The 144,179-nt window shown below is 34.4% G+C and overlaps 2 long non-coding RNA genes across 4 annotated transcripts in view; both read left to right on the top strand.

The window, feature by feature from the left end:
• The window catches only part of LOC144579669 (uncharacterized), an 18,968-nt gene extending 14,202 nt beyond the window's left edge, over positions 1–4,766 (top strand). Inside the window, exons 2-3 of the long non-coding RNA XR_013527808.1 lie at positions 3,273–3,403; positions 4,646–4,766. This is a non-coding gene — a long non-coding RNA (uncharacterized LOC144579669). The remainder of the gene's footprint in view (positions 1–3,272; positions 3,404–4,645) is intronic.
• Positions 4,767–38,256: 33,490 nt separating this feature from the next.
• Positions 38,257–114,555, top strand: LOC118148526 (uncharacterized). Of its 3 annotated transcripts, XR_008476986.2 has the most exons (5): positions 38,257–38,382; positions 43,821–43,926; positions 48,936–49,059; positions 90,234–90,336; positions 114,242–114,555. It is a non-coding gene; the product is annotated as an uncharacterized LOC118148526 (long non-coding RNA). The 3 variants fall into 3 exon arrangements; XR_004735359.3 differs by lacking the exons at positions 90,234–90,336; positions 114,242–114,555 and adding an exon at positions 55,871–56,155 and having other exon boundaries at positions 48,962–49,059; XR_004735360.3 differs by lacking the exons at positions 90,234–90,336; positions 114,242–114,555 and adding an exon at positions 55,871–56,155.
• The last annotated feature ends 29,624 nt before the right edge of the window (positions 114,556–144,179 follow it).

Raw genomic sequence — 144,179 nt, 5'->3', positions numbered from 1 at the left:
CCACGGCTAAAGGACAAGTTGAAAACTCCTCAGTAGGAATATTTATTTGAAATTTAACCCCTTCCTCAATTGTGATATTATTCTAGCCTCTCTCTTTTTTTCTTTCCTCTTCATTTTCTTTTTCTTTTCCTCTTTCTCTGCTGTTTATCTTTTAATTCTTCATCATAGTAACGTAACTATGTCCTTTTCCATGATGAACATGCAGACATACATTTTGAACACTGCAATCTCATTCAATGGTTTGGAACAGAATTCAGGAGAGAGCAGGCCTCTGAAGTCTCATGTCTAGGTCATGGCCTCTCTCCTCACTTTCCTGGCTAAGAACACCTAATTTTATCCAGGTTTAGCAGCCTGGCTTGTCTCTCCCCGGCTACAGGTAGTGGATATTGACTAGTCTAGATAATCAAGGTAAATCTTATACTGGTGCTGATGACTGCTTGTATTTCAATCCTCATTAATCAGGTAAAAGGAAGTCTACTTCCTTTATATTTGATTACATTTTTTTCCTTGATAAAAATAGAAAACCCAAGAAAAATTGCCTTTTCCATCTCTGAATATTTTTCTGTGAGGAAGCAATGCCTATAATTGCTGAAACAAGGCCGTAGGGACCCAATATCATGTTGAGAATGGCAAAGTTTGAAGTACAGTAGTTCTCCCTTATTCACAGGGAGGACTTTGTTTTTGTAACTCTCACAAAGAAAAAAATGGGACCGCTGATATAGACAATGTTTAATAAAGAGATAGCAGGAATTTCAAAATGAAAACCATAGCACTATAACCATCGCATCTTCACTTCCATCATCTAGTCTACAGGTCTCTCAAGATAAGTTCTCCTGCAGTATCTCCTACTTTCCAAGCCCCCCAGTGGATGGCTGAAATTATAGCACTATGAACTAAATTGCTGTCTTTGAACATGTTTCTATTCATATTTCCATCCACCTCTTCAATGCCTTCTACATACTAACTAAGCACTTTTCATGTTCTGTGGTCATAACTTTTGCAGTTTGAGGTGTGACAGCAAAACCAGCAAGAATTTTTTTCTTCTTCACAATTTCACAGAGAGAATGTTCATTCTTATCATAGATCTTAGCACTCTCAGCATACAGGTTTTTCCTTATGAATTTGAGGACTTTCACATTTTTACCTAAAGGAAGTACTTTATGGCTTCTCTGAATTATCAGCCTCACTACTTTTGTTCTTTGGAAACATTATTAAGTAAAACTAAGGTTTATTTGAACACAAGCACTGCGATGTGTGACAGTTGATCTGATAACCGAGAGGGCTAAGTGACTAGCAGGCAGGTGACTAGTGTGGTTGTGCTGCACAAAAGGAGTTTAGCATTTTAAGGACAGAATAGGACGTCACAAGATTTCATCACAGTATGTAGAATGATGTGAAACTTAAAACTTAAAAATTGTTTATTTCTGTAATTATCCAGTTATGCTCAGATTGAGGTTGACCACAAGTAACTGAAATCACAGAAAGCAAAGCCATGGTTAAGGAGGTCTATTGTAGGCTAATGCGATTGAGCCCTTAATAAGTATTATCTACTCTAAAGTCAATCTCCAGGCATCTTGTGGTATAATTTTATTATTTAAGCATTCTTAAATAAAGGTTCAGTTACTTGCAACAAAAATCATCCTATTTTACTATGCTCATTTTAGTAATCCTGCCTCTCATAAAGTATGTTCCCAAGAAAAGTATCACAGATGCCTATTCTAATTATATGAATAGTACAGGAAACATTTTTTCTTATATTAAAATAATATTTAAGCTATTTTTAAGAATTCATGTGACAGTAAGATATAATATACCTTTTCATTTTATATAAATTCTTAAAATTATTACTATAGTAGAACATAATAAGGAAAGTAAATTTCTCTTAGATTTCTTAACCTGCAAGAATTTAAGTGTCAGTATAGACTTGGCTGAAACCCACAGACAAAATTACATTGATGCAATGAATATCACTATGTTATTTTGGGACTATCACAGCTTTGTGGATGATTTTATACTTTATTACTCTTATTTGTGGCAATTTTTTTTCATAATTTTTCATTTCAAATTGAGGTTTTGATATAATTTTTATAATTTCTGATATTTTACAAGTTTAATTTTTAATAAATTATACTTTTCTGTTTCTGGCTTTATTTTGGAAATTTTATAATAGCAATAATTGGTAGGTATCAATATAAATTTTCAAAGTTTACAACATTTTTTACCATGCATCATTATAAAAGGAGTTATATCATTATTAAGATTTATTTATTTATTATTCCTATTTTGTAATAGATAAAAAGTAATTTCAGAGACTTCACATTACTTAGTATCATAAAACCAAAAGAGAAAAAGAGCAGACAAACACAACCTTACAGCTATTCTGTGTAATGACGGTATTTGTGGTCTAGCACAAAATCTCTTCGAATCTCCATGATTAGCAGACTCATAGTGCAGTTATGAATAATTATAAGGAATAGTTAAGCAGGCAAGGATCATCAAAAAGTTTAACAGAAAAGGATAAACAAAAGCTGTAAGAAGGTGGTAATCATTCTGAAATCAGGGACTTGATGGGTGCTTCCTAACAAAACTGGCCGAGTCATACAGATAAAGAGTTATCCAGATATCTATTTACCTATCTGCTGTGTGTGTGTGTGTGTGTGTGTGTGTGTGTGTGTAGGAGATAGCTATTTACCTATCTGCTGTGTGTGTGTGTGTGTCTATGTGTGTGTGTGTGAGTGTGTAGGAGATAGCTATTTACCTATCTGCTGTGTGTGTGTCTATGTGTGTGTGTGTGTGTGTGTGTAGGAGATAGCTATTTACCTATCTGCCTAATGGGTGTGTTTGTGTATGTATGTGTGTGTGTGTAGGAGATAGCTATTTACCTATCTGCTGTGTGTGTGTGTGTGTGTAGGAGATAGCTATTTACCTATCTGCCTAATGGGTGTGTTTGTGTATGTATGTGTGTGTGTACGTACACACACACGTTAGGCAGATAGGTAAATAGATGAGGAATTGTCAGAAGTTAGAAATTCAGGAGAAGAATTATTCTGACGTTAAGAGAGAAGAGAGGTTAGGAAGAAATACCTACATTTGTAACAAAAAATACTATCTGTAACACCGAGATAATTGAAGCCTGTTGAGTCTGCATTGTATTGAATAATTGCTAAGTTCCCATAAAGAAAATAGTTTTCTGAAATCGTTGTTTTAAAAAAGAATGAATTTTATTTGGTGTTTTTAATATTTATTTTGTTGTTATCCCATTTTTCTTACAGAATGGGAGCTCACCAAATAAAGCCTTAGGAAGCAGGCAGCCTAATATTTTAATACATTTTACGCTCAAGACAAAATACCCAGGAAATGCTGTTCCTACCACTCTATTCTTGGCATGCCATTCATTACAGAGGTAAGTCTGGGTTAACAGATTTGTAAATTACAGAATAATTATGTTTTGATCAGCTTAAATTTTAGACACATTTTGGTCATCTAAATGTAATTTTTCAGTATAATCGAGTATAAGTGTCAGTTGGGTACAATTGAGTGTAACTCTCATACTGAGATGAGATCCATTTTGGAGACAATGAATTCAAATAAATTAGTAGTATTCAACATCAAGGAAGAAGGTGGTACAGTAAGAGAAAGCAGGGATAGATCACTATGGCTCATGAACATATATAGGTCTTGTAAATGAGATGAAGCCGGTAAAGAGGACATGAAGAGTAGAAATACAAGAGAAAATGTAATTAATATGGTGATAAAATGACTCTAGAGAGGAATGTGATTCAAGAAGAAAATGATGCTTAATTGTGATAAGTATTGCTTTCACTTTGTGTAATATAGAATCAAAGAACTGGCCATTGTCTCTGACAACATGAAGTTAATTAATGCTTTAATTAGCACAGTTTCTGTTGAATGGTGAGAGAAGTAGATTAAGTAGATAGAGGAGAAAAAGGAAAATGAGCGGCAGTGAACAGAAGTTTTTTAAAGAGATTTTGCTGTAAACAGTAGGGAAAAAGGTGAGATTTACAGAAAGGTGTTATGTCACAAGATTTTTAATAGAGGATACAAATATTTTGCTTTGTATCAATTTTCATTCAAATCAATTGAATGAAATTCCCAGTGAAACTTCAGTGTTTTATATCTCCAGAGTAAATATTTGGAAGCAGAATGACTGCATTACCTTAAAGGTATATGTTTAACTTTTTGAGAAATAGCCGAACAGTTTCCCAAACAGCTTGTTTCACTTTACATTTGCAACAACAATACTTGAGAGATCCAGTGTACTATTTCCATGCCAGTACTTGATATAATCTGTCTTATTAATCATTCCGATGAATGTGTAGTAGTTTTCATTCATATTTTCTTGATTGCCAGTGATGTTGAGGATCTTTTTCTGTGGTTATTGGCTATTAATGTATCTTCTTTTGTAAAGTGACTGTGCCAATTATTTGCCCACTTTTTAATTGGTTTGTCTTTTATGAAGATGTTAGATGTTTATCTATTCTGGATACAGGATATAGAAGACATTTTTCAGATATATGGATTATGAAAACTTCTTTTGTGTGGCTTGACTTTTCTTTTAGGTGGCTTTCTTTTCTCTTTTCTTTTCTTTTCTTTTCTTTTCTTTTCTTTTCTTTCTTTTCGCCAGAGTTTTACTCTTGTTGCTCAGGCTGGAATGCAGCGGTGCAAGCTCAGCTCACTGCAAACTCTGCCTCTCAGGTTCAAGTGATTCTCCTGCCTCAGCCTCCTGAGTAGCAGGTATTACAGGTATGTGCCAAGATGCCCACTTACATTTTTGTATTTTTAATAGAAACGGCGTTTCACCATGTTTACCAGGCTGGTCTCAAGCTTCTACCTCAGGGGATCCATCTGCCTTGGCTTTCCAAAGTATTGGGATTACAGGTGTGAGCCACCTTGCCCAGCCCTTACATGATTTTCAAAATTTTTAAATCAAAATTTAAAAAATTTTTAAAGTCCAATTATTCAAATTTGCTTTTATGGTTCATGCTTTTTTTGTATCCTGCCTAATAAATCTTTGGCAGCCACTAGGTCATAAAGATTGTATCTTAAATTTTTTTTCTATAAGTGTCATAATATTCATTTTTATACTTAGGTCTGCAGCCCATTTGAGATTACTTTTGTGTATCGGGAGATGTAAGGGTTCATTAAGTTTTTCCTCATAGGAATATCAATTACCTCCAGAAATGTTTGTTGAAAACACATTGCTTTTCTCACTGAATTCCTGGGCAACTTCTTTAAAAGCAGTTGTCTAATTCTGAACTATATCATGTTTCATTAATCGCCTTTCACTAGTATTTTATTATTTGGATTACTGTAACTGTATATTGGTTTTAAATCAGATACTGTCAATAGCTTTCTTGCCTTTGTAAAGTTGGATAGAGTCAGGAATTTGCAGGATTGTTTTTAATAGGCAAAATATTTCTCAGGTCCCTTAAGAAACACAACAGGTAGCAAACTAGCCAAGTTCCCAGGCTGTGCTATAAAACCAATAAAATTCTCAGTGTGCTTGAAACCCCAGTGAGAGTTAAGTAGTGTTGAAAAGAGAAGTACAATAAATAGTCCCATTAGCCATACCTGCTAATATAAATTGTCCAGGTATGGAAAGTGAAATATAAGATAAGTCAAACGTAATTTTTAAATATGTTTGGCCTGAATAATTGGAGATACATGCTTTTAAAAAAATTAAAATAGTAATTATATGTATATATATAACATATATGTAAACACACACAACATGAAATTTGCCATTTTAATCATTTTAAGGATACAATCCAGTGACATTAATTATATTTGCAAGATTTTGCAACCATCCCTATCATGTATTTACAACTTTTTTATCACTTAAAATTGAAACTGAGTAACTAGATGAATAATTTTTCATTCCCTCCTTTTCCCATTGCCTGGTAATCTCTAAGACATTTTGTCTTTATGAATTTGTACATTATAGATATTTCATATAAGTAAAATCATGTAATATTTGTCCTTTGTGCCTAATTATATTTGTGTTGTAGCATGTACTAGAACTTTATTCCTTCTTGCAACTGAAAATATTTACAGTATTCCATTGTTTATAGATGCCATATTTTCTATTGCATTCTTTGTCTGATGGATAATGGCTTGTTTCTACCTTTGGATATTGTGGGTAATGCTGCAAGTGGTGTGCAAGTATCTATTTGTATCCCTGTTTTTCATTCTTTTGGGTGCATACCTCAGAGTTAAATATAGTAATTCTATGTTTAACTTCTTGAGAAACCATGATACTACTTTCCACAGTGGCTGCACCCTTTCATATTGCCACCTTCTATGTACAAGGATTTCAGTTTGTCTCAGTTTTTACCACCTCCAGTTATTTTTCATTGTTTTGTTTTGTTTTATTATAGCCATCCTCACAGGTGTAAGTGTTATCTCACTTATGATTTTGATTTGTATTTCCTTAATGACTAATGTTGAGCATCTTATGCGTTTATTGGTATTTGCATTGGTATTATACTGGGATCATAGGCTTTTCATAATCTATTAGAGGGCTTGGGCTACCAGAGCAAAATAGCATACCACAGATTGTATGTTCAAACAACAGAAATTTACCTTCTCCCAAATATGGAGATCTGAAAGTCCAAAACCAAGGTTTGGCAGGGTTTTCTTTCTTGTGAGAACACTCTCCCTGACTTGCAGACAATTGCTTTTTTGCCTTTCCTCTTAAGTGCTCTTGAAGGGAGGGAAAGGAAGAGAGAGAGAGAAAGAGAGTGCGAGCAAGAGAGAGAGAAAGAGAGTGCGAGCAAGAGAGAGAGAGAGAGACAGTTCTCTGGTTGTGTCTTTTCTTGTAAGGAAACTAATCCTATCAGATCAGGGCTCCACCCTTATAATCTCATTTCACCATAATTATTTCTTTATACTGATTATAATTATACTGAGGGTTGGGGTTTCAATCTATAAATTTGGAGGATACAATTTAGTCCATAGCTTTCCATCCCTGGCTTTCCAATATTTATATCATTATCACATGAAAATACACTTCATCTCAATAAACTGAAAAATCTTATTCCAGCATTAAGTATAAAGCCTAAAGTCCAAAGTCTCATCTAAATGTCATCTAAATCATATGTGGGTAAAATTCAGGGTATTATTAATTCTAAAACATTTTTTTTTTGAGACAGAGTTTCGCTCTTGTTACCCAGGCTGGAGTGCAATGGCACGATCTCAGCTCACCGCAACCTCTGCCTCCTGGGTTCAGGCAATTCTCCTGCCTCAGCCTCCTGAGTAGCTGGGATTACAGGCATACACCACTATGCCCAGCTAATTTTTTGTATTTTTAGTAGAGACTTGGTTTCACCATGTTGACCAAGATGGTCTCGATCTCTTGACCTCGTGATCCACCCGCCTCGGCCTCACAAAGTACTGGGATTACAGGCTTGAGCCACCGCGCCCGGCCTCTAAGACAAATATTTTGCCAGTTGTGAACATGCAAAACCCAACGTATGTGCTTGCAAAATACAGTGATGGGTCAGGCATAAGACAGACATTTTCATTCCGAAGAGAGAAATAGAAAAGAAAGACGTAATGGGTACCAAGTAAGTCCAAAACCTAGGAAGGCAAATTTCACTAGATCTTAAAGCTGGAGAATAATCCTCTTCTGCCTCAGACTCCGCCTTCCGGAAGCACTGACTAAATCCAGGACTTCAGTTGGAGACCATCTGGCCTGTTGAAACTGCAGTCAATGCCCTTTCAAACCAAAAAGGCAACTCTGATGATCTCTGAACCCCCTTTTGGAGTCATTGGTCCCTTTTCTTACAGAATAATGCATATTTCCAACCCATCTTCGACCTATTCTGTCAAATTTCTCTGTTTTCTTAGTCTCTGCTGGCAGTGTTTTTGCTGGTATAATTCCATCATAACCCCTGGTTTCTGCTGAGGTGCCTGACTAAATTTGTGGTTCACACCCACACTAATTGTCAGTCATACTTTCAGCATTCTCTTTAACCAAAGTCTTCTCAGTTTTTGTAACAATATGAATAGATTGATAACATTTTCTATCTTCAGGTGCTCATCCCTTTGTGCTTATAAGTTCCTTCAATGTATCTCTCTTTTCTTGAATTTTACTGTAAGCCATTAAGAGAATGTAAGCTTCACAATGAATATTTGCTTAGAAATTTCATCTGCTAAAAAAAAAATTGATCACTTGCAAGAACTACTTTCCATAAAACACTAGAACACAAGGAAGTCAAGTTCTTTGCCACTTTCATATAAGGACCACCTGTTCTCCAGTTTCCAGTGACTTGCTTCTCATTTCAGTATGAGATCTCACCAAAATGGCCTTTAATGACCATATTTCTAATAACATTCTATTCGGGATTACTTATCTATTCTCTAAAAAGACAGGCTTTTCCTCTAGCTCTATCTCTTTTTTTCTGAGTTCTTACCTGAGATGCCATTAACATCAGTATTTGTAGCCTGTACTCCAGAACTCTTCCAGCCTCTACCCATTACCCTGTTCCAAAGCCACTTCCACATTTTTAGGTAACTATTTCAGCAGGAGTTTACTTCACACTACCAAAATCTGTATTAGTCTTCTTGGGCTGCTATAACAAAATGCTATAGATTGGCCTAAACAAGAGAAATGTATTCTTTAGAATCCTGGAGGCTGGAAAGTCCGAGATCAAGATGCGGGCAATGTAAGTTTTATTCTGAGGCCTCTTCTCCTGGTTTATAGACAGTCATTATCTTGTAGTATGCTTACAGAAGCTTTTCTTTGTGCATGTGTGGAGAGAGAGAAAGATAACTTTCTCATCCTTTTCTTATAAGACTATCAACCTTATGGGTCCCACTGTATGATTTCATTTAGCTGCAGTTACATCCTTATAGGTCCTATTTCCCAATACAATCATATTGGGAGCTAGAAATATATCAGTTTTGGAGGAGCACAGTTTAATCCACAGTATTTATCTTCTTTGGAGAAAAGTCTATTCAAGTCTTTTACCAATTTTAATTGAATTTGTTTTGTTGTTACTGAGTTTTGGGAGTTCTTTATGTATTCTGCATATTAATCCTTATTTCATACATGATTTACAGTATTTTGTCCTATCCTGTAGACTGTTTTTCACTTTTTTAATAATGCTCTTTGATGCAAATACGTTTTTACTTTTGATTAATTCTAATTTATTTATCTTTTCTTTTGTTGTTCATGTTTTTGATATCATCTATAAGAATCCATTGCCATACCAAAAGTCTAGAAGGTTTAGCCCTACATATTATTCTTGGAGTTACATAGCTTTAGTTCTTATATTTAGGTTATTTTTCCATATTGAGTTCCTTTTCACATATGGTTTCCAAGTTTTGTTTGTTTTTGCTACATGGATCCAGTTGTCCCAGAATCATTTGTTAAAAAGACTGTTTTTTCCCCATTGAAAGATCATGGTATTTCTGTTAAAAATCAATTGACCATACATATATGTAGGGAATCTACGAGCCCCACACATTGGGTGCCAGAATGTAGGGATCAATGAGCCCCAAAATGGGCATCAGAATATAGGGAGCCAGACCTACATCACCTGTGGGTACCCTGAGTTCAGTGGCAACAAAGAAAAGATTAAGAGAGACAGTGGGACCAGGGGACCATCACTTATTACTTTGGAGGAGGCAGTGAAGGCCCCAAGCTCTGATAATCCACATTATTTATTGATTATAATCACTTTGATCTACAGGGTAGGGGTGGAGTGATGGTGGAGGGAATCAGTGAGCTGGAAATGAATCAGTGAGCTGAAACTGGTGTGTCACTCTAAAGATTGATAACAGTGGTGGTTTGGGAGTTTCACAAAACAAGAACATGTAGTTATCTCTAGCTTATTATCTATTTACAGTTGGTGGAACACAGATCTTACCAGTAGCCTATATGTCTGGCTATGTCATAGTGCTATGAAGGGGTTTTATGTCCTTGAGAACAATATTTATGGTAACAGAGCCCAGGTCACCCTGCACCAGAACATGAGGCAGGGAGAGGCCTTCCTCCTCAGAGGCCTCCTGTGGCCTTCTGCAGTTTGTTGTTCCTTGTTTATGTGTTACTCATAACCAGTGTATGTAAGCACTCTGTAAGTCCTTTCTCCTTTGCTGCCTTTCCCAACAGGTATATTAGGCTTATTTCTGAATGGTCAACAATTCAATTGGCTTATGTCTATCTTTATGCCAGTATCACACTGTTTTGATTATTACAAATTTATAGTAAGTTTTGAAAGTTATTCCTCCAATTTTGTTCTTTCTCAAGATTATTTTGGCAATTTGGGGCACTTTGCAATTCCAACTGAATTTGAAGATTGGCTGAAAAGGCTGTTGGAATTTTGATAAAGATTGCATTTAATTTATAGATTGCTTTGGGTAATACTAACAGCACATATATATAACTTTGTTTTGAAATTTATATTAACTTTTTTTTCTAAAAAAATGAGTTTCTCATGATTTAGCTGCTGGAGGAATACTTCAGTACTATCAACCATAAAATGAGTGATATTAATAGTTCAAAAGGTTGTCATAAAAATTAAATTATTTTAAACTTGCAATACACATACTAATTATTCATAAACATTAACTATCATTTTATATGCAAATAATTTATACCTATCACCTTATAAATTATAAAGCACTTTTTAGTATTTTCTGTAATCTAGTCCCAAAATTAACCTGGTAGAATGAAAGAAAGTGACATCAGAAGGACTAAAATTCACAGGTGTTATAACATATCGAGTCATATTAAAAATTAGAACCCATAAAATCAAATCATGTTATAACCAAATAATTGTTTCTCATACCTATATTTTTCCCAATATATCAAATTGCTTCTACTTTCTACTTAAATTGAACATTGAGACTCATATAACATGAAATTATGCAATATTGTGAAATAATTTTAATAATGAATTTTTGCAACAACATACAGAGAGTTAATATCCTTTCCTAAAGGGCATTTTACTTTTTCTGGTTTCCAGATGAGAGAAAGTGAATTACTGGTTGTGAAATTTATGCAGTGGTTAGCAATCTGCTGAATGTGGGATCATTTTTAAAATTTGTATTACTCTGACTTCATTATAATCACAATTTATCCTCTGTCCCTAACTCCATATGCTAGCACATCAACAATGAGATATGCTTGCATATTTGCTTTTTATTTGAATAATTCTCTATTATTATCTCATATTTTAAGAAAATTTACCCTGCTCATTTTTGAAACCACATAAGCATAAATAAAAATGAAAGATGACACTAGTTCTTAAACTTTCAACAATGCAAGTCAGAATATAAAACATTTAAATAAAAAACCTATTAGTTTAGTGAATTAATTATCTAGTTAATAATACATGTTTGTATATGAATTTTAAAGTTCCTATCTGGTATTTTAAGCACATGCATTTAAAACATTTTGATTGAGGTCAGGGCTCTGAATTAGATGCAGAAGGAATTATAGAATTTGGAAAAGTGGTTTCCATTGCCTTCAAACAAACATCAGTTGAAAGATAACAATCCAAGTGTTATCTCATCAGAACAGTAACACTTGTAACACATAAACATAGAATTCACAGCTTTAAAAAATAAACCATCTTGTCTAATAGTTACATTAAAGATAATGCTATTTATTGCTAATGTATATGGACATGTAAGAATGACAAATAACAGTTGATATTATACCTATTTTGTATGAGGAATTATTGGTTCTCCCGAACTCAAATTACTTATCATAGGGATATTTAGGTTTATCATTACTCACTTGAAAGATAGTAAATGTGGTTTAAATAAATTATGTTTATAATTTCAGTAGTTTAGTAAACAGTTACTGAATACTCACTACTTTAGAAACTATGCTAAATGCTGAGAGTGCAAATACTTAGAATAAGCCCTGAGATCAAGGATATTAAACTCAACAGGTAAAATCATAAAAATAACATAAAATTAGAAATAACTTGGTCCAGGAAAGTTGTCGTAGATCTTGCTGATTAATTCATTTCAGAATTTCAGCTAAAATCATTGTCAGACTTTTTAGTGTATACTGTAGTGGTTTTCAGAAGCCGTTTATTCTATCTACAGAATTATTTTTCTATGCTACAGAATTCTTCCTTAATAGCAAACTAAATTCAATCATACTTAGTTACAGTGAAATTATATGATGGTATATTATTTTTGATAAGTAGTTAATATTAAAATGTGTTGGATTTTTTTATTCACAAAGGAGTTGCAATTTAATAAACAACTTCTGATGCAATTTAATAAACAACTTTAGAACAATTGCATATCAATGAGGGTGGAAATTTAAGGAAGATTTATGAATCCTATTATTGCCACAACAATAGGATTTCTTTTTCTTTGTTAGTTTTTTGGAGATGAATTCTTGCTCTGTTGTCCAGGCTTGCTTGCAATGGTGTGATATTGGCTCACTGCAGCCTCTATCTTCAGAGTTTAAGTGATTCTTTTGCCTCAGTCTCCTGAGTAGCTGAGACTACAGGCATGTATCACCATGTCCAGCTAATGTTTGTATTTTTAGTAGTATAGAGTTTTGCCCTGTTGGGCAAGCTGGTCTCCAAATTCTGACAGCAAGTCATCCACTAGCCTCAGCCTCCCAAAGTGTTGGGATTATAGGCATGAGCCACCACACCCAGCCCCAAATAAATTTCTAACTGGTTAAATATTTACATATAATGAGAAAAACGATAATAACTCTGGAAGAAAATATGGTATATTAGAAAAATAATATAAGGGTAAGAAAGTTATTGAGGTAAAACACAAAAGAAATGTGTCTATAAAAAAGTAGAAAAATACGTAGTATTTAAAAATTATGTACATATAAATATTTCATAAACAAAATCAAAACAAAAGGGATAAGAAAATATTTAAGATAAGGCAGATATGCAAAATACATGAAGAAACTATAAATTTATGAGAAGTAAAACATCTTTGTAAAATAATTAGCAGAGAATATTAGCAATGAAAATATGAAATAAAAATATTAATTGCCAATATAGAAAGATATTTACCCTTGAGAGTAATCAGAATATTGAAAATAGCAATATCCATTTTTTTCACCCATCAGTGTGAGGAAAATAAATGATAAAATGTTATGAGAATGTTTAAAAATGAGGATTTGGATATTGCATTGGAAAATGTATAAATGGCAATGCTATTTTGAAATGTATTTTTTGGTAAGATAAAAATGTAACATTTTATTAAAAATAAATATTTAGAAGATACATTATTAGAGAACTATTTGTAAATTCTGTTAAAAATACTAGCATGTTCCCTGTAGCACAGAGTAGATTAGCAAGCAAAATCCTTCAACCCTGAATGGTTAAATTACATTAATATATTAAAGATTCATATTTTTCAACAGTGCTCAGTCATAAAAAATTAACCAAGTATTTGGAAAGATACATATTTTAATATGTTGTAAGTTTGGTAGTGATTCAATAAACAATATGTAAAATACAATCTAATTTTTTAATAGTTTGTGTTCATTTGCAATTTTTTATGTTTATTTTAAAATCCTTAATGATACATACTAAACTGTTAGTCTATAGAGAGGGAAGTCAAATTAAGCAGCTAGATAAGTGACACATAAACAGAATTAATTTTTTCCTTTTTTTAGCATTATTTTTAAATTCAGGGGTACATATGTAAGTTTGTTACATAGGTGAACTTATGTCATGGGGTTTGTTATACAGATTATTTCATCACCCAGGTATTAAACCTAGTACTCATCAGTTATTTTTCCTGATTTTCTCCCTCCTCTTACCCGACACCCTCCAATAGGCCACAGTGTCTGTTGTTCCCCTCTGTGCGTCCATGTGAACGCATCATTTAGGTTTTACTTATAAGTAAGAACATTTGGTTTTGCTTTTCTGTTCCTGTGTGAGTTTGCTAAGGATGGGCTCCAGTGCCATCCCCGTTCCTGCAAAGGACATGATCTCTTTCTTTTTTAATGGCTGCATAGTATTGAAAAGTCAAAAACCAAGAAATGCTGACAAGGTTGTAGAAAGAAAGGCGTGCTTATAAGCCGTTGGTGTAAATATAGTTCAACTGTTGTGGAAGACAGTGTGGTGATTTCTCAAATCCATCTTAAAGATGGAAATACCATTCAACCCAGCAATTCCATTACTGGATATATACCCAGAGGAATATAAATTGTTCTATTATAAAGACACATGCATGCAGGTATGCTTATTGCAGCCCTATTCACAGTAGCAAGGAAATGAAATGAACGTAAATACCCATCAGTGATAGACTGGACAAAGGAAACTTAGTACATACACAGAATTTTTATATAATTTTTTTCTTATTGCTTGAAAAATTTTATAATAGGAACATGTATTTTAGTGGGCAGTTTTAGGGAATATTTAAAGACTGCATTTGTACATTTATTTAGAAATACTATATTCATTATTTCCATTTATAAAAATTATATTCTAATTTATTGCATTTGTACCTACTGCAGTATCCTATAATTCTCAATAGCAAATTTTAGTTTTTTAGTTAAATATATATATATATATATATATATATTTTTTTTTTTTTTTTTTTTTTTTTTTGAGGCAGTCTTAACCTATCACCCAGGCTGGAGTGCAGTGGCACAATCACAGCTCACTGCAGCCTTGACCTCCTGGGCTCAAGCAATCGATTTTCCCACCTCCACCTTCTAAGTAGCTGTGACTGCAGGCAGGCCATCTGGCAAATTTTTTAACTTTTTGTAGAGATAGGGTCTCATTATGTTACCCAAGTTGGTCTTGAAATCCTGGGCTCAAACCATCGTCTTGCATTGGCCTTCCAAAGTGCTGAAACTATAGGAGTAAGCCACCACACAAGCTCGTAATAGTAAAGTTTTATAGATACCCTTTGAGACATTTTTAGCAAATAGCATACTTTTGAAGGAAATTCTGAAATTCTTGGCATGAGAGCATAAAACATTCCAACAAACAAATAATAATCCTAACATTCTAAATATCATACTGAATTATTTATATTTGTATTAATATTTTATTATTTGACATAGGTAGCATATTTGTCTTTAATATTATAAAAATAATATGTAAAAAAAATCATAGTGTCTGCTAGAGTTTATTTAACATGATTTTAAAGAAATTCTAGAAATGTGGCCAGATTTTTTTGAAAAGTAGTTTTTTTCGCTTCATCCTAATATAGGTATTCTTTAAGTTTGACTACCATTCAGAAAAAAAAGGGGTAGGTTTTCTGTTATGATAATATTATTTGATAGGTATAACAATAAAAACTTGACCATAAAGAAGAGTAGAAAAGGTACTTTTATTGTGGTAAGAAAATATAACATGAGATTTACCCTCATCAAATTTCTTTTTTCCTCTCATCAAATTTCTAAGTTTCCAATACAGTATCATTAATTAATAGCACTATGTTGTACAGTAAATCTCTGGAATATAAACAGCATAACTGAAATTTTATACTAATTAAAAACTCCCCATCTTCCCCTCCCACCAGCCCTATAGCCAACATTCCCATTTCTGCTTCTGTGAGTCTGGCTATCTTAAATATCTTCTGTAAGTGGAATCATGTTGTATTTGTTCTTCTGTGACTAGCTTATTTCACTGAGCATAATTTTCTCCAGGTCAATCCATGTTATCACATAGAGCAGTGTGGTGTCCTTCTTTAATAAGGCTAAATAGTATTCCATTGTACATATATACTAAAAGCTGCACAGAGAAGGAAACAATCAATAAAGTGAAAAGGCAACCCATAGAATAGAAGAAAATATCGCCAAACCACTTATCTGTTAGGGAGTTACTACCCAAAATATACTTTAAAAACTCCTGGAACTCAGTCGCAAAAAAAAAAAAAAAAAAAAGATAAAGAATGGGCAAAGGACATTAAAAATGGGTGAGACGACAAATAATCTAATTTTTTAAATTGATATGTAACTTATTTGTGTCATCAGGACTTACTTGGATCCAGTTTTATATAGCATTTCCATTTAAATAGACATTTCTCCAAAGAAGACATATAAATGGCCATCAGGTATATAAAAGCTATGTTCAACATTACTAATCATCAAGGAAAAGCAAATTATAACCACAATGAGATATTACCTCATACTTTATAGACTAGCTACTATTATTTTTTAAATGTTAAGAATTTGGAAAAATTAGAAATTTTGTAAAATGTTGGTGGTAATGTAAAATGGTGCAATAGCTATAAAAATTGTACTAATGATACTCTGAAAAAGTACTTTTAAAGGCAATCTGAGTTACAAAGTGCATAATAAAATCTCGTATTGCTAATTAGATTGCAATTTATTTAAGTTGCAAACATTTTGATTTTACACATCAAAATAGGAGTTAAGCAACAATTTGATTTTCTGTATGTGTTCTTATTTTCTGCTGAATGTTCCATTATTGGAATGCTAAGTATATGGGAATTATTTATATCCTACTGCTCAAGGTCATTGCCAAGATCTGATTGCAAAAATTCAAAGAAATGCAACCTCAGGCATAAATGGGTTAAATTTACATTTATAGTAATTTAACAGAATATAAAAATTAGATTTCTTACATTGTGTTTTTATATTTTTTAATACCTTCGTCAGATTGTCTGTTTTATTTAAGGTTTTTAAGTCTATACTTACTTATTATGCATTCTGTTATCCTTATAAAGATATTTTATCTTTTTTTTTCATTTTTTAATGGAGTCTGGCACTGTCACTCAGGCTATAGCGCAGTGGTGCAATCTCAGCTCACTGCAGCCTCTGCCTCCTGGGTTCAAGCAATTCTCTGCCTCAGCCTCCCAAGTAGCTGGGACTACAGGTGCCTGCTGCCATGCCTAGCTAATTTTTTTGTACTTTTAGTAGAAACAGCTTCACCATCTTGGGGCAGGCTGGTCTTGAACTCCTGACCTCATGATCCACCTGCCTCGATCTCCCAGAATACTGTAATTACAGGTGTGAGCCACCGTGCCTGGCCATAAAGATATTTTCTCATCCTCTGTTATGATCACTTTTTTTTTTTTTTTTTGAGACGGAGTTTCGCTCTTGTTACCCAGGCTGGAGTGCAATGGCGCGATCTCGGCTCACCGCAACCTCCGCCTCCTGGGTTCAGGCAATTCTCCTGCCTCAGCCTCCTGAGCAGCTGGGATTACAGGCACGCGCCACGGTGCCCAGCTAATTTTTTGTATTTTTAGTAGAGACGGGGTTTCACCATGTTGACCAGGATGGTCTTGATCTGTTGACCTCGTGATCCACCCTCCTCGGCCTCCCAAAGTACTGGGATTACAGGCTTGAGCCACCGTGCCCGGCCTATGATCACTTTTAAAAGGCAAAAATTTTACTTATATGAGGCTAAAAATTTCCACAGTGTAAGAATTCTGGGAAGGCACTTGATTTAGCTCTCCAGGTATGCTAACAGTACACAGAACCAAGTGCTATCTACTCACTTTTTTTTTTCTGGGAAACACTAAACCTAGACTGATGCACCCTCAATACAGAATGAGTACAAGAAAAAGAAAATCAACATAAAGTTACAATGGGAGAGAGAAAATTAATCACAATTCTTTTCACCACCTTGTAGTCTAAGAACAATCAAACACTACTAAAAATTGTATATTCACAAAAAATAGAAATTTATTTGTAATTTCCTCTAGCAAGTAAGAAGACATGGTTTTATAAAACAAGAATAGAAAAAGTTGGAAGATATATAAAACTACATGCCAAACACCATTTAAAATATGTTAGTAAATGAACAAAATTCAAAGGAAATTCAAATGTACAAGTAAAAATGCAATAATAGAGTTGAGTCTAATGGAAGACAATAAAGAATAGAAGTGACAAAGTACAAACATATCTAATAATATAAAAAGTTTCCCCCAAGTGCAACAAAAAGAACAAAGTAAGAAATATAAGCAAAGATCCCAGCATTTTGAAAGGCAAGCGGAGAGCATTACTTGAGCCCAGAAGTTTAAGACCAGCCTGGGAAACAGAGTGAGACCTCATCTCTACAAAAAAATGTTAAAATTAATTGGGTGTGGTGGCACACACCTGTCGGCCCAGCTATAGGACGCTGAAGTGAGAGGATCACTTGAGCCCAGGAGGTTGAGGCAGCAGTGAGCCATGACCACACCACTTGCCTAGGCAACAAACCTGGACTGTCTCAAAAAAGAAAAGATTCTGGATATGGAAAACAATTAATCTACCTGAAAAACAAGTATTCCAAATGAAGGAAGAACTATTTGAAAGGAGGCGATAGTATTTATAAATAAATTGATAGTATTTATAAATTGAAAATAGTATTTCCAAGAAAGAAGGGAAAAAAATAAAACATTTCAATGTTCAAATAAATGTTTCACCATGTTTCACACAAGGATTCCTCCGAAGAGATAACTGACATCTTCACAATGGGCCTTGTCTCCTAAGTATTAAAGTTCTCTGTTGAGGTTGCTCCTTTGTGAGCTTCACAAGACACAGATACTTCAAATACTGTGTCTGTTCAGAGAGGTTTATCCACATACCTTACATACCTCTTCCCCGACCTCCTTGATATTTTTTTTCTTTTTCTTTTTCTTTTTTTTTGAGACAGAGTTTTGCTCTTCTTGCCCAGGCTGGAGTGCAATGGCGTGATCTCAGCTCACCGCAACCTCTACCTCCTGAATTTAAGTGATTGATTCTCTTGCCTCAGCCTCCTGAGTAGCTGGGATTACAGGCATGCACCACCACCCGGGCTAATTTGTTTGTTTGTTTGTTTGTTTTTAGTACAGACGGGGTTTCTCTATGTTGTTCAGGTTAGTCACAAACTTGCGCCATCAGGTGATCCACCCACCTCAGCCTCCCAAAGTGCTGGGATTACAGGTGTGAGCCACCGCACCTGGCCACTATTTTTAAATTGTATTTGTCATATGTCCTGGGTCATCATGTCAAGTCATTGACCACTAGGCCTGAACCAGTGTAAATCATATCTCTGGCCACAGCTTCGTTCAGGCGAAGCAAACACCGTGTGCACTACTTGAAGTTCTCTCTAATGGGGAGATACCTCCCCTACTGTTTTTGTCCTTCACAGTCATTCTGCAGTGGGGCTTTAGCAGTACTGACATTACCTGATATGGGGTTTTACCGGAATATTGTGCATATCCATCTATAAAGCCATACTCATTTTTTTCCTCCTCAGCCAGCTGGTCATAAGGGACTTTTAATAAGGTCATAAGTGTGGTCAAAAGAGAAAAAGCAATTTGTCAGGATTAAGCATTGAGAATAATTAATTATGCAAGTATTTTGTTATAGCAGGTCTGGTTTGAGTCCAATTCTGAATATGCCGCTTCCATTTGATGTAGGAGTACTGCTAAGCATGCCTAGCATTATTCTTGATAGGTCAGAAAACATCCAGTTCATGGTGGCCAGATTTCATGGCCAGATTCGTGCAGTAACAAGCTAGAAGCTGCATCTCAAAAGGAGAATAGTTATCTGTAATGATGGCACTTTTCCAAATTTTCAAAGGTCTGTGGTACGATTTACCTTTAGGAACCTGCCAATAGTGTGATATAGCACTGTTAACTGCTGCAGACACTTCCCGCACCATCACAGATGCTGATCATATGGCCCAATGACAGAGCAGCTTATATAGGACTTGTACTTGTTTGGGGATCTTTTCTTACCTGGATGTCACTCAAAATGGGCAACCTTATAGGTTACTTGGTAATTGGTTCTGAGTAGCATGCACCAATAAGGAATATGCTGCTTCCAAAAGTCAAAGAGGTCCATTAGCATTGTGATCTGTTTCTTAGCGGTGGAAGAGGCAGGTGAAACAAATTGTCTTTCATCTTGTAAGGAATAAATGACACAGCTGAGATAACTAGGTATTTTGAAATTTCATTGAGATACAGACTCCTGAAATTTTGTGGGATTTATTTCTAACATTCTTGTTTTCTTTTTAACTAAATGTCTAAAGTAGTTGTAATATCCTTATCTCCTGGTTCAATGAACATTTTGTCATTAGTATAATACACTAGCATGATGTCTTGTGGAACATAAGGTGATCAAGATCTCTATATACTACATTGTAAGTTACAGTTGGTATATTATTACAGTCATAAGACAATATAATGATTTTGTATTGCTGACTTTTCTGAAGGAAAATTGTTCTCCATGGTCTTTTAAAAACAAGTATAAAGAAAAGTGTTTATGAGATTTAAAAAACTGCATAGCATATGCCAGAAGACATGTTAATTTGCTCCAGCAACAAAACCACATCTGGGACAGCAGTTGCAGCTGGAATCAACACCCCAATAAGTTTATAATAATGTATTGTCATTTTCCAAGGACCATGACTTTCACCATAGGTCAAATAGGTAACGTTAAATGGAGTGGGGATGACAGGCATCACCATCCTTGGGCCATTTTTGCCCTTGATGGGAAGAATAACCTCAGTAATGCTTCTGGGAGTACAGTGTTGAATTTTCTTTATAATTTTGATGTATAAATGCAGTGTTAGCAACTTCCCTTGGCTGTTCTTGCCGCCATAACTCACCTCATGGGTCAAGAAAACATTGTAGGAATTTTGCATGTTTCTTAATATATTTATTTGAACTGTACATTCTGAAACTGAGAAAACAACTACAGAGTGATTCAGGAAATTCCTGGACCCACTGTGCAATGGTTCTGAGCCAAACATTTATGAATAACTATGCTTCACATTTCTTATATGAAAAAGGGATATAATAATAGCTACTTTATAAGGTTGATATGAGGTATAAATTAAATAACTATAAGTTATGTGTTTATAAACATTCTAGAACATATTAAGACTTAAAAAGTATTACATAATGTTCTTTAATTGTAGTTTCATAAAAGATAGTTTCACTATACTGACAGTTCTGTATCAGCAGCATGTGTTTAAGTAAGAAAAAAATTATATTAAGAAATCAAACCAACTAAGTACATAGTAATTACTTTTATTAGAAAATTTTAAACTTTAAAATTAGTTTTTATTATACTCTCTAATCAATTCTAAAATTTGAATTAACATTTAATTTTATAATAAAATTTTAAAAAATAATGAAAATGTACTATATTTTCATAATTATTATAAAACATTGCAGTAAAATTTTTGTAGAAAATGCAATACAAATTTTTACTATGGATTATGAGCATTTTTCTTAATTTTGGTAACAATTATGTATTTACATTTTTAATTTTCATAACAATATATTTTTAATAACTTTAATATTGAATTCAAGTATTAAAAAGTTAGAAATCTTGTGAAATTTAGGACAGCTTCCTAGGCATTTTGTTTACAATTTGTTACTATGAGGACAGCAGGAAAAAGACACTAATGAGGTCCAGGCATCCAGTCAGGACAGTTAGAGCTGAAGCAATTCCAGTCTCTGAAGCTCATCAGTGAATGGGAAGGGCAAATAGTTGGTAACAAAAATGGTAACACATGATGATTTACAGTCATCATCAGGATACTAACAAAGGACTAAAACACTGCAAAAAGAACCAAAAAAACAGCATAGAAGTGGAAGTGAATCGCAGGAAGGAGCATCAGGATCCCAAGGGTGAAGGAAGCAGAAGCGGTGAAAGCCAGCAGGAAACAGAGAAAGTTCCCTTTCTGTTCAGCCAAGCAGACAGCTTGTCCTGTACTTCAGCAACATTCTTTTCGGATCATTCCTTTTCCCATCCACAATGTTACCACGATGGAGGAGCTCCTGTGCATTTTTCAGAAAATGATAGGCTTTGCTGGAACTATAAACACCACAATCTAGGAACTAGATGCAACCAAAGCTGATTTGTCCCGCATGCCACAGTGTGCTAAGTGCTGAGCACTCCTCTAGATAGAGTTGACACAGGGCTTAAGGATCACTATGGCACCATCTACCCAGAAGACCAAAAAAGGAGAGTGGAGCAGTGGCAGCCCAGATCCAGCAGTGACTCCTCTCCTAGAAGGACACCCTGTCCTTCCATTCACATTGCTTTGTTCTGTGCAAGTCACATGGCAGACCTAACCTCTAGGCAGGCTGAGAACTGTAAGTGGACACTGGTTACCACTAACAGTTTTTCTGACTCTACCCACCCAATTAAAATAATATAGAGATTAATCTTCTTGACAATTTTCTTCTCTGATATCAACTCATACATTTTATTTGAAATTCTTCTTAAGTGCCTTTAGTGACCATCCATCACTAGATTGGTCAAAACTAAACTCCATATCCTGTTTTAGAAAAATCTTCATAATCTAGTTCCACTAAACCTAACTTTAGCAAGTGATAACAAAAGAGATAGTTTCCATACCTTTTACACAGATCAGGTCGCTTTGATTCTTGTTCATGACATTTTCTTCACTTTGATGGGATTCTTTATCCTATCCATTCAGACAACCAATACTAGAAATTCTATCTGGAGAGAAAAATGAGTTAACATCTGAGGAGATCAGGGAACATGGCCCTGTGGCAGTATACCTGGTGTCCTCTACTCTCAATTTCAATTCAATCAGCAACCAGGTCCCCTAAGTTCTGTGATTGTGGATTGGCAGGAACATGGAACAGAAAGATTGTGGAGGCAACATGCTCTCCCAGATGATTAATATATAGAGAGAACTGATAAAAAGTATTTTCCACTATGAAGTGAGAGCCAGACTGGAAAACCCTCAGATGAGGGTGGTGCTGAGAGAAGTCCCAGAAGTAGAGATTGGCCTGGGAATGTCCATAAGCAGTTTTGCTGGTGTCCCAGACCCCTAGATAGCCGTGGGGAAGAGCTTGTGGTCTGAGTTCTGCCTACCACTGAGGCAAGAATAGCATCACCTTTGCAGAGGATAAGTCCAGAAAATAGAAAGGTTTAATCAATGAGCATAAAATAAATGGAGTGAGCTTGATGTCTTGCATTCCACCACTTCATAGGACAGAGTTTTGCCCTTCTCACATCTCATCAGACTTTCACCTCTTAAGTATCTCTGGATCTGGATCTGAATTCCAAGTGCAGCATATGAGTGGGCAAAGGAAAAAACGTAAGCAGAGCTATGAAACAAAAAAGAAAGAAAAGAAAAAAGAAAAAAAAAAAAAACAACGGAATACTCACAGCGTAGCAAGATAGAACTGCTGTAAGAGAGAGACTAATTTGAACAAAATAGGTAAGAGCACATAGGACAATTCAATTATAACACACAATGTTTTCTATAACAGGTACATAGATAATGACGTAATTAAGTTTGTGTTTAATATTTTATTTGAATTAAAAATCAAATAACAAAATAATCACCAAATTAGGAATTCATTCAAATGAAAGAAATTTTCCAAAGCACCCAGCAAATAGAATAATAAAAAGAAAGAAAGAACAGGTATAGAGATGAGAGTTAAATGAGCAGGAGAAAAAACATTCTTGAGGTAGAACAAGACCTGATTCTGGGGATTAAAAGCCTTTGCCAGGTAAATGAATAAAGGAAAACACTTTTGCTTATTTTAATATAATTAGTAAACTCCAAGAGTAAAAATAAAATCTTTATGCTTTCAGAAGATATAACTACCCAGCTACAAAGTAAAAAGAAACACAGTGAGATGAGAGGTCTCAATTCTGACACTCAAGTAAGAAAACAGTGGAACAAGAATAAGAATCAAGTCACAGACATCCTACACACACACGCTATAAAAATATATTAGCAAATATCATAGAATTGGAGAAACAGAGACCTTAACATGAAAGAACACAAAGAAGAGAGAAAGAAAATTTCTTCTATTTCCTGCCAAGTAGACAGTGAGTATTTATTTCAGTGAAACCCAGAAAATATTTTCTTACATTTCTGTGATTCTAATAGCATCACTTGCCCATCTTGAAGTGTACACAAAGACACGGAATATAATTATTTGCTTAACCCCAAGCAGGACATGTTCCACCCCAAATGCATAGATCCAACATAGGTAGTATGCTTTCCCAAAGAAATTTGTGCCATTAGAAAGATGAAATGAAAACTCAATCTATTGCTTTGTCAAAACACCATTAGTGGAATGAGCGGTATTTTAGAAGATTTGAAGATTTTTTGATCATAGAACACAACACAGTGATATTTGAATAAATAAATAACAAAACTGTTACAGCTCCAAATGAGGAAAGGCTCCCATGCAGAGCCACAAAGAGGGTTACACCAGGGACAGAATAACAATGAACTGGGACTCTCAGGAGCAGATTATGCATGGCAAGTGGGATTGGATTAGCTAAGTCATAGAGGCTCCCAGTGGATTGACGAATTTGAGTAATTTCACTGGCTCTGGGCATAGACGGTGTCCCTAATTGCCTGTTACCTGGCTTTGGAACAATTAGGGCAGGTGCATGGTAATTCCAGAAAATGAAAGTCCAATAAAGCAAGTGATTGTCATGTGGACTTAATCAGCTGCTGTAGAAGTAAAACAGATCGGTCTCTAGCCACAACCTCAAAATTGGATCAGATAGCATTTAAATAAATAAGAAACTATATTACAAAAGACAAGCATCAGACTATCAGATATAACTTTTGTGAATATATTCTTCAAAAGGCTCCTGTCCAGGACATATGATACTTTGAACTCAACAAGGACAATATGAACAACTCAATTTAAAGAAATATCTGTAAACACTTAGAAAAAAAATCCAAGATTAAGACATGAACAGATTTTAAAAAGGTTGCTTACTATTCATTAGAGAAATGCAAAGTGAAAAAACAATGAGATACCCTAAATGTCCATCAAAATAGCTAACACCCATAAATGTTGATAAAGATAAATTTCAAGAAGTCTCACATGTGGCTGGAATGAATGGAAAATGGAGCTTTGCAGAACACTTTAACAGTGTCTTAGAAGACACAGAAATCCTTCCTTAAGGATTTACTCAAGGTCAATGAAAAGATGTGTTCACATGAAAGCTTATCTCTGGATATTCCTAACAGCTTTATTTATAACATGCAAATACTGAAAAAAAAAACAGAACACCTTTATGTTTATCAACTTGTGAATTGACAAATTGTGGTATATCCTTGCAATAGAATTCTGCACAGGTATAAAAGCAATTAACTGTGGATTAACTATGAATACACTCGATAACAAGGATAGAACTCAAAATGCTAACTGAAAGTACCCAGATATAAGATTAAAAATTCTATGATTTATTTATGTGACATTCTGGGAAAGGTAACTGTATTATCTGAAAGCAGAGCAATGGTTACCCGGAGCAGTAGAGGGGAGCGGTTGACTGCAAAAGGTCATGAAGAAACATTTTGCATTGGTAGAAATATTTCATATCATTCCTTGAAACTCATAGAATTGTACATTTTAAATTGTTGAATTTGCTGTATGTAATTTACACATTGAAAATTCTAATTAATAGAAACAATGTATTTTTATACCTGAACATTACTGAGAGATTTTACGTTCTTCCCACAAATTAGTATGAGAAGTAATACGTGCATTAATTAGGTTGATTTAGCTGTTTAATTATATATATATTTATCATGTAATCATATTTATCATGTAATCATAAATATGAACAATTTTTTTAGTCAAGTTAAAAATTAAATAATTAAAAACATAGTAGTAGAATTAACACACTTTTTATTATTAATGTTTTAGTTTATTTACTTTATTCGCCCATGAAAATTTCTTTTTAATACACTCTTGTACAAATTTGTGTCCCCAAAACAAAAAAAAAAAATTCTGATTAAGAACACTAAGCCAGGCATGGTGGCTCATGCCTGTAATTCCAGCACTTTGGGAGGCTGAGGTAGGCAAATCATGAAGTCAGGAGTTCCAGATCAGCCTCACCAACATGGTGAAACCCCTTCTCTACTAAAAATACAAAAATTAACTGCATGTGGTGGTATATACCTGTAATCCCAGCTACTCAGGAGGCTGAGGCAGGTTGATTGTGGGAGGCGGAGATTGCAGTGAGCCAAGATGGCGCCACTGCACTCTAACCTGGGCGACAGAGTGAGATTGGGTCTCAAAAAAAAAAAAAAAAAAAAATCACTAAGTCCACTAAAATTCAGTATTTGAAAATAGCAGCACCTATTTTGTTTGCTGAATAACAGATTTTATTACTTAACTCCTAGTCCTACTAACGTAACTCAGATTTATCACCTTCAGTTAATACATTTAATAGCTGCTGAGTCAAAATCACTGCTAGCCCTCCTGTATTTCTATAGTTTTCTTGTATCCTTAAAAAGTGAGTCTCACAAGCATATCCCTATACCTCACAAGATTTTAATACTTTCAAATAAAATAATACATAAATAATGTTTTATAAATTGCAAAACACTGTAGAAATTACAACTATTATTATTTATGAATTGTTTCTAATTCATCTTTGTAGATAAAACATATTTTTTGCTCAGAAAATGTGTTGAATATAGTTGAATAGATGATTGGAATTCTTTCTTTAATTTGAATTATTCCAACTTGTGACATTTAATTTAGACACAACATGATAGCATTATCCTAGGGACAAAAGCTGAATAGTGACTAACAGTGACTATCTTGTTTTTCTATCGGTTTGATTCATCATCAAATTTCCTCCAAGTGAACTATTTATTGAGTTCCAGTAGCACTGAGTGCCAAAGGACAATCAAATTGATCCTCAGCAAATTACTGAGAAACACTTCCTTGATTTTAGTGCTCCCCCTTAATTGTGAAGCCATGGCAGTTCCACAAATAAATGAGTTGCTTAACAGATTCCACTGCTAATAATGTGAAAAGCTGGAATTACCTAATATTGCTTACAACATCTCTATTACCACTCTGAATGTAGACAAAAATAAAGTGATAAAGACCAGAATAGTTGCTATATTTTTCATCACAAAGTACATTCAATCCTTTATAGACACACACACACACACAAATATGTACTCATGCACATACATACACACATATATATGTATATTTGTATATATACACATATTCATGCATATATACATAGATAAAATACTAAACTCCTGTTTTAGGCTTTTTTCTTTTTTTTGGAGACGGAGTCTCACTCTGTTGCCCAGGCTAGAGTGCAGTGGTGCGATCTCAGCTCAATGCAACCTCTGCCTCTGGGTTCAAGCAATTCTCCTGCCTCAGCCCTGAGTAACTGGGACTACAGGTGCATGCCACCATGCCCAAATAATTTTTTGTATGTTAGTAGAGACAGGATTTCCTCATGTTGCCCAGGCTGTTCTTGAACATGTGAGCTCAGACAATCTGCCTACCTAGGCCTCTTAAAATGCTAGAATTACAGATGTAAGTCATGGTACCTAGCCTAAACTCCTGTTTTTAAAGCATTTCGTGTAAATTGCTTTGGAAGTAAAAGTTTGGTCCTTGTTAAGTTCCGTTTATAAATAAATCAACTAGGATTCAAATAGTAAAACACAAAACTTATTTTTGGAGGGGGCATCTGCAATGCTCTTATTTCACTATAAGACTGTCTAATTACTTAGAACTAATTTACTCTATTTTCAGAAAATTAAGTAAGTGATGTAGGAATAATTTCATGTATAAGTTTCCAGCATTTCATTAGCAGTGCCAACCACATTGCTTGATTTATAATACCTGCAATAGATAATCAAGTAATAACTATCAGTTCTGAAAGCCTATGTTACAGTGACTATTTTAAGTAGTTTATATATTTCAATCTTATTAATTCTCACAACATATTTATGTAATGGGCACAACTATCCTCATGTTACTTTCCACTCTATGCCTCCCTCCATTCTATGACAACTCCCTCTATGTATCAGTTTTCCATAGCCGACATAACAAACCACCATAAATAGTGCTTAAAACAATACAAATTTATCATCTCATCGTTTTTGGTAGGTCACAAGTCCTATAATCAAGGTGTGATAGAGAGGCTGCATTCCTTTCTGGAAGTTCAAGGGGAGACTTTGCTTCCTTGCTTTTTCCAACCTTTAGAGGCTGCCCATATTGTCAATTCCTTCCATCCTCAAAGACAGCAAAGTCCAATTTCTCTAACCCTTTCTCTGTAGTCACAGTATGTGCTGCTTTTGAACTAAGTTGATTAGATTTGGCTAACCTGGATAATCCAAGATAATCTCTTCCTAGGTCATTAACCTTAATCATATCTTCAAAGTCGACTATACCATGTAAGGAAACATTTACAGATTCAGGGGCCATTATTCTGCTGGCTACGTCTATATTATCCATTTTTCAGTGACCAACTTCTTATGACTCTGGCTTAAATTGAAACCTAGATTTTAGCTGAAGGCATTTATTTTCACTGTTTTTATAAATAAAAGTTATCATTCTTCTGCTTCCTTTATTACAAAATAACCAGAAGTTGGATCTGTTTCATCTTGGTTTCATACCTTTAACTCACAACCATTATTACTCATTTCAAAGTACCTATTCTTATGAGTTTCTTACCACTCAAACATTAAGTTTCTATATTTCGTGTCATAATTTTTGTCTTTTTGTTTTTAGACTTAGTCTTCTACAATCATTTTTCACCCTCTTTCCACTAATTTTGCATGTCAACCTCAATTAGGCTACTAATATATTGGCCACTTACGTTTCTCTCCTTTTCTGTTTGCTTTTGATGAAATTCCAGGGAGCCAGACAAAATTAGGAGAATATATTTCCAGTTATTATCTATCTTTAGATTTCTCAAGACTACAGCCAGGAAAGGATCTGGCTTAATCACTAATTATTACACTGTAAAAGGCTATTGCAGCAAAGGGAAGAAAATAATAAACTCTTGACAAAATAATGTTCCCTCTAGAATTCAGGGGAAATCCTTTGATCTTTATTCCCATGGTGAGTGCCACCATTCTCTCTCTCAGAACTTCAGTTGGTTCTTTGCTCTTAGGTTGTGCTCCTATATCCAAAGAGAATCTTACATTAAATCTCACTATATAAATTCTTATTCATTTTTCTTTTGAGACCTAGTCTCACTCTGTTGCCCAGGTTGGAGTGTAGAGGCGCCATCTGGAACTCAACTTCTGTCTGCAGGTTTCAAGCTATTCTCCTTCCTTATTCACTTCTGAAGAAAACCCACCCACATAACATAGGAGCAAATTGTATTGCCTGAATACATTTTCTTTACTCACTTCCCACAATTTGAGTTTGGAATATTTTTGCCTTGACTTTGCAAATGGTAATGCCCATTGTTACCAAAGTTTTTTAGATTTATGAGTGTCAGGTTGAGTAAGGAACCTTGGGTGTTATGGAGCAGAACATTGAGGTGGTGATGGTAGAATGAATTCTGAAACTCCACCATTAAAGATAGCCATGAACCCATCTTTGTGGTTATTTTCATATGTAAGAGCTGAGAATATGTTCATTTCTCTAATTAGTGAGATCATTAGCTCATGCACAGATATATCATCCGAAGCCAGAAACTGAGGTGCAGATATGGGCGAATCTAAATCTATATGGAAGAAGGAAACTCTTCCTCATTTAGCATGTTGTCTATCATTTCTGATGAAAATAGTAATTCTCATTTCCATGTAAAGTATTACTTAGTTTTTATACCTATCAATTGCCTTGATGAATGAACAAGTGTAGTAAGTGACCTAGTAATAGCCTACTTCTTGCTTATTACAGAAAAGATCCCTGGTTTGTTCATTCTAATAAAGACAAGAGAAAACTATGCTATTTTAGTTTTTAATTGGATGTGGATGAAGGAAATAAGAAAGGAAAATTACCTTTTATAGATATACTTTAAATGTTTTTCTGCTTGATGTTTGCCTCCCAGAACATCCAAAATGACTCCATTTTTAGTGCTTCTTTCAACTGTAATATTAATATCTTCACTAAAAATTTTTTGCCTTGGATTGTGATTCTGTACCATCTTTTTATATAAAAATAAAGAAAATAAATTAAAATATGGACAACCTTCCCTTGTTCACTTCCTCCACCAGTAATATTTTCAGTTCTTACCTATATTAATAATTGTTATTGTTGACTTGGTTTCTTAGCTTTCTGCTCTATTTACCAATCACTCACTCCTTATTACACTGAAATTGGGCTTCTTTTATCATCTTGCCACCCAAATATTCCTCTGTAGCTCACCCTTAGCCTCCCTGTTTATAAAATCAGTAAATATCACAGCAGCTTTTAACCTTCTTTTAAGAATACTCTTTTCTTAGAATGTCTCACCCTTTGTTTACTTTTTCCTCAAGTGATTCCTTGCCAATACATTTTTTTTATCTACCTTTGCCCATTAGTTCTTTAAATGTTTGTGTGTTTCAACTTACGTAATTTATCTTCTCAGTCTACAACTTCTGACCCTGTTCAGGAATGTGGCACCAGTCATCACCAAAATGTTGGTGATTCCTAATTCAGAATCTTCCATTCAGACTTCTCTGAACTTCAAGTTATAGCTGACTTCTGGCTCACTTTTACATAGACATTCCTCTAGGGAATCATATTCATGCCAGGCAAAAACAGAACATTTTATTCCTGCCTTACACTTAATGCCTACTTAGGACCAACCAACAAAAAGCTGTATCCTATACAAAATGTGACTGTAAGTGAAGGTAAGCATTAAGATATTTTGAACACATTTAAAACTTTAAAAGTTGATGATTGTCTTCTGTCTTATAAAAATGTATCCTCATTGTCACTGTGTTATGAAAAACCAAAACAATGTGCATATTTATAATGCAAATACAATCCAAGAAAACTTAAAATTCTTGGAGAAGACTGAACAGAAGAAAAATCTTGAATGCAGATATTTTCATTAGGACATTGGAAGTAACTTATGGCCTCCAGCCATAATCCTAAGCGAATTAATACAGGAATAAAAAAACAAATATTGAAATGTTTGTGTTTGTTCACATAAATTTTATGTTTAATTTTATATATTTTTAAATAGAAAATTTTTAAAAAATTTTATATTTTATTATTTTTTATGGCTGCATAGTATTGCATGGTATATATGTACCACATTTTCTTTATCCAGTTCACCATTCATGAGTACCTAGGTTGATTCTATATCTTTGCTATTGTGAATAAGGTGGCAAAGAACATACATGTGCATATGTCTTTTTGGTATATAATATGGTTTTATTGAGGAGGTGGGGAGAGGGTTATACACAGTAATGGAATTATAGGGCCAAATGGTAGCTCTAGGTCCTTTGATAAATCTCCAAAGTGCTTTCCACAGTAGATGAACTAATTTATCCTTCTACCAACAGTGTATGAGTGTTCCCTTTCCTCCACAGCCTCACCAGGATCTGTTGTTTTGTGACATTTTGTAGTAGCCATTCTGACTGGTGTGAGATGGTATCTCACTATGGCTTTGATTTGCATTTCTCTGATGATTAATGATGCTGACCATTTTTTCATGTTTTTTGACCACTTAAATGCCTTCTTTTGAAAAGTGTTCATGTCCTTTGCTCATTGATTTAGAGATTCTGGATATCAGACCTTTGTCAGAAGCATAATTTGTGAATATTTTCTCCCATTCTGTAGATTGAATGTTTTCTAGCTTCATAGTTTCTTAAGCAGCAGAGATTCTCTTTCGTTTAATTAGGTCCCACTTGTCAATTTTTTTTTAAATTTCTTTTTGGGAGTTCACCAAAAATTTGGTGCCAAGTTAATGTCAAGAGGGTGTTTCCTAGATTTTCTTCTAGGATTTGTATAGTTTAAGTCTTATATTTAAATCTTACAAAGGATCGAGTTAATTCTTGGATATGTTGGAAGGTAAGGATCTAGTTTCATTCTTCTGCATAAAGCTGGCCAGTTATCCCAGCAAAGTTTATTAAACGGAGAATCCTTTCCATATTGCTTGTTTTGTCAGCCTTGTTGAAGATCAGATGGTTATAGTGTGAGCTCAGTTTTCTTTCTGGTTTCTATAACCTGTTCCATTGTTCTGTGTGCGTGCTTTTGTATCAGTATCATGCTGTTTATGTTATGTAGCCTTATAGTAGAGGTTGAGGTAAGGTAATGTAATGCCTCTGGCTGTGTTGTTTTTACTTAGGATAATTTGGGCTATTTAGGCTCTGTTATATTCCATATGAATTTTAGCATTTTTTTTTCTAATTATGTGAAAAATGACATTGATAATTTGATAGGAATAATATTGAATTTATAAATTATTTTTGGGCATTATGGCCATTTTAATGACATTGCGTGGGATGTTATTTCATTTATTTGTGTTGTCTCTGATTTCTTTCATCAATGTTTGTTAGTTCTTCTTGTAAAAATATTTCACCTTATTGGTTATGTGTATTACCATGTATTTTATTTTCTCTGTGGCTATTTGAAATGGGATTGAGTTCTTCATTTGACTCTCAGCCCAGGTATTATTGATATATAGAAATGGTACTGATTTTGGTGCATTGACTTAGTATCCTAAAAATGTACTGAAATTGTTTATCATGTCTAGCAGCCTTTTGGCATAGTCTTTGGGTTTTCTAACTATTGAAACATACACTTAGCAAAAGATACAGGTTGCTTTTTTCAGGGAAGGGGGTACTTTCTATTTCTTTTTCTTGCCTGAATGCTCTGGTTAGGACTTCCAGTACTATGTTAAATAGGAGTGATGAGGGGGAGTCTCCTTCCCTTGTTCCAGTTCTCAAGGGTAATGGTCCTAGGTTTTGTTTTTTCAGTGAGATGTTGGCTGTGGTTTTGTCATAGATGGCTCTTTTTATTTTAATTTATGTTCCTTTGATGTCTAGTCTTTTGAGAGTTTTCATCAGGAAGGCATGCTGGATATTATTAAAAGCTTTTTTCTGCATCTATTCAGATGATCATGTGGGTTTCACTTTTAAATATTTTTATATGGTGAATTACAATTATTGATTTGTTGAACCAAACTTGCATTTCAGAAATAAAGCCTCCTTGATTGTGGTGAATTAACTTTTTGATGTGCTGTTATATTTGGCTTGCTGGAAGTTTGTTGAAGATTTTTGCATCTATGTTCATCAGGGATCTTGCTCTGAGTTTCTATTTCTTCATTGTCTCTTCCTAGGTTTTGGTATTAGGTTGATGTTGGCCTCAATATGTTAGGGAGGAATCCTTCCTCTTCTATTTTTGGAATAGTTTAAGTAGGATTGGTACTACTTCTTCTTTACATTTCTGGTAGAATTAGGCTGTAAATCCATCTGGACCCAGGCTTTTATTTGTTGGTAGGTTTTTGTTTATTTGTTTGTTTTTCTCATTACTGATTCAATTACAGAGCTCTATATTGATCTATTCAGGGTTTCAATTTCTTCCTAATTCAATCCTGGGAGACTGTTTCTAGAAATGTATCAATATCCTCTATATTTTTTAATTTGTGTGTGCATAGTTGTTCATAGCATTCTCTGAGGTTCATGATGTTTCTGTGGTATCAGTTGTAATGTCACCATTTGCCATTTCTGGTTGTACTTATTTGGACCTTCTCATTGTTTTTCTTTGTTAATCTAGCTAGCAGTCTATCTTGTTTATTTTTTCAAAGAACCAATTCTTGACCTAATTGACCTCTAGTATAAATTTTCACATCTCAATTTTATTAAGTTATTCTTTAACTTTATTTCTTTTCCTCTGCTAGCTCTGCAGTTGGTTTCTCATTTTTTCTTCCAGTTCCTTTAGGTACAAAGCAGATCATTAATACAAGATCTTTCTAATTTATTGATGAAGAAGTTTAGGGCTGTAAACTGTTATCATTGCTTTAGCTGCATCCCACAGATTTTGGTATGTTGTTGCCATTTTTCATTAATTTCAATTTGTTTGTATTTGCATTAATTTTGATGTTATTCCAGAAGCTATTAAGGAGAAGGTGTTCAATTTTATGTATTTATGTGGTTTTGAGAGATCCTCTCAATGTTGATTTCTATTTTTATTGCACCGTGGTAAAATAGTGTGCTTGGTATGATTTCAATTTTTGAATATATTAAGACCTGCTTTACGATGGAGCATGTGGTCAATTTTAGAATATGTTTCAAGTGTAGACGAGGAGAATGTACATTCTATGGTTGTTGGGTGGACTGTTCTATAGAAGTCTATTAGGTTCAATTAGTCAAGTGTCCAGAGATTCTTTGTAGGTTTTCTGCTTTGGTGATCTATCTTGAACTATCACTGGGGTGTCAAAGACTTCTACTATTATTGTGGGGATGTCTATGTCTTTTTGTAGGCCAAGAAGAGCATGTTTTATGAGCCTGGGTGCTCCAATGTTGGGTGTATATATATTTAGAATAGTTAAGTCTTCTTGTTGAATTGTACTCTTTGTCATCATGTAATGCCCTTTATTATCATTCTTAATATTTGTTGGTTTCAAGTCTGTGTTATCTGACATGAGATTAGCAACTCCTTTGCTTTTGTTTTCTGTTTGCATAGTATAACTTTCTTCTCTTTACTTTGAGCATCTGGATGCTGTTACATGTGAGATGGGTTTCCTGAAGGCAAAAGATGTTGAATCTTGTCTTTTTATCTAGCTTGCCACTCTGTGTCTTTTGAGTGAGGTGCTTAACCCCATTACTTTCAATATTAGTATTAACCTGTGTGATTTTCATTCTTGTCATTGTGCTGTTAGCTGGTTGTTATGTAGACTTAATTTTTCACTTACATTATAGTGCTTGTGGACTATATGTTTGTTTAAGTGTGTTTTTATGGTAGTAGGTGTTATTCTTTTGGTTTTACGTTTAGCACTCCCTTAAGCACCTTTTGTAATGCTTGTCTAGTTGAAACAAATTCCCTCAGCATTTGCCTGTTTGAGAAGAATATTTTCTCCTTCACTTATGAAGCATAGTTTGGTGGGATATAAAATTCTTGGCTGGCATTTTTTTTCCTTGAAGAATGCTGAAAATAGGCCTCCAATCTCTTCTGGGTTGGAAGGTTTCTGCTGACAGATCTGCTGCTAGCCTGATGAGATTCCCTCTGTATGTGATTTGGCCCTTGTTTCTAGCTGCCTTTACAAATTTTTTCTTTTGCCATTGACTGGAAATCTAATGGTTATGGGCCTGAAGGATGGTCATCTTGTATAGTATCTAGCCAGGGTTCTTTGTATTTATTGCATTTAAATGTCAACCTCTGTAGTAAGTTAAGAAAATTTCATAAACTATTCTCATATATTTTCCAAGTTGCTATTTCTGTCTCCTGTCTCAGAAATGCCAATTAGTTGTAGATTTGATCTCTTTACATAATTTTATGTTTTTAAAGGCTTTATTAATTTTTAAAAATAATTTATATTTATTTTTGTCTGAGTTGAAGAACTGGTCTTTGAGCTCTCAGAGTCTTTTCTTAGTTTGGTCTATTTTGTAGTTAATACTTCTTTTGTATTATGAAATGTTTGCATTAAATTTTTTAGCCTAGAAGTTCAGTTTGATTCTTTTTTTCTTTTTTTTTTTTTGAGACGGAGTTTCGCTCTTGTTGCCGAGGCTGGAGTGCAATGGTGCGATCTCGGCTCACCGCAACCTCCGCCTCCTGAGTTCAGGCAATTCTCCTGCCTCAGCCTCCTGAGTAGCTGGGATTACAGGCACGTGCCACCGTGCCCAGCTAATTTTTTGTATTTTTAGTAGAGATGGGGTTTCACCATGTTGACCAGAATGGTCTCGATCTCTTCACCTCGTGATCCACCCGCCTCGGCCTCCCAAAGTGCTGGGATTACAGGCTTGAGCCACCACGCCCGGCCTGATTCTTTATTAAAATGTCTGTTTCATCTTTTATCTCTTGGATCATTTTACTGGATTCCTTGGGTTGGGTTTCAACTTTCTCCTGCATTTCCGTGTGCTTCCCTGTCATCTAGATTCTGAATTTTGTGTTTGTCATTTCAGTTATTTTATCCTGGTTAAGAACTATTGCCAGTGATCTCATTGGTAGGTAAGAGTTATACTCTAGCTTTTCCAGTTGCCAGAGTTATTGTGCTGCTTCTTTCTCATCTGGGAGAGTTGGTGTTCCTTTACTGAAGTATCAGTTAAGAACCATCAGTTGGCTTCATTTTTAGATGTTTTCAGGAGGTCAGGGCTCTGTATAGTATCTTTATGTATAGGTAAATTCTTGCACTTGATTTCATATGGGTATACATTAGCAGAATAATTGTTGATATTGTGGTTGGGCTGCAATCCAATAGACAGCACTTAAAAGAAATGTCTTGTAGCTATGCTAATATTCAGTAGGGCAGCTCTTTTGTGCTTGTGCATTCACATGTGTGCTCTGTATTGGAGGCAGAAAAAGATGGTCTCCTCAGGTCCACTCCTGGGCCTTGGTGGAGACTCCTCTGATGTCTGTTGCTGCAAATTCGTTTCTTTTATTAAGTGTTGTGAGCAGTAGGATACCCCTCAGGCAGTGGCTATGGTGGGTAGGTATGCCACACCTTTCTGGACAAGTCCTGTGGAGGGAGATACATCCTGCTCTATATCTGGCCTAAGAACCCATGCACTTTGTCCCCTCTCAGGTCTATGAGGGTAAAGCCTCCTCCATCTTGCTCAAATGCTCTCCACAAATTCCATATTCCTGAGATATGAACTGTAGCCTAAGGACACTGGACTATCTCACAGCTTGGAATCAGGTTTTGGCTGTACTGGGGCATCCAGTTTGCTCTTGGGTTACCAGGAAAGTACTCAGGGGAAGCAATGCATTTAGGTTGAGCTGCAGAGTTCGTGGGATTGGCTGGCAGATTTGCAGAACAGACATGCCCCAGTCCAACAGATAAGCTAACCCCATTCTTTACTGGCCTGGAGGTCAGCTGGAAAAAGTCCCTCACATAGGGGTATAGAGAGCTCTGAAGAATTTGTATCTATGGCCTCTCTCTGCCAGAGCTGCTCATCAAAATTCTTCTAAACTTTGTGCTCTCAGATGCTTTCCAATTATATGTCTTTTTTGAATTGTAATATTGTATGCATTCTTGACACAACATAAACAATAGATCTTTTGTATGTTAGTAAAACAAAAGAGAGAAAAATTCTTTTATACATGATAGATATATCAAAGATATAGTTACATTGATATTTAAATTATATTTTCTATTTATACAAGAGGGTAAAACTGGTCAAGACCTGCTCATGTTTATTCAGTTAAAGTAACAATGAAGGACTTATTATCTCTAGCTTAAAGCCAAATTTTATTTTTATTATTTCAAAAAAACTAGAGATTCTCGATATATTATGGTTTCCTCTTCAGTTTTGATAGTAGTGAAGAGCATATATTTGATTAAAAGTAATGGCCAGCCTCTAGAGAATTATGTTGACAGTTTATAAAGAAAGACCAAATCTATCTAGAAAAAAATGTTGTCTGGAGTCTTTTCCAAGTATATATAACACAAGAATGTGGCAGAACTCCTGGTAAATAAAACTAAACAAAAGATGGTTATATCAGCTCCTACTTTTAAATGGAATTGGATGCCAAGTTCACACTAAGTAAAGGAGAGGTATAACAAGTAATTAGCACATTAAGCAGTGAAGACATCCATGCCTCACCATAGACATCTGAAAGTCCTGGTGTACCATCTGTAGAGAACAAAGGAATGAACTCATTTGGAGAGATACAGAAAACATGCAAGAAGGATTAATAAAAGATTACAGGCCAGGCGTGGTGGCTCAAGCCTGTAATCCCAGCACTTTGGGAGGCCGAGGTGGGTGGATCACGAGGTCAAGAGATCGAGACCATCCTGGTCAACATGGTGAAACACCATCTCTACTAAAAATACAAAAAAAAAAAAAATTAGCTGGGCATGGTGGCACGTGCCTGTAGTCCCAGCTACTCAGGAGGCTGAGGCAGGAGAATTGCTTGAACCCAGGAGGCGGAGGTTGCGGTGAGTCGAGATCATGCCATTGCACTCCAGCCTGGGTAACAAGAGCGAAACTCTGTAACAAAAAAAAAAAAGGATTACAATGAACATTGCCATATTTGAAAAACCATGATAAAAACATAATGTTTCTTAGACACTAAGAATTATTCAAGATACCAGGTTATGACTCAAATATTACTCCACCCCCAAATTTCAAGGATTGGCTTATTTCAGTATTTATTTTTAGAGCATGGAATTTAATGTGCTTTTTTATTTTTTTACCTGCAATTTGTTCCTGAGTCTGTCTTTTCTTATGTGCTTCATCTGTTTCTATTAAAAATCCCTGCTCATTTTCCCATGCGATTAAAAGGAACACTAATTCACTGTTTTTAGTATGATCTTGTTACCACTTCATGAACCCCAGCAAAGTCCCATTTTTCTTAGCTGTCTATATCAATATTAGCCCTGGCAGGAAACAGATGTTGTATGTATTGGGTAACATGAGAAAAGCTTATTAAGAGATTATTTACTTAATTGTAGGCAGATTATCATATTTATTTTTATAACCACTCTAATAGTGGGTAGTTATAAGAATAAATACCTCTAGGTCTGAAGAGGAAAGGGAAGAGAGCAGTTTCTAGATAGAAGGATACAGTCACATACAAAGGGACTATCCTGTCAGATCTTATGTCAGGGGATTCAGCCAAACCAAGGCAGCCACGCAGGTAAGGAGCTGAGTGATTGAATATTTCAAACTTATTCTTCTCTTTTTTACTATTCTTTCACTGGGGCTCTCTATTAAACAAAACAAATATGAAAGAAGATAAAAATGTAGCTCCTATAGGTCAGCACGTGGAGATCCAGAACATTGTGAAGAAGAGTAGAGACTAATTCAGAAGAAACAAATAGAAGACATCCTTTAGATTTTAGTGATATTAATGTGAAATTTATTAGTCCTTGTTGGGTTAGAGAAATTAAGAATACTATAATACAGAACAGAAAAATAAAATTGTATGTCAATATGATGGTTTCCATGTCCTCAATGAGAGCCTTAAGTGAATTCCTTCAAGGAGTTTCCCTTTTGTCAAAGTCTCCAGCTTCTAATATTAAATCTACAATTTAATTTTATATCTAAGACTATGTCATTTTCAAATTACACTCCTTGTACTTCAAGATTATTTTCATCACAACATTCATGCTTCTTCCCACAAGTATGTTTCTCATTAATATTCCTGAAATAACACACAGAAGGCTGTAGTAGAAATGTGCATGGGGCATTAAGGCATTTTAAGTAGTGACTACTTGGAGGTCTCTCCACCCAGGTATACTTCCATATTTATCAGTTGGTACATGGGTAACTGTAGCATCCATCACACAAATACATAGTCACACATATAAATGCACATGCACACACAAGTAAAATCATGATTTCTCTAAGACAGTGCAGTATAAAACACGAGGAGAAAAATAAGCATTTTCCCAACTGAGACATATTTAAAACTCATAATTATCAAGGTCAGATTTCTCACAATGGAATTTTTACTTTGCATTGCCATTCAGAACCATTCTTTTTTGTTTATCTTCAACTTCCCTCAATATTCAAATAGTTCCTTTTTGAGATTACAAATAAAAATATAGAACCATAATTGTGTCAGACACAACAGAAGATTGCTTATCTAGGAATCAGAACACCAGAATCATCCCAATAACATAGTTCATCTTTGATGACTTTCTGTCATCATTCATTTAACACAAACAAATAAGAAAAATGGTGTAAACATAATTCAAGAATTCTGTGCTCTACAGTACAGTGTATGGTACCGACATCTGCTCAACTATAAATTACCACTTACGAATATCAGTGGCCCAACATTTACCAGGTGAGCTGAGAAACACAGATCATACAGATGGATAAAAGTTATTTTACAGTCAAATTAAAAATACCAGAGCTGTTATAGAACTAAAATACCAATAAAGATATAACAATGTTGTTCAAATTATGTTACTATATTCTGATATGTAGATTAAGTTTTCATAAATGATATCTGCATATATTTGTTATTAACAGTTATATCATTTTAATTGCATAATAGTTTATGTTAAAATTTTAATTGCCTAAGTAAGAAATAAAAACACAATTATGTTTATGCCAGTAAATGTTTTTTATTATAGGTATGGTTTTTATTTTAACATTTTCAGTAAACTTAATATTTTTGATTCCTGGAAAATATTGCCATATTTAATATATTCTTCAGTTGATTCTTATAGCATGCATATTTCTATTTAATATAAGAGTACTTGTGACATGTATATTTTCAAACACATTTCTTTATTCCATCTCAAGTCCCATATTGTTCTCCATGCTTTGTGTGTTAAGCTTTTTTTGTTTCTTTGATTGACTGACTGATTTATATTACTCTATGTTTGGGAGTTTAAAAAGATAGGTTTTAGGAAAAAAAATCTAAACAGGTTCAGGTAAAAATATTGTTAAAGTGCTTTTAAATAACTGCTTTTGGAAAGCTGAAGATGTTTAAAATTTGGAATTAATAGATGTGTGCTTAGATTAAGTATTCAGACAAGGTGTGGAACTCTTTCCCAGTCTTTGTACAAGAAGTATTCCATTTTTCTAAATCTAAATAAATAAATAAAAATAAAAATAGAAGCCATGAATAGAGATTTGTGTATTTATTGGAAAGGCTTAATCTACCTACATTAAATACATAACTGACTTTTTATAGTGACCAAATAAACAAATGGAACAAATGAAAAAGACCTACTTTGTAAAGCCAGTAAATGAACCTCACATTACTTGTTTTTGCTTCCTCCAAGTCATCAAAAGCGGTATGGTGCAGGAAGAAAACAAAGAAACAAAAAACATTATCAGTATTTATCCTGATATTGTCATATGCTAGTTGTATTCTTTTAGAAAAAAATGATTACATTTCTTTGAAATTCAGTTTCAATTATTCATTTATGTATTATAAAACCATTTATTAGACAGTAAATAGTTACTGGAGACACAACAGTGTTCTTAAGGATTTTCTTTAGTTTGGACAGGAGAAATTGTGAAATTAATGATATATATATATAGTTATTTAATTAGGTAATAATTAAGTGTTGTGTAAAGCAGGTATTAGGAACCAAGAGGACATATGAAATTATATCCTATTTAGAGAAGTAAGGTAAAGTGTTCACAAAGAGACAATCATTAAAATATCTTTAAAGGTAAAGTAAAAATGAACCTCACAAAAGTATCTTGATGGCAAACTTTCAGATCAACAGATGATCTTATACCTGAATAGATAAAGATGATCATGCAAGTTTAACATATAAAAAGAAATCCAGAGAAAAAGTATGATAAGAACTAAATACTTGCAGTGCTCTGTGTATTTTCCCTGAAACCAGTAAATAAAAATGATAATTCTATGCATTTTCCCATGAAATTAATAAATAAAAGGAAAAGTATAAATCAATCCTTTCCCAAGGGTCAATAAATTTTTATAGTTTATCACAAGTAAAACGCAATCTCTAACAAAATTGCAAGGACAATTTTTACAAGAATAGAACAAAACAATTCTAAATGTATGCAGAACCACAAAAGACCCTAAATAGTCAAAGCAATCTTAAGCAAAAAGAACAAAAACACAGATATTACCTGCACAGAAAAGAGAAAGACCATCTGATCTCACTTATATGTGGAATCTAAAAATGTCAAACTCCTAGAAACAGAGAGTAATATGGTAGTGCCCAGAGTCTGAGGTATGGGAAGATTAAAGAGATTCTGGTCAAATGATACAAAATTTCAGTTAGACAGGAGGAATATGTTTCTTATTTTACAATAATGGTATTAGTAAAGGCATTTTGTCAACACATTGAGATTGCTTTTATAACTGTTCAAAATCACCATATGAGATAAACTGTTTAACTAATTAGTAAACTCCATTTCCATTTTAGGATGCAGCTTGTGGTTTTCACAATAAAGTATAGATCAGAACATGTTTTAGACATAATAGCTTCCATTTTAAAACATTTTTAACTGATATTTTGATATTTTTTAAAACTTGAATGTTAAAGTTTCTATATAAAAAAATAATCTTAAATGAGGTCTTCTTTATCATAACCAATTGATAAATGCCAGTCTGATTTTAAAAGACTAACTGGTGCCATCATACTTCTTTATATGTAATTTGTTTTACATTTATTCCATTGAATGTGCTTTTTGTTTTGCTTAGTCTCTTTTCACACTATTTAGTCTCCTTGCATGACCTATGCTTTTTCTCTCTATTCATATAAGCCAGAGAACATCCACTCAGTACCTTTTAGAATAAGCCTTTGAGATATTTTAAATTATAAATTGTCAGAAAGAAAATGATACAAAATATGAAGAATTTCCTTTTTCATCAGAACTATGGTGGATGGACTATCAATCTGGGGCCTCTCTGACTAAAGTAGAGGATGAATGGTATGGACATAATTTTTGAAAGGTAAAACAAAAAATCACTTACAATAAAGTATCATAAAATAAATATATCTGCACTAAAAATAAGATGTTGGAGAAAAATATTAAACTCACTTGGTTAGGATTGTTATCCTTTAAATAAATATTGGAAGATACAAATTTTCACACTCTCTCATTCTGAGATAGTCTATCATCATCAATATAGAATTTATTATTAGCATATTCAGTGTGTCCTATATTCTATGCTCTGAGCCAGCTTATTGAACAAGTGCTGCTGCGGACATGGTGCTGTTTACATAATGAATTGTGAATAAGTAAAACTTTGTGTTTAACTCAAAATGTGTACTTTTGAGCTCCCATTATTCTGGATTAAAGGAATCATTTTTTAAATTTATAACAAATAACTTACACTAAGTATTTTCTGAACTATCCTATCTATTCCCTTGTAAAGAGGTATCCAATTTTAAGCATTACTTGGAATTGGAGGAGTGGGGATGATGAAGTACTAATATAATCTGCAACCAATCTTTCACTTGAAAATTTCCTTGAGGCTTTCATCATTCCTATCTACACCATCCCTTCAGTTCTTCCGGATGACTGCTACCTTCTTGCTGCTACCTTCTTTCCATTTAGTTGACACGGAGATCTTTTGAGACACTCTATTTGAGTCTGTAACCTAGGACACAGGATTTATTTCCTCTCTCCTTTCACCCTGGGAGAATGAATCTCTTACACTACTAATGCATAGATGTCTTCATATATTCTCTTGAGGGGAAAAATAGCAGTGTTTCAAACCTTAACAAACTTCACCCCTGAAGTGAACTCAGATTGAATATAGTTGAATAATTCAATACAACTTGAATAGGAGAAAAAAGAGAAAACAAATGAGTTCTAAGCACTCTAATCTACCCTATAATTTTTATCATACTCATTTTAAACATTACTTGAGGATGTCAAGATTACTAATTTGTGGTTCTTGACCTCTAGATAATTACTCTTGTAGAAGTTATACACTTGAAAATGTAGATATGGTAAAGTATGCCTCTAATGATATTATATATGGAATTTGACTATAACAAAGATTCTAAGAAAAAGGACTTTAATCTTTTCAGGCTGTAGCACTTAATCTTAGGAAGCAAAATATAAAGATGCAAAAAGTTCCTGAGGTCCATAGGAATAACTACAGATTTACTGAGACTTCTTGGAAGGCCTAATACATTCTAAATTATGAGAATAAGAGAATTTGAAGTATGAGGATTGATTTAGGCAGTAACTATACAGATAATAGATATCTAAGAAGAAAAAGAAGAATACATTGAAGTAGCTGGTTGATGTTGTAATGTGCCATTCTTTTCTTTGTGGTATTCCAAATATGAAGAATCTTTAATCAATCTCATAACTTCTTCTCTACTCACATCTTTTCAAAACTTTACAATTTTTGGTACAAAAGACTCCATTGTTTTATAGTTAAAAAAAATCTCAGGATATTTTTCTTAATTACAGAGGTTTCTCATGCTGTTATGGACTGAATGTTTGTGTTCCTTCAAAATTGAAATACTGAAATCCTAACCTTCAATGTGATAATATTTAGGAGATGGAGCCCTTGAGAGTAATTAGGTCATGAAGGTAGAGCTTCATGAATAGGATTAGTGCTCTTATAAGAATAGACAGGAGAGCTTTCTCTTGCTCTCTGCTCTTCACCAGGTGAGAATCCAATGAGAAGACTGTTGTCTGCAAACCAGGAAGAAGCCTCTCACCAGACCCTGGGTCTGCTGCTACCTCATTCTTGAACTTCCCAGCCTCCAGAATTGTAAGAAATAAATGTGTGTTGTTTATACTACCTAGTCTATAGTAATTTGTTATGGCTGCCCAAACTAAGACATTTGACAAATGATTTACACATTTTACAGACATAACCAAAGTATTTGATTAAAAACCAAAACAGAATTACTAGTTGAATGCTTGTACATCAGTTGATTGATTAATAAATGTTACGGAAGGATTTATATTACAATAGAATAGTTTATTACTAACTCTTTTGTAGTTGGAAATTGGACTCAGAAAGAAAAGACTTGCTTCTCCAAGGATAGCCAGAGAAACACTAGGTAGGACACTCATAACTCAAACAAGTGGTAGTGAAAGTTCTCCCCTCCCTCTCTCTCTCCTTCTCCTCTTCCCACCCTCCTGTTTTCCTTGGTTTATTCTGCTTTTTCTCCCTCCTTTCCTTTTATTCTTTTTTAATATATGTATTCAGTGCCCATTTAGCTAAGAATCATTTATTGTTTTGGTTGTGCTAGCCAGAGTCAGAATATAATAGTGTCTTTATCGTGTGCATTTTAACAATGATAAAGAATGGACAATTTTGTGAGAAAACACAATATTTTACATTGTTTAAGCTTCTATATTTCAGACTTATTTATAAGAGAAAATATACTGATTGGAATTGCAGAAATAAAAATATTTTATATTTTTAAACATTTTTAAACTGGAGGTTCAAATAGAAGTACTAGATCTCTCAGGAGATAATGCATTCTCATATATTTTCTAACCGATTTCTTCTTCAAAGAAAGTTTAGATGAAGAAAAAGAACTCAACCTCCAAAAGCTTTGTGATTCACGTATCACTGGTTTGAAAAGAACCTTACTCATTCTGTTTCGTAGGTATACCAAGGAAATATGTTATGGCATGTCTTTTAATCAGTGAATGTGAGGTAGGGTCCTCCCAAGATGTTAGAAGAGAAAAAGAAGATTTAATTTTTAGGTTCATGATTCCTCAAAATTGTGAGAAGGACTTACTACTCCTTCCAATGGATTGCCCCATTGTGAACTCTTGCAAATCCTACACATCTATTTTATTACTACTTCTGTCAGCAAAATGTTTTTCATGTACATGATTCATTCATGTTGTAATATTTTAAGATATTCTTTCCTTATATTTTTCTTATTTTAATATATTCTTTTCTAAAAATACTTCATGCTTAATTTAGTTTAAGAAAAATTTCCATTATTTGGAAAAAGGTGAAAAAGTGAGGGAATCCTCTTTGACATAGAGAATTTAGGCTAAGGTGAAACTAAGTGCGAAGTCTTTAAGGTAAGAAAAGGAATGAAGTAACAATTCAGGGAAACCACATTCTGCCTAGTCCTGGCTTATGCCACTTATACTTGAAACTGTGTAAATGCAATAAAGTGTACAAACAGAATCCATCAACTTCTTTCTTTTTTATTCCATTAGTAGCTCATAGTTAGGTTAATTTGGTCTTTCAATTGCCTTTGCTATTTTAGATTCACTATTATGACAATGAATCCAACCTATTTCCAGTGGTTTTTTTTTTTCAGTGTTTAACCTCAATCACCATCCCTTAGCTCTACTTCTTTTTTTTTTTTTTTTTTTTTTTTTGGTCCTAAGAAGACACCTGCTTTTACTCTCTTTACTTATACCTTTTACTCTAATCACTTTTTCAGTTCTGTTATCTGCAACGTGTATAGCTATTGTTTTACTTAGTTCTTCCTACTAGAGAGGAAAGCCTGCAGGCTTTGAAGTCACACTGATATGATTTCAGATTCTGTCTGTGCTCCCGATTAGCCATATAGAAATGAACAAGATAATTAACTATTTCAGAAGTTTTATCTGTTCTTTGTATAACAACATAAGAGGTGGTGATTCTCTTATCAAAGAAAAACCCAGATATTCTCAACTTAAAACTACATGTTAAGGCTATGCTTTAAATTCAGCTTTATTTTTTAACAAAAAGGCAATAAAGCATGGAGATAAAAGGAATGCACTTCAAGGTCAGGCAGACCAAAGTTCAAATTCTGACTCTGACCCTTCCTAGCTAAATGGCTTTGTACAACCTACTTAATCTTCTTAGAATCTTTTACTCTTTTTCTCAGCCCTATATCTAAAATTCAATAATATTGCCTTGATTTAATTTGAAGATTAAACACAATTATACATGTAACTATTTACCTTTAGTTTTCTAAATGTTTAGGTATGTGTAAATTTGTTTCTGCTATATATAATGATTTAATGGAATTAATTCAAAATTCAGAACACCACTTCAAATAAATTATACAGTCCTTAGAACAAAACCTAAATTGCTAAGTACAAAGATGTGAAACTTTGACAGTATTTGTAGTAACTCATATAAGTTATAATTCTCATGTTTTCCATATTGTATATTATCTGTCAAAGAAGATAATATCTCTTGTAAATGGTACTACCAAATAGTAAACAGTGGGTGAGCAGAGCATAAAATAAAGTTTTATCCATGTAACAATATGGGGCAGACTAAAGATACTGAGCTAACATTGTTATACCTAGCACAATTCAGAAAGTTTAGAAAATACAAAACATATTAAAGAAAATGAAAAACGTATGTCATTTTCATAAATTGAAGAAGTAGGCAACCAATCACCCTTTTAGTTCAATTTATACAAAGGAAATAATATCTCTAACATTTAGGATGAAAAGGATCTATTTTAAAATTTATTTATTTTGCTCTGACCTCTATAAAATATATAAAGGAAAGAGTGGTCCCTAAAATTTGTATTGAGAATAAGTTATCTAAGTTAAAGGATAAATTTATAACAAATTAAAAAAAAACAGCATTGTTAATGTTGAATAATAAGTATTAAAAACTTAAATTTGTATGCTGCTTTGCTCTATCCAAGGATTTGCATCTATAATCATGTTCTGGCTTTTTAAGTCCTGTCACGTTAATAATCATGATTCTGTTTAACAAAGTTTTATATATTTGTAAAGCAGGAAAGGGTCCCTTGTCCCAGTTACAGGGTGTGCGATGAGGGTGTGGCTCACTGGCTTCTTTAGTGGCCCCGGCTACTCACCCTTCTAGGGGAGCCTACAGAAGGGCAGGATGTGGGGCTCCCACCACAGAGCAGTGTGTAGTGGTGAATGTTTATAGCTGAAACTTCAGCGGACCCTGTTACAGGGTGCTCTTTTCGATTCCCATCTATAGGTGGCTTGTGTTAACCAGCTCAATTAGATCCTTTACCTTGTCACAAGAACAGAGGGCTTTCTGTATCCAAGAGTTTCTTGCCTTGGTGTACTGGAAGAATCGGATCACACATGGATTTGGGGAATTAGTGTAAAGTTTTATTGAGTGGAAGTAGCTCTCATCTGATGGGGGAGCCGGAAGGGAGATGGTCTTCCCCTGGAGTTGGGCCGCTTGGTAGCCCTGGCTCTCCTCCAACTGCCCTAGCCAAACTCCACCTCCTCCCACTGTCCTACAGGTCAGTGACCAGCCAGCATGCTGGCGTCTGTCAGTGTGCTCTTCTTTCGTGGTGCTCCTCTGGAAGCCCTTACAACATCCAGCCGCTTCTGTTCTTCCTCTAGTAGTGTTTTCCTCTTGCCATCTAGCAGCTTCTGGCTCTGTCTTGCTAGGGTCTCAGGTTTTTATAGGCCCAGGATGGGGGCATGGGAGGCCAGCGTGGTCTTAGAAAATGCGATGTTTGGGCAGGAAGGCAGGAGTGACTGTCCTCACCTAGGTCCATGGGGGTCGAGCCCTAGCCAGGGACCATGCCCTCCTCTACCCAGCACTTTCCTTCCCCAATTCCATATCATTTAAAGAGAGTATTCTTTTCCTTCCCAACACTCCCTTATCATTTGTATAGTATATCATGATATAAAATTATTTCATGTTTTATTCATACTCAAACAACCTTATTCTAGAAATGCACAAATTGGCCATCAAAATATTCTAAGTGACTAGGCCAAGGATTCACACTCATTAATCAATATGGATATAATGAAGCCAAGGTCTTCTAACATACCTGTAAACTTCATTTTAATATAATCTGCTTCTTTCATAGTTCCAAAGGTTATTTGATATAAAGCAATATTAAAATTAAAATCTTCATTTCAGTTTTTGACTATAGCCTCAAAGACAAACAAGGATAAAATAGAGTCATGTAGTTCATATTTTAAAGATGTATACCAGATGCCCTATGAAAGGGTTACTACGGCTCCCAAAAAGCAATTGTGTGATCTTTTATTCAGTACTCACACACCAAAAGAGGTTGAAGGGTTAAGCAAATTTTCAAAGAATGTTATAAGAGTGCTGGGCAATTCTTGTTTTATAGTATACTAATTACAATGGTCATTAAAATGTATCTATTCCTGATAGTTAAAGAAAACAGAGACATTTTTCTCAGCAGGAATAACCACAGAAGTTCTGAGATTTCATTGTAAAGACTAGAATGAAATAAGTAACCAACCAAGTGTGAGGGGCCAGTGTTCTGGAAACCTGTGACATCCCATTATTTCTTTTAGTAGTTGAACTAAAAAGATTCCCACAACAGACTTTGAATCCCAGATGAGTTTGCCTTAACTGTGTCGAATGTTTCTGGATTCTATTTTTACATTATGTGGCATTTATTCAGAAAATGAATATTAAATTTTAATAACAAATTAAAAGAAAAAATAGAATACTAACACACTTGCTTCAATATAATTTGTAACTTTTCTCTAAAACATATAAATAACTTTTGATTTATTCATGAGTTATTTTAATTTACTATTTAAATTAATTTCATTGGCTTAAAATTAATCATAAAATGAGCTACATCTTTAGTTTCACCTTTATGTGTGACTCAATATCGAGGGGAGAGCTACCAGCACAGTAAGTGTTTCAGAGAAGTTCAGCATTTAAATGAACCAGTGGTGACCAGAAGGCAATGCTTTAGAGACCAACATTGTAAAAGGCAGTTCATATTTTCCTGAGTGCTTATATGAAAAGGAAGTCACCGTGAGCTATTATTTCCATGATATACTTCTTTGGTTTTTTTTTTTTTTTTTTTTGAGACTGGGTCTCCTCTGTCTGTCACCAGGCTGGACTGCAGTGGTGTGATCTTGACTTACTACAACCTCCACATCCTAGGTTTACGGGATTCTCCTGCCTCAACCTCCAGAGTAGCGGGGACTACAGGTATGTACCACCACACCCAGTTAATTTTTGTATTTTTAGTAGAGATGGAGTTTCACCATGCTGGCCAGGATGGTCTGGATCTCTTGATCTCATGATCTGCCTGCCTCAGCCTCCCAAAGTGCTGGGATCACAAGCAGGAGCCACTTCGCCCCACCATATATATTTTTTAAGGTAGGATGAAGAGTGGGAGGTGGATGGGATAACACAGCAATGTAAATTTCTTCTGTATGTTGGGATTCTCAAAATTCCTCAGGAAGAAGTATTTGGTATCTTACTGCAACTACTCTCCTGGCTTACCAGCTAAATTCATTAGTTAGAAAGACATGAATTACTCTATTGCTTTCTTTGATGCTATTAATAAAACTAAGCAATTTTTTATAATGGAATCTTATTAATTCCACCTTAAAAGTAGGACTTGCCTTGAGATAAGGATGAATCTTCCAGACAATCAGCCTTTCTTTAACATTTGTTTCATTTGATATGGATGAGGTTTTTCCCTCTGCAAAACCTTGTCACAGTCTTTGTATGAGGTCATCTTCTAATACTACTAGGCTTCTGCTCAACCGACACTGATACCAATTCTTCAAAATATGAAAAGTAGAGACAGAGAGAGAGAGACTTCAGCCTTTTTATTTTTTTCTGACCTTGGACTACTGATCATATTCAGTCTTCTTCAAATCACCAAAAGCTTTTACTAACACAAGTATAAAACACTTTGCTCATTACAAAACATTAGTAAGAATTTTACTTCATTCAATAAGAACCATACCAATTAGTAAATAGAATAGTAAATTATGTATGAATTAGTGTTTTGCTTGCATAATACATAATATATTATTGTATTGGACAGTGAAGGGGCCCACTCAGCTAATCTGTTTTGCCCATATTTTTACACTTAAATTGAGATCACTTATCACCTAACCTTCCACTTCTTAAAGTCTGTGACACTGTATTAGTTTTCTTCTGCTGGAGTCTCATACAATCCAAGGGTAATACCTTTGAATTCCTCTGACAGCTCCAGGTGACAAAGTTTTATCTCACAAGTAAGTAATTTTATATTTTTCAGATAATGCACTGTAAAGATCTCTTCATCCCTTTCCAGAGGAGAGATACATGTCTTAATGAAAGAGAACCATATAATGGTTGCTAATTATTGGTATCTTCATTTAAAGATGATGTATGCTATATATATATATACATACATATACACACACACACACGTATATATATAAACACATATATATGTATATAGATATACATACATGCATATATGTTAAACAATGTTATATTTAAATGTTATAAATATTACATATATATGTGTGTGTATGTGTGTGTACATATATATATATATATATACATATATATGAATAGTGAGGAAAATATGCATGTCCTGTGTTATCCTCCAAAGTAAAAGAGCTTATTTTTGACAGTGTCCACTGTGAGAAAAATAAATAAATAAAAGTAATGAGAACACTTCTACTTTTTAATGCAGGTAGTAAACAACCTCTGTCATTCCTTGCAAAGTCTGAGTGATCTGAGATACTTCTGAGCTCAGCATCCCTAAGATAAATCAATGATTTTCATCAGTAGAAAACAGAGTTGTACAAGTAGCATCAAGGAATCCCTTGCTCTTGGACTATATAGAAACTAAAGAAATTGTTTAAAAACATTTAATGTTTTCTATTTACTTTTTCTCCTGAATCTTCACAAAAGGATCCAATGCATAATAGAGACTCAGAGAAGATTTGTTGAATTAATAAATTCAAGAAGGTAAAAATAAGAAATGAAAGGTCTCTGACAATGTCTACAATTTTTTTCACTACTAGACTCATGTCTCACCACGTACAGAAATCAACTCAAAAGAGATTAGTGATGAAAATGTAAGCCCTCAATCTATGAAACTACTAGGAGAAAACATAGGGGAAATGCTTAATGACACTGGTCTGGGCAAAAAGTTTTTGAAAAAGACTCAAATATTAATGGCACCTGTTGTTGAAAGACCTCCTCTATTTATATGCTTATATGTGTACGCTTCTTGATATCTGGCGTATATACTTGTAAATTGATATAGCCATAAACAAAAACTTAAAAATGTATGGTAAATAATGTCATTAATTTTTATACCTCTTTAAACTTCAGAAGCACTTTTATGAATATTGTCTATAATTCATATTCACAATGACCCTGTGTTCACAATGACTCTGTGAGGTAATTTGAGGAAGTATTTTTTTCTCCACTTTTATATGTTAAATTGAGATCCAAGGGTAAGTTTTTATGTGTGGTCACATAATCAATAATGAAACCACTGGCCTGGCAACACAATTTCTGACTCCAAATGTGGTTTATAATAGAGCACTTGCTCTCAAATGTTGATGTGGACTAGAATCAACCAAGGAAATTGTTAAAATGGAGATTTCCCTGGTCACTCAGAGGTTCTAATTTATAGTATGGGTGGGGGACATAAATATTAATTTTCGATAAGAACTGGACTACATTTTGAGAAGCTTGTTACACCATGTGACTAACAATATGAATCCCAAGTCATTGATACTTTTGTTATGTGAGAATGCAAATTTCATGAAAATACAGAACTATTGCATATCTGCATACCTTTTAAAAATTCTTTTCTGGCTTTCCAATGTTCTCATGTCATTGTTATTTTATAAATTATTAACCATTTTTTTGAAAGTTAATTCAATAGAAGCTTCTGGCAATGTCTGAATTAGAAATCAGGATATTTTTAAAATATCAATCATTATTGTCAACCTTTCTTGAACATGATATATAAAATAGCACTTGACTTGCCTCATGCATCAAGAATTGATATAAAGTTTACTTTTTAAAACATGATTTCTATCTTAAGTGAGGCTATATTGACCTATGGAATAGAGAACACAAAAGTACCGAATCATATGTGAAAACAATTTGTCACAGAGATGACAAGAATTTTCTTCCTAGTGCCACTACCCTAGCCCAACAAGTTTTGTAAATGAGAGAATTCCATGCAAAAATCAAATTCAAATAGATACATACCGAATTTTTTGTCTTATGATTTGTCTATAAATATTTTTTTCTTATCCTGTTTCACTCATAAACATGTACCAGTGTAGATGATAAATTGCATAAACACTGTGCTCTTGCATCTATAAGATGATATTCATCCTGATTTCTAAGCAGTTAAATAAAAAATATATAAATCATGAAGCATTATTTCACAAATAACAGTTTAGTAAACATTTAAAAAGTAAATAATAACAAAATTCTGTGGAAAAGCAAACCAGTTAAAGATGTTCCTCACTATGAGAGGGAAGATAAATTTGTACAACTCTTTTGGAAAACAGCTTGGCATTATTTAAAGATAATGAAATTGTGCATAATTTATATTATTGTACCAATATGCATATGTACAAGTATCTACATGTTCTTTAGATTTTTGAATGCAAATAAGTCAAGGAAAGTTAACACATAATATTAACACATCTTGTTCACAATGAGGGAAAACACAGAAAACAATATCAGTTTAATTAGGAATAAATTGTTGAACAATAGTATAATAAAATACTATACAGCGATGGTACCACTGCTACCTACATTAACATAACTGAATATCAAAAATAATACTGAGCAAAAAAAGAAGTTCACAACAAAACGTAAGCAATATTGTTTGTTCCAGGTATTGAAATTTTTAAAAAAATAACGTTTCCCCTCTTTAGGAGAATTCAAAATTATGATTTTCTTTTTAGGGGAAAAAAGGAAATGCATTTAGGAAGAAATACATTGGGGACTTCTGGTATACTTTAAATGTTTAATTTTTCATGTTGGTAATACATATATAAATATATGAGTATATATATGAGCTCATTTTGCCATATTTCCAAATATGATATTGAATGTATGCTATGATTAAAAATAAAAAAATAGAGGAATTAAAAATAAATAACCTTGCCCAGCTATCCCAGTCATTACATCTTTTTATATTCCCTTAACACTTCTGATACTTAACAAAAATTTGAGAAAAATTTGAGAAAAAATGAGCAAAGTTTATATAAAGTTACATAAAGTTTTTTGGGATTTGTTTTGGAGATTGTATTTTTAAAATATCAAACTTGATAAGGAATATTAATTCAGTTTAAAATGTTATCTGCAAAAACAAGAGGCTTTATTAAAATTTTTTAACTATAATTCTTTAAAAGCTTATTGGTATATGACCTGTGTTGGTCAGAAGGTTTGTCAAGCATATCCTCTGGATATCTGCTTGATGTATTTCATTACATATGCAGTTAATAAATATTTAGGTTAGAGAACATAAATAAGAGCACTTGTTATAGCTTCTCAATGAATCTTTTCTTATTTTAAAAAGGGATATTGTTCAACTACCTTAACATCATATCAATTTCCTGCCTTCTTAACTGATAAAAATAAAACTAAAATATTTCAAATATTGCTACATCATTGTTGTGAAATCTAAGGGCATTTTGAGGAACGTAATTGGAAAATTCTATTTGTGGATCTAGTTTGTATAAAAGTTAAGAATAGCATGTCAGGCATTTTCATCTTCATGTAAGTAAAAATCTACATTCTTAAAATAACTATTAGAGATGTAATCATTTCCAATTCATTAAGATAAATAAAAAGATAGAATTTTACACGCAAAAAAAAGCATTCATTAGGTTCTTGGATGATAGTAACACTTAGAATGAAGTCATTGTCATCAGCTATACTTTTTTTTTCAATGACAGTGGCAAATCCTTATAGAATCTCAAAACACAAAATTGCTTTTATGTATAGTTTTAAATTACTACTGAAGTTATCTTACAAGCACAGTTATTAGCAGTCTTTACTCTGCCATGGCATTATTGGTTGTGCACTCAACAAACATTTCTCTGTATTTTTTCTTTCTAAGAGAATCCCAATTTTGAGTGCATGGTAAAGTTTCCAACATGCTATGCTTTTCATATTATCTTCCAATTGAATTCTTTTTAGCTCTAAATCTTATATAGAGTTTCGTGTAAATGATATGCAAAGCATAGCATGTTGGAAAGAATATATTTATCAAGAGCTACCATAATCGCATAAAAATGACTATCATTGTAATACTATTAACAGGAATTAAATCTATCTTATGGATATTCTAGTCATCTTTTACTTGTGTAAAAGTCTCCCTTATGCTGAAATAATATAAAAAGTTTGCATGATTTTTTTTTTATTTCTCATCTAAGTGGCAAGACTTATGTCCCATTTCAGAATTTAATATGGCATTTGGAAGCTCTAAGACCTCCATATCTAGCCATCTAAACTCATTACACACTATTGCTTAGTTGAAATGCGGTTTCAACTCTTACAAAGTAATTCTTTAACACGCACTTTGGTAACCAATATAGAAGTATATGCATCCCTTTGGATCACAGGGCCCTAAACAATGAGATCAGTGATAAATGGAGCAGTCTGCATTTACTGAGGGTATTTGGAAGTGAAATGTTGAATTGATGCACACTCCTAGGAGATGTTTTTCTCTATTAATGACATTTCAATTTCCTCTGATGAAGAAACTCTCAATTCAAGCTACTGAGCAGGATATGTGTTATCTCTGGAACCCTCTTTTAAATTTGAGATTTTGTCACTCTCAATATGTGACATATAGAGGCTAGTTTTAAAATTACTGACTCATTAATTTTTGACCTGTCCTACCATGCCACTATTCCACATAAAAATATATGTATTTATTTCCTTCTGAAAGGAGTTAATAGAAAATTTTGGAAGAAAATTATGTGTCATACTGTAGAACGTGTAGATATTTTACATAACTGACAATTCAGGTTAGCTCTTCTATAATACGATTTAACTCATATTAAGAATACTGATGATTTTAGAGTTATTAGTGGATTTAAATATTTCACAATTTAGTATATGACTACCTGCGTTAAGTATATGTTTTATTTTTTATTTTGGGCATACATTTAATTTTGTTTTTTGGAAACAACCTTCTCCTTCAATGACAGCATAGATGCAACATAGAGGCTCTACAATTAACTTTCTGTTCTTATATCATTTTATCTAATAAATCCTACTATCTCTCCTATGATTGGAAATGGTCAAGTATGTGACAAATAAAGCAAGGTTGTAGGATGGTGGCAGGGAGAGAAAGAGTCAAGTGGGAAGCTCTATACACTCTCATGAGAAAACCAGGTCTCATGAGAAAACCAGGTCTCATGAGAACTCACTATCACAAGAGAAGAGGGGAAAGTCACCCCCAGGATGCTATCACCTCCCATGAGGTCCCTCCCCAATACTGGGGATTACAATTCAACATGAGATTTGGGTGAGGAGACAGAGCCTGATCATATCTCTGCCCCTTATGCTATTTTTTCTGTTTTCACTGAAACGTACTCTGTCACTGATTCTCCATTGTTCTCTAATTTTTCCTTTCCCGTTTATATTATCTTCTGCTCAGCTTATTAATGTGATCAAACATTCCTCTCAAAAATAGAAACCTAAAGAGAGAGAAAAAATGTCCTATTGATAGAGTATTGCCCTTTCACTACCATGCTTTTATTTTACTTTTTAGTCTAAGAGCACACATACTCTGTTTCCACTTCCCCTTTGTCCCGACTACCAGGTAAAACTTCTCTGGCAATGAGCTCTATGATACTAAATTATTGGCTTTTTTGCTCTTTTTAAACATTTGAAACAGCACATAAATTTCTGCTACATATAGGATTTATATGAATCTAACTATTGTATTTAAATACCAGTCACTTCTTCCTGGAGTTTCTCACGTCTTTGGATCTCATAAAAATGTTTTCTTTGACAGGCACAGTGACTCCCACCTGTAATCTCAAAACTATGGGAGGCTGAGGCAGGAGACTCACTTGCGGTCAGGAGCTCAAGACTAGCCTGGACAACATGGCAAGACCCCATCTCTAAAAAAAAAATAATAACTAGCCAGGTGTGGTGGCGCATGCCTGTAGTCTTAGCTACTTAAGAGAATGAAGTGAGGGGATCGCTTGACCCCAGTAGTTTAAGGCTGCCCTCCAGCCTGTGTGACAGATTAAAACTTTGCCTCAAGAAAAAAATAAAATTAAAAACTTTCTAAAAACTTTAAGTTGCCTATCATTTCTCTGAACATCTTTAAACTTTTAAGGGAAATATCTTTCTTTTGTCATCTTTTCAATTAACATTTCTCATATTTTTATAAAATGTCACTGTTCTTCTGGACATTACTGGCTTTCCAATAATTTCACCTACTTTCATAATTTCATTGCTTTATGATGATGTCTCCTTACTCTATCTCTCAAATGTACTTACTTCAAATGTGCTTACTGCAAAAACTTAGTGACTGTCTTTATTTCAATAAATAGCAAGATGAGAAGGTTGAGTAAAAAATAGAGGGAGGGAGAATAGCTGAGCCGTATTAATACATATAACTTTATTTGGTATTTAGTCTAACACATAAGACCATATCTCAGTCTCACAAAATCCTCGATTCAGGAAAAATATTATATTAAATATCATATATGAGATATGAGATCATATATGAGATATATATGAGATATAACTAAGGCCTAGAGAAGCTGAATAATATTACCAAAGTTCTGTAGCCAAGAAAGAACAGAGAAAAGAATTAGAACACACATGCTATAAAATCTAAGCCCATGTTGCAGCCCCTATGCAACAGTTGTGTCTACAAGTATGTCAAGCTCAAGTGTTCAAACTGTTTCTACTTTCTATTCCTGTATTGTCTCTTCCTGTTAATCTTATGACATTTGCATCTACTCAACCATAATATTTGGCATTATTCCAGAACTAAAATGACCAGGCTATGTCAGTCTCCCCCAGTTTAGCTCTAACAGTTCCCTAACATGTGTTTCAAACAGCAAAAATATGGAACAGCTTGTATTTTTTTCAGTGTTGCCATGGTATTTTATTTCTCTGTGACCTTGCTCATTGTGTGCTCTCTTCTGCAATGTATTCCTATTTTTTAAATCTAATTCCTACCTATCCATCATGACTCGGTTCAAGCATCCTACCCTCCATCTATGGTTTTCTGAGACTTTAGCCACCACAACTCCCAAAGCTACTATATGCTTGTAGTTAGAGTTGAATTTGTTTCGTTATTACAACAAACATAACAGATGGCCATAAAATAAAATTAGGAAAGATGACTTTTTTCCCCAGTTTGCACAGAGTCTTGCGAACTGGCCTGCCTAAACTTTAACATTTGAATAAAATATCCCTCTTGTACTCCCTCAGATTCCTCTAACTTACGTAAATGATTAGTTGCCTACCCAACTGCAATGTCTAGCCTCTTTCTTCTTTTTGGTTAGAAAGACCCCACATCAGTTTTAATGTGCACATGTTCCAAACATGTACATTTGCAGCCTTTTCTGCTGAAGTTAGGCACAGGGCATGTGACCCAATCTTGGCCATCAGGACCTGAAAGTCTGCTAAGAGTAACTGAGAAAGATTATCCTCAGTTAAAAAAAAAAGAGAAACATAAGGAAGCCTCACTCTCTCTGAATGTTTCCTGAATTCGTTTCATGGGGCTGCTGTAACAACATACCACAGATGGGGTGCTCTGAAACAACAGTAATTTATTTTCTAACATTTCTGGAGGCTGAGAGTCCAAGATCAAGTTTCCAGCAGTTTGGTTTCCTCTGACGCCTTTCTCCTTGGCTTGCAGATGTCTGCCTTCTTGCTGCCTCTTCACAGTGTTGTCCTTCTGTGCATAGGTGCCCCTGATGTCTCTGTGTGCCTAAAATTTATCTCCTAAAGCTACACCAGGCAGATTCATTAGGTCCCATCCTAATGAACTGGATTTAAGTTCCACTTATGTAGAAAGATCTTATCTACAAATTCTGAGGTGCTGAGGGGTTAGGGTGTCAATATTCCACATTTGATGGGGGTGGGGCAGTGAAATTCATCCCACAACATTCCCCAATCCATTTATTGTCTTTGACGTTGCTGTGTAATATGATATTTGGTAGCATAACATGTCCCAGAAGGAAAGGATAAATGAATCTCAGAGAAGTTAACCCAGAGTCCTAATATCCCTGACTTGCTATATTAGCCAGCCCTGGAACTCTCAGGCTTCAACATTTTGAGATTAAGAAATGTGCTTACAATTTAACATAATTTTAGTTTGATATATTGCAACTTTTACCTGAAACATTAATTGATACACTGATATTGTATTTATGTGATATAATAGTGTAATTGATTCTAACTTGAGTGATATTGCATTTATCACTCTCTCTGCTACACATCACAGAGCCTAACACTCAGTAAACATTTATTGAACTGATGAACTCTATGCTGCTACCCCCACAGCAATCAAAGAACACACACTCACAGTCTCACATCAGATTCCTTCCCCTGAACCATCAGTCACTCCGGAAAGGTCTTTGATGACCTCTTTTTTTTTTTGTAACCACCACAAAATTCATCATTTTTATTTCTTTTGCAACTACCTGTATCTGTAAGTCTTTCTGCATTTTGATGCTTATTTTGTCCCCTAACTGTTTGCATCTACAGGCAGTTATGAGTAAATAAAGATTTTATATTTTAGAAAATGACATATATATTAGTCATGACTTCATTATTTAAAATATATGATCCAGCTGATAGTTCTTTAGTTGCTATAAATTTTTTAACATTTTGTTTGTAGCAAGGTTTGAAGTTTAAAATATGATGTCCCAGATTCAATAAGCACCTCTAATGCATTCATCCCTGTTCTGACACAGGCTCAGTTCTTTTTCATTTAACTAAATTTTACTTGTTCAATAATATTTTATCAAATGAAATGCCAGATTCACTTTAATATTAAGTTTTATGGCTTTCAAATCATGGAGCTGCTTTGACTCTTGAAATGTGTAATGCACCATAACTTATGAATATAGTCTCTAATTTGGACTTCAATGTTTAAAGATTCTCAGTTTTTTTCAGAAGACACACAGAAACATAAGTAGCTTCATGAAATGAATACTAATACTGCTTATCCACTCCTTTATTTAGTTTGACAGGAAAAATAATCTCTGAGTTTAACATATACTTCATGTTTCTCTGATATATTACTTTAGGACCTCAAATTCCCTACGTATCCATAGATGCTCTGAATTGATGCATATTTCTGGCAAAATTATGTTCTTTGCTATTTCCTCTTGACAGGTGTGGTAATGATTCTTTTTAGTTCTTTATAGCTGAAGAAAAACAACTACAGCCATTGCCAGACCATTTAGATAGACAGAACTGCAAGTAAGCCCTACTATTCAAAACTCCAACTTGCCCATTTTATTGAAAAACAATAGAGAGAAATCAAGAGAGATATTAAGACTGCATGAATAATCAAATAAAGAGCAAGGGGAGTTGTTGGAAAGAAATGAACTTCATTATTTTTTCTAATCAGTCATTATATTAACCAGGGAATGTGAAAAAATCAATGTGTTAAAATAATACATTGAGAATACTTCCAATAATATTTTAAAGAGTCTTAAAATGCTCTTCTTATAATAGGTAATTTTGCTCTTAGTTAATGACAGCTATTTCCAAAAAAAACTATATTCTTTAAGAGTCTCTATAGCAGTATTAGTTTGGATTTCATATTACAACTTTGTACAAGTGGACCAGTTCTGGATCATATTTGTTTATGTTTGTATTGCATATTTCCTATGACTAAGTAGTAGGATCATTTTTTAATAAGCCAAAGCAAGTGCTATATTATCATTAAGGTGGAATTTTTCCAACTTGATTCATTGAGTTGAGTTCACATTGATAATATACAGCACGTACTCCATGAAAAAAAGTATATAATTTTAGTTGGGTTATAAAGGCTATACTTGGTTGGCAGATATACTAAGCAGAAGTGAACATACTCATCTGAAAAGCAACAACTTTCACAAAATTAATCTTTACACAGCATTACCTGTGACCCCTGGCATAAAGGAAGTTTTGGCTCTAAATGTTGGTAACCAAGCAAAACTCCCAACACAAGGAGCTGGGAGTTCATTACTTTCAAAAGTCAGGAATAAATAAACGCTGGAGATTACTGCCAGTGGGAGCCAGAGGATGATGCATGGGACTGTTGAATATGAATGCCTCTATAAAGGAATTTATGTGGAGTGGCATGGCAATTTTATACAGTCACTCAGCAGTTGTGAGCATTCCATGTAGACCTTAAGCTGGTCAAACAAAAGGAAATAATTTGAAGTAAAAATCCATTCTAAAAAATCATGTTTAAAAAAAATATTTCTATTCACAAAAATGCTGGTCAGTTTTTGACCCTGGAAGTCATTCACTTTTCACTTCCTGGAGCCTAGAAGATCGTAAAGATACCTATTGACCCCACTTATTTGCTTTGACAAAGTAATCTACAGTGTAAAGACCAACAGCAGCCTCGTGGCACTTTATAAAAGTACATAAGTAAATAATACATATACATATTTACAAGAAGAGAGATGATTCAAGATTGGAAAGATGACTGGCACAATAAACCAGTAGTTATATTTTCCATACTGATTGAGCATTTGTAAAGTGGGGGCAAAATGAAGGGGAGAAAAAAGAAAAAGTGATTTCTGAACTTCTGTCATTTATTACAGGTTGTAATTAATACACACAGACAAACAAGAAGATATGAACCATAAAATAAAAATGAACAGGTCCTTTTTGGAAGGTTTGCTGAATTTTAATCATCTATTTTTGCAACATGCATCATTTCCCCTAAATAGTGTGTGTAACCAGACCCCTCCCCATCAAAAAAAAAAAACCTTTAATGAAAGCAACCCAAATCTCATTAAATTTGAAAATAGCTGAGATTTTTCTGTTTTGTTTTTATTGTTTGTTTTTGAGAGAAACAGAAAATCTGCTCAGTTTTACTCTTAAGAGCCTTTAGGATATGGTAAAATAATGCTTAAATGTCTGGCAGTTAAACAATGTTTCTAAACAAAAACCTAGGGTGCAGTTTTTGATCAGACATGTCTCTAAAAATCTAATATAAGGACTTTGTATACTTTCTCTAAATCATACCATTATACTTAACTCATCAGTTTTTCTTTAAGAGTATTGATTCTATAAAAATTCAAACATGCAATTATATTTTTCATATATAAAACATAATTATTTCATTCTAGCTATCATTTCATGTCTCCTTTTTCAGCCAAATTTCTAGAAAAATTATCTGTACACACTGTTACCATTTTCTGTCCTCTCCTCTCTTACTTTCTCCTTTTACATATCCAATGTCTTTTTTTCTCTAGAATTCAACTCAGGCTGCTCCTATTAAAATCTAGTATCTCCACTGACTAAAGCTGGATATCAGCTTTCACTCCTCATCCTGTTTGAACTCTCACCAGTATTTCATAATATTGCTTACTCCTGCTTCATTGAAATCGTGTTCCGCGCCCCCGCCACCGACTTCAAAGATGTCATATACTTCTCATTCTCTTCTTAACTCTTTGGCTGCTCAGTATTCTTTGCTAGTCATTTCTTATATTTCCGACAAGTAAATATTGGGATTCCCCAGAGCCCAGTTCCTTGCCCTTTTCTGCTCTTTATCTACACTCATCCCTTGATGTTCTCATCCATTTCCCTGGCTTCAGATAACATCTTTTCATTGACCACTTCCCAATTTTTATTTGCATTCTAGGCTGCTTATCCCAACTCCAATCTCATATACCTAAATGCTTATCCAAGATCTCAGCACAAATAACAAATGAATTTCAAATGTAATACATCAAAAACCAAACACTTAATCTCCTTCCAAAATATGTTTGTTTTTTTCTCAAGCTTCCCATTTAGTCAATGTCAACTCTACCCTCCCAGGTGGTCAACCCTCCCTCACTCAATCACTTCTAAGTTTTTTCTTCCTCATACTCTTTGTCAAATCCATCAGAGAAAACTTCATGGGTATACTTTTAAAATAGATCAGATATTTCATCCTTATTTACCATCTCTAATGCTAGCACACTGTTCTAAAGCATTCCCAAATTACCTTCATTACTGCAATAATATATCTTCTTCTATCTTTGCATCCAAAATATTTTTTCTCATCACAGGAGTCAAACTGATCCTCTTATACTCTTTAGTTTGAAATCCTCCAGTGGCTTTCTCTCTCATTCAGTGAATGCCCAACTTGTACAAATACATGGAAAGCTACAAAATCAGGACCTGTAACCTCTCTGACTTCTGTAACAACTCTTTCCACTACTCACTAGATTAACACTGGCCTCCCTACAATTTTCTAAATACATAAATCATGCTTGAGTCCTTTGCATAGATGCTTTTCCATATGCAATGCTCCTCCATCAATGGGCCCTTCCCCACTCAATTATTTGTTTCCACCACTAGAAAGTGAGCTCAATCAGCAAAGGGACTTGAAACTTTTTTGTTCACTGTTTTATCTTCAGCTCATGGAACAATATCTGACACAACATAAGTAGCCAATAAAAAATGAATGAGTAATATGGTTGAATTTGAAATATTTGGAGAAATATTTTTTAATAAAGGTGACGTAAAAAAAGGAAAGGAGAGGCATATGTAAGAATTAATTTTGAGAAGTCAAATAGGAAGTTTTTACTTTTGTAATTTCATTTCAATTCCAAGATTGACACTTATTGTCAGAGTTCTTTTTTACCTGTATAGTGCTATGTTCAAATTCCTAAAACATTTTATCTTACATATTGGTAATGTCATACTCTGGTTTATTGTGTTATTGTATTAATAATATTTAGTGGTTAATTAATAACAATATGTTTATATTTATAACCCTTAACATACCTATCAAGTATCAAGAATTGCACTGGACATGTCTTATGTACAACTTCAAACTCCTTTCATTCCAAGCTGTACTCTAGCCACAGCTGTAGCAGTCGGTTCCGGCAGGATTTGCATGCAGAACTTTCAGGAAACTGGCAGACATGCGTGTTCACCCTTATGACATGAAGATGAGAACACCAGAGAGGCAGCCCATTATCAGTAGGAAATTAGAACTTGTGGATATGGTCTTTCTACCTTTGTCCCCTGGGTAGTCATTTTTTAGATGCATTTAATAAGAAATTTTATAATGGACTGGTGTTATCAAACGTCAATGACAAACTGCTGTGATGAACTCAGAAATGCACTCATATTGGAAGTCTTCCTTGTTTCACATCCTCTGACTTGCTTTTCTGCTTTCTGCATGCAAGAGTCTGTTTCAGTCTCTGCCTCAGAGACAGCACAAGCACAACTGTAGTTAAACACCTTCAAATACTATGTTTATTCCTTTGAAAACTCTATTAGGTATTATTACAATCTCTATTTTTAAAAAAGGAAGAAAATGACTCATATAATTAACATATCTTAAAAAGACAAGAGAGTCATAACTGAAGTCATTTTTGTCTGATTCAAAATCTGTGTTTGTTCTGCAGGGTAGAAAGATGAGCTAATAGGGTTTTCGAACTTAGTATGTGTTTTCATTTAAGAAGTAAAAGGTACAGGATACAGAGTTGATAATGCACAATAATTAAGATTACAAGTAAATTCATACGAAATAACTTCAAAAGAAAATATATAATGGGCCCATGAATAATTATGATGTGCCACAACAAAAATGTGAGGTATTTCCTGAGTTATTTTGTAAATATGTGATGTTCATAAAATGTATGTTGTTTATTTTATCCTTGTCTGCCTTGCAAAGTGCCTCTGGGAGGTTTATCTTTATGGTTTTGATGAGCAAGCTTCCTTGCCCTCTGGTTACAGTTAGTTTCAGTTGCTGGGAGGCTTTGGCAGTAGAACACAGGGTGGGCTAGAATGAGGACAGGATATCTAGCGCCTAGGTTCCTTCACTGCCTCCAGGAAGCATCACGATCTCAATACACAGTTCTCTTTGACCTGTGGGATCCCTGCTAATCCATGCTCATTCAGTTCACTAGCCCTAGGGCACTGCACCTTTCTGATAGTTTGCTTAACCTCAACCACAACTTTATAATTAGATGCTTTATTAAACTCCTCTAATTACCCCATTTTTGAGTGGGCCATCTGTTTCCTCCTGGGATTCTGGCTCATACAGGAGACAATAAAAATCACGAAAACGTAATATTCTTGAGAAAGAAATGGTTGGAAGTAATTAGGGACAAATTGTCCAACAGGGAGAGCAGGGGTAGGAATATGGTAATTATTAAAGGGAATTGGTAGTCATATATTAAGGAAGGGGGAAGGAAATAAGTGCATTATTTATGGACCATAGGGGAACTCTACAGTATGATTTGGGAAACGGAAAGGTATATAAACTAATTAACAAACCAACCAAAACTCTTTGCTATGTATATTTTGTAAATATGTATATTTTGTAAAAGAAACATAATCCAATTTTCAATGGTGTTGGTCATCAGTTGACAGAATGTTCATTATAGTGGGTATCCTACTTACCAAAATGTCAACCATAAACTGTAGATTATATTGATTATATCCTTGATATAAACTGACATTGGCATTGAACATAGAGATATTTACTGTGAAGTGCATGGTTTGAAATTTGAAATCATTTTTATAAGAAAAGCATTTCTCTTACTACATATAGGTTTTTATTAACAGGTTTTATCCTATATAGACTGTCCAATAAAATTGGAATCTCAAGTTAAATTTTATGGATATGAAACCATGAAATCTAACCTTAATAAAGAAAATATCAGAAACCGCTTCAGGACTAGAGATTTATATAGCTGTAGAATAGAAGATTAATGAAGTAGAAAGTTTGAAGTACAGCTTACTGCATTTTCTTCTCCTTTTAGACATGGTCCTCAGCCTCCTATTACCTGGCAATTCTGTAATACCTTTCTTCGCATTTCTCTTCTTTGTAACTTTCACTTTGAAAATCATGGTTCAGCTTTACTTTTCTAGTCATAAATAACTCTCAGGATAACTTTCACAACTGGAGCAAATTTTATGAGCTTTCCTTGATTGTGTCCTCTCAGGTTCCTTTTAAATAGAGTCCTTACTCACAGGAAGATAGAACACTTTCAACTTACATTTTACATAAGCATTTTTTCATAGTATTTCACTTTAACATGGGCCCAACACGTATACACAATCAGACCAATGTAATAAATCAAGCAGAATCTACCATTCACATTATCTGAACTTTTAAAGGTTTATCATTGCCTTGAAGAATTATTCTTGTTTTCAGTATTTTTATTTATTAATTATACTTTAAGTTCTGGGGTACATGTGCAGGTGGTGCAGGATTGTTACATAGGTATACACATACATGCCATAGTGGTTTACTGCATCCATCCCCCTTCATTGACATTAGGTATTTCTCCTAAGGTTATCCCTCCCCAATCTCTCCACCCCCTGCTATCCCTCCCCTACCCCCCAACAGGCCCCAGTGTGTGATGTTCCTCTCCCTGTGTCCATGTGTTCTCATTGTTCAACATCCACTTATGCATGAAAGCATGCGGTGTTTGGTCTTGTGTTCTTGTGTCAGTTAGATGCTGGAGAGGATGTGGAGAAATAGGAATACTTTTACACTGTTGATGAGAGTATAAATTAGTTCAACCATTGTGAAAGACAGTGTGATGATTCCTCAAGGATCTATAAATAGAAATGCCATTTGACCCAGTAATCCCATTACTGGTATGTACCCAAAGAATTACAAATCATTCTAGTATAAAGACACATGCACAAGTATGTTCTTTGCAGCACTGTTTACAATAGCAAAGACTTGGAACCAACCCAAATGCCCATCAATGATAGACTGGATAAAGAAAATGTGGCACATATACACCATGGAATACTATTCAGCCATCAGAAAGGATGAGTTCATGTCCCTTTGCAGGGACATGGATGAAGCTGGAAACTGTCATTCTCAGCAAACTGACACAAGAAGGGTTATTCTTTGCTGCTCCTTTTGCCCTATTATATTTTATCTTTATACTTTGGAAAAATAACTTACATGTAAAATTTCCTCTAAATACAATAACTTTAAATGTTTCTTTATTGAAAATTATAGCACACTTAAGAAAAAATATACAGAATGATTTACTGCAGAATGAATACCCATTTTACTTCCAACATGGACAAGAAATAAAACACTACCAGTAACCTCCACCTTCCTCGTTCCAAAAAAAAATCTTCATTCCTTCTTTTATTTGCTGTTCCTTCTCTCCCTTCCTAAAATGTTACAATCTAATTTTTAAGCTAATCACTCCTTCCTTTTCTTTTAAATTGTACTTTCTAAACCTGCATTGGTAATCATTGTAGTTGAGTTTTATCTATTTTTATTCTTAGTGTATTACTTTTTTGTTCAGTATTATTTTCGTTAGAGTTATGCATAGTATTGGACATATTTAGTTCCACAGCTGTATGACATTTCAAGTTTGAATATATTCTATTTATTATTACATTATGCCAACTTTCCCCCCCAAATGATGGCATAAACATTCACTCTTATTGGCAGTGTAGGAAAGTTTTCTCTTTGTAATATGGTTCTGGGATTGACTTTGCAAATGAGATAAACTTGTGTATGATTTAGCAGATGGAAGTAAGGCAGAAACCATTATTTTTGGAAAAGTACAGCAGTTCTTCAGATCACCATGTTATAGCCTTTTAGTTTTGCAATACCTCAGCTCATCCTCTATTTAGGTAAACTATAATTAATAGTTATATTAGCTTCCTAAATAATTTTATAAAGTGTAATTAACATTGATGCCCCAAACCTGAATAATAAACTATCATGTTTCATATACTGAAAGGGATGGTTGATGTGAAAAAGAAAAGAAAAGAGCACTTATGAGAGATTGAACAAAGAGAGAAACACAGGAGTTGGTGACTGACTAGCCGTAATGAACTAAAGAGATTATTACTAATGATTCAGGGTCTCGGGTCTTAAGTAGCTGAGACTATAGTGATATTATAATCATATAGAAAAGACAGGAGGGAGTATCTTTTCTGAAGTATGACAGGTTTAGATTGACCATTTTGAATAATGTTAAGGAATAACAGGAGATCACAAGGAAATAAATAATAAACACCAAAAATATGGAAGTTGATAAGAGATCAGAGATTAAAAAATGGATTTGTGGATCACTTTGAAGGCAGTAATGCTTTTCACAGCAATCTGTAACTTATGATTAAAAGAAACAGTGAAAACTAATCCTTTATATTCAGAATATCCACACACAGTTATAAATGCAATATCTAATCTTGTGGCTGTTATTATTTTTTGCAACCCTCCTAGTCAGGCAATTTCATAAGTGGTTTGTAATATTCATGACATTACTATGTATCACATATTTGTGCTATCTCAAATAGCACAGATTCGTAGATTCATAGATTGTCTCTTTCTTGAAAAGGGAAGATGCTGCCATATACATCATTGGATTCTTAATGCTATATGTAGTTAAAATTTATCAAATATCTGTTTAGTTAAAGGGCACAATAGATAAATAGATAAGACACAAATAAACAAATGCAGTAGTACCATTTTTCTGTGTGTAACTGAAAAGGCTACTTCAACTTTATTATGAATCCATAAATAAAAAATGTTTCCAGGGTTACTTATACCTTATTTTATTAATCAATCTGTTATTGTGATTATTCAATGATCCAAATCTCAATGACTTCAACATGTATCATTTGTAAATCTCTAGCATAAAGTATTAACAGACTTTTCTACTAACAATTTTTAGTTTTGCAAAATCATTTGCACTGTGATTACATTGCATTGCATTGTTTCCTCCCTGGTGAAGCATATCTCCTGCCCTAGGGAAAAGCACCAAACCTGTTCCAGAAAAATTAGGAAGAATCCAAGACAAATATACTAAAGAAAATAGCAGCACTTCTGAATGCAATTATTATCAAATTTTCTAAGGACCATGGTTTCCCAGTGGAACTAAATTTTAAGTATAAATCTTTCCAATTTATTTAGTAATAAAAATTTATGAAAAGTCCTGGAAGATTGCCTTGCCCTTTAGAGCTTAAGGTCAAATAAAAAGTTCCATTTAAAGAATCCAGTCTAGTGAAATGTCCTGAGAATCTAGAGATGAAAGTCTTCAGAGGCTCCTGGTGTGAGACAGAACAATACTCTTACACAAAATCAGAGTATGTCAGATATTATTTTTTTTTTTTTGAGAAAAGGAAAGCTTTATATTGCTAGTCAACTCAGAAGGAGACAGGATTAAAGGTTAAATCTATCTCTCCACGATGACTGTAAGGCAGTATTTTTATCAGTGATTGGTGGAAGGAAAGGGGAAGTCTGGAAAGTCTTTGGGCAAGGGCAATTATGTCTTCATGCTCCCTCACGGGGTGTATGTGTAAGTTTAGGAGGATCTGACATGAAACATGCAGTGGAATTTCAGACTGTGATGTCAGCATGTTCATTCACCCCAGACTCCAGGCAGCCATATTTGTTCTAACTGAATCTGAACCAGTTCTTTTACCTCATAAACTGAGGGAGTTTCAGTATTTAAGCAGATTGTTTCTTTTTTATTTTAAATTTTGTGGTTACATAGTCAATGTATATATTTATGGAGTACATGAGATGTTTAGATACAGGCATACACTGAAATAATCACATCATGGAGAATGGGGTATCTATTCCCTCAAGCAATTTTCTTTAGTTACAAAAAAAAAATCCAATTATGTTACTTTAGTTACTTTAAAGTGTAGAATTAAGTTATTATTGACTATAGTCACCTCCTGTGCTATCAAATAGTAAGTCTTATTCTTTCTTTGTAACTATTTTTTATACCTATTAACCATCCTTATCTCCCCGCAACCTCACTATCCTTCCCAGCCTCTGGTGATCATCCTTCTACTTTCCATGTTTATGAATTCAGTGGTTTTGATTTTTAGACTCTGCAAATAAGTGAGAACATGCATTTGTCTGTGCCTGGTTTATTCCACTTAATGACCAACAGTTCCATTAATAATGTTGCAAATATTAGGCTATCATTCTTTTTTATGGGTAAATAGTGCTCCATTATGTATATGTATCTTATTTTTTTTTTATCCATTCTGTTGATGGACGCTTAGGTTGCTTCTAAATCTTAGTTATTGTAAACAGTACTGCAGTAACCATTGGAGTGCAGATAACTCTTCAATAAACTGATTTTCTTTCTTTTTGTTATACACTCAGCAGTGGGATTGCTGGATTATATTGTAGTTGTACTTTTAGATTTTGAGGAATCTCCAAACTGTCCTCCATAGTGGCTATACTAATTTACATTCCTACCAGTAGTGTACAAGGGTTCTCCTTTCTTCAAATCCTCACTGGCATTCGTCATTGCCTGTCTTTTGGGTATAAGCCATTTTAACTAGGGTGAGATGAATATCGCTTTGTAGTTTGATTTGCATTTTTCTGGCAATCAATCATATTGAGCACCACTTCATATGCCTGTTTGCCATTTTTTGTGTCTTCTTTTGAATATGTCTATTCAAAAATTTTGCTCATTGTAAAATCATATTATTATTATTTTTTCCCCATAGAGATGTTTGAGCTCCTTATGTATTCTGGTTATTAATCCCTTCTCAGATGGGTAGTTTGTAAATATTTTCTTCCATTCTGCCAGTTGTCTCTTCATTTTGTTAATTGTATCCTTTGCTGTGCAGAAGTCTTTTAACTTGATGTGATACCATTTGTCCATTTTTGCTTTGGTTGCCAGTGCTTAAGGGGTATTGCTCAATATTTTTGCCCAGATCACTGTCTTGAAAATTTTCCTCAGTATATTCTCATAGTAGTTTTGTAGTTTGAGGTCATAGGTTTAAGTCTTTAATCCAGTTTCATTTGGTTTTTGTATATGGTAAAACATAGGAGTCTAGTTTCATTCTTCTGCATAAAAGTTGTTTTTCTAATCTGCCATCCTGAAAATTTAAGAATTTATATTGCTCATGATGCCTTTAATTCTTTGGGGCTTGATTTCAGTTCTTCCTGTCCTATGTAGACTCCTCAATTATGAGGAGTAATAGCAATGACACCTCTGTCTACTTCTTGCTGACTAGCATTGCAGTTGTGGGTCTAAGAAATGACATTTAAAAATATTTAATTGTAAATATTTATGTTTTCCAGATTGTGGTCAGACAGGTGGCTCAGGGAACTCTTTGTATATTGGGCAATCACTTTATATGCAGAAAGTGTTGGTTTAAAGAAAAACTGAAACAGCTGGTACAGAACTTGACCAAAAGGAAGAGAAATTCCAACACAAACAAAATTTTATTTCCTAGCTTAAGGAATATTTAAAAAATAAGTCATTTTTTCTGATGGGTTCCATAAAAACAAGAATTTTAATATATTATTTTCAGATTTTTAATAACAGACATGTAGGAACCATAAAGTAATTTAGAATTTAGTTCAGATTATAGGCAAATAATAAATACTCTTAAAAATGGTCAGAGTTGGAATCTATAACAGGTGTGTTTAAGTTTTCTTTTGAAATATAGTTTTTTCTCCCTCCAATTTCTCATTTTTACCACAGATAAATCACAATAGAAGCAATTTGTATATGAAATAAGTTTTAGTCTAATTATACTTGGCCTGATTGTTGACATAAAGTGCAGCAAGAATAGACTTTTGATTCTTTGAATAATTTAAAGAGCCTAGAGGGCTCTTTTAAAAATTTGCTTCCCTGGAAATTTTTAATAAGTGATCTTGGACTTTAAATGCCTTCAGGCTAGCCACACCAAAGATTTGTCATGAGACTGTGCCTATAAAACCTGTATGAATGGATGCATTCCTCTTTTTGAAGTCCCAAATTATCTTGAGGCTCCCTAGCCTGTCAGAAAGTGTCATTTTTTAAACATGTATTTTAAGTTCGGGGATACAGGTGTCGGTTTGTTATACAAGTAAATTTCATGGCACAGGGGATTGATTTATAGATTACTTCATCACCCAGTTAATAAGCATAATACTTGATAGGTAGTTTTTCAATCCTCACTCTCCTCCCACTCTCCAATCTCAAGTAGACCCCAGTATATTTTATTGTCTTCTTTGTGTCTATGTGTAATCAATGTTTAGTTCCCACTTAAAGGTGAGAACATGTAGTATTTTGTTACCTATTCCTGCATTTGTTTGCTAATGGTAAGGGCCTCCAGCTCCATCCATGTTCCCACAAAAAATTTAATCTCATTCTTTTTTTTTTACAGCTGTGTAGTATTTCATGGTGTGTATACACCACATTTTCTTTATCCAGTCTACCATTGATGGGTATTTAGGTGGATTTCATGTCTTTGGTATTGTGAATACTGCTGCAATGAACATATGAGTGCATGTGTCTTTATGGTAAAACACTTTATATTCCTTTGGGTATATACCCAGTAACGGGATTGCTGGGCCAAATGGTAGTTCTGTTTTTATTTCTCTGAGGAATTGCCAGACTACTTTTCATAATGATTGAACTAATTTACACTCCCATCAACAGTGTATACGTATTCTTTTATCTCCAACCTTGCCAGCATCTGTTATTTTTTGACAAATAATAGCCATTCTGACTAGTGTGAGATGGTATCTCATTGTTTCCTTAATTTATGTTTCTCTAATGATTAGTGGTGTTGAGCATTTCCTTCAGGTACTTGCTGGCTGCATGTTTGTCTTTTGAAAAGTGTTCATGTCCTTTGTTCACTTCTTGATGTGGTTGTTTGGATTTTGCTTATTGATTTGTTTACATTCTTAACAGATTCTGTATATTAGACTTTTGTTGGCTGCACAATTTGTAAATATTTTCTCACATTGTGTATGTTGTTCTCTGTTGATAGTTTATTTTGCTGTGCAGACATTCTTTAGTTTGATCATTTTGTATTTGCTAATTTGAATTTTTGTTGTAATTGGTTTTGATGACTTTGTCATAAAATCTTTGCCAGGGGCTATATCCAGAATGTTATTTCCTGGGTTATCTTCTATGACTTTTATAGTTTTAGGTTGTACATTTAAGTCTTTAGTACACCTTTAGTTGATTTTTATATATGGTATAAGGAAGGGGTCCAGTTTCAATCTTCTGCATATGATTAGCCAGCCATCTCAGAATCATTCATTAAAAAGGAAGTCCCATTCCATTCTTTACTTACTCAAGGACAGAAACTTTGTATGGAAACTGTGTAGAGAAGGTAGCAGACCAATCATTTTCAAAGGCTTTTTATCAGCTCTATAAATTCAACCAGTTCATCAATGAGATCATCATATCTGAAAATATGACATTTCAGTCAAAGTCTTGGTAAAATAATCAGTGTCTCCACTTGAGTCATGTTAAGAAAGAAAATAGATTCTTATTGAACTTATGCAAATAATGCTATTATCATAAATTAAGTATATTCACAAATAGCCTCCAAATTCTGAAGCAATCAAGTAGAGAGTAGAATAAATATTTCACATTTTTAGTCACAAAATTATATATATTTGAGATGGAGTCTTGCTCCCATTGCACAAGCTGGAGTGCAGTGATGCAATCTTTGTTCACTACAACCTTGACCTCCCTAGTTCAAGCAATTCTCCTTCCTCAGCCTCCCAAGTAGCTGGGATTGCAGGAGTGTACCACCATGCCCAGCTAATTTTTGTATTTTTAGTAGAGACGAGGTTTTGCCATGTTGGCAAGGCTGGTCTAGAACTTCTGACCTCAGGTGATCCACTCTCCTCAGATTCCCAATGTGCTAGGATTACAGGCATAAGCCACCATGCACAGCCTGCAAAATTATATTCTGTTCTACTTGATGTTGCATAAGTAATCTTCACGCACCTTTTCGATTTGAGTTGCGGTTACTGTATAAGTCATGTTGGGGGAAAAAAGATGTTGGATCAGTAAGTAGAAATCTGTCATGAAAGTGAGACTTAGGAGGCTGATGGTGGCTGTGTGTTCTGTCTTGTTGATGTTGCATAGGTAATCTTCACACAGCTTTATAAATCCAAGTCTTGCAAGTTCTTTCCTGGTCCAATAGTATGATCTCCAAAGCGTTCAGAAACCTGTACTTGTATTTGTCAGTAGCCTTTCCACAAAAAGTAATTTGGATTATACTTTATTGGAAATGATTTTAGAGAAGGATTTAAAACAATAACTAGGGATGCCAAACCTTTATTTACTGGAGTTCTGGAATACTTCTGAGTCAATAACTTTATCCCTTCTGTGATATATATTGATTGATTGATTGCCATCTCTTTCATCAGTCTGGATTTCATCAAGTAGTGATCAGCATTTTTTTTCATAATTTGTAATCAGTCCTGCTGTAAAACATTTGAATTTTCACATCATTATGATATTTTGGGGTCAACTCAAATTATCATCAAAACAGTTAAATTTTTTTTATAATCCATTATAATTCACAAATTCGTTTTTTTTTGAGATGGAGTTTCGTTCTTGTTGCCCAGGTTGGAGTGCAGTGGGGAGATCTCTGCTCACTGGCAAATTCTTCCTCTCAGGCTCAAGTGATTGTCCTGCTTTGCCCTCCCATGTAGTTGGAATTAAGGCATCTGCCACCATGCCCAGCTAATTGTGGTATTTTTAGTACAGATGGGGTTTCACTATATGAGCCAGGCTGGTCTCAAACTCCTGACTTTAGGTGATCCACCCACCTCGGCCTTGCAAAAATAATTCACAGATTCTTAACAATAAAGGCCAAATGTGGTGGCTCATGCTTATAATCCCAGCACTTTGGGAGGCCTAGGTGGAAGATTATTTGAATCCAGAAGTTTGACATCAGGCCTGGGCAACATGGTAAAACTTTATCTCTACAAAAACAAGAAAGTAGATGGATGTGGTGGTGCACACCTATGGTTGCAGCTACTTGGGAGGCTGAGGTAGGAGGATCACTTGAACTTCGGAGATTGAGGCTCTAATGAGCTGTGATCATGCCACTGCACTCCAATCTGAGCAACAGAGCCAGATTGTCTAAAAAAAAAGTTATATTTTAATTTTAAAAACAACTTTATGTGACAGATAATTATTGTCAGCCTTTGAAATGTAGAAAATTGTGGAAGACAGAAATAATAGCTACTTATAGAAGGAGGACTCCATGGCAGTATCATGTTTCTCTCACTCATGTCTATTGCTTTTTTGAATACCTACCTTTATTTGTTCTTTAGCAACATTATTTTCTGTCCTTTAGTTCAATGACAACACAGCTACCATCAGCCTCCTAAAGCTTACTTTTTTGACAAGTTTCTACTTACTGATCCAATATGTTTTTTTCCCCAACATCATGTATACAATAACCACAATTTATAGATGATTATTATGCCACAGAGTATAAGAACTACATTTCCTAGCCTCTATTTTTTATAAGTAGTAGCCAAACAAATATAAGCAAAATTTCTTCAGGATCAACAAGAAAGTGGAAATCAGTGCTCAGGATGGCATAGTAGAAAGACAGAAAGAACTCAGTTTCCTGATTACTATGAAATCATAAAACCAACATTAGAATACACAACTCTAGACATCTTCAAAATGTGAGGTGCATATAAGCTTCAATTCATCTAAGCCCCCATAGTTGAGTTTCTTTTATTAACAGTTAACATTAACACAGATTTACACAGCATGCTATATTCAAATTCTCAAAGACTGATCTATCTTTCAAGTTCTACACCCCATAAACAACTGGTTGACAGAACGTTGAATAATTCCATGCCATTTTATCAGTCAACTTTGTATAACAATGTAGTATTATATTTTACAAAAGTATTATTTTCATGATAATCATATGGATGGGGATGGTAATTTTCAGATAATTTGGGTAACAGGCAGTCAAAAAAAAAAAAAAAAAAGGTGACCAAGACACCTTTTCCAAAATTTCCCCATCCTATAAGAGACTTTTGGTCTCTTCAATATCTTCAACTCTCTTTTGATAAGTGAATTGTTGTTAATATAAATAAATGACAATTGTGTATGAAATAGTGGATGTCTTTAAACCATAAAATTTATTATTAGTGGCCCAAATCAAGATACTAAGAATTAAATTGCATTATCTAATCTTTTCCATGTGCAGTGTAAAATGAGGAATAGTAGGTTGTTTTAATTCCTCTAATAAATATGCCATGTTGGATTTAAAGCCTGTGCATAACATGAATAATAAATATGTTATTCAGAAATGTCTAGAACTTGATATTACAGTCTAGGTACAAACATGTGACTCATTAACTTTTCTTTATAAGTTTATACAATTGTCTTGACAGAGCACCTATTTCTGAATCTAACATAGCTTGTTAATAAAGCTTTTATAACCATCGTTTTGTCATAAAATTCAAAGAAAATGGATATTTACTTAGCAGATGGTGCCATCATAACACTTCATTGGTTTATATTACACCAAAGTTGCTTAATTTAAATTGATAACATTTTTTGTCACATGGTGAATAAAACATATATTTAGGAGTAAAATTAAGAATATTCACTCAAATAGTAGATTAAGCTAATTGAAAACATTCAGGACAGTTTTTGCTTCTACATATAATAATTTTCTCAAATGATGAATATTAAGATAGGCAGAGTAAGATTAAAATAGCTTCTTATACAGTCTTTCTTTTTTCTTCCAAAACATGAGATCTAACTCTATACAAAGTAAAAGAGGTTTCCATATGCAAAATTGTACATGCTAAGGAAATTTAAAAAATTGTATTAACATCTTAGGAAATAAGATGCCAGGCAGTTTGATATACAGAGAAATTCTCAGGGGGAATGTAGAAAAACAAATGCTAGTTATTATTAAGCAGATATGACTTTGGGCAAGCATCTCAATCTTAGTACATGTCAATTTTTTCATGCAAAAGAAAAGTTAATTTAATCTGACCTGATGTGAATTGTGTGAAAATAAAAATTTTCTAACAGGCAATGCATTAACAAAATTTCAAAGTTTCCAAGCATAGAGATCATGTAACACATAGAAATTAACCACATTTTGGTATGGTTAGAAAAGTGAAATATTTCATATATTTTGCATGCAATTCAGAGAATTTTACACAAAGAAATAGGATTGTTCATGTTACTAAAGCTTGAGGAATTTTTTAAAAATTTATATTATTCTACCCAACAGATACATAGTATGACTACTATGAAGTTTCTTTTTCCTTTTGTTTTGTTTTATAATTTAGTAACCCTGAGTAGAATATGCTATATAAAACTCAAAAATTATAAGAAAAATTTTACTGTAGGGAGGCAAATAGTTTCTTATTTTACAATTACCATTTTAGTTTTTTATATTATTTTCAGGGTTTTAAAAGAAATTCCTAAAAACTTTGAGATGCACAAGACTGGGAATAATACTAATGTATAATCTGAATATAGCATGTTGTTATTCAGAAAATATGCAATATGATCTACAGTATAAAATTTAGGAAGAAATTAAACACCTAATTCAAAGTGACAATTGAAACAACTTTAAAGGTGCCTGATTCTGCCTATCAAATAAACACAGGAAATATGTGTGTTTATTATGTATGTGTATGTACACACACACACACACACACATACACAATTTACATATCTTTCTTAGTTAAAAGTGACCAATTTACCTAATTTTTTTTTCGACTTTCCCAGTTTAGAACTAAAATTCCCATGTCTGGAAAGTTTTTTAGTCCCACACTAATTATATTCTTTGCCTGAGAATGTCATGATTTTAAAACTAAAAGTCCAATTTTCTGAGAAAAATTTCAGTCTCAGTCAAACCAGGGCATTTGGTTACTTAGTTTGAATACTTAGTTCACTGGTGAAGGTGCACTACGGTTGAAAAAAAAACGAAGAGACAAATCAATGGAGGAGAAATGTAAATATTTTCTAGGCCCAAATCTATTGCTGGGCATGGAGCAGGATAGCAGAGAGGGTCCTAATTGCAAGTTTCAAGGACAGACATTGTGCAAGCTCAAAACTGAGGATTAATCATAAAGACAGATAAAACATCTTACTTTCACTCACCCACCACTAGACTAATAAAAGTACAAATAACAACTTTAAAATATATATATTTCTAAATAAGAGGTGAAAGCAGAGTGGAAGAGAGGGGAGGGGAAGGAAGGGAAGTAAGGGGAGAGGAGGGGAAGGTAGGGGAGGGGAGGGGAAGGTAAGGGAGGGGAGAGCAGGGCAGGGGAGGGGAGGGCAGGGCAGGGCAGGGGAGGGGAGGGCAGGGCAGGGCAGGGAAGGGAAGGGAAGACAACATGTAAACAATATTTGAGACAATAATTTACAAGAATTTCCCCAATCTTGTTGCTAGGGAGATAGATGTTCAGATTCAAAAAATCCAGAGACTATCCACAAGATACTATACAAAATGAATATCACCAAGGTATTTAGTCAGCACATTGCCAAGGTCAATATGAAAAAGAAAATCTTTAAAGTAGCTAGACAGAAAGGTCAGATTCTGTATAAAGGGAACCTCATTAGGCTAACAGCAGACTTCTCCATTGGAACTTTACAAATCAGGAGAGATTGGGAGACTAGTTTTCAGCATTTTTAAAGAAAATAAATTCCAACCACAACATTTATAGCTCACCAAAGTAAAATTCAATAAAACATCAAATAAAATCTTTTCCAGACAAGCAAACACTAAGGGAATAATTATCACTAGACCAACCTTACAAGAGATCCTTAAAGAAGTTATCAACCTGAAAATGAAAGAACAATACCTACTACCACACACACAAAAAAAGTACTTAAGTACAGAGCTCACAGACTATAAAGCAAATACACAATAGAAACTACAAGGCAAACAGCTGAAAACTTTAGGATAGGATCAAAACCGTACATATCAATATTCACCTTTAATGTAAATTATCTTATTACCCAAGTTAAGTGGTACAGAGTGAAAAGTTTCGATCTTAATACCCAACTTAAGAGGTACAGAGTGAAAAGTTATATTTAAAAAAACAAACAAGATTTATTTATCTGCTGTCTTTATCTCACACATAACAACACCCATAGGCTTAAAGGGTTGGAGAAAGATCTATCATGCAAAGAAAACACAAATAAAAGATGAGGTTGCTACTATTCTTATGCCAGATAAAACAGAGTTTAAACCAACAACAATAAAAATAGACAAAGACATTACATCATAGTAAAGGGTACAATCCAACAAGAAGACTTGATATCCTAGATATGTCCTAAATATATATGCATCCTATTAACTATTCTAAATATTTAAGCATCCAACATTGGAGCACCCAGATTTTGAAAACAAGTACCTCTAGACCCACAAAAAGACTTACCCCACAATAATAGTGGCAGACATCAAGACTCTGCTGAGAGTTTTCAATCATTGAAACACAAAACTAACAAATAAATTTAGGACTTAAATTTGACACTTGACAAATTGGACCTTATAGACATCTACAGAATACTCCATTCATCAACCACAGAATATACATTCTTCTCATTTGCACATGGAACAACTCCAAGATTAACTGAATGCAATGCTTGGCTATAAAGCAAATCTAAATAAGTTAAAAAAAAATCTACTCATACCAAACATACTCTAAAACCACAGTGAAATAAAAGCAGGTATCAATACCAAAAAGATGTCTCACAATTACAATTACATGGAAAATGAAACAACTTGCTTCTGAATTACTTTTGGGTAAACAATAAAATTAAGGTGGAAAAAAATTCTTTGAAATAATTGAAAACAGACACAAGATACCAAAATCTATAACACTCAGCAATAGCAGCATTATGAGGCAAATTTATAGGACTAAATGTCTAACTCACAAAGTTAGAAAGACCTCAAATTAATGATCTAACATCACACCTAAGATAACTAGAAAAACAAGAACAAACTAAACCTGAAGATAACAGAAGAAAAGAAGTAAAATTTGAGCAAAACTGAACAAAATTGAGAGACAAAAATAAATACAAAGAATTAAAAACACCAACCAAAAGTTCATTATTTGAAAGGATAAGCAAGATTTAGTTCTATCTAGATTAACAACAAAAAAAGAGAACATCCAAATAAGCACCATCAGAAATGACAAAGTTGACATTACAATAAATTTTGCAGAAATATAAAAGATTGTCAGACTGTTATAAACACCTCTCTACACATAAACTAAATTAGAAGATATTAATGCATTTCTGACAGCTCAGTTTTCAAACATTGAATTAGAAAGAAATGGAAACTCTGGACAGAATGATATTGAGTTTCAAAATTGAATCAGTAATAAAAGACCTACCAATACAAAAATGCTCAGAACCAGATGAACTCACAGCCAAATTCTATCAGATGTAAAAAGAAGAGCAGGTACCAATCCTACTGAAACTATTTCAAAAAAAAAAAAAAGAAAAAAAAACTGAGGGGAGTCAATTTTCCCTAAATAATTGCACAAAACCAGCATCACCCTAATACCAAACTTAGCAAAGACAATCAACAAAAGAAAACTATAAGCTAGTACTCCTGTTGAACATAGACACAAATATCCTCAACAAATGCTTGCAAACCAAACCTAGCAGTACATCAAAGAGTAATTCACAATGATGAAGTAAGCTTCATTCTTAAGATGCAGTTTTGGTCAAGATTGATAAATGTGATTAGCCACATAAAGAGAATTAAAACCCAAAACCATATGATCATCTCAATAGATATGGAAAAAGTTTTTGATAAAACTAAACCTTCTTTTATGATAAAGATACCCAAGAATCTAAGTATTGAAGGAATATATCTCATAATAGAAATAGGCATTGATGACAAACCCACAGCCAACATTATGATTAATGGACAAAAACTGTAAGTATTCCCCTAAATAATTAGAAAAAGGCAAACATGTCCACTGTCACAACTCATATTCAACATAGTTCTGGAAGTCCTAGCCAGAGCAATCAGACAAGAAGAAATAAAAGGCATGCAAATAGGAAAAAAAAAAAGTCAAACAATCTCTCTTTGCTTACAATATTGACAAAGGGCTAAGATCCAGAATCTACAAAGAACTTAAGCAGATTTACAAGAAAAAAACAAGCCCATACAAAAGTGGGCAAAGGCTATGAACACACACTTTTCAAAAGAAGACATACATGGGACCAACAAACATATGAAAAAAATGCTGGAAAAAATGTGGAAAAATAGGAACACTTTTACAGTGTTGGTGGGAGTGTAAATTAGTTACACCATTGTGGAAGGCAGTGTGGCGATTCCTCAAGGACCTAGAAAGAGAGATTCCATTTGACCCAGCAATACTATTACTGGGTATATATCCAAAGGATTATAAATAATTCTATTATAAAGACACATCAACATGTATGTTCTTTGTGGCACTGTTTACAATAGTAAAGACCTGGAACCAACCCAAATGCCCATCAATGATAGACTGGACAAGAAAAATGTGATGCATCATGGAATACTATGCAGCCATAAAAAGCAATGAGTTCTTGTCCTTTGTAGGGACATGGATGAATCTGGAAACCATCATTCTCAGTAAACTGACACAAGAACAGAAAATCAAGCACTGCATGTTCCCACTCATAGGCACATGTTGAACAATAAGAACACATGGACACAGCAAGGGGAGGGAGCATCACACACTGGGGTCTGTTGGAGGGGAAGAGGACAGACAGTGGAAGGTGGGGAGGTTGGAGAGAGATACCATGGGGAGAAATGCCAGATATAGGTGACAGGAGAATGGAGGCAGCAAACCACCTTGCCATGTATGTATGTATGTATGTATGTATGTATGTATGTATGCATGCAATATTCCTGCATGATCTATTCATGTATCCTAGAACCTAAAGTACACACACAAAAAAAAATAATCCTAAAAACACTGCTGAAAGTCTTTTAGCACTGATCAATGACTTCAGTAAAGTTTCAAAACACAAAATCAATGTACCATAATTAGTAACATTTTTATACATTGATAATGTTCAAGCTGAGAGTTAAATCAAGAATACAATCCTATTTAAAATAGTCACAATAAATAAAAACAATACAATACCTAGGAATACATCTAAACAGGGAGACAAAAATATCTATACACGGGGAACTGTAAAACACTGCTGAAAAAAATTATAGATGAAACAAAGAAATTTTAAAAATTATGTTTATGAATATGAATAATTAATATAATTAAAATAAACATAGTGCCCAAAGCAATCTACAGAATCACTGCAATTTCTATTATGTTATTGATGTCATTTTTCACAGAATTAGGAATAAAGACTATTTTAAAATTTATATAAAACCAAGAAGAACCTGAACTGAAAAAACAATCCTAAGCAAAATGAACAAAATCAGAGGCATCACATTGCCTGTCTTAAAACTACACTATAATGCTATAGTAACCAAAACAGCATGGTACAAGTACAAAAGCAGGCACATAGACCAGTGGAACAGAATAGAAAATCCAGAAAAAATGCCACCCACTTACATCCATTGATTTAACAAAGATGGCAAAAATAAGCAATGGGGAAATGACTTTCTATTATTAAATTGTGCTGAGATAGCAGCTACTCATATGCAGAGAAACTGGACACCTACCTTTCACCATATAAAAATTAACTCAAGAGGGATTAAAGATTTAAATGTTAGACTTCAATCTATAAAAATCCTGGAATAAAATCTACAGGACACCATTCTGGAGTTTTTTTTCTTTTTTGACTTGGCCAAGAATTTATGACTATGTCTTCAAAAGCAACTGCAACAAAAGTTAAAAGTGACAAGTGAGACCTAATTAAACTAAAGAGTATCTGTACAGCAAAATAAACTGTCAACAGAGTAAAAACCCTATAGAATGGGAAAAAATATTAACAAATTATGCAACAGACCAGAATGCAGCTCCCAGCAAATAAATTGCAGAGGGCTAGAGAAATTCACAATTGCAAGTGAGGGGCTGGGTTCATTTCAGGGGGACTGGGAAAACACTGTAAAATAGCCCAGAGAGGGAGCCAAAGCAGAGCTAGAGCCACCCAGGGAGAATGAAGCAAGACAGGGTGGGGCATATCCCCACCTGGAACATGCAGCCAGCTCAGATGGTCAGGCTACTTCACCCCCTCAGTGCTCCAATTCAGATCCGGTGCTTACCTCATCCCTCCTGCAGCCCATGGTCCATGAGTGCCCTGCCAGACTGAGGGCTGTCCTGGGTTGTCAATGCAAATCTGAGTGACGGCTCCCGCCTGGTGCTGTAAATTGTCAGCTGGACCTGGGTGGAAATTTGGACTAACACCAGCAGGACGCAACAACCCAACCCACAGAAGGTAAGAGTTGAAAGCAGGGAAACAGGCCTGGCAGGCCCCACCCCCAACAAAACTCAAACTGAAGCCTGCGAACCAGAGAGCTTGGGAGCAAATTCACCAGTTTGACCTCAACCAGGAAGATGGAGCTCCAGGAAGGAGAGTCGCCATTGGGAAGGTGGGGCTAATTTCACCTGCAAACAAACCCCAGGGGAAGACCACCCACCTAGCAACCTGACTGAATCCAAGGCAGCCCAGCAACACCTCTACAGGCCAAAAAAGATATAGCTCCAACTGTAACAGAAAGGGTGTCCACTCAGACATTCCTCCCCAAATCACCAACTTCAAAGACCAAAGGGAGATAAATCCATGAAGATGGGAAAGACACCAGCACAAAAAGGATGAAACCTTCAAAGACCAGAACACCTCTTCTCCTTCCAGGTATCACAACTCTTCACCATCAATGGAACAAAATAAGACAGAAAAAAGAATTTGACAAATTGACAGAAGCAGGCTTCAGAAGGTGGATAATAACAAACTTCTCTGAGTTAAAAAACCATGGTCTAACCCAATGCAAATAAACTAAGAACCTTGAAAAAAGGTTAGATGAAATGCTAACTTGAATAACCAGCTTAGAGAAGAATGTAAATGACTCGCTGGAGCTGAAAAACAGCATGAGAAATTCAAGAGGCATGCACAAGTTTCAACAGCTGGATCAATCAAGCAGAAGAAAGGATATCAGAGATAGAAGATCAAACCAATGAAATAAAACAAGAAGGCAATATTAGAAAAAAAAAAAAAGAGTGAAGAGAAACTTTTCTTGGAATAAAGCCTCCAAGAACTATGGGATTATGTGAAAAGACCTAACCTACACTTGTTATACCTGAATGTGACAGGGAGAATGAATCCAAGTTGGAAATCACTCTTCAGGATATTATCCAAAACTTCCCCAACCTAACTAGGCAGGTCAACATTCAAATCCAGGAAATACAGAGAACATCACAAAGATATTTCTCAAGAAGAGCAAACCCAAGACACATAATTGTCAGATTCACCAGGGTTGAAATGAAGGAAAAAATCCTAAGGGCAGTCAAAGAGAAAAGTTGAGTCACCCACAAAGGAAAGACCATCAGATTCACAGTGGATCTCTCCACGTAAACCCTACAAGCTAGAAGGGAGTGGGGGCCAATACTCAACATCCTTAAAGAAAAGAACTTTCAACCCAGAATTTCATATCCGGCCAAACTAAGCTTCATAAGTGAAGGAGAAATAAAATCCTTTATGGAGAAGCAATTGCTGAGAAGTTTAATTGCTACAAGATCTTCCTTAAAAGAGCTACTGAAAGAAGTACTAAACATGGTAAGAAACAACCAGTACCGGCCACTGCAAAAACATACAACACCACAATGAAGAAGCCACATCAACTAATGGGCAAAGCAACCAGCAGGTAACAAAATGGCAGGATCAAATTCAAACATAACAATATTAATGCTGAAATGGCCTAAACACCCCAATCAAAAGACACAGACTGGCAAACTGGATAAAAAGTCAAGACCCATCAGCGTGCTGTATTCAGGAGACCCATCTCACATGCAAAGACTCACATAGGCTCAAAATAAAGGGATGGAAGATTTACCAAGCAAATGGAGAGCAAAAAAAAAAAGCAGGGGTAGCAATCCTAGTCTCGGATAAAAGGAATTTAGATCAATAAAGATCAAAGGAGACAAAGAAGGGCATTACATAATGGTAAAAGGATCAATGCAACAAGAAGAGCTCAATATATATGCACCCAATGCAGGAGCACCCAGATACATAAAGCAAGTTCTCTTTTTTTTTTTTTTTTTAGTTGGAGTTTTGCTCTTGTTACCCAGGCTGGAGTGCAATGACACAATCTTGGCTCATCTCAACCTCCGCCTGCTGGGTTCAGGCAAATTCTCCTGCCTCAGCCTCCTGAGTAGCTGGGATTACAGACATGCCCCACCATGCCCAGCTAACTTTTTGTATTTTTAGTAGAGACGGGGTTTCACCATGTTGACCAGGATGGTTTCGATCTCTTGACCTCGTGATCCACCTGCCTCGGCCTCCCAAAGTGCTGAGATTACAGGCGTGAGTCACCGCACCCAGCTAAAGCAAGTTCTTAATGACCTACAAAGGGACTTAGACTCCCACACAATAATAGTGGGAGACTTTAATACTCCACTGACAATATTGGACAGATCAACAAGGCAGACAGATCAACAAGGCAGAAAGTCAACAAGGATATCCAGGATTTGAATGCAGATTTGGACCAAGCAAACCCAATAGACATTTGCAGGACATGCCACACCAAATCCACAGAATACACAATCTTCTCAGCCCCACATTGCACTTACTCTAAAACTGACCACATAATTCGAAGCAAATCACTCCTCAGCAAATGCAAAAGAATGGAAATCGTAACAGTCTCTCAGACCACGGCACAATTAAATTAGAACTCAGGATTAAGAAAAGCACTCAAAACCACACAATCACAGGGAAACTGAACAACTTGCTCCTGAATGAGGAATAGATAAACAATGAAATAAAGACAGAAATAAAAATGTTCTTTGAAACCAACGAGAATGAAGACACAGTGTACCAGATCCTATCAGACACATTTAAAGCAGTGTCTAGAGGGAATATAGCAATAAATGCCCACATGAGAAACAAGGAAAGATCTAAAATCCACACCCTATCATCAAAATTGAAAGAGATAGAGAAGCAAGCAGAATACAACAAATAACTAAGATCAGAGCAGAACTAAAAGGAGAGAGAGAGACACAAAAACCCTTAAAAAAAATCAATAAATCCAGGACCTGGTTTTTTGAAACTATCCACAAAATAAGCAGACCACTAGCTAGACTAATAAAAAAGAAAAATGAGAATAATCAAATAGATGCAATAAGAAATGACAAAAGGGAGGTCACCACCAATTCTTTGGAAATGCAAACTACCATCAGAGATTACTACAAATAACTCTATGCACATAAACCAGTAAATCTGGAAGAAATGAATAAATTTCTGGAAACTTACACACTCCCAAGACTAAGCCAAGAAGTTGAAACCCTGAATAGACCAATAACAAGGGAGTCGAGGCAGCAATTAATAGCCTACCAACCAAAAGAGTCCAGGTCCAGATGGGTTCACAGCCGAATTCTATCAGATGTACAAAGAGGAGCTGGTACCATTCCTGTAGAAACTATTCCAAATAAGACAAAAACAGGGAGTCCTCCCTAACACTTTCTATGAGATCAACATCATCCTGATACCAAAATCTGGCAGAGACACAACTAAAAAAGAAAACTACAGGACAACATCAGTGATAAACATTGATGCGAAAATAATCAATAAAATACTGGTAAACCAAATCCAACAGCACATCAAAAAGCTTATCCATCACGATCAAGTAGGCTTCATCCTGGGGATGCAAGGTTGGTTCAACATATTCAAATCTATAAACGTAATTCATCACATAAACAGAACCAAATACAAAACCCACACAATTATCTCAATAGATGCAGAGAAGGTCTTCAACAAATTTCAACAGCCTTTTATGCCAAAAACTCTCAATAAATTATGTATCAATGGAATAAAAGCTATTTATGAGAAACCCACAGCCAATATCATACTGAATGGGCAAAAACTAGAAGCATTCCCTTTAAAAACTGGCACTAGACAAGGATGCCCTCTCTCACCACTCCTATTCTATATATTATTGGAAGTTCTAGCCAGAGCAATTAGGCAAGAAAAAGAAATAAAGGGTATTTAATTAGGAAAAGAAGAATTCAAATTGTCCCTATTTGCAGGTGACATGATCGTATATTTAGAAGACCCCATCATCTCAGCCCAAAACCTCCTTAGGCTGATAAGCAACATCAGCAAAGTCTCAGAATACAAAATCAATGTGCAGAAATCACAAGCATTCCTATACACCAACAATAGACAAACACAGCCAAATCATGAGTGAACTCCCATTTACAATTGCTACAAAGAGAATAAAATACCTAATACAACTAACAAAGGAAGTAAAATATCTCATCAAAGAGAACTACAAACCACTGATCAAGGAAACGCGAGGACACAAACAGATGGAAAAACATTCCATGCTCATGGTTAGGAAGAATTAATATTGTGAAAATGGCCATACTGACCAATGTAATTTATAGATTCAATGCTATCCCCATCAAGCTACTATTGGCCTTCTTCACAGAACTGGAAAAAAAAAAAAACACTTTAACCTTCATGTGGAACCAAAAGAGAGTCTGCATAGCCAAGACAATCCTAAGCAGAGAACAAAGCTGGCAACATCAGGCTCCCAGACTTCAAACTATACTACAATGTTACAATAATCAAAACATCATGGTACTGATACCAAAATAGAGATATAGAACAATAGAACAGAACAGAGGTCTCGGAAACAATGCCACACATCTACAGCCATCTGACCTTTGACAAACCTGACAAAAACAAGCAATGGGGAAATGATTCCCTGTGTAATAAATGGTGTTGGGAAAACTCACTAGCCATGTGCAGAAAGCAGAAACTGGACCCCTTCCTGACACCTTACACTAAAATTAACTCCAGATGGATCAAAGACTTAAACATAAGCCCTGACACCATAAAAACCTAGAAGAAAACCTATGCAAAACCATTTAGGTCATAGGCATAGGCAAGGACTTCATGACTAAAACACCGAAAGCATTAGCAACAAAAGCTAAAATAGGCAAATGGGACCTAATTAAACTCCAGAGCTTCTGTACAGCAAAAGAAACAATCATTAGAGTGAACCAGCAACCAACGGTATGGTAAAAAAATTTTGCAATCTGCCCATCTGACAAAGGACTAATATCCAGAATCTACAAAAAACTGAAACATTGGTCATTAGAGAAATGCATATCAAAACCACATTGAGGTACCATCTCACGCCAGTTACAATGGTGATCATTAAAAATTCTGGAGACAACAGATGGTGGAGAGGATGTGGAGAAATAGGAAGACTTTTACACCATTGGTGGGAGTGTAAATTAGTTCCACCATTGTGGAAGACCATGTGGCGATTCCTCAAGGATCTAGAAATAGAAATTCCATTTGACCCAGCAATCTCATTATTGTGTATATACCCAAGGGATTATAAATCACTCTATTATAAAGACATATGCACACGTATGTTTGTTGCAGTGTTATTTACAATAGCAAAGACTTGGAACCAACACAAATGTCCATCAGTGATGGACTGGACAAAGAAAATGTGGCACATATACATCACAGAATACAATGCAGCCATTAAAAAGATGAGTTTGTGTCCTTTGTAGAGACATGGATGAATCTAGAAACCATCATTCTCAGCAAACTGACACAAGAACAGAAAACTAAATACTGCATGTTTTTACTCCTAGGTCAGTGATGAACAATGAGAACACCTGGGCACAGGGAAGACAACAACAATCACTGGGCTATGTGGGGGATGGAGGGGAGGGACAGCAGTGAGGTGAGGAGGATGAGGAGGGATAACACCAGGAGAAATGCCTGATGTAGGTGACATGGGGCAGGGGACAGAAGGATGGAGACAGCAAACCACCATGGCATATAGGTACTTATGCGACAATCCTGCAGGATGCTGAATGTGCACATGTACATCAGAGCCCAAACTACAATAAAAAAAAATAAAATCAAAAAATAAATAGCAGCTAAACAATGGGTTCTCATGGCCACAAAGATGGCAATAGACATTGGATTACTAGAAAGAGGATGGAGGAAGGGGGGCAGGTGTTGAAAACATATATTGGGTACTTGCTCACTACCTGGGTAATTGAACCATGTTTATCTTCAGTGTCAGTATCACACAATATACCTAGGTAACAAACTGACCATGTACCCTGTAAATCTAAAATTAAGTTTGAAATTATAAAATTAAAAAATTTCAATCCCAACACTTTGGGAGGCTGAGGCAGGAAGATCACCTGATGTCAGGAGTTTAAAACCAGCCTGGCCAACGTGGCAAAACCCCGTCTGTATTTAAAAATATGAAATTAGCCAGGGGTGGTGATGGGCACCTGTAATGCCAGCTATTCGGGAGGATAAGGCAGGAGACTTGCTTGAACCTGGGAGGTAGAGGTTGCAGTGAGCCAAGATCAAGCCACTGCATTCCAACGTGGGCTACACAGAGAGATTCCATTTCAAAAAAATAAATAAACAAAAATAAAAACTTAAAAAATAAATCAAATACCTATCAGGTTTATTGCATTTGTGCAGACAGAATTAATGTGCTATTAATTAATATGTTATGAATAAGCTTAACAGACTTGGGAAAAAAAGAAAATACATGTAGTGCACTAACCTACTAAACACTGTACCTTACCCTAACCTATTTTAAACATGGTTAGAACATATACATTAGCATAAGGTTGGGCAAAATCACCTAACAAAGATTCTATTTTATAATGAAGTGTTGAGAATCTTATGTAATTTATTGAATGTTGTACTGAAAATTTTAAAAAATAAAATAAAATGTATGGGTATTTGGCCCAAAGTTTCTACCAAATGTGTATTGCTTTCACATCATTCTAAAATCAAAAAAATCTTAAGTTGAAATGTTCAGTCAGGGAATATTTGTACTTAGTTACACATCTTCCAAAACATGTGCAAGTACTATATGCTGAAAAATAGCAAAGGGCTGATTAAATAGAATTTAAAAATACTTAAATAAATAAAGAAATGTGCTATATTTGTGGATTAAAGCTCAATATTATTCTGCTTTCAATTCTCCCCAAGTGATCTAAACATTTAGTAAATTACAAAGTCCTAGCAGAACTTTTTTTATAAAAATAAACAAGCCAGTTCAATAATTATATGGAAAGACTAACAAACTGGTGTACCAAAAACAATATTGAAAAATAAATATAAAGTTGAAAGCCTCACACTACGTAATATCCAGAAAAGATGAAAGTGCAATGGTCATACAGTATGCTATTGGAAAAGGGGTATGAACACACATCAGTGAAACAGAACTGAGAGTGCAGGAAGACCCACATGTGAGGTTAGCTGATGTATTAAAAACAGTGCAAAGGAAATTCAAAGGGAAAGTTTGTTCCTTTTAACAAATTGTGCTGACACACATGTATGTAGAAGAGTTAATTTCAAGATATACCTCACAACTAGTACAAATTTGATCTTAGGCATACATATAAAATTTAAAACTCTAAGATATCTGGAAGAAAATATTGAATAATATATTTAAACCATGGTTAGCTACAGAGTCCTCTGACTACCCTTTCCTTCTGCAATGTATTCAATATATTTCTTAAACCTCTCTCTGGCACGCTCTTTCCATCTTTCTCTCTTGCTCTCTCTGCGTGTGTATCATTAAATTTTCATTTGATTACTTTCACTATGCTGAGATCTTTTAATAACAGTTTTGTCAATAGAAACTTAGCTCTCTCTTTAGGTTAATGTATCTTAAAAATGTCTGAAATATGTATCATCTTGCCATCTAAACTCATTGATAAATTGATCAGAGAGAGAGAGACAAAAAGAGTTCTATCCTATCCACTCCAGGCCTCCTAGTGTGTTTGATTGTTTTGATTTACTTATTCAACTCACCAGAAATAAAAAATACTGTGTCATTTTCTTCTTTCTGCACAAGGGTATGGTAAGTTTGGGAAATAAATAATAACAAGTTTAGAAAAACTATAAAATGTATCTGCATATCACATCAGAATATCCTTCTGCAAGTAAAAAAAATATTTGAAAAAGCCTTAATAGATACACCACATCTACATTATACATCAGATCCATCATTCTTTGTTATTGAGAAATTTGGAGGGAGGAAGCAGAATCATTCTGATTATTCTCCATTTGTCTCTCCAGGTCTATTCTCAACTCTTCTACATGCTTCTGTATGTATCAGGAGGCTAACCTATATGAACTGTATCACCTCCACAGATCTTACTGTTCATAACTTGGCAAAGTTGTCTTTAAAATGTAGGGAGCAAGACAAGCACAAAGTTATGAGAACTGGAGAAAGCAGGAAGTTTTACTTGATGGTTGATTAAACTTTCTAATATTCTCCTGAAGGATAGAAGATACTTCACTGTCCACAATAGGGCTGGAACCATAACTAGAAGCAAAACGACCCACTATTGGAAAGGTGAGAAGGACAGAGCAAGAAGCAAAGGCTGTAAGTACAAAACCACTTATGATAATAACCTCAATAATTCTAAATATACAGCTATTTAAAAATATTAATCAACATTCCAGTGTGTCCCTATATTTTAGTATATGAATAATAAGAGCCATTATTTAACATTTGTATTGTGTCATGTTTTGAAGTATCACCTGTAAGCCTATTACAGTTACGGTCCTTAGAAGTTCTGTATTACTATATACATTTTTTTCAGAGAATGACAAAAAAAATGCAGAATGCACAATAAACTGTCCACCATCACTTGGCTAATAAGTACTACAGCAAATCCTCAAATCCAGTTGTGATTCTAAAGCCAGTTTCTTTCAGTTTCCTCAATCTGCAATTACAGCTAGAGTCTTTATCAAAATCCATTCTCTTAAAATTTGGTCACAAATTGTGGAGACTTTGGACAAAAACCTAGTGGGATATGTATTTTAAGAAAAATCTCAAAAGAGACAAAGAAGGACATTACATAATGGTAAAAGGATCAATGCAACAAGAAGAGCGAATGATCCTAAATATATACCCACTCAATACAGGAGCACCCAGATACATAAGGCAAGTTCTTAATGACTTACAAAGAGACTTAGACTCCCACACAATAATAGTGGGAGACTTTAACACCTCATTGTCAATATTAGACAGACCATCCAGACAGAAAATTAACAAGGATATCCAGGACTTGAACTCAGAACTGGAACAAGGAAACCTAATAGACACTTATGAATCTCTCCACCCCAAATCCATAGAATATACATTCTTCTCAGCACCACATCACACCTACTCTAAAATTGACCACATCATTGGAAGTAAATCACTCCTCAGCAAATGCAAAAGAACGGAAATCATAAAAGTCTCTCAGACCACAGTGCAATCAAGTTAGAACTCAGAATTCAGAAACTGACTCAGAATTCAGAAACTGACTCAGAACTGTACAGCTTCATGGAAAATGAACAACTGGCTCTTGAATGTTGACTGAATAAACAATGAAATGAAGGCAGAAATAAAGATGTTCTTTGAAACCAACGAGAACAAAGACAACATACCAGAATCTCTGGGAGACATTTAAAGCAGCCTCTAGAGGAAAATATATAGCAATAAGTGCCCACATGAGAAGCAAGGAGAGATCTAAAATTGACACCCTATCATCAAAATTGAAAGACCTAGAGGAGCAAGATAAAAAAAACTCAAAACCTAGTAGAAGACAAGAAATAATTAAGGTCAGAGCAGAACTGAGGGAGATAGAGACACAAAAAAAACCCCTTCAAAAAATCAGTAAATCCAGGAGCTGGTTTTTTGAAAAGATCAAAAAAATAGACCACTAACCAGATTAATAATAAAGAAAAGAGAATAACCAAATAGATGCAATAAAAAATGATAAAGGGGAAATCATCACAGATTTCACAGAAATTTAAATCATCATCAGAGATTACTGCCAATAACTCTATGCACATAAACTAGTAAACCTGGAAGAAATGGATAAATTCCTAGACACTTGTCTCATCCCAAGCCTAAATCAGGAAGAAGTCAAAACCTTGAATAGACCCACCAAGGTCTGAAGTTGAGGCAGCAATTAAGAGCCTACCACCCAAAAAAAGCCCAGGTCCAGATGGGTTCACAGCCGAATTCTACCGGACATATAAAGAGGAGCTCATACCATTCCTTCAGAAACTATTCCAAATAATCCAAAAAGAGGGAATCCTTCCCAAATCATTTTATGAGACCAACATCATCCTGATAAGAAAACCCGGCAGGGACTCAACAAGAAAGGAAAACTTCAGGCCAATATCCATGATAAACATAGATGTAAAAATTTTCAATAAAATACTGGCAAGCCGATTGCAACAGCACATCAAGAAGCTTATCCACCATGATCAAGTAGGATTCATTCTGGGGATGCAAGCCTGGTTCAACATACGCAGGTCTATAAACGTAATTCACCACATAAACAGAACCAAAGAGAAAAACCAAATGATCATCTCAATTGATGCAGAAAAGACCTTTGAAAAAATTCAACAGCCCTTTATGCTAAAAACCCTCAATAAACTATGTATTAAAGTAATGCATCTCAAAATAATAAAAGCTATTTATGACAAACCAACAGCCAATATCATACTCAATGGACAAAAACTGGAAGTACTCCCTTTGAAATCAGGTGCTAGACAAGGATGCCCTCTCTCACCACTCCTATTCAATATAGTACTAGAAGTTCTAGCCAGAGCACTCAGGCAAGAAAAAGAAATAAAAGGCATTCAAATAGGAAAGGAGGAAGCCAAATTGTCTCTATTTGCAGACGACATGATTGTGTGTCTAGGAGACCCCATCGTCTCAGCCCAAAAGCTCCTGAAACTGATAAGCAACTTCAGCAAAGTCTCAAGATACAAAATCAATATGCAAAAATTACAAGCATTCCTATACACCAATAACAGACTTAAAGAGAGCCAAATCAAGAATGAACTGCCATTCACAATTGCTACAAAGAGAATAAAATACGTAGAAATACAACTAACAACGTAAAGGACCTCTTCAAGGAAAACTACAAACCACTGCTCAACGAAATAAGAGAGGACACAAACAGATGGAGAAACAGTCTATGTTCATGGTTAGGAAGAATCAATATCGTGAAAATGGCCATACTGCCAAAGTAATTACAGATTCAATGCTATCCTCATCAAGCTACCAATGACCTTCTTCACAAAACTGGAAAAAACTACCTTAAATTTCATATGGAACCAAAGAGAGCCCGCATAGCCAAGTCAATTCTAAGCAAAAAGAACAAAGCAGGAGGCATCACACTACTTGAGTTCAAACTATACTACAAGGCTACAGTAATCAAAACAGCATTATACTGGTACCAAAACAGAGATATAGACCAATGGAACAGAACAGAGGCCTCAGAGGCAACACAACATATCTACAACCATCCAATCTTTAACAAACCTGACAAAAACAAGCAATGGGGAAAGGATTCCCTGTTTAATAAATGGTGTTGGGAAAACTGGCTAGCCATGTGCAGAAAGCAGAAACTGGACCCCTTCCTGACACCTTACACTAAAATTAACTCCAAATGGATTAAAGACTGAAACATAAGACCTAACACCATAAAAACCCTAGAAGAAAATCTAGGCAAAACCATTCAGGACATAGGAGTAGGCAAGGACTTCATGACCAAAACACCAAAAGCATTGGCAACAAAAGCCAAAATAAACAAATGGGACCTAATTAAACTCCACAGCTTCTGCACAGAAAAGGAAACAGTCATTAGCGTGAATTGGCAACCAACAGAACAGGAAAAAATTTTGCAGTTTACCCATCTGACAAAGGGCTGATATCCAGAATTTACAAAGAACTCAAACAGATTTACAAGAGAAAAACAAACAAGCCCATTCAAAATTGGGCAAAGGATATGAACAGACACTTTACAAAAAAAGACATACATGAGGCCAGCAATCATATGAAAAAGTGCTCATCATCACTGGTCATTAGAGAAATGCAAATCAAAACTACATTGAGATACCATCTCATGCCAGTTAGAATGGCAATCATTAAAAAATCTGGAGACAACAGATGCTGGCGAGGATGTGGAGAAATAGGAACACTTTTACACTGTTGGTGGGAGTACAGATTAGCTCAACCATTGTGGAAGACAGTGTGGCAATTCCTTAAGGATCTAGACATAGAAATTTCGTTTGACCCAGCAATCCCATTATGGGTATATATCCAGAAGATTATAAATCATTCTACTATAAGGACACATGCACACAAATGTTCATTGCAGCACAGCTTACAACAGCAAAGACCTGGAACCAACCATTGATGATAGACTGGACAGAGAAAATGTGGCACATATACACCATGGAATATTATGCATCCATCAAAAATGATGAGTTCGTGTCCTTTGTAGAGACATGGATGAACCTGGAGACCATCATTCTCAGCAAACTGACACAAGAACAGAAAAGCAAAGACCGCATGTTCTCACTCATAGACGGGTGTTGAACAATGAAAACACATGAACACAGGGACACTGAGGTCTGTTGGGGAAAAATAGGGGAGGGACAGTGGGGGGTGGGGAGTTGGGGAGAGATAGCATGGGGAGAAATGCCAGATATAGGTGAAGGGGAGGAAGGCAGCAAATCACCACTGCCACGTGTGTACCTATGCAACAATCTTGCATGTCCTTCACATGTACCCCCAAACCTAAAATGCAATGAAAAAAGAGAATGAAAAAAAAAGAAAAATCTAAATTAGGACCATTCTTTATTAGTGTCATTTAATATAATAGTTTTATTCTTTAAAAAGCTATGGATGTTTATTATTTGTCAAGAATCTGTTTAACAAGAGACTAAATGTGCTGCAGAGAAATTCTCTGAATTCCCTGTAGGAATCTACAAGTCTTTTTTCACTTACTATGGCCTGCCTTCCAACTATCTTATAAACTTCAGGAAGGAGAAGAAAATGCCACTTTCTTCCTTTGGATGCTCTCAAATATGTCTAACCACAGTATTATTCAGAAAGTGGGTAACCAACTTATTTTGCTAACTGACTGAAAGATATTATTGGATTATAAAGTTTTCTTTTCTTCAAAGAAAGTAAAGTGAAAGAATGCCTAAAGTCACAAAGTTTTCAAATAAAACCTGTTCAGTAATGACTACTAGTAACAGAAATCATTAGTTATAGCATGATGCAGGGAATACTAATGGAGGCAAAGCATATTTTGACTAATCTTCTTTCTGAAATATTCTTGGTAATAAGTGTTAGAATGAGGTCAAAGTCATTTTTCTTTTTTGAAATAGAAAGGTAATTCTAATGCTTATAAAAGAAAGCTTTGTGGTGTGCCAGGAATTTTAATTTCTAACCTGTCAACATTTTAGCACTTGTATCTGATAACAGCTGTGATAATGCTCCAGTCTTGTATCAGTTGCTTGCTCTTCCACAAGCCAAAACTGATATGGGGTAACAATAATGTGAAAAACACAACGTAACATTGAACTTCGATACAATTTCAATGTCACTAAATTATGTGAAATTGACCTATTGATGACAATGTTACATATTTCCACATCTGATATAATTTTGCTAAAATGTGATTTTTGTATGAATGGGAAACAGAAAGTGAAGTGGTTTCATTTAATTGAATAATTATAAAATAATAAGTTTTTTCATAATTAAAACCATTTAATTTTGAATAAGTGATTTTATTTTAATATCATAATTAAATGATTTCATTTAATTGAATAACTGATAACATAATCAGTGGTGCTCTGTTTTTTGATGTGGAAAAAAAAGTAGAAATGTTTTTCTACCTCTAGAGACAGTGGCAAAATAGAGAATGGGAATAAAATACAGAATACAGTTTGTAGATGGTTGCTAAGAATTAAGGCACTAAAACTCATCTCACTAACAAAGTCAAACAAAAGTAATGGATAAAAGGGCAGGGAAAGGAAACAACAACATGCATATCTGAAAGCTATTTGGCATATTTGGTGATGTTCAATTTGGTTTATAATTATGGAAATTTTGGTTTGTTTTGATAATTCAGACATACAGAACAACAAAAAAAGGAACTAGCAGATAAGATAGTAAGAAGGAAACTCTTTAAAATGGTCTGGGGTAGGATAAAGAGGGTAGGAACTCAAACAGAAATACTATCAGAAAGCAACCCTTGTTAAGTATGGGATCCATCATGTTATGTGATATTTTACAATCATTTAACAGCACTGGCTGCTCTGCTTTAAGGCAGAAGAACTTTTAACCAGATGTCCTGGAAAAAAAGGAGAGGAAAACTAATGAATTAGCATCTCTATTTTTCTGCCCATGAAGTGCACAAAGAGCTTACAGGAGCACCAGTCTCATTAACAAAGAGGAGTCTTGGGATATCTTACTTCGACAACCTGGAATGTTGCTCACCTTAAAGTTGCAGGTCAGAAATTACTTTCAATTACAGAAAAAGATAAAGAGAACAAATGTTCAAAATTCAGAGGTGAATCTAGTTTCCAGCACTGCAATTAGGTGAAATAGTCAAAATACAACCTCCTTCATAGTCCATAAATAAGTCTATATAAATAAGTCTGTAAATAGTCTGTAAATATTTGACCAAATACTATACTTCGTGTACTCCTGAATGTTTACTGTACAAATGCAATACCACTCACCAAACAGATTAACACACTTCAATATTTCACTCCTTATGCCTTCAACATGTTTTTACCCTTCTGATTGGGGTTCATTTCTCCTAGTCATTTGCTTAGAGAATTTATAATTTTCTGTTTATGCTTAGATCCAAAAAGACTGTCAAATAATCTAATTTCTTTCTTACAAAAAAACATTAAAACTCACAAATTGATGAGTCTCTCAACTGTACCAATACTACACCTTAAACATACTTTTATTATATAATTTTTTAAATATTCTATTTTCATCATCTGTGTCTCCCATGAGTCAGGGAGATATCTGTGAAAAACATCCATGACTTATTCATGTTTTTAAATCCAGTGCTTTGTATGCTGTCTGACATAGTTAATAACAATTCATTAAATAACTAAATATTGAAATCTTGTTCTGAGTATATGGTTTTTTAAATTCTACAATTTAGATATTTTGGGAAGACTACCTTGCACTACTTGTGATCTTCTATCAGGAAACCAATGCCAGGCAGTCTCTCTTTTTTATACTGGGAAAAGCTATGAATGCTATTAATTGGCGGACCCATTATTAAAGTTTTACAGACCTTTTCTCTTTAATTTTATACATTTTCAAATTGGTCCAGCTGTTCTATAATGTCTTGCCTCTCATTTAAATTTTCAATTTCTTCTTTTATTTGTAGTAATTCATTAAATATGCATGTTATATTCTCAATGTGATGTATTTGAATTCAGCATTCTTTGCTGTTGCTTTTAAAAATATCTTCAGTGTTGATCTGTTTCTCTGTTGTCTTTTTGTAAGTAAGCTTATATTCCTTATAACTATATTATAGAAAATATTGGATATCATGTTTTACAAGTTTAACTAAAAGCTTTTCCTTGTTCTTTTGCCAGGTGCTAGGGATTTGCTAAAAACCCTGAAAATTTTTAGCCTAAAGTTTTTGAACCACACAAATGCTAATATTTCAACGTTTCCTCTGTGGGAGGCAGTATTGTGGCAAGATTTCTCAAGGAGAGTCATAATACCATCTCCTAGCCCCATTCCTTCATGCTTCAAATCTATAGCAGGCAAGAGTCTGAATAATATCTCACTCTAAGTGTGCTTTATTCTAGATTTTTCACAGCAACTGTGTTGTGTATTACACGTTCCAGCTTCAGGAAGTGGCTTCTTGCAAAGTGCATTACAAAATTACAAATTCCAAGCTGCCAGGGGTTTGACAGATGTTCTGTTGCCACATCTAGAGGTGCTCCAGCTCTCTGGATTCATATTTTATACTTATTTCTGGTTTGTGAAGATTTGTCTTAGTTTCCTGTTAATTTACTCATGCATTTTAAATGTGGAAATTATCTCATGTTTTATATATATATTTAACTAATTTACCTAAAAAAATATGATTCCAAAAAGTCAAATATTTATTATCATCTTTTAATATATAATATAATCAAAGCAGAGTATATTGTTTGGCATCATTTTAGGCTACTCTCTGTAGGATTGAAATTGCTGCATCTCCCAGACAACATCTCATATTCAAATTGATTGGTTCTATGCAGTCAACCATTGACTTACATTTATTTGGCGCATCACCACAAACTCCTAATCTTGTAGACTAATTAATTCATAGTACTAATTCAATCTGATTATTCACTTCCAATGAGAAAATGAGGATATTTATCATTATTAATCTTAATGAATGAGATTTATTTTCATCTGCTGTAAATGTAAACATGCCTCCTGATAAGAAACAATTTCCCAAAAAGAAGCTCCTATGTAAAATTATAATAAAAACAACCGTATCACTGAAGCAATGATTTCTCCAAAACTTGTATAATTAATGACAGATAACAACTATTTGTTTGTTTGTTTTTATTAAATAGGTCTCTTGTTTCTTTATGTTTTATTGATGGTAAGAATCTTTATATTTGAGTGTCATTTTTTTTTCTCTTTTTAGCACTACAAAAATCAACATAAATTCTTTTTCCTTTTTAAGTAAACTTATGTCATTTGGAAATAACAGGCTTAACATTCCAGGATAATTTGTTCTGATGCTCTCTTTCTTCTAGTCCTGAGGCAATGAACACTTTAAATGGATCAATAATGGAGGTAAAATACAGAGTGAGCATAAAACTATGAAATAGTTAAGCTGAGATTAAAATATTTCTTTATATTTTAAAAATATACATTGATTCAGCTTTTCCTTTTTAAAATACTTTTTGCCCATGATTATTATAAAGCATCACTATCAATATCACTTACAAAAAAATGAAATAATACCTATTTGGTTATGATTTTAATAAAACAAATTATTTTCAATAAACATGATGTTTAGCAAGTTTGTCTCTAAAAACTGCAAAACTTGCTTCAAAAAATGAAGGACTTTTTTTGTCTCATTGGGTATATCCCATATTTCTGCTGAATTATTGTTCTTCAAGCTCACCATGAAGAAAAAGAAGATATCTTTCTAATGAGTTTTTGTTTCAGCAACACATAACATGACAGAATTTTAATTAATAAATTTTCCAGTAGTGCTTCAATCTATGTGTCTATAAAAAGGGGCAAGTTTGGGGCCCAACTATGTCTGGGTCAGACAGATACTTACTGGAATGAATGAGTTAAAAATGCATTAATTTCAAATTATAAAATTTGCTATCAATTAAATACATGAAAGACTGGATTAAGGCTTGGGACCTTTTTTCTTTAGGTTTTAGAACATTTACAGTGCACAAGACAATCGTAATAGAGATCAGTAATAGGAGATACAAAGTCTACAAAAGGAAGAAAACTGAATACCTGAGCTCACTATCAGATACTAAATCATTGTGGGACTATACACTTTGAGGTTCAACATGAAACTAGGTCAAAAAGCATAGCCTCATCTAGTCTCCCTATCACTTGAGCTAGATTTCCATAAAACAACCTTTATGAGTAAACTTTATGAAGTTTAACAGTAAAATCCGTGGCTATATGTATTTTCATACACATACATAGGTATGTATGTATGTATGTGTATGAAAATACATATAGCCAGGGATATATGTATATATATATATATAGATATGTATATATAGGTATATATGTATATACCTATATATACACATTTTCACACATATACATACATATGTATATATAAATATATATTTTTCTCACACATGTACTTTTTCTATTTAAAATATTGCAGTAATAAACTTTGAATGCATGTCATTGCACACATACATTCACATATCTGCATAATTGCTTTCCAGAAATGAAACTATGAAACTGCCAAATACTGAAGACAGTTTAATATAATTTAGTTTTTCTTTCTAAGATGTGTGCTTCTTTAATATTTTTCTTTACCTTACTTAGAAATGGACAGATTAAAATGATGTTTTTGTTTTGAAATATAAGCTCTGACAAAATCCTTTTATTTATTTCCACTATTTAGAATATGCAAGTTCTTCCTTGTGAAATTTAAAAAATTTTAAACCACTTTTTAAATGAAAACAGTTTGGGTTTTGGTCTCCAGGAAACACATATTGAATATTACTTGTTTAGCACTCAAATGAGTGACTCATGCATTATGGCACTATTTCTAGATATAACTACAGAAAGACACAGGTGGCTCATGAGAAATAAAGAACATGATAGAGCTTATAATGCAAATGCCAAACCAAAATAAAAAAAAAGGAAAGAATGGTCACTTTTTGTTTATTTTGACAAGAAAAAAAGAAAACAACTTTAAATCAAATTTATAAAGCATGTCTTGTTGAAATTGTCCTAGCCATATTTCTAATAAGGGGTTAATATCCAAAATAGATAAAGAGCTAAAACAACTCAGTCAGAAAACAAATGGCCTGATTAAAAAATGGTCAAATGACTGAAAAGATATTTCTTAAAAGAAGACATATGAATGATCAACAGGCATGTGAAAAAATGTTTGACATCACTACTCATTATGAAAGGCAAATTAAAATCAAAATAAGCTATTACCTCACACCTGTTAGTATGGCTATCATCAAAACAACAAAATATGACCAGTGCTTACAAGAATGTAAAGGAAAGGAAACTTGTGTACACTGTTGATGGGAATATAAATTATTATAGCTATTATGAAAAACAGTATGAAAGTTTCTCAAAAAATTAAAAATAAGACTACAATATGATCTAGCAATCCCACCACTAGGTATACATACAAAAGACATGAAACCAGTATGTCAAAGAGAAATCTGCATTCCCATGTGTACCGAAGCATTACTCATAAGAGCTAATGTATGGAATCCACCTAAGTGTCCATCAACAGATAAATGGATGGCATATGAGGGTCTTCAAAAACTTCAAGAGAAATGGATAGTGTGACCAAAACTATGCATGGATTTTCATTTTTCCACCAAAATAAACTAGTACTAACTTGTTATAGTTTGTGTCAACAGGATCTAGTTTGAGGCACTAAGAAGAATAAAACATCAGCTTCAAAGAGCCCCTATCAGAATGACATAAATTTTGCTAAAGTAAGAACAAACATCAAATTTATGGTGAATCTTGGTCTAAAGAATGTGAAATCGTTGGTACTTTACAAAATATTTATGAAATAAATGTTCCCAAAGAAATCAGCAGCTTACAAATGGATAATTTATATTAAGGGATAAGACATTGTTGATTATGAAGCCTGCAGTAGTAGATCATTCACTTCAATATGTGAGAAATAAAATGAAAGAATATCTCGCTCCTCTTCAATTCATGCCAAACTGTAAAAAGACCAACTATTAACAGTAGAAACAATAGCCAACACAATAGATATCTCAATTGACTCAGCTTACCCAATTTTGACTAAAAAATTACAGTTGAGCAAACATTTTTACTCCATGAATGCCAATTGTACCCAGATCAGCAGCAAACACAAAAACTTTCAATGGAAATTTTAAACCATTTGGATCAAGATTATGAAGCATTTCTTCAAAGAATTGGAACAGGAGATAAAACATGGCTTTACTAGCACAATCCTGAAGACAAAGCACAATCAAAGCAATGGCTACCAAGAGGTCGAAGTAGTCCAGTCAAAGCAAAAGCAGACTTGTCAAGAGAAAAGTTTATGGAAATGATTTTCTGGGATGCTGAAGGCACTTTCCTTGTTAAGTTTCTGAAGGTTCAAAGAATGAAAACATCTGCTTATTATGAGACTGTTTTGAGAAATTAGCCAACACTTTGGCAGAAGAAAATGCTGTGAAAACTTCACTAGAAAAAGCTCCTGTTCATTTCTTATCAAGGGCAATTTTGTAAAACTTTTGATAGGAAACCATTCGATGTCCACATAACAGTCCTGATTTGCCTCTTTCTAACTTCTTTTTGTTTCCTAATCTTAAAAAAAGAAATCCTTAAAGTACACTCATTTTTCCTCAGTAATCTAAAAATTACTGCATTACATGTTTAAATTCAAAGGTCCCTAATTTATTTAAAGATGAACTAAATGGCTGTTATTGTTGCTTGCAAAAGTATATTGACTTTACAGAATTTATGTTGAATAAGAAAGTTTTTTTAATTTTTAGCATATAATTCAATTTTTCTACTATCTTTTTGAAGTCCCCTTGTAAATACAAAATGAAATTCTATACAGCACTATAAAGGGAAGAAATCCTATTGTGTGTGACAACAGCAGGGAACCTGAAGGACATTACGTTAATTAAAATAAACCAGGCACAGTAAGACAAATACCACATGATCTCACTTATATATGAAATATTAAAAAAATAAATTCATAAAAGCAGAGAGAAGAATGGTGGTTACCAGGAGCAAGGTGGGCAGGGTGAGAAGTGAAGAGATATTGGTTAAAAGACACAAAACTTTCAGTTAGGAGAATTAAGTTCAAGAGATGTTATTGTACAACATAATGATTATAGTTATGGGAATGTATTGTATCTTTATAATTTGTTAAGGGAGGATATTTTAAGTGTGCTTTCATCACAAATAAGTGATAAATATGGCAGGTAGTTCACATGTCGATTAGCTTGATAGCTTGATTTTTTTTTCCCCAAGATGAAGTCTTGTTCTGTCACCCAGCCTGGAGTACAGTGGTGTGATCTCAGCTCACTGCAACCTCTGCCTTCCAGGTTCAAGCAATTTTCCTGCCTCAGCCTCCCGAGTAGCTAGGATTACAGGTCCACACCACCAGACCTGGCTAATTTTTGTGTTTTTAGTAGAGACAGGGTTTCACCATGTTGGACAGGGTGGTCTTGAGCTCTTGACCTTGTGATCCGCTTGCCTTGGCCTCCCAAAGTGCTGGGATTACAGGCATGCACCACCACACCTGGCCTGTTTTATTTAACCATTCCACTGTATGTACACATTTTCCAACATCATGTTGTATACTATAAAATACATATGACAAATTTTTATCAATTAAGAAATAAATGATTTTTAATAATAATTTCAAGGTGAAGAGACAAGATCTTGCTTATCTGATATTAAGTATATAATATAGTATTATTAACTAAGATATATTAATATTAGTCATAATTTGGTAATCATTTCACAGTGTATTATGTATATCAAATCATCACATTGCATACCTTAAATATATATAATTTTTATTCATTAATTATTTCTCAATAAAGCCAAAGTTTCAAAATGTTTCAGAAATGTAAAATTGACAGAGTATATTGATAGTTTGGATAATTAAAAATAACAATATCTTCTATCATCTAGCAACTTCTAACTTTGTGGAGGCATCATTAAACTAAAGTTGATAAATTCTGGGTTTTTGTCTGTCCTCCATTTTGGCAAAACTGTATAATAATAAGCAAGACATGAGGCCTGTGAAATGCTGAGTACATTTTAATCTACCTACATCCTACGCTAATTGTAGAAGTTAAGTATAAATAATATTTGTATTAGGTAATGCAAGGACTTTCCTAAGTACCTGATGGATATTCACTAAGTGGGAAGAACATAATTTTTTATTCCAATTTTTAAATTTAAGACTCAAAGTTGAGTGATTTATATAATATCTTGAATCAGAACAAGACTGTATATTTCTGACTTCTCTATTTTGGACTTTCTTGTGCTGATCTTTAACCGAAGACCAAACACATTACCATTAGGTTACATTTAATAGTGACAATGATAATAATTAAACTTTACAGTTTAGGGAGATTTGCTTTGGAGTTATATGAAAGTGTTTAAACTTCTCATTTCCTCATGGATATTTATTATTGAGTAAAACAGACAGTGAAGGTTTTAAAAATATCTCTAAATGGTAAAAATATTTTCATTCATTCTGAGTTTTGTCTAAAGAAAGATTCTGAAGCATTGGCATGATTCTATCAGTGTCTTTCCTCATAAAGGTGGCAAACAGGCTTTTAAAAATCATCTTTTAAATGTGGCTGTGCAGTGAAGGAAAGGTATAATTTGCCCTTCTACGTTAAAATCCTTTCACTTTCCTCTTCATAAGGCAAACACTGACCCAGATGCTGATCTGTGAGCCTCAGTTCCCCACAGCAGCAGCTGGTGCCTTGGCAGCCTCATTAAGTAGCTGAACTGGCCCCTTTAATATAATCTACAAGTCTGGAGCATCATTATGCTGCTAATAGCTGTTCTGGGCTCTTATGCCCTTCTGCTTAACTTGTCCTCTTGACTGATATGCTTCCACAGATTTTGTTAGTTTTACTAATGTATTAATTACACAATTATCATTTGGTTCTTGTCCATGTGAAGGAGCAGCCACAGAAAAATAAAATCTATCATCACTTTCCATCTTAATTCATTGTGAGGTAAGTGTGGTTTTTAAAATCTCTATATAAAAAATGTGTTTTCCAACCACCCATTCCCAAACCAAAAAGAAATGCAATTACATATAGCAATAATTATTGGATCATTTTTTTTCTTAAAAAAAGTCACAACCCTTAGCCTAAGGAAAAGAGGATTTACCACATTTATCTATTGGCATTTTCCTTCCTGTTTAATGATTATTGATGTGTCTGTGAATTCATAATACTTAGGACATAAATGAGAAACATATAAACCAATGAATACATTGTTTATTCATGTGGCTCTAAACAATAAACTAAATAAATTAAAAAATGTACCTGTCCAATGGCTAAAAGTGAATATTGAAAAAAAAATACAGAAACTGAGCAATAGAATATTTCATTTACTTAATAAAAGAGATATTTAAGTAGTTTCTTTGCAAAGCTAAATCTCTTCGATCCTTTTCTTAGAGCTTCAATGCTTTTTTATATACAAGTATGTGCTTTAACATGTCACTATTGAGATTCTGTTTGTGAAAGGTGATTTAATACTAAAAATATTTTTGTCTAAACCTAATCTTTGAAAAATTATTTCAAAAGGGGTAGAATTCTTGACTTGTTATTTTCTTTTAGAACATTGAAAATAGTATCCTACTGTTTCTGGTTTCCATTGTCAATATTGAAAAAGCATGTTAGTCCACCTTTTTTTCTCCTTTTAAAGAAAATAACTGACAATTTGCCAACAAATATAATTCATCAAAATATACTTTTGTTTGTATTATACTCCTGGAGATGCCTAAGAAAGTTATGCTGATATATTACTTTACAGCACATTACATAGATGAAAAAGAGTCATCTAAGGCAAGAAATTTAAAAAGTAACACAACTTTTATTTGGAAGGTAGTCTAATATATAGTTCTCCACGCTGGACTTTTCAACAGCTCTACTGGTCAAATGAAATGCAAACTGATATGAGAGCTGTTACTGTACACTAAAACTAATTTATTTCTCCCCTTATTTTTGATATGTTTTATGAGCTTATTCATATAAATGCAGAATAAGCATAATAATGCTCTAATTTGTTGAGAAAATAGCAATACTGTAGAGTAAGCTTTTCATTTTTCCAAACTTTAAAGATTTTCTCCTTCTCATCTCCATTTTAAGAAGTCATTTTTACCAAAATAGAAAAAGATGAGTCCTATAAAAATATATATCGACACTTGGGCTTGCCCCTTTCGCCTTTGGAGCTCCCCTTCCTCTGTCTCTGTAGAGGGAGCTTCTTCCTTTTGCCTTTTCCCTTCTTTCTTGCCTATTAAACTCTCTGCTCCTTAAAACTAAATATATATATATCATATCTATAATATTTTAGAACTTGTTTTTACTCACCAGCTCATTTTTATTTATATCAGGATTGTTTTCAGAAGACTATATAGAGAAAAAAATACATCAATATAAACATCCAAAAATGTACTGTGTTTAAAAATATAATATTTACATAGACTATGAGGGCATTTTCCAAATTTAATAATTTGGAACATATGTCAAGTGGCATTAATCAAAAAATAAAACAATTAACAAGGAATGTCTTTAGATTTACCATACAGGTAGATAGGACTGACAATTTGTTACAGGTCAGAATTCTGTATTTAATAGAAATTTAGTCAATAATTGTTTCATGTGAACTGAACAACACATATGTTCATATATATATGCACAACAGTAAAGTATTATGAAGAATGTAACTTAAAAGATAATTTATCCTAAATATCCAATAAATATTTTTTAATTATTTTATCCTAGTAACTCTGGGTAAGAAACTTAACATGACTGAACATAATGCCATATAATTTTATATACAATTTATGATAAAAATGTTTTAAAAACAAAAGTTCAGACAACTACACAGTAAATAATATTGGTTTTCTAGTCACTAGTATGTGAAATACTGTGAACAAAAGATGTCAAAGGTTACTTTTTGTCTCCTACTCTGAAAAACTATTGCCAACAAGAATTTCAGATAGGAAAAGAAGTAATGTAGCAAGTCAATTTAATAAACCACCAATCGCTTAATTTTTTATTTGCTATCAAAATTGCTAATTAATTATTCATTTCCTGATGCAGTTCTCACATGTGACTCTAATTTCAACAATAGCTAAAATTTGTTGCATACTTTTTATTGCAAGAATTGCTAATCAATAAAATGATCGATATTTTAGCAATAATTTTGTTAACTCAATATCCAAGCCAACATAGGTAATTAATTTTAAATGATTATGACAATTTCATTTATTTCACCAGAGATCAACTTAGCAAAATTTATGTTACCAAATTCTGGGCAATAAATATTTTTTGGTCAATAAAATATTGGGCAATAAAACTAAAAGCTAGGTTTGGAAGTATGCTCTTTGAAATAGGAGAGAGAAAAAAAGAGAGAGAGAGAAATTAAAAGTGGATAGTTTCTTGTCTCTTTTTCCTTTGAGTATTTTCTGGTCATATAATCTGAAATGGCTATAGCCATCTTGAACCAAGAATGGCTTTAAAACAAAATCAAAGCATCAGAGATACCAAAAAATAAAGACATAAAGAATGTGAGTAATAGACCATGTCTTTAAATCACTGAATTTTATCAATCCTGGTACCACCATACTTTGGGATTTTTTTTTTAAGTGTGAGATGATAAATCTTATTGCTCAAACCACTTTAAGTTGGATTTTCCACTAATATGAGTGAAATATATGCTAATTTGCTCACCTTACTGAAGAAATAAAGAAGCAATGGACCATAGGAAATAAGGAACTAAATAAAATCCCCCTAGTTACTGAAGAGCATATTTAAGATGAAAATCTAATAGGCCTACATACTAAGCCTAACCTCATTCTCTTATACCATGGGAATTAACCTATGGCCACAGTGGAAGTTATTTATATACACTGAAAACTTCAACTTCTTTCTGTTATCCTTTATCCCCCATAATATCACTGTTCACAATTGTCACTTTTGGAAAAGTTTAACTCAAAGAAAACAAACATATATTAACATATGTCATTTTCAGACAATTTAAAAGTGAATGATAAAAACTGGTATGTTAATTTGTAGGGAATGATTCTTAATGAAAATATGACTGTGACCCTTACACAACACAAAGATTAGGGGCATTGACCCCACCACAGTCAAAAATCTGCATATATTTGTTGATATTTCCCCAAAACTTAACTACTAGTATCCTACTGTTGACCAGTATTAGTGTCAATTAATGCATAAGCTGTTTGTGAAAGAATAATATATACTGTATTCATACATTAATCTAGAGAAATGAAAATGTTAAGAAAATCATAAGGAAGAGACAACATATTTACTACTCATGACATGAAAGTGGATCACCATAAAGGTCATAAAATCCTCATCTTTACATTCAGTCGGTTGAGTAGGAGGAGGAAGAGGATAAGTTGGTCTGTTGTCTCAGGGTTGGCAAAGTAAAAGCTGGAGGAGGTAAAAGAGGAGGTAGGAAAGGCAGGAACACATAATGTAACTTTTATTGAAACAAAAATCTATATGCTAGTGGGCCCTTACAATTCAAACTCATGATGGTAATTCTGAAACAAAACCGTAGTTTTCTTCTGTAAATTTTTTATTTGTTACAAAAATACACAGTGCCTCAAATACCAAATGACTATATTATTTTAATGTTAAAACAAATTAATTGGCTTCTTGTAGGTATATATTTTTTTCAAAAAGTGATGTTTATTTTTTAAAAAATCTGAGAACTCACTTTTGCTTTTATTGATTCACAAATATTCAATGAAGCATTGATTTTAAATTTTTAAAACACTCTTCAAGGCCAAACAATAATCTCTTCAAAACATTCCTTCTATTGTTTCTCTTCTCATTTCTTTATTTTTGGTCTCATTATTCTTAAAGCCTTTGCATATTTTAAGTTATAGTCTTTTGCAGATAGTCATACAATAATGAGGGTTTTCTTTTTTTGTTTTTATTTCTTTTTAGCCAGGTGGGAGTAATGTGTAGAGTATGGTGACAAAATTATTTAAATTAGTATTTTAATCAAATTAACTACATCTACTTTTTTTTGTTGTTGCACATTAAACAACTGCCTGCAGCACATTGCAAAAAAAAAAAAAAGGTATTTGACATTTAAATGTTACCAAGGAAATTAAAATTAGGATTCAATTATTTTTTAATAATACAGTCATGCACCACATAATGATGCTTTAGTCAACAGTAGAATGCATATACAACAGTGGTCTTTCTGTACCTTTTTTGTTTAGATATGTGTAGAGACACAAATACCACTGCATTACAATTGCCTACAGTATTCAGCACAGTAACATGCTCTACAGGTTTGTAGTGTGGAAGCAATAGGATATACCAGGCAGCCCAGGTGTGCAGAAGACTATGCCATCAAGGTTTGCACTTAGATGCACTGTGTGATGTCCTCACAATGTCAAAACTGCCTAAATATACATTTCTCAAAACACTGACGTTAAGTGATGCACATATATTTACTGGCTCAGTCTATTAATTTTTCTTTTGCTTTGCTGATATTTTATCCTTTGTTTCCATCAAAAGATTGTCACATAAAGTAAACAAAGTTACTATATTTCCTTAATAAGGAAGGTATAAACTTTAGAACATGTTAGCAGGGAAGCTAAAGGATGTGGCTTATAAACTTTAAAAAATAGTCTTGGGTCTGCAGGCTTGGATCTTTGAGCACTAAATTTATCCCATTGGCATTTCCTGAAGTTCATATAAGTGAGCTTTGTGTTTCATAGACTTTGTTCTCTCTGCCTCTGAGAGAGGGTATTACCATCTGTGGGTGTGTGTTTTCACAGTGTCTGTGAGATAGTCATGGATCATATGTATATGGCGGCCTTTTTCTTATATATCTCCCCTCTTTGACAATGGCAAGGATGTTTAGGCCTCCTCAAGAAGTAGAAAGATTAACAATTTTTTTAAATATAAAATGTCTTCTCTAGTTCTTAGATAGTAAGACCTCAATAAGTATCAGTGGTTATTGATCATAATTATTATCAGTTGTCTTTTTAAAATGTTTATTTTTTATTATACTTTAAGTTCTGGGATACATGTGCAGAACGTGCAGGTTTGTTACATAGGTATGCAGGTGCCATGGTGGTTTGCTGAACCCATCAACCCATCATCTACATTAGGTATTTCTCCTAATGCTATTCCTCCCCTAACCCCCATTCCCCTCAACTGCTCCTGGTGTGTGATGTTCCCCTCCCTGTGTCCATGTGTTCTCATTGTTCAACTCCCTCTTATGAGTGGGAACATGCGGTGTTTGGTTGTCTGTTCCTGTGTTTGTTTGCTGAGAATTATGGTTTCCAGCTTAATCCATTTCCCTGCAAAGGAAATAAATTCATCCTTTTTATAGCTGCATAGTATTCCATGGTGTATATGTACCACATTTTCTTTATCCACTCTATCATTGGTGGGCATTTGGGTTGGTTCCAAGTCTTTGCTGTTGTGAATGGTGCCACAATAAACATACATGTGCAAGTGTGGTTATAATAGCATATTAACCTATGGGTATATACCCAGTACTGGGATTGATAGGTCAAATGCTATTTCTGGTTCTAGATCTTTGAGGAATCACCACACTGTCTTTCACAATGGTTGAACTAATTTACACTCCCACCAAAGGTCTAAAAGCATTTCTATTTCTCCACATCCTCTCTAGCATCTGTTGTTTTCTGACTTTTTAATAATCACCATTCTAACTGGCATGAGATGGTATCTCACTGTGATTTTGATTTGCATTTCTCTAATTACTGGTGATTATGAGGTTTTTTTTTATATGTTTGTTGGTTGATTAAGTGTCTTCTTTTGAGAAGTGTCTGGTTCATATCCTTTGTCCAATTATTAATGGGATTGTTTGTTTTTTTCTTGTAAATTTGTTTTAAGTTTGTTGTAGATTCTGGATATTAGCCTCTTGTCAGATGGATAGACAGCACAAATTCTCTCCCATTATGTATATTGCCTGTTACTCTGATAATGTCAAACCCACAGCCAATATTATACTGAATGGACACAAGACAAGGATGCCATCTCTCACCATTTATATTCAACATAGTATTGGAAGTTCTGGCTAGGGCAATCAGGCAAGAGAAGGAAATAAAGGGTATTCATATAGGAAGAGAGGAAGTCAAATGGTCTCTGTTTGCAGATGACATCATTCTATATTTAGAAAACCCCAGTCTCAGTCCAAAATCTTCTTAAGCTGATAAGCAACTTCAGCAAAATCTCAGGATATAAAATCAATGTGCAAAAATCACAAGCATTCCTATACACCAATAATAGACTAACAGAGAGCCAAATCATGAGTAAACTCCCATTCACAGTTGCTACAAAGAGAATAAAATTCCTAGGAATACAACTGACAAGGGATGTAAAGGACCTCTTCAAGGGGAACTACAAACCATTGCTAAAGAAAATAAGATAGGAAGAAACAAATTGAAACATATTTCACGCTCATGGGTAAGAAGAATTAATATTGTGAAAATGACCATACTGCCCAAAGTAATTTATAGATTCAGTGCTGTCCCCATCAAGCTACCATTGGCTTTCTTTACAGAATTAGAAAAAACTACTTTAAATTTTATATGGAACCAAAAAGAGCCCATATAGCCAAGACAATCCTAAACAAAAAAAGCAAAATTGGAGTCTTCATGCTACCTGACTTAAAACTATAATACAAGACTACAGTAACCAAAACAGCATGGTATGGGTACTAAAACAGACATGTGGTACTGATACTGGTACCAAACAGATATATAGACCAATGGAACAGAACAGTGGCCTCAGAAATAACACCACACATCTAAAACTATCTGATCTTTGACAAACATGACAAAAACAAGCAATGGGGATTCCCTATTTAATAAATGATGTTGGGAAAATTGGCTAGCCATATGCAGAAAACTGAAATTAGACCCCTTCCTTACATCTTACACAAAAATTAACTCAAGATGGATTCAAAACTTAAATGTAAAACCTAAAACCATAAAAACTCTGGAAGAAAATCTAGGCAATACCATTCAGGACATAGCCATAGGCCAAGACTTCATGACTAAAACATCAAAAACAATTGAAACAAAAGCCAAAATTGACAAATAGGGTCCAATTAAACTAAAAAGCAAGCTTCTACACAGTGAAAGATTAACAATTCACACATATTAATGTCCATGAAAAACATAGTTCAATGATCATTTTTAAATATCCTAAGATTCTTGATTATCCATAACTATACTGGGCTAAATAACAGCCACTGAAGGACATGGGCTCCTAATCACTAGAATCCTGATCACTAAATTACTTTAAAAGAAAAAAGGCCTTTGTATATATGATGAAATTAACGATTTTGAGATTGGAAGATTATTCTGAACTATCAGAACGGATCCTGATAATAAGGGTATCTTCACAAGAGGGATGCAGAAGGAAATTAGACACAGACAGAAGTGGAAAAGTTTATGTAATTACAGAGGGAGAGAGAGGAGTGATATGGCCACAAACCAAGGAATGCCTGCAACCACTATCAGAGCTGGACAGGACAAGGAAGCAATTCTCTCTCAGAGCCTCCAGAAGGAGCACAGCCATGCTGAAATCTTAATTATGGCCCAGTGATACTAGTTTTGGACTTCTGGCCACAGAACTATGAGCGAATAAATTTCTGTTATGTGAAGCCATCAATTTTTTGGTAATTTGTTAGAACAGCCAAAGGAATGAATTCAATGATATAACCACAAAAAGAAATATACTCTGAGTTATTTTAAAAGGACATACACACCATCTGTACACCTCTTTTTAAGGAAAAGGCAGTTCTTTGTGTCAGCCATTCTTCAGAAGTTCTAAATTAGATAACCTTAGGAATTGTCCATATAGAGTGATGATGGGTACTTTATTCCCAATTTATGTACTTACTTACCTCAAGTGCCTTGTCTATTGTTATGAATTTCATCCTGTATAATTATCTTATACTTCCTAAGTAGGAAAATATATTTTATTAGGGATTCATAAGACTAGTTATTATTGTTATTTTTGGGCCTCCCAAACTTTCTCTTCCCTTAAAAACCATAAACTGTATATAAGGAAGTTTGTAAATATGCATACCCCATCCAAATGCAAATAGGTTTATACTGACCATGACCTAGTTATTTACAGCCTTTGTTTCAATTCTGACTGACAGCCAAGGTAAAAATTACTTCAATTTAGGGGGCATGAGCCTATAAGTCTTCAAAGAGAGAAACCTCTGTTCACAGTAAGGAGAACGTTTTACCTGTATAAAGATTATGGTGAAATTTTTGGCTTGCCTCTGACCTTCTTAGTTCTACTTGTGAAACATTGCAAATGATTTTCAATCATTTTTGTGATTCAGAATTATTTCCATACTATATCAAAATATTCTATTAATTTTATGTATTTTTTCTTTTTATGATTATGAATGATTTTTGACAGAATAACTACTTCAGACAGTTGGCCTTTCAAAGGACAATCTCCTTTTAAATGGTTTGGACACTAGGTTTGCCATTGCACTGTGATTTACTTTTGCTGAATGATTATCAGAAAAAAGCCTCTATAAAAATCAAAATGGAATGAAGTATCTTTTAAACATGAGAAAATACAGCGACATTCCTGTATAGAAACCACTTCAGAAAACAAATGACCAGGCTTCAACCTAAATTAAGTAAAGGCAAAACTGTAGAAAAATTATAGAATGCTGCCAGACAGCATGTGAAAACTACATACCTGAACAGAAACTTGCATATGTGACCAATAGAAATTTTTCTTGGAAGTCTGAGTAACATGAGAATTACAGAAAGCTGCCAGGATTATGGGCTGAAGATTAAAGAAGGTGGTCATAAATTTCAGGGGATCTAATTCTGTTTGACACTTAAAAAAATGTAAATTGCTTTATGTGTTCTTTGTTGGTTCATTTAGACATCTTGCAAAAAGAATACACTCAGAAAACAGAGAAATCTAAATTCTATCATATTAATACTACATATTCCTACAGCATGAATTCATTTCTTGCATATAATGATTTATTAAATTGAAAGATTCCAAATACACCATGTCATTTTACTTAAAGTATAATTTATGAGCACTGATGCCATTTTTTGCAAGCCCTGTGAGTTCAACAGTCTATAAACTTAGATAATAACCATTAAGTTTTCCACTTTTCATCAGCTATTTTATAAACTTTATGGATCTGACTAAAATATAAGGTTATAGATTCCTAACATATGAATTCTAAACAAATGTTAATCTACTGCAAACCCAGCAATGTGACTGACAAAATATATTTAAGCTGCAGTTGCTGGAGAAAAGCATCTGAATAAAAATTTCTTTTGAGTATTCAAGTACTACTTAGGGAAAATTTCCATAACAATCTCCAATGAAGGAAAGAAACTACAAATATTTGAATCTATGGTAAAAACTGGTATATACCAAGGCATAATAAGAGAATATTACTTTATTTATTTATTTATTTTGAGATAGAGTTTTACTCTTGTCACCCAGGCTGGAGTGCAATGGGGTGATCTCAGCTCACTGCAGCCTCCGCCTCTCAGGTTCAAGCAATTCTCTTGCCTCAGACTCCCGAGTAGCTGGGATTACAAGTGCATACTAGCACACCCAGCTAGTTTTTATATTTTTAGTAGAGACAGGGTTTCCCCATGTTGGCTAGGCTGGTCTCAAACTCTTGACCTCAGGTGATCCACCCGCCTAGGCCTTCCAAGTGCTGGAATTACAAGCATAAGCCACTGTGCCCAGATGAAAACATCGCTTTTTAAAAATAAGCTTAAACTAGTAAAATACTTGAGAAGAAAATATAAAGTCAGTAACATTATTTCGTTCAATAGTCTAGACCCATTCTGTTGTTTGTAGGTCTTTGGACAAATTATTCAGGAACTACATACAATGATTTTTTGCTTGAGTCACTGTTCCCCTTAATCTCTACCTGATTAAGTCCTTTTTTCCTTCTGATTTCTTTTGCATGTGACATCAAGGTAACGTTCTTCAAAGTCATGCCTGACTACCACCCTGTCATCCAAGATGTAATTAGGTGAGTAACCTGATTTTTGGTCTACCCTTAACTTACATTATCAAAACAAAGCAATTGCCACATTATTGTAAATACTATTTATGCCACATTCAACAGGGCCATTAACCTGCCAACTTCAGGAACCCTGTCTGTCCTCATCACCCAGGCTTAAACAAGTTATCAAAAATAAAAGATGTTCAAAAACTATTGTCATCTTATTGAATGAATAAATTAAGGAGAAAGTTGGTGAATAGAAAAAACACTGGGTTTGAATGTTTGTGTTCCTGATTTTTTTTTTTTTTTTTTTTTTTTTTTTGAGACGGAGTTTCGCTCTTGTTACCCAGGCTGGAGTGCAATGGTGCGATCTCGGCTCACCGCAACCTCTGCTTCCTGGGTTCAGGCAATTCTCCTGCCTCAGCCTCCTGAGTAGCTGGGATTACAGGCACGCGCCACCATGCCCAGCTAATTTTTTGTATTTTTAGTAGAGACGGGGTTCCACCATGTTGACCAGGATGGTCTTGATCTCTTGACCTCGTGATCCACCCGTCTCAGCCTCCCAAAGTGCTGGGATTACAGGCGTGAGCCACCGCGCCCGGCCTATGTTCCTGATTTTTTTGATAAGAGGTATAAGATTCTGCCATGACCATACTCTGCCAGCAGACACAATGGCCCCCAATTAGTGAAAATTCAGAATTAGTATTCCCATTAACTGAATCACCATCAGGAAAAATAAACTTCACACCGAGTAATAAAGAATTCTTTAAATGTTTTGCTTGAAATATTGTCTCAACTTTTTGACCAAGAACCAATTTTATAAATCTAAGTTTAATGTATGCCCTAATTCTTTTATACCATTTGCTAGAATATAAATTGCTTCACCCTTTTGGAGCAGAACTTCTAAATGACACAAAATGCAAAGCACATATACATTTGGACCTAGCAATTCTGAAACCATGCAAAAACACATGTGCAAAGATATTCAATTGTGCATATTAATGAATAATTAAAGACAACCCAAACTTCATCTTTCAGAAACTGGCCAAATATTAATAAATTATGGTACAATTAGATACTATGTAGCTATTTAAATCAATGATGAATTGACTATATTGATAAGAAAGAAGATTCCAAACTTGTTAGAGGAAAGAAAGTACATTACACAACAACATATAGACTGTGATTGTGTTGTATTTTTTGTGTACACACATGCATATATATTCATTTATAATTCATTCAGTAAATATTTCTTGAGGAATTACTATGGGTTAAGAAATGCTCTGTGCAGGGGATATAAAATGGTAAATAAGATAAGCAAGATAAATACATTTCACATTCTATGGTATAAAATGCAATGTTTGTAAGTGGATATAAAATGATCTGGGAGAAGACGCACCAAGTTTTAACAATGCATACTTAATCCGGGACTGAGATGGGCAAGTAAGAAAGAGGCAAGAGCAATTTTTATAGTTTGCCCTTTATATTTTTGTTTACTGTGTTTAAATTCACTCACAATAAGCATGTATTTTGCACTCAAAAAAAAAACCAAAAGTTTCATAACTCACATGGTTCAATTCCTCCAAAAGTTTTCTAAATTATCTCACATCACAACATAAGAACTTCAGGTGGGAACTGAAACTTAGTTTTTGTTTTTCTTTTGTTTGTTTTTACACCCAGTTTATACCCAGCTCTTCCCACATACCCATGATCTACTGATTGGTAATATTTCAAATGACTTTCTTCTCTCCCTCTTGATTGTAACTTTCACTGAAAGAAGGAAGTCATCTTATTTACCTTTACACCCTAGAATACTTAGATAAGTAAATTCAGTATTTTCAAAAGAGTTTGTGAATAAATGTGTTGATGGCATTGGAAATAAAAACTTCATTCTAAACAATTTTATTATTTCAGATAATGTAGACAATTTTATTTAACAGGTTGTAAAAGAACATTCTATTACTAGTCTCTTTTAGTGACATTACCTTTAATTTAAAATATTTTTGATGGTGTGTCTTGAAACATGAAAGGTAAAAACTTCCTGTCACTAGTAAAGCTCTCTGCCCCAACAGTGACTCTTAAAATACCTATATTCTGTAGTCTCATTCAGTATATAAAAGTGGATCACTTATTTGATTGAAACATGACAGACATTAAGGATTTTTTGCCAAGCAATTCCACATATTTGTCCATACGTAAAAAATTATTTGGGGATCAACAGATTTGAATTCTGTTTAATAAACTTTAAAGTTCCTTACTAAACAGCTGTAATTCCAAAGGGTAAAATCCACTTACTCCATAATCTAAAAGTCTGTTGTATTTAGTAGGAATGAGAGAAGGGATTTATGTCCATGCATTCATCCTATTGGTATCAAATAGGCCTCAAAAAAAGGCAGGATTTTCCTAAATGTTATTTATTTAAACGTGGGAGAGAGATGGGTTGTTAAAAAGGCTTAGTGGAAACATAAATATGATTAATTGAGAAACAGGTCAAAACGCTATAGAAATCACAAAATTAAATGTTCCTTCTTATAGAAAAGGAGTTCACGAGAGTAACCCAATGTGATGATGAGAAGAAAATTAAAGTAAAATATAGGTGGCATTAATTTTGTACTTAATGAATATATTTAGTACATTAAGTACCACTGAGTGTACTAGGTGCTAAGGTTTAATAGGGGATGAAATCACATGGTGGATTACACAAGAGAATTTTAATATAAATAAGTATTCCATTTTGATAAGGGAGTAGCTATAAGATATGAGAAAACTATCAATGGTACACTAGGGAAAATGGTGAGTACCTAAGGAAGGACAAACTGGTAAAGGGTACTTCTCAAGATTGAAGTTTGAGGTTTCTCCCTAAGGTTGGAGTTCACATCATTTTTTAAGGAGGCATAGGTCAGCCCACTGTATGGTACAGAAATCTGTCAATTTGCCCAGGCTTGCACTGGCCCATAGTCACAGGAGCAACAGGCAGCAATCCCCTGCTGTGCAGGTGGGGAGCAGGTGATCAGCAACCTCAGGTAACATACAGAGGGACTGAGAATTCTCCTGGATCTAAGGCTACCAGAAATTCTCCTGGATCTAAGGGCTAAGGCTGTCATCACTGAGGGGATTGTGTGTTAATTATATGTGACTGGGGCAGAGCTCCCATGATGTCCTCATTTCCCCCCGCCCTGATCCACCACACAGCAGCTAGAAACTGCAGAAGAGGCCCTTCCTCCTGCAGTGTCTCTCAGTGCACTCTACTGAGAACGGTTAACACTGAGCTCATTTTAATGAAGATATGCTTAAAGGGATTCCATTTATAACAGTAGATCATATATTGAAGGGTGAATCTAGACTGAGAAGAAAGACTGATAATTGGGACAATTACATGTAACTATTACCTTGAAGAATAGTAATTTGAAATGTGTAGAATTTGTGATCAGGTACATAAAAATTAGCATTACGGTGGACCATCAAGAGAGGAAGCTCTTATCAGATGGGCAATACATAACAGGGTGGGATATAGATCCAATTTTATATGTGAATATAAAAAATAGAAAATAGAAAGTCAACAATAGGGGCACATATTTGTAGACAGCATAGCCCAGTTATGGGTAGAAATAAAGAATAATGTGTTAATTGTCTCTATTCCTCTGTATCGTAGTTTAAGATGTTCTCATTAAGACTTCTGCAAACCTAACTCAATCTTACAGCAAACTGTTTTAATTACCTAGCCTAAATGTGTCCCTAGTGAGTTTTCAGTTTTCTACTTCTGGGTCATATAGGTAAATGCCCATTTGGCAGAGATTCTACAGACCATGCATCTTTCTTCAAGAGGGACTTTTAAATGAGTGAGTAGGCATGATCTCCATTTCTCTTAAAGAATTCAGATTCTCAATGTACAGCTACATTTAATTGCTCATTTATTTTTATAATCATGTTTAGGAGCACTTAAGGTTAATCACGAAACCCTGGATATGATATCTCATGTGGCTGAGAGAATATGAAATATAAATCATCAATTTAAATAGGTAACATGAGCCATGGCATAAATTAGACATAAAATATTTTTCCCAGACATATTATTTTTGTCCTTTTGTGTATGTCTTTTTATTAACTGTAATTATTATTTACAGTTATTATTATTTCACCCTTGAAAATAAGGGTGAACTGAAGATTGTTAGTGAAATATTATTCAATGTATTTTCATTCCATGGAATGATTGTTGTCAGTGCAGTATGCTTAATGGTCTTGTGCTAGACAAATATAATAAAGCCTAGGGATTTTATCAGATGAATGGTATAAGAACAGAGACATTATAAAGACTGCATGATCAACAAAAGTATGGGTTGATGAGTCTTATTTAAAGAGATACACTATGGTTAAGCATGAGAAAGAACCAGGGGATTTTCTCAATTCACACGAAGAATCAATTATTTCTAGAAATGTCAATGGAGTTAATAAGGTTTGACAATGAAACTGGCCAATGGCAATAAATATTGTATTTCCTGCAGTCGCTCAGAGGAAGGGTATGATTATTATTCAATCAATAGTTGTTAAGTACTTATGGCATGGAAGGCACTGTCATCAGAATTGGAGATTGGGCAGTGAGCAAATCAGGCTAGATCTGTGTTCTTATTCGGCATATATGCTAATGATAAGAGTCAGGGAAGGAAGAAAGAGAGGGAGGGAGGAAGAAAGGAAAAATAAAAATAAGTGATAGCACTACAGATTTGGGCAATGGCACTGGACATGGTTTTTAAAAAAAGCAAAAGATCAAATTGAGATATATTTTTAGAGAAGAGCCAATGAGCCTCACTAACATCAAAAAGTGTATGAAGAAAAATAGATGAACACAATAAGAATGCATTTAGTTATCAATTATGGACATGTATATACATTAGCTTATGAAAATCCTAATTGATGAGTTACAGCAGCCCTAAGAGAGATAAAAATTGGCATGTACCTGTAGATGAAGACACAGTATAAACTACAGGTAAAGAATGGAGGGCTGGGTGCAGTGGCTCACGCCTGTAATCCCAGCACTTTGGGAGGCCGGTGCGGGTGGATCACGAGGTCAAGAGATCGAAACCATCCTGGTCAACATGGTGAAACCCCGTCTCTACTAAAGATACAAAAAATTAGCAGGGCATGGTGGTGCGTGCCTGTAATCCCAGCTACTCAGGAGGCTGAGGCAGGAGAATTGCCTGAACCCTGGAAGCAGAGGTTGCGGTGAGCCGAGATTGCGCCATTGCACTCCAGTCTGGGTAACAAGAGTGAAACTCTGACTTAAAAAAAAAAAAAAAAAAAAAAAGAATGGAGTGGGGGCCGGGCGCGGTGGCTCACGCCTGTAATCCCTGCACTTTGGGAGACCGAGACGGGTGGATCACGAGGTCAAGAGATCGAGATCATCCTGGCCAACATAGTGAAACCCTGTCTCTACTAAAAACACAAAAAATTTGGCTGAGCGTGGTGGCGCACGTCTGAAGTCCCAGCTACTCGGGAGGCTGAGGCAGGAGGATTGCTTGAACGCGGGAGGCGGAGGTTGCAGTGAGCCGAGACTGCGCCATTGCACACCAGCCTGGCGCCTGGCGATAGAGCGAGACTGTCTCCAAAAAAATAAAAAATAAAAATAAAATGGAGTGGGTAGCTTCCCTCATCCTCTATCCCTTACTACTAACAACCAAAAGGGTGGAGGATACCATAAGCTACTTCTGACCATGCGACTGCTTTATTGATATATTTTCTGCTTTGTATCCTGAAATCCAAGTAAACTGATAGCCTGAATATATTTTACCTGTACACTTTTTTTTGTAATTTCCAAACCTGAAACCAACTGATACAGGATATAAAAATTTGAGAGTTTATTAGACAGGGATTTGGAAATACCTTGGGAATTCATTCTGGAACTCTGGGATAGAATTGTGGATTCATATATAGATTTTTTTCAATCTCAAGCTTAGAGATGGTACTGAGAAATATTAAACAAGATGAAGAAAAATGAAAATGGATTATTGCTTTTGTCGTAGTTGAAATCATTGGTAACATTTGCCAGCATGATTTTAGTTGGACAGTAGAAATAAAACTTGATAAATTTGGTTATAAAATAACTGTGTTGTTAAAAGAAATTGGAGATAGCAACTTGTGCTGAGGCAGTGGGAGTGGGATTCACACTTGCATGTGCATGGCAATAGATGCAAGGTTAGGTATGCATGTGTTGGTAGGGTTGTGGCACCAGCAGGGATGGGGCATGGGGCAGCAGTGTCTTCATACATGCTCATGTGCCATGGCAGTTTTTAATAGAAGTAATTACCCATGAAGTGAGTTTTAAGAAAGATAATGGGAGTTTGTATCGTATTATTCTGTTTAACTTTAAACATTCCCACTTCCTTAAATAAAAAAGCATAGCTATTTCTTTCATTAAGTTTTGCCATGCTTGTGATGGATTAAAATGAGCTTTCCAACTGATAGAAGAATTAAGTCAATGAGAGCCATGGTTAATGCCATTAAGAGGCTAGAAATGTAGAAACTTAAGTCTTGCTGAGAGAAACCCAGTAGAATAGGTCAAGGTTGCAAAGTACATAACCCTTTGTTCATTTGTATCAACTACAATATGAACAGCATGTCCTGGTATACTTGAGTAAAGTGGTCCTGCAAGGGGTAGGCTTAGTGTTTCACAGTTAAGGCAAGAACTTGGCACAAAGGCTATTCCTTAGTTGAATGGCCTCAAGAAAATCTGAGTGTATTACTGGCTTGATTACAGTCATTCAAAAAATGCCTTATTCCACAATAACTTGTAATTACACTTCATTCACTCTGAGACAGAAACTTATTTTATTCCTTACTCCTATCGTTTTAGCTACTAATAAAATCTGTCATACTTGACAAATGAGAGAGGGCTATTTACTTATTCTACTAGAAGAAACTTTAGATATCCAAGCTACTAACTTGGCATATGCATATGCATAGATTCAGGGTGAGATTTTAGATTTTAGTATTTCTATTTTATAGCTCCATTGTAAAGAAGCCAAAGTGAACATTATGAAAATAGGCATCCTCATGGGATACTCTACTTTAAAAGGTCATACTTTGGCAGAGGAAATGAGTGTGTGTGTGTGTGTGTGTGTGTGTGTGTTGCATCTAAAGGACTTGGAAGCAAAACAGATTTTTATAACTCAGTAATGGAAATGGATGTCTCCTATATAATATACAAATATGTATCTGACTTACATTGAAATAAGTGACACAATCAGCCTCTATTTATTCTATGCACCAGGAAATTTTTCCACCTGAATGTCATTTATTGTTCACAATGCTGAGAATATGCTGGTGTCATGAGTAACTAGCCTCGTAAAACTGTATGCCCAGTGTATATGGTATAATGCATCTGCGACAATAGTTCCATTTCTGTTGTTGACCTTAAAGCCTAAGTTACAAATCATAGTTTCTTTCTTTCATTACTATTCCGTATTTACCTTCTCATTCATCCCTACTAGACACAGCCAACTGATAGTTTTTAATTGGTGGAGTAGCCCCAAATATAATGCTCACAAGATCCAAATTACCCTACATTTATTGGGTTCTCATAGTTTCCCACTGACATCTATTATTGGGCAGGGGATACTAAAAGATGCCTCAGTTAATTCTCAAATTTTACGTTTAGCCTTCTTATTAGGTTCCTGTTGCTGCTATAACAAATTATCACAAACTGGATGATTTACAATAAGCCCAAACAACACATATTTATTGTATTATAATTCTGAAGATCAGAGGTCTAAAACAGGCTCACAGGTCTGTCTGTGTTCCTCCTGAAAGCTCCAGGAGATTGTTTTCTTGTCCTTTCCAGCTTCCAAAATTCATCTACACCCTTTGCCCGATAATCTCTTCTTTCCCCTTCAAAGCCAACAGTGTAACATTCTCAAATTCCTTTTCTTTTGTCCCACTGTTTCTGCCTTCTGTCTGCATAAAGATCTTTGTGGTTACATCTATGAGCCTACTTAGGTATTCCAAGAAAAATCTCCTCATCTCCGTATCCTTAATTTACTTAAATCTGCAAAGTTTTTTTTGCCGTATGAGGTAACATATTCACACATTCCACAGATGAAGGTGTGGACATCTTTTGAGCATTATCAAGACCACAACCTTTCTTTTCCTCATTATGTAGCAGCAATCCAAGTTTTACTTGGTAATCTGAATCAACCATCCCAAACAACATTCCAAACTCCTTTTCTCCTTGTCGAGTCATTAGTATGAGTAGTACAAAACTCATTATGTTGGTCAAAATGGTTTTAGCTACTAGTTTGATGGAACCATGACACTGTTGCCTTGGGCACTTCAATCTGCAAATCTATTAAGTCCAAAGTTATAGTCAAAAGAAGCAATATTTCTACAAGTGGATTATTAAGTTTTACAGAAAAGATATTTCTTTCTCTGACATCCTTTAGTATCTAGGTTTGTATTTTGTCAGTGGGGAAAGCAACGCTATATTAGTCTATGTTTTAAGAAATAAATTGTGTTCTATAGAACAAAACCCGTAAGGTATCACATTCAGACAGAGCTCTGGTTGAGTCTACTGGAAACCATTTTATCATGAATAGGCTTTTGATGATATAAAGGAATTCCAGGGATGAGAGCTTATTGCTACATATCTTTTTTTTTCTTAAAATCAGTTGCTTGTCTAGGGGAGATATTATGTGGACAATATGCTAACAAATAGTCCAATGGTATGCTATACTCATGACACTAGCTAATGAGAAACAATTGTTAAAATTTTAAGCATTTTTCTAATTGGTTATTAAACACAGCTATTATTAAAATTAAAGTGTAAAGTTTACTCTAGGAAAATAATAAAACTTCCCTGAGTTTCTTATCACTTCTGTAAAAAGGCTTAGTTTCCTAAGTCCATCCTTATACCTTGATAATTAGAATTGCAGCCATATGTTTAGTTAATTTCTCTGATCATAAAGTGTACCAAAACTTATTTTATCTTCCTAAGAGAGGTATGTAATTGTAGTGCAGAATAGATCTGTATATTAAGTTCCCAACGTGGTAGGAATACTGCGATGCTATATCTCTAGGTAGGAAGCCAAGACTTTGGAGAAATCGCTAGGTCATTGCTATACTTTACATGTTTGTTCCCTCCCAAACTCATATTTTATTGCCAATGTAACAGTATTGGGAGATGGGGACTGTAAGAGGTAGTTAGGCCATGAGGGCTCCACCCTCATGGATGGCTTTAATGCCTTTTTTGAAAGGACTTTGGGGAATATGTTTTCTCCCTTTGCTCTTCTACTTTTCTGCCATGTAGGAAACAATGTTTTTCCTCAGCATTCGAGGAGACTTGGAAACGGAGACTACGCCAGACACCACACTTGCCGGTACCGTGATCACGGACTTTCCAGCCTCCAAAATGATTTGAAATACATTTATGTTCTTTGTAAACTACCCAGTCTCTGATATTTGTATCTGATATTACCCAGTCTCTGGTATTTTGTATTAGCAACACACAGGAGACAGTCACCTGAGATTTATCTGACCCTTGGAGAGATGTATTTGCATTCCAAAAGGTAGGACGAAAGGCATTACTATCTGTCTCCTCTTTGTTCGTCACTTACGAAGCAACTAGATACTTAAGTAGGACATCTGACCTGGCTTCCATCATGTCATTCCATGAGTAAAATCTGGGGCAAGGGTAGGGGGAGGACATCCATCCAAGTAGCTTTAGTTTTATTTACTATTTCATAATTGATAAGATATTTGTCTTTGATCTAGGACACCTGGTGTGTCAAAATAAAATTAATGAAGAAGTTGAATATCACAAATTAAACATACAGTAAAATAAAATGAATTAAAAAGAAAGATAATACTCAACTTTCACCACTTCCTAATTGTTTTACTAAATTTACTATTTCCTATGTTCTTGAATTTATGTTCATCTGTTGTATATGTATGGTGAAAATATTCTAACTGTGTGCCACATTGTGTGTCTTTTCTTAAGTCTAAGTGTAGTGGATGACATACTGGCCATAGTAAGAGTATTTAAAGTTTGGAAATTGACAAACAGTACAAATCATAACTTTATTTTTTGTTTGTTGGTTGTCTAAAATTGATAGAGAAAATGTTAACTCTGATTAAACTCAAAAGAATATTGTGTCTTCAGCTACTACATTGGGAATGGAGGGGGAGCAAAAGAAAATATTTCTCCAAAATTCAAACTCTGTTTTTTTAATTTAACAAAGCAATCATGTACAACAAAACCAATGAATGAAAGTCCAACATACATCTCTGTTACTTCACTTTCATCTTATCAATGTAAAAGAAAATACCAGCCAACATTTGTGTCTGAATGACATTCATTGGTTAATTGCAATTATAGATGGGTTATAGATAAAAGTGTTTAGCTTAAATTTAGCAAACTCATTTTGTATGAAACAATTGGTTCTGGGAAATTTACAATAAAGAGGTTCATACATCATATTATTGCTTGCAAAGTTTGTTCTGCACATTCTATCAATGTAATTTATAATAAGTATGTATATAAACATACATGCAAAATTTTTTTTTGCTAATTGCTTGTTAAATATTTACCAGCAAAACACTGGTAAGAAAGCATTCTCAAAGTTCACTTATAATTATAATGGAAGAAATGTTGTGAACATGAAGGCAAACCCATATGCAAAATACTTGTGTGTTTCAGTGTCTTCTTCTTGATGAAGAAGTTTAATGAAGTCAATCTCAACCCTCAGGAAACTGGACTGCATGGGGATTTCACCACTGGACTGCTGTTGTTAGAAAGTTCAGCATGGAAGTAACTGGTGAGAGGTAGTTTATATGATTGTATTCATGCACAAATTCTATCCCTGACACCTAAGTGGCCCATCTGACTGATTAGGACTGTAGAAATCTAGATCACCTCTTTAAAAGGTAACCTATCTTTAAAAAAAAAAAAAAATTCCAAACTGAGCAATTATATACCTAGCAACATTAAACAACACTGTAATTAAGACTAATTCAGGGATTTCCTTGCATATTTTAAACTGAGTAGGATTAGACATTATAAGAAAAATGAATACAATTAAAAAGATTTTAGTGGGAAATTGACTGCCATTATCTTAGCCAGTGGCATTATCGTCTTATATAAAGAATTGAAATGATAATTTGCAGAGTGTCTGTTGAAAATGTGTGGAAATGTTTTAAGGAAAGAATTATTTTTATCTGACATGATGATTTTCTAAGCCAATATGAAGATGCACAATGCACTGATGAACTCCCTCAATGCCTCTATTTGGGACCTGTAAATTGTTCAGGTTTGTCAGCATTATACTTGAATTTTAAATTTTCTGTTAATGCTGTGACTGTTGAGGAGGAATACCAAGCATAGTACTAAAGATTATCTTTATTTCATAAAAGTTCTTTTAAAATCCATTAACATCTAATGTTCTTTAAGAAGAAGCATCTCAAATTAAATTGTAGAACATACTTGCAAATCAGAATTTAGCTCTTAATGCTGACAGAATATAATTTCCCCCTTTTTACATGTGGTTTATGAAACACTTTTCTGTGGTATTCAGTTTCTGTTAGGAATTTCTGATCATCTATAACCTCCAGTTTCTCTCATATATATTTGCATGCCATACATAGGAATAAGTGATTGAAGGACATCGGTACTGCTGAATGCCTTCCAAATATTATTATTTTGGGAATTATTAGTTTGAACTATATAAAGTTATGACTTTGTAGATCAAATCCAATCTAATAATGACAATTTCTTATATTTTAATTCAATACTCCATGTTCACACTAGCATAAGAATAAGGCTATGCAATTATTAAGAAGCAATTGCTTTTATATACATAAAATGCACTGAGGAGCTAAATTAATGGTCCCTGTAATTTAAGTATCAAACTAAGGTGAAAAGTAACAATGGGGAGGTTGTGGGCTTGGATTAGTTTCAAGAAACACATAAATTTTATTATTATATCCAGTGACATATAATCTCAAATAAACTTGACTAGTTTAAAAAAGAATTAACAAGTCACTAAAGATGATGCAGCTTAGTAAAAATTACTTGGGATATGTGTTAATATGTTGAAATTGTTCCTCTCTTCAAGAAAGAGAAATAAATTATTGAATGCCTCTTAGACACTGTACTAGACACTTTGTACAAAGCTTTTCATCTAAATGTCAATAATCTCATGATATTTTGTTCTTATATTTCAGAAAAGAAAAATGAATCACAAGAAATTGCCTTAAAAGATACCACTTTTTAAAAGCAGACTTGGGATTTGAATCCATATTTCATTAAGTTCAGAGCCTCTGTTCCTTTCGTCATTTGTAGATTAAATTCAAATGAAATCAGTAACAATTAAATACAATCACTTAGAGAAATCCAGAAAACAGTGATATGGAGAAAAAAAATACAAACTTATTTAAAAGAATTTTTAGCAAGGCAGAGAAAACACATTGTATCACTGCAAGTTTGTCAAAACAGAGAGAATATTTGCATGGATGCTATAAGCATGTTTTCCCCCATAATCAGAAGCTTACAATTTCCCCAACTATAAGATTACTATAAATGAGAGCTTAATGACCTATGAAATATCATTCGCAAATGAAAGTGAGCTGTAATTTGAAAAGCAAAGAAGGAAGTACCTTTATAATCCTCCTCCTGTATTCATTTGGAATGCAATCAGCTCAAATACTCAAGTGGCATCTTCACGAATTTCTCACACACGACTGTAGTCTTTGAAAGGCAAGCTTCATCTTGAGAATTACTGTTACAGCTTGACTTACAATCTTCTCAAGATGACAAAATCAAAAGACTGCAAAGAATAATACATTTATAACTTTATGAAATAATTCCAGAATTTCTGATGTTTCAGTAGTAGTACTGTTTGCACAGTAGTATTAAACAAAGTTTCTTAATAAAAAGAAACCAGTAATAGAAATTAAAATATCTTCTTAGAAATGCACTTGGTCAAAGATATTTACATGTAACATTTACATTTTTGAATAAGTTTAAGAAAATAATATCATCTTATAAATAAAATTACAACCATATGGCTAAAGTTATATGCAGCTGTTTAACTGTAGAATCTTATATAAGTACAATCAATATAAAATATAATTAAGATTATATTGATTATGTCAGTTCAGCTACTATGAAAATGACAAATATATGAAGAGGTGAGTCTTATAAATTGTTTTTTATTTAGAAGATAAAAAATAAGTAAATATCAGAAGCCATAAAAATAAACCAAATTACATGTTTGACTCTACCTCTTTCAGCTATTTCACAATGTCAAACTATTCTCCATAATTTGAAAACACTGCGAATCTTTGCAAACTCTCTGTATTCTGAAGTGAATGTCTGTACCTCAAATACACAAAATTTAATCTGGAGTTCTCAGTATCTTATTCATTCACCAAGGTTCAAACCATGAAACCTTTCAGCTAGAAGTAATAAACTAATTATTAAATATCAATATGCCTCTTCATTATAGTCCTCATCACCTTTTATTTCTATGATAACTATTTGTGAAAAACGTCTTTTATTATTTCACATTTGTTAAATCTTTTAATCTAGGAATATTTTCTCTTGTGTATTTACACATACACATACAAAATATATGTTTTCTATAAATGACTTTTTCATAAATACTTTAAATACATCTTTTTAATTGGCCTATCACCCTGAACCCTATTTGCAATAATGAATCCAATTCAAGTTATTTATTTGTATTTTTTACTAACTAAAATAATTTTTTGTAGAAACAGTTACACTGCTTTTTACTAATATGAAGAGCCCAGTTTCCCTCACCCTAGGAGTGATGGTAACATGGAGGTGAGTGTCACTTTTTGTTTAACACATAGAAAATTATACCTCAATAGGCAGTGTAGCACTCTATACTTGACAATGGTCAAACAAAAGTGTAAGTAGTAAATAGCACCAACACACATTAGGTCTGCAGTATCAATGGACCCAGATGGATTGATGATGCACATGAGCATTCCCCAAACATTCCACTATCATAAGATACTCCTGTTCCTAGGCAACAACATTTCTCATATTTGTCTCTGACATGTGGTTCTCTGCATTAATGATGAAACCTAAATGTTTTCATACGCCTATTAGTCATTTCAGTTTCCCATTTGATTAATTGACTAGAATAAAGACATTCTCAGATACACCAGCATTACTAAAAACTGAACTCAATGAATACTTTTTTAGTATGATATTGGGGGACTCACCAAAAAATGAGTGAATGAATGAAAACAGAAATACAGGGGACCTGTAAATAAGTAAGTAAAATCATGGGATTTTATTCAGGAGAATAGCAAAGGAGGTGCTCAGCATATTACTAAATGTAAGGACCAGGCCTGTAAATGGACAACAGAGCTAGCAATCAACCCAGACAAGACTAAGGGTGCAGGGGCAGGTCTCTCCCAGATACACAGGTGGATATATTACCTGATTAATGATAGATTCATAGAAAAAAAGCCAATGAATATATAAGATAAAAATTTCAATTGGTTAAAAAAAATGTGGAATTCTGAGTACAAATATAATCCATGCAGCTCAAAGGGAGACAGTCTACACAGTCACAATAATCAATCAAAAGCTCTAAAGCTGAATTTGGTAAATCACCATAGAGTCTGATGAAAAATAAAGAATAAAAAAAATCAATTAAAATTTTGTTCGTATTATAGTGTGAAATTGGGGCTAGAGAATGTATATGTGTGTGTTTGTTTTTGTTTGTATTTATTATTTGTTACTTTTTATTTTTATTTGTTTTTATTTTATTAATATCTTAAATTCTAAGTGTATGATACAGTATTGTTAACTATGGGCAAAAATGTGTTTTTGTTTTTTTTTTAATGTGTGTGTACAAATGCTTAGGGATATGGAGGAAGGCAAGAAAACAAAAACACTCCTCTTGCATTGTGAAACGACAATAAAATCTAACCTAAAACTGAACTACAGAATAAATATATTATTTATACTTTTATAAATTTAGAAGTAAATATCAGAAGAAACAGCTAAAGATTTGAAGGTAACTGCTTTTGAGAATAAGGAAGGTAGACTGCTATTTTAGTTTAGTACTTTGTGATTGTTTCTAAAATGTTGTCAGCACATGTGCAGTGCTTCATCTGAAATAATTCTATCAGCCTGGGTGTAAAAGTGCAATTCCCCAGAGATTTGTGCTTGTTCATAGTGTTTGAAACCTAAGCCCTCATTAAGTTACTCTCCTATATTGGTTGTTTTTTGATACCCCCTATGTAGAGGGAATTTAAACTCCAGTCTCACATGAGGGCAGCTTCTACTCATGAATTCTCAGGAGTAACTTTCATTGTACAAACAAGTGCCAAAGCTGTGGCAAATTTGCTAAACATCTCTCTTTACAGAATAGATTATTTTTAGTTTCTTTGACACTGAGATTGTAGACCTTCAGAGGTCTTTCTGTGGGATTATTATTCTGTTTTTCTCTCTTGCACAGACACTAGATTTTAGTTGTTTTCATTGCTGCAACCATTAAAACTCAAGCTTTTTAAGGCAGATGCCCTTAGGGCAGCTACAGATTCAACACACTCTTACTGAACTGATGTTCCTGGCTCATTCTTCTCCTCTGAGGAGTTTCCTTACTTTCTCCACTTAGCTACATATTTTAAAAAGATATTTGTAAACATTTTATCTAGCATTTAAAGATTTTTGTAACAAATTTATTTAGAGATAATGCACATATTATCCAGTATTTTAATTGGTTTATTACAGGAATATTTGCAGAATATTTAATCTCATTAATTGTTGGAAATAGGAAACTTTAGTATGTGCTTGATTATTTTCTTCTATGCATTTTCTCTCCTCTTAATTTTTTCTAGATGATTTGCATGAAATACAACTGCCAACATTGGTCCTCTAAATTCCTATCTCTTCCCTATTTTTTCTTCTCCTTTTCTTTTTAAACCTATCTCTTGGATTTCTTGAGCTTTTTTCTACACTCTTTCTACTCTTTTTTCTGCTCCCATAATTTTGACTTGAAGAATGCATTCTTGTTTCTGAATGTTTCTTTTTATATCATTCTGTTTTTATTTCATATATGCAACATTATCTCTTATATTTTTCAGAATGTTATGACTTTTGGAAGTTTTAAAAATGGTTACCTTGCTTCACTATCATCTTTTGATATAAGAAGCTAAAAGATATGTGGGTCTATGGCTTTCATTCTTGTTTAAGAGTGAAAATCTTGAGTGAAAGAATGTGGTTTTGTTAACTTGGAAGTTGTAGTGCTAGTGCTTTAGAAAAGTATGGCAATGAAATGTGTCTTGCCATTTCCTATTAAAAATAAGTAATTCAATTTCCTGAATATTAGACTGTTTAGTTTGTCCATAGAGGAATCTTCCACTCTCTTGCCTACATGCATAGGTCTGGTTGACAGCTTCTAGATGATGAGCGGGAGAAGTGATTTACAGGCTTGCTATGTACTATGAATGTAGACATGTATTTAACCTGTCTGCTTTCAATAAGGAGACTCAATCATTGTCCTTTGTTGTGAGTGATGTTTTAAATTAAGAATCTTTTCAATTTCTTCATAGTATAAATCTTCCTTGTATTTTCAGTGTAGGATAATGATGGTCACTTGGCTATTAAAGATGGAAAAGACAATCTAAAATTGTCAACATATCATTCTATTTTTCAGCCCTTCTTTTTACCAGTGCCCACTCCTCAGAAGTAACCAGTGCCTTCACTGATGGGTAGTGTATACAGAAAAAGCAAGTAATCTTTCTTCTTGTTCGTTTCCCCTTTTGCCACACGTGTTTTAGCATTCTTAGCTTGAAGTCAGTGACCACTTTCCCATTTACTGTCATCCTCCAAAATTACGTTAACATGGCTTATCTAGTGGTGTCTTTACTCCCATTCTCTTTGTTACTGTGTATTTTTACCACTGCTATTTATTCAATATTATTTTAGTATGATTTTGCAAGGAAGTAGAAGGCAAACATTTACTCAATCCACAATGTTTAACTGGGAGTATACAAACTAATTTTCATTTCTCTAGTGGTCACATGTAGCTATTTAAGACCCATATTTGTGGCGTTTAGGTTTCCCCATATTTGTGGCATTTAGGTTTCTGGATTATTTCACTTAGCATATTCTCACTCATATGTGGAAGCTAAAACATGTTAATCTCATAGAAGTACGACAGAAAAAGTATAATAGAAGATAATAGGGTTTAGGAAGCGTATGGATAAGGGGGGGTAGGAATGGAGTTAGATTTGTTAAAGGATACAAAGTTACATCTAAAGTGGAAGAATAAGTACTAGCGTTCTATAGCACTATAGGATGACTACAGTTAAAAATAACTTACTAAATAGTGTCAAATAGCTAGGAGAAGGATAAATAAATAAATGATACATGTTCAAGATGATGAATATGTTGATTTCCCTAATCTGAGCATCATACATTATATGTATCAAAACATCACTACCTATTTTTAAATATTGAAAATTACTGTACATCAATTACAAAATACCTGTATTTATAGTTATTTATCCTTGCCAAATTTTTAAGCTTATTACTATTCTTATTGTCTATGAGGCCACAAGAATCCCAACAAACTCCCACCTCCCTCTGGTCCTCTACTATCCTCTTCATCTCCTGCTTCTACCTTCCACACACATATTGCTATTACTCACAAGTTTTAATTCTAGATGATCAGCATTTATGTGGTTGGAGAATGAATCAGAGGCAGAGAGATGGCAAATGCTTAGCAAAAATTTGTTTTGCTTAGGTATTAACTTACTGTTCCTTCAACTGACTAGTAATGTCCTCCTGGCCTTATTTCTCTTTTTGTGTATTTCCTTTAGTGAGTATTCCAAAGAAGTTTTTGTGGAATAAAACATCCAATTTTTTAAAAATAAATGAGTGTCTTTATTTCAGGCTTGCATTTAAATAATATTCTAGAAATATATGTAAAAATTACAAGTTTGAATTTTTTATCAACAATCTTTCAATCTTTGTTTTCTTTTTTCATTCTGTTCTCACGATGTTGTCACAGTGATGCTGTTGAAAATCTAAGTCAATGGAATTCTTGTTCCCTCATTTTTTTTCTTTCATGATAATTTTTGGCTTTGAAGGTTTTAAGGCATTGAATTTAATATGAATATTTTGACACAGACTAAAATTAAAAACATTCTCTCATAGTTAATATATTCCACGAGCTTGGGAAAGTTTTAAATAATGGCTTTATCTAATATTTTTTTATTTTTTGTATTTTCATTTTCCTACTTGTTTGGTTTGTTGACACTTATATTTCAAATCTCCATTTGTTTTTAACTTATATTTTTCATTTTGTACTTGGTGACTCTAATGCCCTCCTCCAGAGTCTCATTCTGATGTTTTAACTCATAAATTTACTTTCCTGTTGAGCTATACTGTTAATCAACTCATCTGTTGACTTATTTAAAAATTTTGTATGCAATATCTCAAATTGATTATTTTGATGACTTTTTGGTTCTGCTTTGTTTTTCTGTTGTCTTTTTTAGTTTTTGAGGGCATTTATTGTACATATTTAAAAATCTTATTCTCTGAGATCCATTAATTTTGTGTAATATCATATAATTTTAAAGAGGGAAAGGTAACCCTCAGGAGAGTCTCTGGTGTTAGCTATGGGCAAGCCTGGCCCCATTTCTGCCCTCTCTTACTCGGTAATATTCTCTCAGGTAACTGCCCTTGATCTCAAATTCTTTGTTCTCTTCCAATAGTTGCCCTTCTGGATTTTAATAATGTAATATTTATAATTAGTAGAGAAAAAGAGGGAACATTTCCTCTTGGCCCCTCTGCCAGGTACTAAGTTTCCAAGGTTTACCTACAAAACTGGGAACCTGTCACAAGGCTTGCAATATGTACACAGCCAAAGAACAAAAGCAAAGTCTTCACCATGAGTCTTCTGCTTTTCTTAGGAATCCAGCTCTCTTCTTTCCCTCATCACACTCTTATCATCTACCTTTGGTTTCTACAAATTTATAATCCATTCAATTCTCATATTAGTTTTCAGGATATGTCAAATTCACTGACATTTCTTAAATATCCTCAGCATTATATTCAGAGAAGCGACTCAGCAAAAGCCTATGTATTTGGCCAGTTGTCTATGATAAAAATGTAAACTTATATCACAGTCATTCTACATAACAAATGATTGTTTCAGATAAAGAGTGCTATAGAATCAAAAACTTGAAAAGAGTAGGATTAGCATATAATCTACCTACAACTCCATAAGTCAAAGTCATATCAAAGAGCTACTAAATAAATAAACAAACAAACCCAGGGCAGGAGACTCCCTAATGCTTAAAAATAACTGAGAGGCCCCCAACAGTCCACAATCCTACCAGGGACTCACAATTCTAGCAATGAGGGAGCCCATCAACCTTCATGGGCCCTGAGACTAACATAAGGAGCTCCCTTGAAAGCATACTAAGGCACTGCTGCAGCAAGAAAGCTGACAGTGGGTCCCCAAAATCCTTGAATCCTAAGTAGTAATGACACAATTCCCCAGTGGTGGGGCAAGAGCCCAGTCCCCACCATTTGGTGTCCTGCCCTGCAACGAGGGCTGAGGCAGAAGCCATGGACAGCCATCCCACACACTAACATACACTATTACAGAAGAGAAGCCACGCATTTTATGCATACTGAGGACAAATTCCACTCTACACAACAAGTGCAGGCTGCTATGGGCCAAGGCACAAGTGAAGCCCATCTCCCTCATCCATCCCTTCCAGCTTCCTGACTACAGCTAATCCCAGGAAAAGTAACTCTCCCCTTCATAGGAGCAGGCCCACAGCACAGCCACTAGCATATCCACCTGAGCATTCCACCAGTCACCTAGGACTCACCCTGCTTCTGCATACCAAGCCAACATCTATACATACCACCAGGGGACCTGAGGGCATAGCCTGGCCCTCAGGTCCCCTGGTGGTTCTGCACTTCCAATAATACCCAAGCAGACAACCCACAGGCCTAAAGATCTTCACCTGTGATACCTGAGCTTTCCCCCTGGGGTCTGAGATCCGAGCCACTAAACCACTACTATTGCAGCTGGTGGTCACCCACATTGACCCTCTGTGCACCTGGGGATAGGCCTGCCCAAACCATTGTGGTCACCACCAACACCAGCATGAACCACTCGTGTTTCAGGAGGCTTTCTCACCACTGCTACTGCTATTCCTCACAATATGCCCACTGCCCAGGGGCTCAAACCCAGCCACTAATGCCATTCCTGGCACCTGAGCAAGCTACTTGGAAATCCAGAAATTGGATTACATAGATCTACTAATCCCAGGGCCAGCATACACTGCTGTGTGACCCAAGAACACATACGCTGAGCCTAATGCTGCCACCACTGAGGCCCAAAGACTGGCCAACCTGGTGACCTAGTCCCAAGAAAATCCTCCATTACCTTCTCTACCAACTATGCCCTAAACCACCAATTAAGTCACAGACACCACTGATGCTGTTTATAGGCAAAGAAATAATGCAGAGACTACACTACTGCACCCTGTATCAAAGCCAGAGTGCCCCATCTAACCAGTACAATACATTCATCTTCAGGAAAAACTCTTCCCTATGACTGCAAAATCAAAAAACTGAAAGAACCAACTCTTAGGCCAGATGTGCAGCCTTCAAAGTAAGAACACAGGCAATAAAAAGAAAGCAAGAAAATATAACATCTCCAAAGGAACATGATTCTCCAGCAGCATATCCCAATCAAAAAGAAATCCTGCAAAAAGAATTTGAAACTTTGGTACTAAAGATGCTCAGTAAAACAAGAAAGCATTTGGAAAAACAATATAAAAATTCAGAAAAACAATTTGGAATATTAATGAATTTACTAAATAAATAAATATTTAAAAAGAACCACAAATAAGTGAGAACATGCAATGTTTGTCTTTTTGTGCCTGGATTATTTTACTTAACATAATAACCTCTAGTTTCATCTATGTTGTTGCAAAAGAATTTTCTTCTTTTTTATGGCTGAGTAGTATATGTATATAAATAACTCTTTATTTATTTATTTATTTATTTCTGAGACAGAGTCTCACTCTGTCACCCAGGCTGGAGTTCATAGTACAATCTCTCGGCTCACTGCAACCTCCACCTCCCAGGTTCAAGCTATTCTCCTGCCTCAGGCTGCTGAATTTCTGGGACTACATGTGTGCTTCACCACACCCAGCTAATTTTTGTGTTTTTATTGGATACAGGGTTTCACCATGTTGACCAGGCTGGTCTCAAACTCCTGACCTCGTGATTCAACCTCCTTGGCCTCCCAGGTGCTGAGATTACAGGCGTGAGCCACTGTGCCCAGCCAGTAACTCAGTTTTTTTATCGACTCATTGGTCAATGGACACTTAGGCTGATTACATATCTTTGAAATTGTGAATTGTGCTGCAATAACATACCATGTACAGGTGTCTTTATGATGCTATGACCTGTATCTCAGCGTTGAAATTGGCAGATCAAATGATAGCTCTACTTTTAGTTCTGTAAGAAATCTCCCTACTGTTTTCCATAGTGGTTGTACTATTTTACACTCCCATCAGCTGAAACATTCTCTTTTCACCACTACCTTGCCAACATCTATCGTGTTTGACTTTTTAATAACGGCCATTCTGGCTGGAGAAAGGTGGTAACTCATTGCAGTTTTAATTTGCATTTCCCTGATGATTAGTGAAGCTGAGCATTTTTTTATGTTTCTTGGACATTTCTATCACTTCTTTTGGGAAATGTCTATTCGTGTCATTTTCCCAAGATTTGGGTGAAATTATTTGTTGTTTTTCTTGCTGGTTTCTTATAGATTCTGGATATTAGTCCTTTTTTGGACCATAGTTAACAAATATATTTTTTCATGGATTTTCTGTTCATTAGGGATATTGGTCTGTAGGTTTCTTTTTTGATTATGTCCTTTCCTTCCTTTGCTATGCCCTTTCTTGGCTTTGTATGCCCTTTCAGGGTGATCTGGCTTCATAGAGTTAGCTATGGAGAACTTCCTCTTTTTCATTTTTTTTGAATAGTTTTAGTAGGATTGGTACAAATTATTCTTTGAATATCTGATAGAACTCAGCTGTGACTCCATTTGGCCCTGAACTTTCTTGTTGGCAATTATTTTTATTACTGATTTGGTCTCACTGCTGATTGGTCTGTTATTGGTCTGTTCAGCGTTTCTATTTCTTCCTGACTTAATCTAGGAGGAGTGAATGTTTCCAGGAATTTATCCATTTCCTACAGATGTTCTAGTTTGTTTACATAGAAGTTTAACGACCTTTTGTATTTTTGTGGTGTGCTTATAATGTCTTCATTTTTATTTCTAATTAAGTGTATTGAATCTTTCCTTTTCTCTTTTTGGTTCATTTAGCTAATGGTCTATTAATTACATCTTTTCAAAAAAACAGCTTTTTAATTTATCATTTGTATTTTTGTTGTTTTTTCCATTTTATTTAGTTCTGCCAATATTTGTTATTTCTTTTCTATTGCTCGTTTGGGGTTTGATCAGTTGTTCTTTAGTTACTGAGCTGTGACGTTAGGTTGTCAATTTGTGATCTTTCAGACTTTTAACACAGGCATTTAGAGCTACTAACTTTCCCCTTAGCACCACTTTTGCTGTATCCAAGGTTTTGATAACTTGTGTCACTATTATCATTCATTTTAAATACTGCTTTTTCTATGTGTTTGTATAGTTTTGAGAGTTCCCTTTGGAGTTGATTTTTAATTTTATTCCACTGTAGTCTGAGAAGATATTTGATATGATTTTTATTTTAAAAATGTATTGAGACTTGTGTTGTGGCCTATCATATGGTCTATGTTGGGGAATATTCCATATGCTGATGAAAGTAGTGTTTATTCTGCAGCTCTTGAGTAGAATATTCTGTAAATATATATTAGGTTCATTTGTTCTACACTGTAGTTTAAGTCCATTGTTTCTTTGTTGATTGTCTTGACTATCTGTCTAGTGCTGTCAGTGGAGCATTGAAATCCTTCATTATTATTGTTTGGCTGTCTCATTTCTTAGGTCTAAAAGTAATTGTTTTATGAATCTAAGAAAACCAGAGTTAGGTGCATATAAATTTAGGATTGTAAAATGTTCTTTTTGAATGTACCCTTTTATCATTATATAATTACTTTCCTTGTCTTTTTTATTATTATTGCTTTAAAGTCTGTTTATCTGATATAAAATAGCTATTCTTATGTGTTAGGTGAGTCTCTTAAAGGCTGTTCAGTGTTTATATAAATCTTTATGTATTAGGTGAGTCTCCTGAAGACAGAAGATAATTGGTTAGTAATGTTTTAATTTATTCTGCCAATCTGTATATTTTAACCATTTAGGATATTTACACACAATGTTTATATTGAGAGGTGAAGTATTGTTCTAGTTATGCTGATTATTACCTATTTTGCTTTCTTTACTGTGTTATTGTTTTATAGGTCCTGTGAGTTTTATGCTTTCAAGAGTTTCTATTCTGGTTTATATCAACCTTTTGTTTCAAGATTCAGAAGTCCTTTAATCATTTCCTGTAGGGCTGGTCTAGTAGTGTAGTAGTGACAAATTCCCTCGGCATTTGTTTTTCTGAAAATAACTTCATTTCCCCTTCATTTATGAAACTTGGTTTTTCTGGACATGAAATCTTGACTGGCATTTATTCTGTTTAGTCTACAGATAGAATCCCAATCTCTTCTGGCCTCTAAGGTTTCTGCTGAGAAATCTGCTGTTAGTCTAATAGCTTTTCCTTTATTTTCTTTACAGGTTAACTGATGCTTTTGTCTCACTGCTCTTATAATTCTTTCCTTCATATTAACTTTAGATAGCCTTGGTGATATGCTTTTGTAATGAATCTCCAAAGAGTTCTTTGAGCTTCTTCTATTTGTATATCAAAATATCTAGCAAGGCCAGGGAAATTGTCCTCAATTATCCTCTCTAATAAGTTTTACAAAATTTGGCCTTTTCTTTTCCCTCAGAAAACCAATTATTTTTAGGTTTAGCCATTTTATGTAATGCTATATCTCTTAGAGACTTTGTTCATTTCTTTTGATTCATTTTTCTTTATTTTTGTCTGATTGCATTAATTCAGAACCCTTGTCTTTGAGCCCTGAAATTCTTTCTTCTACTGTTCTATTGCTAAAACTTTGCACTGCATTCTGTAATTTCCTAAAAGTGCCCTTCATTTCTAGAAGTTCTGACTGTTTCTTCTTTAAAATATATACCTTTTTAGAAAAGTTTTCATTCCTATCCTGAACTGTTCCTTTTTAAATTTCTTTTTTTTTTTTTTTTGGATATATCTTTAATGCTTAAATTTCAGGAAATGGAAGCCATGCACAGAGATAAAATACAGATTAGCTTAGGTTTCCTTTTTTAAGGTTCGGAATATGTTTTTAAGTGAACACCAGAGCAGCAAGCTAAGCATTAAAATTTAAATTCCTTTATGTTGGTTTTCACCTTTCTCTTGTATCTCCTTGAGTGCTAAATGATCAAGCTTTTCAATTTTTTATTTAGTATTTCAATGATGTCATCTTGATTTGGATCCATTGCTACAGAGATAGCGTGATTTTTTGGTTGTGTTATAGAACTCTGTTTTGTCATTTTGTCAGAATTATTTTTCTGGTTTCTTCTCATTTGTGTAGACTATTTATTCGAATTAGTTTTTAATTTATTTTTTACTTGACTGTGCTGCTTAAATTTCTATTTTAACCTCTTACTGATGTGACTTTAATGTTTATAGTTTATTGTAGCCTCATTTGGTGCTTGGTGCTTTCTGAGGTGAAGATTCTGTATGAGTTCTTTGCTTCCAGAGAATATTTGCACAATGGCTTTCTCACATGCTGACTGTAGTAGCAATGTGCTTAGTGTGTGAGCAAGTTCACTGCCTTCTATGAAGTTAGAATGACAGAATTCTCTTAAAGTTTATCTCATTGCCCTGTGGTATGCACATTTTTATTTATTTATTTTTACCCAGTATTTTATTTAGTGAGTTGAATACTTGAAGCTTTAGGCCATTAGGGGAGGTATCCCTGGGTAGACACAAGTTGTGGGTAAAGCAGGAGAAAAAATGCAATACCAGGGGTGGACAGCGGTCCCAGCCTTCACAGAGTAGCTTGGAGAATTCTCAGTGAATGCATGTGGGAGACACCTCAGCTCCCCTGCCAGGCCAGCAGAAAAGTAATCCACTTCTTAGTCACAGTCCTGAACCAGTGATTCAGCTATTCAGAGCAAATAGGCACCTCTTTTATCTGTAGGAATGTTGATGTTCCAAGTGAAAGGGAACTGTGACTCTCCCCCTTAAGCAAGCCTGAACTTTAAGGACATTCCTGTTGGAAGGCAGTCACCCTGAAGTGTTCCAGAAAGATTCTCTATAGGCACATTCATGCCAAGCTCCCATGAAAAAAAGCCCTAGCTGTGTCTGCAGTGGTAGATGAGGGGGGAAAGAAGTCCCCTACTCCAGGGCTCTTCAGGACTGCCTAACTGTTGAGGAAAAGCTGTAGATTTTCCCCACCGAACCCAAAACTGAACCTATGCCTCTGCTAAAAGCAACTTCCCACCAGCAGAAAGACCTGGGACTCAAGGACTCCCATCAAACTCTTTTGTCACACAAGGTGTTCCCTTGATGTGGTACATTCCTCCTGAGGGAAAGAATAGGAGTCCCTGAGAGCCAGACTACTGCCTACTATGAATGCTGCTGCTCATCTGGGTCTAGCTCTCCAGTAAGGCTGCCACACTCCAGGCTGGTGCTGGGGAATGTCTTGATTAGGCAAATTTTTTCCTCCAAAATAATCATATTAAAATATTTTACATACTCTCACAATGCAAAATCCAGACAGATTAGTATCAGCTACCAATTAAAACCAGTTTAAAGAAATCTTAACAAGTTACCACTTAAAGTACATTCAGATTAGTAGATGTTTATTTAGAATGGACAGAAAATGTCCTGTACTTTGATCAGAGTCTAGTCTTTGTACACTGTTTAATAAGCAAAAGAAAAACAAAAAATGTGGGATGAAATGCAGTCTGCAAACAGAGGCATCTGTATGGGTTGAAAGTTTATGCAAACATTCATAGATATCAGTGCCAATGTCAAGGTTTGGGATTTGATACATTGACAGACAGCATGAGTTATAGATTATGATGAAAAAAGTCAACCCAAATTTATAATAAATTGTGTCAAATATATAGATAATTAGAAGTCACTTGAAATAACACCATAACTTTTCTTCCTTCATTCAACTTGCAGTGAAAAAATTATTCTATACACACATTTTTTAATTGTCCTGGTACTGTCACAATAAAAATATTATTGTGAGTTTTAATCTGCACAAATAAATAAGAATATTTTATATTTGGGGAAAAAGAAAAATTGTTGCTAAAAGAGTGAAACTGCTTTAGCTGTCTTTGAAAGCCTATTAATAGTTTTATTAATGGCATTTAGAAATATCTGTTGTTAGATGCTTTGCAAATCTTGGTACCAAAAGTGGTATCTTTTCAACTTATGTCTGAATTTCCTGTATAAAGTAATATTCCCATTGCTCTTTATCCTCTTTTGCTCTTTATTTTCTTTATTGCATTTATCACCAGCTCCCATACTCTCTGCTCTCTTCTTTCCCACCCTTACTACTCCTCTGCCAAGAGTGTAATCTTCCAGATGATGGAGGGTTGGTCTGCTTTGCTCATTGTCAAATCTCAGCACTGTAGAACAGTGTGTGTTCCAGCAGGTGCTTAATAAATATTAAATTAATGAGTAAAGAAAATTAGAACTGGAAAATTAAAAGGCCCTTTAAAAAATTTAAGGTCTAGACACTTACAATTGAGTAATCCAAGATATAATAACAATGGAATTGAAATTTGCAGTCTTCCACTATGACCATGCACAAACTATTGGGCGTCAGTATCACAATTCTGAACACTGGTTCAGAAATTCTTGGTCATACTGTGCTGTTTACATGGCTGAAATAATTACTATAAAGCAATATATTTAGGTAACTATTAAGATGATTTTTGTTCCAGAAGGACAGACTAGAAGAAATAGTAATGCAATTTAAGCTATGATCTGTATAGTATGAGCACAAATCCAGTAACTGTATTAGTTTACTAAGGTAGAAATGGTTCAGATCAAGGTAAAAAATGATTACATTGTCACCTTCCTTACACTTTAAGCACTAATTAAGGAAACCATGTAACCTCCTAAAGGTTCTCTGATTTACTTGGAATTATGTATCTAACTTTGTTTCCCTCGTTTTTTTTCCCCCCATGGATCATTGTGGGATTAATTCCAACAAGTTAGAGTGATGAATAATTTTCCCAAAAAGAGAGTAGCCTCAAAACTGATTGCTTTATTAAAGACTTACCTTGACATTTGTGGAGAATTCTCTTAAATGTGAAGTAATAAAGTACAAAACAGTTTTTAATAAACAGTGAGCAAGAACATGCTCCAGACAGTATCAGTTCTGTAAATGTGATGAATATAATACTTATTCTGAACAAGAGGCATCTGCACAAGAGCTATCTAGAAACTAAGGCTCCCTTCGATTAGGACTATATCCCTTATCTGAGGTCTCAGAGGGAGTTTTTAGGGCAGATGGAATTAATCAATTGGAACCAAAAACTGTGTAAACCAGCAAAAGATAGATATAATGATGGTAATTAGTGTCAAAAATAAAATTTCTTCAACTCTCTTTCATTCTATCCAACATAGCAGATATTTGGAATGTTTCATGACAGTTTTTCAGGCTTTCATTATCAATTCCTTATTCAATTGGAAGTATAAATCTCAGGAACTATTTTAGTCTCAAAATATACTTACTGACTACCAGGAGGACAATTTACAGAGTAATTTTCAAATACTTGCTTCTCCAAGAGAGATGAGATCCATGTCTATACAAGGTGACTTTTATGATGCAGTCTTGAGTGCCAGTGTTCAGGGTAGAGTAGGAGGCTTCTTTGTGCATCATGTTTTAGTGATGATGCTATTGCATGTATTTGATAATAAATGAGAGATGAATTCCACTGTGTAATAAACTTCTGTACACTGGGACACAGGTGTCTACATTCTTCATTACTGGCACATTATGCCACTGCGAAATGTTGCTACCTTCTGATATTGTTTAATCCCACAGAGCATCTATACAGTTTCTCAGGGCCAGAATTTAATTAGGAGATAGAAAAGTAAGAAGATCGAAGACATTAGATCTGACCTTTGAAAACAATTTAGAAGACCCTGATACTATGATGCTATTTATTCACTGGTTATCTAAAAGTTGGATAAGATCATGTATCCATTCATATAAACTTTCCTGAAATAATTTAATCAGGGCCACTTCTAGTTCTCTGTTTGGCATAGACTTCACAGCAATAAGATTTTATGATAAAGATTTAGACTTCTTTTAAGAATATGTTATGATGAATATTAGCAAATTTGATCTCCTAAATCTACTCCTTAAAAGTAAATTAGGAGTGCAAAATTTGCTGTCCTTTGAATTTTACTGATCAGTTCATGTATCTCATCTGTGGAGTGGATCTGTCAATTGCTGGCAGTTAAAACAGGCAATCTGCATTGAGGGATAAAATCATTTCAATTCTTCATATTGATGTAATTGAATATGCTTTTCTGATAGACTTGATTACTATAAAAATAAGTATATACTTCGTAGACAACATTGCTATCAATTGCCTTTAGCACAGTACAAAAGAAGCTGAATTTGTCATAAGACATAGTCACTTTTCCCATGAGATATAAGATAGGTCATGTGAGGATAAGAGGGAAGAGAATCTAAGAGACCACTAGGTGACGATCTAGAGCTTGTTACAGATTTCTACAAGTAAAATTAAATTTTCTTTTTCATTATTATTTTTGTTTAAATTTTACATATCCTCACATTTCAAAACCAATGATACCTTCTCAACAGTTCCCCAAAATATTAACTCATTTCAGCATTAAACCAAAAGTACAAAATCCAAAGTCTCATCCAAGACAAGGCAAATCCCTTCCACCCATGAGACTGTAAAATCAACAGCAAGTTAGTTACTTCCTAGATACAGTGAGGGTACAGGCATTGGATAAATACACCCATTTCTAATTGGAAAAACTGGCCAAAACAAAAAGGCTAAAAGCCCCATGCAAGGCTGAAATCTAGTGAGGTAGTCAAATCTTAAAGCTCCAAAATGGTCTCCTTTGACTCCATGTCTCACATCCAGGTCATACTGATGCAAGAGGTGGGTTCCCTTGATCTTGGGCAGCTCTCCCTGTGTGGTTCTGTAGGATATAGCCTCTCCTCTGGCTGCTTACAAGGGCTGGCATTGACTCTCTGTGGATTTCCCAGGGGCATGGGTCAAGCTTTTGGTGGATCTACCATTGTGGGCTCTGGAGGATGATGGCCCTCTTCTCATAGCTCCACTAGGAAGTACCTCAATGGGGACTCTGTGTGGGGGCTCCAACCCCACATTTCCCTTCTGCACTGCCCTAGCAGAGGTTCCCCAGGAGGGCCTCCCTTTCCCCTGCTGCAAACATGTGTCTGGACATCCAGGCATTTCCATATGTTCTCCGAAATCTAGGCAAAGTTTCCGAAACCATAATTCTTAACTTCTGTGCACTGGCAGGCTCAACACCACATGGAAGCTGCCAAAGCTTGGGGTTTACACCCTTTCAAGGCATGCAACTTGGCCCCTTTTACCCATGGCCAGAGCATCTGGGATGCAGGGCACCAAGTCCCTAGCCTACACACAGCAGGGGAGCCCTGGGCCTGGCCCATTAAATCATTTTTTCTTCCTACTCCTCCATGCCTATGATGGGAGGGGCTGTTACAAAGGTCTCTAACATGCCCTTGAGACATTTCTCCCATTGTTTTGGCCATTAATATTTGACTTGTTACATTTTCAGATTACGGCAGG

The sequence above is a fragment of the Callithrix jacchus genome, chromosome 16, assembly GCF_049354715.1.
Source record: "Callithrix jacchus isolate 240 chromosome 16, calJac240_pri, whole genome shotgun sequence".
Classification (NCBI taxonomy): Eukaryota; Metazoa; Chordata; class Mammalia; order Primates; family Cebidae; genus Callithrix; species Callithrix jacchus.
Note: the sequence above shows the minus strand (reverse complement) of the source record. Positions and strands in the feature narration are given on the sequence as shown.